Source organism: Pan paniscus, chromosome 19, assembly GCF_029289425.2.
Source record: "Pan paniscus chromosome 19, NHGRI_mPanPan1-v2.0_pri, whole genome shotgun sequence".
NCBI lineage: Eukaryota > Metazoa > Chordata > Mammalia > Primates > Hominidae > Pan > Pan paniscus.
In genome coordinates this window covers 59,354,479-59,476,374 of record NC_073268.2, presented here as the reverse complement: position 1 = coordinate 59,476,374, position 121,896 = coordinate 59,354,479, and the positions used below count along the sequence as shown (strand labels likewise).

Sequence of the window (121,896 nt, the reverse complement as noted above, 5' to 3'; positions counted from 1 at the left end):
ATATATAATGCTCTTTTTTGCCTTGTAACAGTTTTTGACTTAAGACTGATTTTGTCTGATAACAGTATAGCCACTATAACTCTCTTTTGGTTCCTATTTGTATGATGTATCTTAGTCCTTCCTTTCACTTTTGACCTATTCATGACTTTAGATCTCTTTTAGACAGCATATAGTTGAGTGACTTTCTTTTCATTTTGCCAATCACTGCCTTTTTATTGGAGAGTTGAATTCATTTACATTTAAAGTAATTACTAATAAGAAAGGACATCTGCCATTTTGCTATTTGAGTTCTGTGTGTCTTACAGCTTTTCTTGTCCCTCACTGTCTCTATTACTACCTTCTTTTGTGTTTAGCTGATTTTTTTTTTTAGTGACATGTTTTGATTCCCTTCTCATTTCTTTTTCTGTAGATTCTATATATACTTATATATACTTTATTTGTGGTTACCATGACACCTACATTTAACTCTCTAAAGTTATAACAATCTAATTTGAATTGATAACTATTCAATAGCATATAAAAACCTTGCTCCTATACAACTCTTTCTTCACCTGTTTATATTATTGATATTACATATTACATCTTTATACACTGTATGTCCAAAAACATATTTTAACTATTTTTATGCTTTTGCCTTAAATTATGCAGAAAAAAATAACTGGAGTTATAAACCAAAATTAAAATAATACTGGCTTTTGTATTTGCTCATGTATTTACCATTACCACAGATTATTGTTTTTTTAGTTTTTGTTTTTGAGATGCAGTCTCACTCTGTTGCCAGGCTGGAGTGCAGTGGTGCAATCTTGGCTCACTGCAGCCTCCAACTCCCTGGTTCAAGGAATTCTCCTGCCTCAGCCTCCTGAGTAGCTGGGATTACAGGCACATGCCACCACACCCAGCTAATTTTTGTATTTTTAGTAGAAACAGCGTTTCACCATCTGGGTCAGGATGGTCTCAATCTCCTGACCTCATGATCCGCCCACCTTGGTCTCCCAAAGTGCTGGGATTACAGGCGTGAGCCATTGCTCCCAGCCTATTGTTTCTTTATACAATGTCAAGTTACTCTCTAGTATCCTTTTATTTCAACTTGAAAGATTCCTTTTAGCATTTCTTATAGGACTGGTCTAGTGGTAATGAACTCCCTCAGCTTTTACTTATCTTGGAATGTTTTAATTTCTTTCTCATTCTCAAAGGATGCCAGATATGGAATTCTTGGTCGATACTATTTTCCTAGCACTTTAAATATACCATCCCCCTGCTCTTAATTTGTGTTGATGTAAGTCTCTTTGAGTTTACCCTACTTGGAGCTTGTTGAGATTCTTGGATTTATAGGTTCATGCATTTCATCCAATGTAGGCCATTTTTAGCCATTATTTCTTCAACCTTATCATCCCTTTATCTCTCTGTTCTCATTATTGGGGGCCCCTAATGTAATGTTGGTCTACTCTATCATGTCCCACAGGTCCCTTAGGCTCTGTTCACATCTTTTTATTCTTTTTTATATCTGCTTCATACTCAGTAATTTCAATTGTCCTATCTTTAAGTCCGGCAGTTCTTTCTTCTGCCCGTTCAAATCTGCTTTTGATCCCCTCTTCTGATTTTTTTTTAAATTTAAGTTATTGTACTTTTCTTCTCCAGATTTTCTGTCTGTTTCCCCTTTATAATTCCTTTCTCTTTAATGATATTCTCATTTTGTTCAAACATTGTTTTCCTGATTTCATTTTCTGTGTTCTCCTTTAGCCCTTCGGACATACTTAATGCAGTTGTCTTAAAATCTTTGTCAAAAAAGTCTAAATGTCTAGGATTCCTTAGGACAACTTTTGTCGGTTTATTTTGTTCCTTTGAAAAGTGGGTCATGTTTTCCTATTTCTTTTTATGCTTTGTGATTTTTTTGTTTAAAATTGGATATTTGACTATTATTATGTTGTTAACTCTGAAGATCAGATTTTCTTCCCAGTTTTCTGAAGGTTTCTGTTTGGTTAGTTTTGTTTGGGTTTTTTGTTTGTTTTGATTGTTGAAGGCTATAATAGTCCACTTGTTTTGAGACTTTTCCAAACCATTTTTGTGACAACAATTACTTGTCATTCATGGTCATTTAAGTCTCTAATTTTTTTTTGCTTGTGTTCAGCTAATGATTGACAGAGATTTCCTTGAATGCCAGGAGGTAAAACAAACAAACAAAATATATGCACACAAGCATACTCATAGATAAAAGGGGAAAAACATCTCTCCTGTGTTTGCATATTGGCTTTGTGCTAAAGCACTCTTTCAACACTCAGCTAGGCTTTCACTAAGCCTATGGCAAAATCTTAAGGTCTTTTTAAGTCTTTTCCAAGCATACATCTTGACCTGGACATGTACATGGCTCTCTCAATTCCTCCATATATATGGGGCAGTTTTTAATGCCCAATTTCCCAAAGAATCTCACCCCAGGCACCTGTGGGTCTTTAGTCCACCTTGCAGCTTTATGAGTAGTGCCTACTCTTCTTCCCATCTGAGTTCCAAGTTAGGTGAAGCACAGATGAGTGCCTGGCATGTGTCCTTCAAGTATCCCACAGACAGGTTAAAACAGACACACACAATAATTTGTAAATGAGGTCTACTCTGTTTCCTCTGGTTTGAAGTACCAGGGTCCCAAAATCGGAGCATGAGCTGCTACCACCTACTTCAAGGCCAAAACAACCACTCTGCCAGGGAAGAGCTAGGATGAGGACAAGTGAAAATGCCAGAGATTTGTTCCACTATTTTGAATCTGATGTGTGTATTTGTTTTAAATTTGTCATTCTCATGAGTTGTGTAAACTCTTGACATTTTCTCAGAGTTCTCACAAGGTTGATTCTGTCTGTTTCTACTTGTTTTTCAACGTTTCTATACAGGAATGAGAGCTTAGGGCTTCCTAGTCTGCCATTTTGCTCTGCTCTTTCCTCCAGTTTTGCCACTACTTTATGTGAAAAAGACAATTAGCATTTTCTAAGTATCTTCTATGTGACTGTAAGCACTAGGCATATTGCAGCAAATGAGATATATGCAATTCCTTTCCTCATACAGCTTCGCTTCTAGTGGGAGAGACCAGTAAACAAAGAACAGAGATAATTGTAAGTTCTAATGTGTGCTATGAAGGGGCAGGGGGAAAGACTCATATAGTATCTAATATAATATCAGGAATGACAGGATTGGTGGGGGCTGAGGGTGGGATTTTTCTGGGATTCCAGGGAAAGTCCCTCTGGACTAAGGATATTTGAGTGAGATCTGAAGGCTGGAAAGCAGAAAACCAAGTAAAGAGTGTGGATAAAGAACACCAGGCAAATGGATGGCATTGGCAATCCCATGCTGTATGAACCTGCTTGTAAGACTGCAGGGCAACCACTGAATCTGCAGGGCTGTGAGTAGGAGAGGAAGACACATGAGGAGGCAGGGTCTGGACAGTGGTTGAAGGCCACTTGAAGTTCAGTGGGAAGTTGTGTGTTAAGCAGGAGAGTGACACGCTCTGATTGATCTTTTTTTTTTTTTTTGAGACAGAGTCTCACTCTGTCACCCAGGCTGAAGTACAGTGGCGCAATCTCAGCTCACTGCAAGCTCTGCCTCCCGCATTCACGCCATTCTCCTGCCTCAGCCTCCAGAGTAGCTGGGACTACAGGCACCCGCCACCATGCCTAGCTAATTTTTTTTTTTTAGTAGATACGGGGTTTCACCATGTTAGACAGGATGGTCTCGATCTCCTGACCTCGTGATCCACCTGCCTCGGCCTCCCAAAGTGCTGGGATTACAGGCGTGAACCACTGTGCCCGGCCTCTGATTGATCTTTTAAGCTTACTTGTTGCTGAGCGGAGAACTGATTGGAGGGTGGTATTATGGGAGCAGGGAGGCTACCTGGAAGGATGTTTGTAATAGTCCAGAGAGATGGAATGGTGATCTGGACTAAGGTGGTGATAGAAATGCAGAGAAAGGGAAGATGTGGCTACATCATGGTGGAGGATGTGGCAGGGCTTTCTGATACAATGGACAGGATAGATGAGAGGAAGGGCAAGAAACTTAAGAATAACTCCTGATTTTCTATACGTGGTGAATAGATGGTGATGCACTTTACTGTAGTGGGGGAAATTTGAGGGAAGAAAGATTTCTCTTGATTTCTCTTGAAACATCTATAAAAGCTCTAGTGGAAATGGTTAGGGAGAACATATGAGGCTGTGGTTTAGACATGAGAAGACCAGGCTGGAGATGTCAGTGTGGAAGCCATCAAAACATAGAATTTATCAAAACACAAGAATTGATGAGATCACCTCGGGAGAGTGTATATGAAGAAAAGAAGAGGGAAACCTAGAAACCACCATTCAGAGGCCAAGTGGATGGGAGGAGGCAGCAAAAGAATGGCCTAACATTAGCTAGGCCCTAAAACATATCCAGATCAGACCTCCTGAGTGCCAGGATTTACTGAAATAAACTTTCTCCAGAATTACTCAATGGGGTCTAATGGCTGGAATCATGACTTAGATAGCATCTGTGATTATACTCAGGAGTCACTGACGCCAAAGGCAGATGGAAGGTCATGGAATGCTGCTCTAAAAGCTTGGTAAATGCTTTCTGTATGGGCAAATAGATCCCCCAGGCCTCTTCCAGAACTATGCTCCTATAATGCCAACTTGCTGTGCAGGAATTGGTGAGGCTTCCTCAGTTGCTTGAGGAAATATTTGTTTGTTTTTGAGACACCAAAAGGAGATAGGACAGATGGAGGGAGAGAGAGTCCTTGTATACAGCTGCCTCAGTTTCTACCTGCATTCACTTTTTATGTTCATGAACTAAATTGGTATGTCTTTTTCCATTTTGCAATGAATGTATATATTTATAATATCTATACTTAATTATATCAAGATCGTTCTATAGACTGTGTATGAAAACATGCCCTCGGGCGGGTCTCATTTCCAACTGAGTCTCTGTTGCCAGCACAGTGCCCAGCCCAAGGAGTAAATAAAGGTCAAATGAGTGAGTAAACAAATAAGTGAATGGAGGCTTTGAGCTAGTGGAGGATTCAGAAACTCATTTCCTTTAGAATCTCAGGGGTCTGAAGCAGACTATAAACTGATATTATCCGTATAAGTATTTAAATGGACATTAAAAGTTCTTACTCTAATGAAATAATCCAAGGCACTTAATTGCTTTTATGACTTTGAGGAACAACAATTTGTTGGCCGTTTACTGTAGGTCTAGGATTGTGCCAGTCACTAGGGGCAGGATTGGAGGAGGGTTTACAAAGAAGTGGAAGAAAACTGATCTTCAGGTTGTGAACTAAGATGACATAGGGAAGAAAATTAACAGTATGGGAGAGGAATGGCTGTGTCAGTGGTGGTCTGTGGTCTATGCATCTCTCTACGAGGAGACTTATGGAGCAAGAGGCTCTTGTGTGGGGGAATAGTGACAATGTTATAGTCTAGATGACCTGCAGCAGGAGATCACTTCACTTTGTGGAAAATTGGTGTTCTCTTCTATAAAAAGGGATGTTTTGACTGGGCGCAGTGGCTCACGCCTGTAATTCCAGCACTTAGGGAAGCTGAGGCGGGCGGATCACGACGTCAGGAGATGGAGAACATCCTGGCCAACATGGTGAAACCCCGTCTCTACTAAAAATACAAAAATTAGCTGGGCGTGGTGACACGTGCCTGTAATCCCAGCTACTCGGGAGGCTGGAGGCAGGAGAATCGCTTGAACCAGGGAGTTGGAGGTTGCAGTGAGCTGAGATTGCACCACTGCACTCCAGCCTGGTGAAAGAGCGAGACTCCGTCTCAAAAAAAAAAAAAAAAAAAAAAGGACGTTTTGATTCTGTGCACACAGAAGTCCTTTCCACTCTAACACTGTCATTTCTCTTTGTCTTCAGGAACTATCTAAAAGGAGGGAACAGGGGCCAGAGGTTACAAGTTGGAGTTCTACTGTCCTAATCGATGGTGCAGAGTTGTGTTTGGCTCATACATGAATGGCTCCACGGCTCTTTTCAAATTTTATTTCAAATTTGTAACACTTAAAATCAACTCATGTTTAAAATTCAGGTGATTTCAGTAATTCCAGTTTTCCAGCTTTGCTGGAAAAATCAGATCTGACAACACCAGGCAAATACCAGTCTGGAGGTGGTCACGCTGCTTTCCCGTTGACCTTGGGCCTCACCCTTGTTTCTTATCTGGCCTGTCTGTGTCTGTAGACCAAGTTTCAAAACAGATGTAGGGAACAGAAGGAATTCAAAATGTAACCCGCCGGCCAGTGATTCTCAGGGGAGCATGAGGATGTGGGTGTGAGTGGAGGAGGGCTCCCCAGTGGGGTAGAAACCTAGCAAGATTTTCCAAGCCTGGAGGTTCTGATGGTACCCTCCCTTCATATCCTTAGCTGAGAATCACCGGGTGTCATAAGCAACAGCAAAGAGCATCCCATCAGGGCAGGTGAGGGGCATGTACTGATCATTTCAGTGATGATAGCAAGATCCAGTGTTCACCAAATGCCTGCATGGGCCTGTCAGTGCTCTAAGCCACTTACAAGCATGATTGACCCCATTTTACCGAGGAAAAGGAGGCATGGAGAGATTAGTAGCTTTCCAAAGGGCTCTGGATGGCAAGAACAGAGCTAGATAGTCTCATTTCAGGTGAAACCAAGGTGAAGCAAGTTAACACAAGAACAAAGCTAGGGCAGGATGTGGTGGCTCAAGCCTGTAATCCCAGCACTTTCAGAGACCAAGGCGGGTGGATCACCTGAGGTCAGGAGTTTGAGACGAGCCTGGCCAACAGGGTGAAACCCCATGTCTACTAAAAATACAAAAATTAGCCGGGCATGGTGGAGCGCTCCTGCAATCCTAGCTGCTCGGGAGGCTGAGGCAGGAGAATCGATTAAACTCGGGAGGTGGAGGTTTCAGCGAGTCGAGATGGTGCCACTGCACTCCAGCCTGGGCAACAGAGAGAGGCTCCGTCTGAAAAAAAAAAAAAAAAAAAGAGCAGAGCTAGATAGTCTCACTGAAACCAAGGTTGAGGGCCACAGATGTGTACAACCAAGCGGCCCCACAGGTCTTTGAGTGGGATGGCGACAGGCAAAAATTGGTGTTGGTGAAGATTGATCTGGATGGCCAGAACAGAGCCTGGGTACTACATACTAATTGAATTGTTGATAATGGCTGACAAAGCAATTTCCTGCCAATCACTTTTACCATTAACCTCCTCAAGATGAATTCTGAAGGAAGCCAAATAAAAGACAACTCTGGGTTTTGTAAGTCAACCTCTTTTATCGATAGATTCACATTTGTGCTTTTCTGCCTCCCAGATAGAAACAAAGGTTAAAAATGTGATTGTGGCCTCCGGAAGTTTAAAAGCTGGGCAGAGCGCTGTGGAGACAAAGCCTGCCACTCAGTTACATAACTGATTTTCATGGATGGCTTATGAAAGTCAACATCATTATTTTATACTTACACGCTTACCTCAAGAAAAGTACCAGGCGTTCCTATTTCAAACGGGTTTCCCAAAAGCTCGAAGTTTGGGGAATCATAAACTGCTAATGGAAGTCAATGGGAAAATCATATTCCTTGCATGGCCAATTTTTCCATAATGCACTTAGCAAAGTGAAGGAGACAAGTCTAGCATTTATGACGACAAGAGACTCACTTATCTATTACTTCAGCCTGTTTGGAGACTGCTGGGAATTGAAAATGAGGAATAGGTTACAAAGGTGATTTCCAGAGGGAGGCAGAGTGGAAAATGGAGAAGAATGGTCAGAAATGAAAGGAGAGAATGCATCAGCAGTGAGGCGAGTGTGGATAACATTTCCCGTGGAAATAAAGGGACTGTGACACCCAGCATGGAAACCTCTGGAATCAGCAGCCTTTTGGATGAGAAATGGAGCAAGGGATAGTGAGCGTTTGCATTTATTCAAACCAGGTTGGCGAACCTGGTGACTATTCACAAAACAGGGTAGCAAACACCTACCTGGCTGCAGGGAAAATTCCAGGGTGAACATATCTCAAGATTTAGAAGGAATCCCACGTTATATTTCCATGGGTTTGGTTTGGGAAAAATCCCTGTATGACTTCAGCAAGTCTGTGGCTGTTGGTGGATCGAATACAAGGGCCAATAACTTCTTGCCACTTTAAGAGGAATCGGATTGAAACGTATGTAGACCTTTGGGAGGTAGGTAATAAGAATCACTGATGCCTCCACATACCTCTGAGGATTTTCTCTTCGATTAAAATGACAAGATTCCTTTTTAGCCAATACATAAGTAGAATCTGGTTCAAAGGCTCTCAAACTGCCACCTGCTACTTCAAAAGCTCTTTCAATTCCCTGAGCAATTTACTTCAGGGCAATTGAACTCCTGGGTGTGGTTTCCACCATTTTCTAACCAGGCTGTCTCTGTGTGAAGGAAGAATCAGTTTCTGCAGGCAGGTTTTCAGCACAGACCTGTTCATGTAGGTGTTTGTTAGCCTTTATAGCTGTGACGGTGGAGGTGGAAAAAAGGTCCCATTTTGATGGCTGAAAAATACAGATAGGCCAACATTTTAAGAGCATTGATAGGAAATTTGGATTTTCATCCAATTTAAAAAATTAAATGTTGAACCAATTGAAAATTCCCCATCCCCAGCAGTACTGCAGATAAATTTGTTATCCTATAAACTGGTCTCAAGTGTTAGTAAAAACACTCTGAAGTACCCTAATTATTAGGAAAACACAAATCAAAAATACAATGAGATGCCACCCCACTTTGATTAGCATCATTACTAGTTAAAAAAAATACAAAAAAATCACAGGTGTTAGTGAGGCTACAAAGAAAGTGGAACGTTGGTGCTCTGTGGGTAGGAGTTTAAAATGGTGCAGCCACTGTAGAAGACAGCATGTTAGTTTCTCAAAAAATTAAACATAGAATTACCATAGGATATAGTAATTTCAGCTCTGGGCATCTGCTCCAAAAAAGTTAAAGCAGGGTCTCAAAGAGATATTTGTACATCTATGTTCATAGCAGCATTCTTAACAATAGCTAAGCTGGGCGCAGTGGCTCAAGCCTGTAATCCCAGCACTTTGGGAGGCCAAGGCAGGCGGATCACGAGGTCAGGAGATTGAGACCATCCTGGCTAACACTATGAAACCCCGTCTCTACTAAAAATACAAAAAAAATTAGCTGGGCGTGGTGGCGGGCGCCTGTAGTCCCAGCAACTCAGGAGGCTGAGGCAGGAGAATGGCGTGAACCTGGGAGGCAGAGGTTGCAGTGAGCTGAGAGTGCACCACTGCACTCCAGCCTGGGTGACAGAGTGAGACTCCATCTCAAAAACAAAAACAAAAGCAAAAAACAATAGCTAAAAGGTGGAAACCATCTAGTGTCCATCAATGGATGAATAGATAAGAAAAATGTGGTATATACACAAAATGGAATATTATTTGTCCTTGAAAAGGAAAGAAATTCAGACAACATGGATAAATCTTGAGGACATTATGCTAAATGAAATAAGCCAGTTACAAAAAGACAGGAATTTTATGATTTCCACTTGCATGAGGTACCCAGAGTAGTCAGATTCCTAGAGACAGAGAGTAGAATGGGGGTTGCCAGGGGTTAGGGAAGGGAGGAATGGAGAATTGTTGCTTAATGAGTATGGAGTTTCAGTTTTGCAAGATGAAAAGAGCTCTGGAGACTGAGTGTGAACAATGTAAATGTACTTGACACTATGAACTGTAAACTTAAAAGAGGGCTACCACAACTAAAAATAAAAAGTAAAACTAAAAAAATAAGAAAGAAAAGCAAAATGCTAAGGGAGTAATTCTCAAACTTGAGCACACAGCAGAAGCCACCTGGAGGTCTTGTTACAGTAACACAGAGTGCTGTAACAGTGCTTTTGAACCAGTTCCCAGGTGATGCTAATACTGCTGGTCCAAGGAGTACACTTTGAGAACCACTGCTCCAAGGGTTCCATAAAGTGTATCTTTTTTCTTTCAAAAACAAAGGGAACTTGCTGGATTGTTTGCAAACAATCCATGGTACCTTTGTAAAAATAACCACATTCTACAAAGTGAAATTTAATTATTGCTGAACTTGTACAATGTGTCAGGTATATTATTAGGCACCATACACATATACTTTAATTTAATCCACCCAAGCTAATCTATTGATTCAACAAATATACATGGAAAACCTGTAAGCAGGTATTTTCCTAGTAGAGGAGAAAGATGATCCAATGAATGGGCAAACAAATAACATTATTAAATATTACCAATAGTACCGGGAAGAAAAAAAAATGGAGTTGAGCTGGAGAAGACCTACCTTTAATAAAATGATCAGAAAAGGACCCTGAAGAGTGATATTTAAACTGAAACTAAAGGTTAAGAAGGAGGCAATCATTCAAGATTGAGGGAAAGGGCAGTTATAAGGAGAGGAATTAGCAGTGCAAACTTCCAGTAAGGAGGAAAAACCCTTGGGATATTTAAGGGGTTGAAATAAGTCCAGTGTAGCTGGATTGTAGTGATCAACTAGAGTGTTGACAGGCTGAGTTGGGAAGGTTGGTAGGAGCTGGGGTATGCAGAGGCTTATAAGCTGTGACACAGTGTGAGGACTTGAAGTATTTGGGGAAGATACTGGTAACTTATAAGCAGCAAAGGTGATATGGTGAGGTTTTCAAAGCTCCTACTGGCTGTAATTGGAAAGTGGGATTAGAGGTGGGCCAAGGATGAAAAGAGGGAGATGAGTTAGAAGACTGTTGCACAAGACCAGGGAAGAGAAGAGGGACACTTGGATCAGACCAGTGGCAATGATGATGAAGAGAAGAGTGGAGACTCAAGCTTTGTATCTCAGTGGAACTGACAAGACACGCTGGTAGACTGGATATGGAAGGTGGAGGGAAGAAGGAAATCAGAGATTCATCTCAGGTTTCTAGCTTGAAAAATTATGAGAGATAAGGATGAAGGGAGCAAAATTGGGGTGAAATCAAGATTCCTATCCTAAGTAAAATTTGATGTTTCTGTGAGATGTCCAAGTGGAACTGTTAATAATTCATTGGGTGTTATGAGTCTAGACCTCAGAAAAAAAGTCTGGGCTGGGCGTTTACTTTTGGAGTAATCATAATATGGAAAATATTTTAAGCCATTGCATTTGGCAAAATCATCTAGGACAGGACTTCTCAACCTAGGCACTTTCGACTTTTGGGGCCAGATAATTCTTGGTGGGGTTGGGGAGGGGGACTGTCTTATGCATTGTAGGATGTTTAGCAGCCCTCTAGATATCAGTAGCCCTTTTCCCAGTTGTGACAACCAAAAATGTCTCCAGGCATTGTCAGATGTCCTTTGAGAAGGGGGTGAAGACAAAATCGCCCGTGCTTGAGAACCACTGAGCTAGGGAGCGAGTATGGAATATGCAAAGGAAATGAAGATGAGATATAGTGAACAGTTAGGTGTGTCAACTTAAAAGAAAACATAGAATCTATACATTTGGAAAAGGAGACTATTTCTTGTGAAGGGTTACAGCCTACAAGATAGCCATGCCACGGGCTGGGAAACACAAAGCCTGAAAGACAGGCACTTTGAAGGAGGAGGGGTTGAAGTAGGAGCTTTATATTGGTCAGGTTGACTAAACATACATATTCAACAGATTACAGGAGGAGCTATGAATATTTACAAAGGTGGTCCTGGCACATACATCCTGAACAAACATGCGTGTAACATATAACCCATGTTCACTTTGGGTGGAGGCTGAATGTATTACAATTAGGCCCTATAAGTCAAAAGGCCTTTTCAGGACACAAAGATACTCAAGTGTGCAATCTCTGTCAACTGGCCAGCACCAGTCCATGATCAGTGGTCTCATCAGGAGAAAGCTACTGAAATCAGTCTCTTGTCCAATCAAAGCTATAGTCATAGCTGGGGTGGAACAAGGATTCAGTTAGTCAGCGTCAGTGAGCTGGATGAGCTTTAATTGTTTTAATATTGTTTATCTCAAGGCCAGTGCTTGTTTAGCTGCTAGAGAAAAAGAATAACCTTGTGGTAGTTGGAACGTAGTTTCTTCTTGAAATGTAGGGTACATGAATTAACCCTTGCCTGGCATGGCCTTCTGTCCTGTTTATAATTTGGTGGTGGTTGTTGTTTTTGAGACAGGGTCTCACTACAGTTGCCCAGGCTGTAGTACAGTGGCACGATCTTGGCTCACTGCAGCCTTGAAGTGAGCCTCAACCTCCTGAGTTCAGGTGATCCTCCCATCTAAGCCTCCCAAGTGTTGGGACTACAGGCATGTGCCATCATGCCTGACTTATTTTTTGTATTTGTAGTAGAGACAAGGTTTTGCTACGTTGCCCAGGCTGGTCTCGAACTCCTGGACTCAAGCAATCTGCCTGTCTTGGCCTTCCAAAGTGCTGGGATTACAGGCATGAGCCACCATGCCTGGCCTATACTTTGGTATCTTATTGCCACAAAGAGTTCATTATGTCAGTCTTATAATCTCTATTTTAACATTAATATTGGCTGGCTGTGATGGCTCACACCTGTAATCCCAGCACTTTGGGAGGCCAAGGTGGGGGGATTGCTTGAGTCCAGGAGTTCAAGACCAGCCTGGGCAAAATGGCAAAACCTCGTCTCTATAAAAAATACATAAATTAGCCAGGCATGGCGGTGCATGCTGTAAGTCCCAGCTATTTGGGAGGCTGAGGTGGGAGGACTGCTTGAGCCTAGGAGGTCCAGGCTGCAGTGAGCTGTGATGGTGCCACTTCACTCCAGCCTGGGTGACAGAGTGAGACTCTGTCTCAAAAAATAATAATAAAATAAAAACATTACTGCTGATCAGTTGTGTCCAAACCACAGAGGGGAGGGGGGCATAATGAGGCATGTCTGACTTCCCATCCCATCATGACTGGGAACTCAGTTTTCAGTTTTATCTGTGGTACCCTTGGCCAACAGGGAGTTATTTCAGTTGGTGAGGGGGTGGTTAGGATTTTATTTTTAATTTACAGATGGAGAAAAAAAAAAACACAGAAGATTGTGAGGTATCAGGAGCCAAAAGAGGTGACTATCAAGGAGGACACAAAGGTCAACAGTATCTAATGCTGCTGAGAGCCTATGCAAGATAAGGACAGAAAAGTGTGCACTGGCTCCTGGGGGAATCAGGGGACTCTGGGAAGATGGCATCATCCCAAATGCGTGCAGCCTCCTCTTCCCTCCCAACCTCAACACCAAACTCCTTCCAAGAGACAAGAAGCAGCCACAAGCAAGTGTCTGAATTTTGCTACTACAGACTCATGGACAGTTGGGAGAGAAAATGCTCTCCATTCACATGAGGGTTCCTGGCCTTCCTGGCTCCAGAAAGTGTAAAGAGGTGGCCCAAGTCATCTCTGTCCATGCCGATGGGAGTTCAAAGACATGGAGTCTTCCTTGTATGTTTCTGTAGGGGGTTGGCAACCTTGCCTCGCTGGCTGTAGGCTCTTGGGGACAGGCTGCTGACCCTGTCACCACTCAAGGTGGCACCATTTATTGTCCTACAGCAGCAAGAAAGTAGCCCCATTGAAAGGACATGGGGAAGAGAGTAATACACCAAGGGGACCCAGCAGGTGGAGAGAGAAGGAGCAAGCAGAACCCTCACAAGAGATCCTTAAAAAATAAAGCTCTTGGGGAAGACAAGACAAAGGAGCACAGTTTAGGACATTTAAGTATAACACAAACAAAACATTGTGAATTTTTTGTTTGTTTGTTTGTTTTTGAGACAGAGTTTCACTCTTGTTGCCCAGGCTAGAGTACGATGGTGCGATCTTGGCTCATGGCAACCTCTACCTCCCAGGTTCAAGCGATTCTCCTACCTCAGCCTCCAGAGTAGCTGGGATTACAGGCACCCGCCACCTCGCATGGCTAATTTTGAATTTTTAGTAGAGACGGGGTTTCTCCATTTTGTTCAGGCTAGTCTCGAGCTCCCGACCTCAGGTGATCCGCCCACCTCGGCCTCCCAAAATGCTGGGATTACAGGCATGAGCCACAGTGCCTGGCTGAACATGGTGCATTTTTTTAAACCCATAATTTGGAACAAAACATTCAGTAGATGGACCACATAGACACTGGTGAGTTCCAAACAAGTTGCTTGGAAGATCAAGTGAAAGAAATATTTCCAAGACCAGAGCAAAAACTCCACAGGAAAAGAAAATAGGGAGGAAAAGATGGAATACTTGGAGTTAAGTCAAGGAGTTACAACAAGTAAAAAGTAGAGATTCCAATGGGAGTAAACTGAATGGAAGGGGAGGCAATAATTCAACCAATAGGAGGGAAATTACCTTAAGAGGAAGATTTGACTCTCTGTGTTGAAGAATTTTACTAAATTCCTGAAGGGATTGTCAGGAACTTTACCTATCTTAAGAAATCCGACAACTCCAAGCACAAAGAGAAATACTTACAAGCTTCTAGATAATGCAGATACATAGAGGCAAAAACCCAATCAGACTGGCACATAACCAAAAGTTTATAAAAGTACATTTACAGACCACCAAGTTTTTGAAAAATTTATTAATTTCTTGCATATGGCTATAACAAATTTAAAGATATCCACTGTTTCCATTCTCAATTGCTGCATAAGAAACCACTCAAAACTTAGTGACTTAAGATGACAATGTATTGTTTCTTGTGACCCTGTTGGCTAGCTGGGTAGTTCTTTTATGCATCCCACTTAGGTGGCAACATTTACCTGGAGGGGCAGTTGGGAACTGAGCTCAATTGAGTCTCGGAGGCAGATGGGCTGGTTGGGCTTCTGTCTCCATGGGATCTTTCATCATTAAAAAGGTGGTGGCAATGTTCCAACATGCCCCAATGCACAAGTGCTTCTTACAACTCCACTTGAGTCATGTTTGCTGATGTGTCATTGGACAAATCAAGGCACATGGTCAAACCTGTGTCAAATGAAATCAGTATGGGAGATGAAAATGTAAGGGTATAAATGCCAAGTGGTGTGGATTAATGAGGTGTGTTAATTTAACAATCTACCACAACCACCAGAAGAATAAAGATACAATGTATAACTTCCAAATCAGGAAAAGAACAAGGGGTGGAAATGCAGAAAACACAGTTCAACACAAGGTAGAAAATTAGGGGAAAAGGAGCAAAGATAAAGGGTGGCAAATAACATCTCAAATAAAATGGCAGAAATAAGTCCAACTATTTCATTATTTGCAATATAAAAAGGGATTCGATTGTTTCTGTAATACTTTATTTAAAAATAAGTTATGAAGGCCAGTCACAGTGGCTCATACCTTTAATCCCAGCACTTTAGGAGGCTGAGGCAGGTGAACTGCTTGAGCCCAAGAGTTAGAGACCAGCCTGGGCAACATAGTGAGACCCTATCTCTACAAAAAATAAAAAACAAAATTAGGTGTGGTGGTGTGCCTGTAGTCCCAGGTACTCAGGAGGCTGAAATGAGAAGACTGCTAGAGTCCAGAAGGTTGAGGCTGCAGTGAGCTGAGATAATGCCACTGCACTCCAGCCTGGGCAACAGAGCAAGACCCTGTCTCAAATAATAAATAAATAAATAAATAAATAAATAAAGCGAAAAGGTTTGGATAATGGAATCACAGATGTTTGTTATATCACTTTCTGTGTTTTTAAAAACTATTTTCTAATTATTTCTGAATACTTTCTTTAAAATGTATTATTTAAAACTGAGTAAATGAAAAAGGAGGAATTATATTTTAAATTTTATTAAGCAGTGAAGAGTAGACAATACAAAATGCTAGCAAGGATGTGGAGCAGCAGGAACTCCCGTTTGTTGTTCATGGGAATGTAAAATGGTACAGCCACTTTCAAAGACAGTTTGGCAGTTTTTTACATATTCTTACCATAGGACCCAGAAATTGCTCTCCTTTATCTTTACCCAAATGAGTTGAAAACTTACATCAATACTGAAAACTACCCATGGATGCTTATAGCAGCTTTATTCATAATTACCAAAACTTGGAAGCAACCAAGATATCCTTCAATAAGCAAATGGATAAACAAACTGTGGCATATCCTTACAATGCAATGAAATAAATGCACTATCAAGCCCTGAAAAAAGGACATAGCGGAACCTTAAATGCTCACTACTGAGTGAAAGAGACCCATCTGAAAAGACTACATCTTGTATGATTCCAACCATATGACTGTCTTAGTTCATTTATGCTGCTACAACAAACTGCCTGAGACTGAGTAATTTACAAGGAACAGAAATTTTTTCTTATTGTCCTGGAGGCTGGTAGTCTAAAATCAAGGTGCTGATGGGTTCGGTGTCTGGTGAGGGCTGCTCTCCACTTCCATGACATTGCCTTGTTGTTGCATCCTCTGATGGGAGGAACACAGTGTCCCCCATGGGAGGGAGAGAAGGGGTGAAAAAGGACATGCTCCCTGTTGAGCCCTTTCATAAGAGCACCAAGTACCATTCATGAGGGTAGAGCCCTCACAGCTCCATCACCTCTTAAAGGCCACACTTCTTAATACCATCACATTGGCCATAAAGTTTCAATATATGAATTTGGGGAACACATTCAGATCATAGCAATGTCATTCTGGAACAGGCAAAAATATGGAGACAGTGGTTGCCAGGGGTTAGTAGGGAGGGAGGGATGAATAGTCAGGGCACAATTTTTAGGGCAGTGAAACTGTTCTGTATGCTGGATACGTGTCAGTATACATTTGCCCAAACCCCTAGAATGTACAACACCAAAAGTGAACCCTGATGTAAACTGTGGACTTTCATTAGTAATAATTTATCAATATTGGCTCATCAGTTGTTAATAAATGTACCACACTAATGCAAGAAGTTAATAACAGGGGAAACTCTGTGTGTGCGTGTGTGTGTGTGTGTGAGAGAGAGAGAGAGAGAGAAAGGGAGATATGGTTTGTCTCTGTGTCCCCACCCAAATCTCATCTGTAATTTTAAACCCCATAATCCCCACATGTGAAGGGAGGGACCCGGTGGGAGGTTTCTCACGATGTTCTCATGATAGTGAATGAGTTCTTGCAAGATCTGGTGGTTGTATAAGTGGTGGTTTCCCTGCTCTCTTCTCTCTTCTGCCGCCTTGTGAAGAGGGTGCTTCTTTCCCCTTCGCCTTCTGCCATGATTGTAAATTTCCTGAGGCCTCTCAACCCATGTGGAACTGTGAGTCAATTAAACTTCTTTATTTTATAAAGTACCCAGTATCAATCAGGTATTTCTTTATAGCAGTGTGAAAACAGACTAATATAGTGTGTGTGTGTGTGTGTGTGTGTGTGTGTGTGTGTGTGTGTTAAGGGAGATATATGGGAACTCTCTGTACTTTCCACTCAATTTTTATGTAAAATGCTCTAAAAAATAAAGCTTATTACCAAAAAAGTGATGAGGAAGAATAATAATTCCCTAACTTTCAAAGAATTACAAATAACATGACCCTTCTGAAAAACAAATAAGATTAAAGAATAGACATGTTCATATAAAATGCTAAAAAACAACAGAAGAAATAGAAAAGCAAGCTGCTGACAGACAGATGGCAGAAAAGAGTGAAAGAGAAGAACAAAATGACAAAATAAAAAAAGAATGAAAATAATTGAATTGTTCAGAGATCAACTAGGCAGGCCAAAGGAAACGACACACACATTACAAATTGGAGAACATCTAAGATTTGAAACAATTATACAGAAAAGTATAAGCATGAAAGACAAAGGAGATATATTGGGTTCATAATTAGTATAGTCATATGTTGCTTAATGACAGGAATACCTCTGAGAAGTGTGTAGTTGGTCATTTTGTTGTTATACAAACATCACAGAGTGTATTTACATGAACCTAGATGGCATAGCCTACTACACACTTAGGCTATATGGTACAGCCTATTGCTTCTAAGCTACAAACCTGTAGAGCATGTTACTGTACTGAATACTGTAGGCAATCGTAGCACAAGGGTGTTTGTGTATCTAAGATACAGTAAAAATAGTATTTTTTTATTTATTTATTTTTATTATTTTACTTTAAGTTCTAGGGTACATGTGCACAACGTGCAGGTTTGTTACATATGTATACATGTGCCATGTTGGTGTGCTGCACCCATTAACTCGTCATTTACATTAGGTATATCTCCTAATGCTATCCCTTCCCCCTCCCCCCATCCCCCAGCAGGCCCTGGTGCGTGATGTTCCCCACCCTGTGTCCATGTGTTATCATTGTTCAATTCCCACCTATGAGTGAGAACGTGCGGTGTTTGATTTTCTGTCCCTGTGATAGTTTGCTCAGAATGATGGTTTCCAGCTTCATCCATGTCCCTATAAAGGACATGAACTCATCCTTTTTTATGGCTGAATAGTATTCCATGTTGTATACATGCCACATTTTCTTAATCCAGTCTATCATTGATGGACATTTGGGTTTGTTCCAAAAACACAGTATTATAATCTTATGGGACCACTGTCTTATATGTGGTCCTTTTGTTGTTTTGCAGCACATGACCATATTCTGAAAAATAGAACAAAACAAGCAAAATAGAAAAAAAAAAAACCCTAAAAATATACTCCTTAAGTAGTGAGTAAACCATAAAGCTGGAAACATATTATGTTTCAATTAAAACTGATATGGAAAAGCCACGTCAAAATAGCTGCTAGTGAAGTTATTCAGCTTTAAAAATAGCAGATAATTTGAGTCACAGTTTTGGAAAAGCATGTTTTGCAAACTTCTTCCCTTGAATTCAACTGTAAAGATGCCACCGAAGCAAGAGATCCCAGACTTTAGGGTGGGGAAAACACCAGAAACCTTAGGAAGGTAGAAGGTTTTTGTATTTCATTGTGGGGAAGAAAAATGGTACCTAAAGTAGAAGGGGGCCAGTTACCACCACAGGAAATAGGTGAAGGAGGAGCTTTGTTCCCCCATCACCTCCCCTACATGTAACTACAAGGTAAAGAAGCAGCAATTAGAAATTACAGTGCTAGCTGGGGTGTGGTGGCTCACACCTATAATCCCAGCACTCTGGGAGGCCAAGGCAGGAGGATTGCTTGAGTCCAGGAGTTAGAGACCAGCCTGGGCAACATAGTGAGACTCCGTCTCCACAAAAAATAAGCAAAATTATCTGCGTGTGGTAGCACACACCAGAAGTCTCAGCTACTCAGGAGGCTGAGGCAGGAGGATTGCTTACACCCAGAGTTCAAGGCTATAATGAGCCATGATGGCACACTGCACTCCAGCCTGGGTGACAGAGTGAGACCCTGTCTCAAAAAAGAAAAGAAAAGAAATAATAGTACCCTGAGCTCAGGTACTTGAAGTTTCCCTGACAGTGGGAGTCATCTGAAGTTAGTAGGAAGAAGGTTCCATAGGTAGTAAGTAGTTGAGCCTCATTGACAACACCAGAGTTCCCGTTACCCTAAAAAACAAGTGGAGGGGGCACAGGCTATGGCCTGGGATTTTTGTCCTTCCCAACTAAATATTGTCTGCTAAGCAGCTGATAGCCCCCAGGAACATGAGCTCACTGAGAAAAAAAAATAGACAACTGAGGCATGCAAACTAACAGTCAAAAAATAGACATGCTGGATATAACACATACATTGGTTGAAATAAAATATTCAATGGATGTGAGAAAATGCGGAATGGATACAAAGAATGAACTAGCAACATCCTTTGCAAGTAGAGAACAAAACAAGTTTCATTCAATTCTAAGTGGAAAGAAATAGTACATTATAACCAAAGATTCTCTACTCTGTCAAATTTTTCATCAAGTATTAAAGGCAACAAACAGATATTCTTAAGCAGGTAAGACAACAAAAAGTACAGCATCCATGAATACTTCTCAAACAACATCGAACATTAACCAATCATTCCATGAACTCCAGCCAACTATAATGTATCAAAAATGAAGTTCTCAGATTTCTTCGCTCCTGTGAGTCACATAAACATAAAACTAAAAGTAGAGAACTCCAGGAATGATAGTTAAGACTACAAATATTATCAATCTTGATAGAGTAAAATAAAGTGTACACTGCTTCATTTTAAGTTGGAAGGATGAAAACAAGCATGTATGCTTATTTACCCAGTTTTTAAAATTAAGGAGTGAATAAATGCTGTCTACAAGGAAAATGTTTAGTTTAAAAAATGAGTCCAGACACAAGCATTGTACTTTTTTTTTTTTTTTTTTTTTTTTGAGAAGGAGTCTCGCTCTGTCACCCAGGCTGGAGTGCAGTGGTGCGATCTCAGCTCACTGCAACCTCCGCCTCCCGGGTTCAAGTGATTCTTCTGCCTCAGCCTCCCAAGTACTGGGACTATAGATGCGCGCCTCCATGCGCAGCTAATTTTTGTATTTTTAGTGGAGACGGGGTTTCACCGTGTTGGCCAAGATGGTCTCGATCTCTTGACTTCGTGATCCGCCCTCCTCGGCCTCCCAAAGTGCTGGGATTACAGGTGTGAGCCACCGTGCCCAGCCTGCACTTTCTTCTTAACTTTAGAGGTACCATTTAGGAAACCATACTCCAGTGACATTGGAGCGGCTCTGATGCCCGCCCGGAAGAGAGCGCTCTGGCCCAGGCCTCGCAGCTGCGGGACAGCCGGGAGCGGAGCAGGGGGCAGCCGCGGAAAGGAAAATGTGTTTAGAGGTAAGGAAAGGAAATGCTCCAAGGGATAAAGAGACATTTATAACTTCAATCATTTTTAAGTTGACGTTACCTGTAGTCAGTGTTTCTAAGAAACATACCCTGATAGAGAGCGATCACCCATATGACAGAACATTGCTCTTTAATGCTGCCATTTGGGAAAAGAAAGGAGGGGAGGAGAGGAATGTATACTTTTTTGCTTTTATTCGCAAACAATGTTTGGCAGTTTGGGGTCAGAGAGAGTCATATTCTGTATTTCTTACACATGTGATCATTTTCAGGGCTTGTATAAATTTTTCATCATTGAAGAAAAAAACTAGCTTAATAAAAAGAAAATGACAGGTGAAAGGTAAAAACTGTTCATATATTTTGCTATGAAGAGAAGCAAAAAAAAAAAAAAAAAGGAGTATGTCTGGATGCTGATGGTAACCATACTTTAGAGAAGGAGGGGTGCAGGTTGGGTTCCTGAGGAAATGTACAGGAAGCATATAAACCAATGCATACAGCACCTGCACCTGCAGAAGGAAGGAGGAGGAAGCAGGTGTGGGCAGGGGGAGAAGGTCAGCTGTGGTGGAACCCAACACCCTTTGCCCGACTCACAAGAAGCTCTGGAGATTGAACAGCCCTTCAGAGATGTCTGAAGTTGGGCTGGGAAGAGCAAACCTTTAGCTTCTACATCAGTCACTGGCCGGGGGTCACCTGGGAAGCAGCATACCTACCCTTCAGCCTAGATGCTTTCCGCAATCGTGGAGAGGCGGACTGCAGGAGGCTGTGCTGACAGCACGCCAGCAGCTGGGGCAGCAAGTCCTTCACTGATGCAGTGCTGGTGGCCCATCAGTGTCTGCCACAGGGAGATGGCTCAGGGATGAGGAGATGGCAAAGGCTGAGAAGCGAAACACTACTGGGGTTCACCGTGCTGGAACTAGCCTGCAGCTTCCTCCATTATAACAAGGGTGGAGTGCCAACTGGTGTGGAGGTTTGGTGGTGGAAGGGATAGATCATCCCCTGTCAGCCTCTACATGCTCAAAGAAACTTTGAGAAATGTTATCTCTTGCAGGAGAGAAGGTTAAGAAATGTTTGTCTCAGAGACTGGGAAAGCGGGTCTCCTGGGGACACTTAGGAGAGTTGCAGGGCACGTTTATATGCTTATAGAAGTGGGAAAATTAAAGGAGGGCGAGTCTTCTCTATCACGTTTTCCTCCATCAACTCAGTGGCTCAGGCCAGGAAACTTGAAGGCAGAATTGTCCTGGAGGATTTCCAATGCTAGAAGCATCATGGAGGAAGAGAGGGGCTGGAGGTATTTGTAGGAGAAGAGGACAAACGGAGGACCACAGATGGCTGGTGGTACTGAGGCTCAGAAGTGTTGTACAGCTTGAGCAGATTTGGAAAAGCAATGCAGCTCTGGTGTATCATATGCCAGGGTCTTGGCATGACATCCTCCACTAGGTAAATAGAGGAGCATGGGACTTACAAAGGAGCTGGAGGAGAAGAGGACACCCAGGAACGGCGTAGTGCCTTGGCTCTGGTAAGTGGGAGCTGTCCTTGCCATCCTAGGCCTGAAGCGGGAGGAGAGCAATCATAAGAGAACCAAGGGACTGTCAGGCTGTGTGGAGAGGACTTCCGAACAGGGGCCTGGACTTCCAGGTGGGGGAAGCAGCCAGCCCTTCAGGAGCCAGCCAGGAGACAGCGTGCGGAATAGGGGCCTCTCCCTCAGTCTCCCCATCCTTCGAGTCCCTGTCCCTTTCTCTAGGAGACAAGGGAGGCTCCGGCCCAGAGCAGGATGCCGCGTGGAAGAATTTGGAATCAGCGTACACCCCTACTCCTCATGACACAAGTCATCAAACCAACCAGGGCGTCAAAATCTTATTTATAAGCTAAGAGCATCCATCCTTCTGTAGTTTGCAGAGGGCTCCTCATACATGGCAGCGCTTCCTGTGACAATCCCAGAGGGTCCAACTGGAACTGGAAAGTGCACCATTCCCAAGGCGCAGTGGGAGCTCGCTCTGGGAAGAGTTTCTTCCCTCTCTGCGGAGCCTTCCAGCCGCTCTTACAAGGAATTTCTCATCCCTGCAGTCGGCTTGGCCAGCAGCAGCCGCGGGGCTGCGCCACTGCCCGCCTCTGGCCAGGGGTTCCCGCGCCTCGAGCAGCTCCCTGGGCCCTTCTACGGGAAGAGGGGATCACGGCGCCCGCGACATCCAGGAGCTCGGACGACCGCAGCCTCACCACTAACCCCCAACAAAGGTACAGCGGGAGTCCAGGCCGAGATAAAATTCCCTTCCCAGTCCGCTGGAGAGACAACTGGCCGCGGCTGCCCTCTGCTCCGCTCCCGGCTGTCAAGCAGCTGCGAGGCCGGGGCCAGAGCGCTCCCTTCCGGGCGGGTATCGGAGCCGCTGCGGCGCCGACCACCCTTCACGCCCGGGCCGCTGGAGAAGGCGGAGCGAGCTCGCAGCTGCTAACCCCCGAGGGGCCGCCTCGCTGGCGAGGGGAGCGGGAGGAAGGTCCGGATTCCGGTGGCAGGAACTGGGGCTCTGGGCCACCGGTTCAGGCTGCCCCAGGAAATGCCTGCTTTGCGGTGCCGCAGAGGGTATAGAGGAGCTCGGCCCCAGAGGGTGGCTGTTGGGGAGGCGGAGCTGGCCGCAGGCTGGAGCAGCTGCGGAGCCTCCCATCCCGAGCCTAGAATCGGAGAAATTTCAGGCGGAAAATACTGCGGGGATCTTTTGGCTCAAGTCTCCCATTCTACAGATGTGAAATTTTAGAGTGACCCGACTGGGGTCGCACAGAGGGCTGTTGGCAGCAGGACCTGGGGGAAGAGCGAGAGGAGAGGGCCCCTGTGGCGGCCCTGTCCTGTGCTAAAGGAGAGGGGCTGCCTCCCAGATGAGAGCCCTGAGAGGCCGTAGCTGCGTACCCTATTCGGTAATACCAAATAAACCAACCAAAATAAAACATAAACCTTATAGACGTGCTGAAATACAATTCTCTCCTTTCTACATTTCCGAATACAAACATTTTGAATGAGTTTATCAGAGGTAAACCTTTCCCTCGGTTTTAGTGGTGGCAGTTTGCTGATGCCCAGGGTCCAAGCGTGGGGAGCCCCGCACTGCTGAGCAAAGGTTAAGGGCAGAAGCTCAAACTGGGTTCACGGTTAATTTGGCTACCAGCTCTGTCCAGGTTTGAGCCTTGGGTTCTGCATCTGCGGAATGGGAAGACGGTTGGGAGAGATGGCCCTTGCCAAGGGTGGACCGAGAGCGACCGCCGCGCGTGGGAATTTCACGGCACAGCCTGCGACTCTCTAGAGCAATGGGAGGATCAGCTAGGTGGGCAAAAGGGCCAAAGCGTCAGTTCGCCGCCCAGGTCGTCCTCTGGCGCCGCTTCCCAGCCCGCCCAAGCGCTGTCCAGGCCCCAGACGACCCTCCGACCTTGTGCCGGGAAGGCCCCGCGGCGCGGTGCGCACCGCGAACTCCCCTGTGGTTCTCAATAGTTGGAATTGAAAGGATGCCGGGTGGGTCCGGCCCGAGACTTAGCTGTGGGAGCTCAGCTCTGCGCTGCAGTCAGAGCAATTTCCGACGCCCACATCTTTACCTCTACTCCCTCCTTCCCTCAATCCACCCCCGGAAAAAAGAAACGCCAAATGTATTCAGCTGCCTCAATTTGTAATTGCTCACTTATTAGACTTTACTAATCCTCAGGACAGGGACTTTTTATATTGGGATTGTCAAAATCCTTAAAACACTGAAAGACTCACACCCAGGCAAGCCTGAAGTTAGCCACGTGGGAGCTACAGTTCGCCTAACACACACCTATACAACATGAATTTTCCGCCTAAATAACATAAAATTTGAAGACACTCCCTACGGAGACACTATTTTCTCCTCACATTTTCAAATAGAGTCGGGCTAGTGCTCAGAAATATATTTGTTCTCATGTTTTAGAAGTTTAAAATAAATGGATTAGATTATAAAATTAAGAGCGAATAAGTCACTTCGAAGAACAAACACAACGTCCCAGAGAGACACGGAAAGAAAAGCTAGAAAGAAGTTATTGCTGAGAATATAAAAGCGGGAGGGAAATCCTCTGCCTAATTTATTTCTCCCTCAACAGTTTTGTAAGAAAACGTTTTGGGCTCAAAGTAGTTGCAAAGAAGTCTCCCGTAGCACAGCCGGGGCGCACGGGTCCGGTGCTCGCAGCTGTGCTATCTGAATCCTCTCTGGCCATTACCGCTGCTCAGGCACATTTTCAAACCAGGGGTGCTAACGTCAATCTGGCTTTCTCCGTTTGCTTCCGACGAGGGGGGACCGGACCCAGGGTGGGGCTGCGTAAACTCGGGGACACTTGGGAACATTTACTCAGGAAGTGAGAGGGGCCGGCTGCTGGTGGCTGGTCCTGGACAGCGTGGTCGAGGGACCAGGGCTCAGGTCGGTTCCGCTGCGCCCGCCGTCGCCGACAGTGAAGGAAGTACAGTGCGGGCGGCGGCTCCCGGTGAGTCACTTTGTGAGTGACACTCAGCCCCGGGGGTCGCTCTGGGGTCGGAGTCGGAAGGAATGTTCTGTCCCCGGAACCGCTTGCAGCCAGGAGTTGGAGGCCCTCTGGCCCCGCAGAGGCTGGGTTATAGGCATCGAAAACTTCCTGAACACGACCAGTATGAATTTGATCTCGAGCTTCCGAACTCCAAACGCCTGGGCAAGAATTCAGCAAAGCGCAGCACCGCTCACCCGCACTTCCCCCAGCTAGCGGTTGCTGTTTCTTGGAAGACGCGTTTATCCGCCCCAGTCCCGGGTGGGTGGGTCATTTTGCCAAAGAAAATGTGGTTGGGGGTGACTTCGAGTAGACTTTCACTATTAAATAAGTGCACCTCAGTGATGGATTTGTTCCAAATTGATGTTTGACTTTTAAAAAAGCGATGGCGAATGACAACACGAAACAATCAGTGTCACAGGTTAGCAAATCACACTGTCTCCTAAATTAAGGCAAATGTTGGCTTTATATCTATTCAGGAAAAAGGGGGAGATGGAAAGTTTTCTCAAACCTAACGTCTCCAACAAACTCATATCCAGATAAAACTTCCTACACACGACTCCCACGCACATGTTTCGACCAGGAAACTTTTGTTTACCAGACTCTCTTCCTGGTAATTTCTCCTGTCTCTTTTCCCCTCCCCAACCTACTTTCGGCAGTTTGGAAGGCTGGAGATTTTTGTTAAGGACACTTTACACTAATCTCAGTTAACCGGCAGGCCAAGCTAACCTGGCAAAGAATAAGAAGGAAAGACACACACACACACACACACACACACACACACACACACACACACACACAAGACAGCGATTTCCAAACATCCTTTCTACTTAAACTTCCTAATCCCGTGCCTGTCCCAGAAGGGTCTCCGAATGAGTCCCCGGCGTGGGTTGGCGGGGGGGGGGGTTCCAGTGCCTAGTGCATCTCCGACCCTGCTCTCCCTCCTCCAACCGCCTCCCTACTCTGCAACACGTAAGCATCACGAAACCTCCTGCGAAACATCTGGATGGGGACTCGTGTCCCAACATCTGGGCAACTACCGCCAAGGCTGGCTTCTAGGGAACGAGTGCGGAAATGCGTGCGGGTGTGGGAGCGCACCACTCAGTAGTGTAGGACCTCTCCCAGCGCTAGGTCACTGCAGCATTCTTCCCACCATCTGCTCCTGTCACCAGCCCCTAACTCCGCCCCTCTGGGCCCGCCCCTTGTTCCGAAGCCAATAGCAACCCCTGACCGCCCTACACCGCCCAGAAGCCTTTCCACACCCCCTCGTCCTGGGAGCGGGTTGGCTGCTAAGCTCTCGGAGAAGCTTCTGTATTTGCATGGCGTTCGGGGTTTTTGGTAGGTAGAGCAGCCCGTCACTCTGGAAGGCCGGGACCGCCCACTCCACCTCGGTCCACTGCTCTCTTCCTGCGCAGTTCGCCTCCGCAGCCTCTGCGGGGAGGTGCCGGGGCTGCTCGAGGCTCAGTTCTTAGGACTGCAAGGAGGCAGCCCCGGCGTGCGGCGGTGCGCACAGTCTAGAGTGGCCAGGGCGCGAGAGTGCAACGTCCTCCTGGCCCCGAGCGCGTCGTCGCGCCCCGGGAGCAGACCCTCGCCCAGCAGTTACCGCCGTCCCGACTTTCCGTTCCAGTAGCAGCTCCTGCCGGGCAACATGTCAAGAGCCGCCGCCGCTACAGCTGCCGCCGCCACCTGGGGAAGAGCAGCAGCAGCAGCGGCGGCCGCGGGCACACGGGGGCAATAAACCGAGCCACCCGGGCGTCCAGCGTGCCGGGGAACCCTCTCTGCGCTCACTGCCCGGCGGGACCCACGCCATGTGCTGAGCCATGCCCCTGGCCGCGCCCGCGGGCAGCGCATGGGGCAACGCCTGAGTGGCGGCAGATCTTGCCTCGATGTCCCCGGCCGGCTCCTACCGCAGCCGCCGCCGCCCCCGCCGCCGGTGAGGAGGAAGCTCGCGCTGCTCTTCGCCATGCTCTGCGTCTGGCTCTATATGTTCCTGTACTCGTGCGCCGGCTCCTGCGCCGCCGCGCCGGGGCTGCTGCTCCTGGGCTCTGGGTCCCGCGCCGCACACGACCCGCCAGCCCTGGCCACAGCTCCGGACGGGACGCCCCCCAGGCTGCCGTTCCGGGCGCCGCCAGCCACACCACTGGCTTCAGGCAAGGAGATGGCCGAGGGCCCTGCGAGCCCAGAGGAGCAGAGTCCCGAGGTGCCGGACTCCCCAAGCCCCATCTCCAGCTTTTTCAGTGGGTCTGGGAGCAAGCAGCTGCCGCAGGCCATCATCATCGGCGTGAAGAAGGGCGGTACGCGGGCGCTGCTGGAGTTTCTGCGCGTGCACCCCGACGTGCGCGCCGTGGGCGCCGAGCCCCATTTCTTCGATCGCAGCTACGACAAGGGCCTCGCTTGGTACCGGTGAGTTTCCCTGCCAGGGGCAGGGTCTCCATCATCGATTCAGACCCTGAGCTAAGGGAGACATGGCGTATGATAGGGAATTGGCAGGGTTACAGCTTCGGACCACCCGGGGTAGGGCAGGGAAACTACCGCAGATTGCGCAGCGCATCCTGTCCGGGTGCGGTGAGGGTTGCTCTCCGCTTGGTTCTCGTCACAACCCACAGAAAGTTCTCGCGGAGCACTGGTGCCCTTGAATTAATCAGGCGATCTCGCCGCAAAGAAGAAGGGCAGCGACTGAGACCGCCCTCAGCAAAGCGAGCCACCCTCTAACCATGGGGGTATCCGACTCGAATCGTATTTTATGACTCGTTTTAAATTTTTTCCTCCCGGAGCCCGAGACGCTGGGAATGTTCTGAGCCCCTTTGGTCGGTCTCCGCCCTCAACGAACTTCTAGAGCAGCTTCTGCTTCCCAGATGGGGAGAGGGGGTGGGGGCCGCGGCGTCCCGGCGAGGCCGCAGAGTCTGTTAACTTTTTGTTACAGTCCGCCTGGTTACCGGAACCCCAAGGGGGTCAGACCCGCCTCGCTCGCGAGCCGCCTGGGCTCGGGAGGGTGAGCCGGGCGGGTGGCCCGGCGCCTCCGCCTGGCGGGCGGGCGGCGCGCGGAGCGTGGAGCTGTGCTGGTCCCTGTCGGGCAAAGGCGCGCACTGCAACCGGCTGGAGCGGCGCGAGGCTTTGAAGGCGTCCGGGCCTCCGGGCACCGCCGCCCGTTTCCGCTTTCCTGGTCTCGGTGCTGGGATAGGGAAAGCAAGGACGCGTGTCTCCGCGGGGCTTTTACACGTCCGGAGCAAAGAATATTCGGGGCCCATTGATTGAGAAATGAGGGTTGCTTCGAGGTCGCGGCTTCCGGAAATTCTGTTCTCGAGTCGGGTTGCGGGTCAGGTTCCAAAGGGACAGCGGCCCCGGGGTCATAATCACTACCTCTGCCCACTGCTTTCCGCAGCTGCTGGTCTTTGGGGTGAGCTGTTGGGTTGCCCGAGCTTCGGGTAAGGCGCGAGTGGGCAGGAGGTCTAGATTTCGGCCTCCGATAACTGTCTTCGACTAGGGGCCCAGGTACCGACCCCCACATTTTCGTTGGGGTCTCCACCCGTAACCCCAGCCAGCACGACATTCAGACACCCCTCCAGGCCCAATTAGCTTCACAGAGGCTCAAGACTTGGGAAAACAAAAGAGGAGAAGATAACTGAACCCCTCTCCCTGTGCCCACCCCACTGTCGGGACCTGGGTGGGTTGGAGAATAAAAGAGGGCTGACCCCGCGGATTAAAACCGCTCCCTTCCCAGCCTCGTCCTACCCCTTCCCCTTTGTCCTTAATGTTTTTTTATTATTGTCAGGAGTTGCCCAAGTCTCGAGGTTTAGCCAGCCGTGACAGTCACCTTTCCCACCGTTCCCGGGCTGTGACCCATTCTCGGGACACTGGTGGATGAGAATGGGGTCTCTGGAGTCCGACGCCTGGATTCACGTCCTGGTTAGTCGCGTGAACCTCGGTGCTCTCATCTGTGCAGTGGGAATAATGCAGGTTCTGGGCAGGAATGGGAAGAGTGAATGCGCTGGTACGGTAAGGTGCCTCGCAGGCACGTGAGGGCCTCTCTAATTGTTAGCTATTGTCACCGATTGTATTGTTATGACTTCTACCACCACCACTCCCCCTCCTCCTGGGATGGTGATTCCAGGGCCAGGCGGCAGGCTATAACTAGCGCCTTTCCAGGTGGAACCCGCCAGAGCCCGAGGCAGCCTAGGATTTTCTGAGATCAGACACACTTGGGGCCGGGTTGGGAGGAACTGGCAGGAAAAGGACTGAACCCTTAATGTCAGGCGGTTTTGAAGCACCTGGGGCAAGCTATGGAAATCCCCACAGGAAGGCTCACGCAGTCTCTTAGGAGGCTGCCCTCCACCTGCCACGTTCTTTTTGATTGACTAAAAAACGCTGAATGAAGAACGAAGTGGCGTGGAAACCCTCGCCGCGCGCCTGCAGCGGACAGCGCAGCCCCGGAGGTTCGGGTGCGGACTTGCGCCCGGGGGCTGCGCTGCGAGCGGCCACGCATGGCGGCTGGACCCGGGGGGCCGCAAGGGCTTGGCTGGGCCGCGGGAGGCGGGAGGTTCTTCGTCCTCCCGAGCCATCTCCCTGAACTGACAAGCAGGACTCCCGGGTCCAGGAGGCACAGGGCCCGGGGCGGTGACCCGGCGGATCGGGCGGCCGGAGGAGCCCACTGTAAATGCCGCAACTGGCCCCAAACACTGCGTTCCTGGACTGCACCAGCAGCTCCTGGCGCGGCCGCAGAGTTGGTGGATATTTTCCAAGGGGGAAAAAATCTTTTAAATGCCATCTGTTTACTTTAAAAATGTTGATTACTTAAGAAAAACGAATGGATGTCTGGGCAAAGGTATGGACGTCACAATTATTTTGAAGGCGTCCTTTTTAACTTTAAACAGACCACGCCAGGAGGAGACTCCTGACCCAGAGCGCATTACCTAAAATCTGGTACCCAGAGTGCACCCTTCGCCCTCGTTGGAGTTCTCTCCTCTCTGCCAAGCTTTGCTCCGTGCCAGAGGTGTGCTCCATTGTACCTCCGCTCTGTCCCTGCAGTCAGGCAACCAATTGGAGAAGAGTATAAATAGTAATTAACCAGGGAGAGTTGTAATTCAGAAACCTAGTTAAAACAAGTCCTCAAAAACTAGAGAATATGAGAGTGGGGAGACATTTTGAAGGCATTAAGAACAAAAAACGATGGGCACGAATGGTTGAGTCTGAGGATCAGCATCGTAATCTGTTAGAGAACGAGGTGGTGGCTGTGTCTGTGAGTCGTTAATGGGTTTAATCGGTTGATACACAGCCGGCTAGTGGCCTAACCAGTAGCCCAGGGCCTGGCAGATTTGCATGACATCTCGGAGTTTGATTGCTCTTCCTTCCACTTGGCAAAAGGGGACACCATCGGGTCATGGTGAGATGGAACCCACCGAGGTGGTGTACAGAGCTGGCGCTGCCACTGGCCAGAGTGGCAGCCTTTCTACCTCCTTAACCCTGCAAAAATCAAACGTGCTAGTACGCACTGTCCATCCACACTGGAACTCCAGTTGGTTTTAGTCTGCGATGATGACTCTTCTGGGTTGACTTTTCCAATTCATTATGCAGCCCTCTTGAAGCAGGCCTCCCAAACTTAGCAGGCACCCATGAGAACCTCACAGAGAGGCTCATCAAGCAGGCTGGTGAAACTGGGTGTTACTTCCTGTTCCATGGGTACCCCATAGTGTTTGGGAAACACGGGGCTGTGGTTCAGGAGAATTTCACATATGCTAAGATGGAGAAAGAACCTGCCCTTTACATTTAGGCTTGGGGTGTTAATTTAAAGTTTGAATGACCAAAAATTAAATCTGTAACTTTTAAAGTTTCTCTTTGTGATTTTACTTAAGTGTTGGTAGATATTCTTAAATTGTAATGACCTCAGTTTGGGAATTAAGTTAGCCAAATATTGTGTAGTTATTGTTTGTTATACAAAAATATGCCTTAGACTGTACAGCGGCAGAAACTCCCTCTACCACCTCGGCCCCCTTTTCCAGTCTGCGTTATACAAAATAAGCTGACACGTTAATGCTGTGGCCCACATTAAACAAAGTATATTGTATGTGTGTGTGTGTGTGTGGCATAATAAATGGTGGTAGCTAACACTTACCGAATGTTTTCCCTATGTTCCAGGCACTGTTTCAAGTTTTACAGGATTAGCAAATTTAATCCTCATTACAGTTCTGTGAAGTAGGTACTTTTACAGTTGAGGAAACACAGGCACAGAGAGGTTAAGCAATTTGCCCAAGATCTCACAGCTGGGAAGTACCAAAGCTAATATACCAACCCAGGCAGTCCTGCTCCAGAGATCATTCTGGACCATTCTGGATCACACTTCCTCGCTTAAGTGATTGAAGCAAGATATTTATCATATAGCATGGGTCCAAAACTGAGTTTGCTTTAGAAGAGTTTGACAGCTTTCTGACATGCCTTTAGTGGTCTCAGCGCAGACTGCAGATTTTGTCATTCACTTGAAAAGAATATCAGCCCCCAAGCAGGATAGTTACTACATCTAACATTGGTTAATAACTAGAGTGAGGATATTCACACCACTGTGTCAGTTTCATTTTTCTGCAAAGGACAGTTAGAATCAAGGGAGTCACTAAAATGGCAAAAAATCCCTCAAGCATCCAGACAGAGAAAACATAGCAAGTGTCCCTCTTGAGGAGATTTATCCTCTGCCATTTGTCCTTTTTAAGGCTGGGAGGATGTGAGGTTAAATGACATGTTCCAGAACTTCTTGGAATTAATTTATTCATAAAAAGAGCACCCCCAAATCAAGTTCATAATTAACTTGTACTGATTAACCAGCAGACAATTATAGCTAACACTTCTAGCAGATTCATTTAGAATGAACATAGAAAACCCTGTAACTTCAGAAATCTCTCTCTCGAAAGCTGATGGCTGAAAATAGCTATATTCCCTACATTTTAAATTTAACAAATGCTGAGAAAACAAAATTGCCTCCTATTTTTCTAGTCTACTTCAGAAAACCTGGTAGCAACGAATGTTTCTGTCTTCACTGAGGGAGATTTAAGATAAGATCTGGTTGGGGATAATCCATTTTGAAGTAATTACACTCTCTTAGTCCCAGAGTTTAAACCAAGTATGTAACTCACTTCCAAGATGCTGGGTGAAGATAAAAACAAAAAATCTACATTTGTATGCAACAATTTGAAATACAAACCATCATGTTACAAAGCTCTCAAGATTTATTAGCAAGACAGTGGAGCATGTGTTGAACTCTGTTTTTAATTAGGCACCTAAATTAGACCATAAAATGGTTGATTAATCTTTTACAAGTTGAAGGGAAAATATAACATAAATTAACCTAATCATAAGTGTTTTCCCAGATGCTCTGGGTTAATAAAATAGTCAAAATTTAATAGCAACCCATTTGTTTTAGATAAATATGATGCTAAAATATATGAATTAGATTACACTTATTATCTTCCAAATGATATGTTATCATTGAACAGGTCTCTAAAAATTAGGTTGCAGTACATGTCTTAAAAATATTTATCAAAATAGAATGCTACAATTAGGAATTACATGTTGGCTAAACTAGATTATGTTTTTTAATGGAAACTGATAATTGAAAATTTACAATTTAGCATAGACTAGTATTTGTGAAAGATATTTTTCCAGCTAGAGTTGTATTGCTTGAAACTTTAAAATGACCTGTCACAGCTTCTGTGTTTCTAGTTTGATGTTTTAGTCTGAAAAAAAAAACTTTTTAATATTTTGAAAAGTCAATATGTCATATAACCTCATTCCACATATGTATGCTGATTTATCTTTTTGTTTATAATATGTTGTAGGAATAAGGTTTTCTGGTTATATGAAATGACTCCTTGAATCACTAAAATTATTTATAATTAAAAGCACACCAGGAATTTTTAAAAAAACTCACCAGTCAGCTAGTTTTATGAATCAGGGAGGTGGCATTTATTCAAGGTTCAGAACTGAAATACGTGACTCAGGCTGCTTGCCGACTGGTTTCTATGTCAGTAGTTTTTTGAATACTTTATGTTCTCACTCTATGAACATGGAAATTAAGTTGATTGACAGAAACACAAAATGCCTACTCTAAAGGCAGGGCATAATGAGCATTTCTTATGCTGTGAATAGAGTTAGTTTCCAAATAGGGGGCTACCTCTCTCATTTAACAGTCGATGATTTCAGACAGTAAGAGAAATTTCAATCCTAGGCTGTTGGGATAGTCAGGAATTCCAGCAAAATGAGTCCCCCAAGTATGTGGCATATTTTCAAGTTTAATGAAAACAATATGCTGCCTACCTCGAATGAAAACATTTACCATGACTGAAAAGAAAGGAGATACTGATATCTTTGAAAACTAATTGTAAGTAGAGCATGAAACTTTTTATATATTTAAAACATTACCTTGTTGGAACTCTCGGGTTTCTCTCAAACTATGCCAAAATAAAACTAACATCAAATAAAACTGATGTTCGTGCATGCTGATTTTTATTTCTGATTTTTCTTGTCAAGAGATTTGGGGAAAAGTTTAGGACGTGAGAAGCAATTACCATCTTAATAAAATGATAATAAATAATTTTTATGGCAGCCAAGAGGCTATGTGTTAAAATACTGCTAATGCTAATAAAACCCACCATTAATTTTATTTGTACATAGATAAAAGTGGTATTAATTTCCTTTATAAATTCTTTTAAATACAAATTTCACACACATTTCGGTAACTTGAAAAATATTAAAAATATCTTGTTACTGGCTCATTCAGAAAATGTACTTCATTGTGTCATGGATGAAACATGTTTAAATAGCAAAGTTGTACTGCACCGGTTTTGCCTCCCAAAGATTGCTGTTTGTAAAAATTATGAGTGCGTATCTTTAGATTTAGAGCTGGTTAAAGAGTACTGTCCGAGAGGAGTTTATATTTTCCGGACAGTAAAAAAAGTACACACACTATACATTGTTGGAATAAGATATTTTTGTTCTAAATATGGCAAATGTGAAAAAATAAGACTCTGGTTTAACATCAAGTTGATTGTGTTTCAGCCCAGACTCTCTCGCCAAGGGGTCACTATTTTAAACGCCATTGCCCAGAATGTGAACGATTCCATGTGTGTCCATGAAGCACCTTACACGTAGGATTCAGAATCCCTGTTTTCTCCCAAGTCTTTGCCCCACACTGCTTAATACTGTTACACTTGCTTAGAAACCCATAAAATGCTGAAAGATGGTTCTGGGCAATGTGAGGTTTGAGAAGCAAATGGAGAGTGAAAAAAACATTGGGAAGAGCAGTGAGAATCCCACTCTTGATTTAATGAATGGAGCTGGGGGGAGAGCCGCCCCCCTTTTTCAGGTCTGCGGACGGAAGTGTCCAGCAGGGCCCCAGCTGCCCCCGACGTTGCCACGTGTCCGCTCCTTTCGGGAACTAGGGGGGCGTTGGCTTGGACATCCCGTTCTGGAAGGGTGGCCGGGGGCGCTGCCACGGGCAGGGAAAATGGCTCCGAGCCACCCGGCCTCGGGCATCAATCGACGCGGCCCTGGTGTCGCGCGGGATCGCCGCCTCTGGCCCGGGGGCCGCTGAGCCGGAGACAGATGGCGGAGCTTCCCAGTGCGGGGGCAGGGCTGGCAGCCGAGACTGGGGCCGCCTCCCCCGCCCCTCGGCTGGCCGGGTAGTCCGCCGTGGCCACGTGACCAGCCTCGCCGTCCGGCCTCACCTGTTGGGCTGAGCCTGGCTGAGCGGCCCGCGCTAGAGGTGGGCGGTGCCGGCGGGACCCGTCTTCGCGCTGATTGGGTGGAGGGGCTGCGGAGAGACCAATGGTGTTCCGCCTGAGAGGAGAACCCCGCCCAGACAGGCGGGCTGAGCGGGCGCGCCCCGCCCCCGCCGGTGCTGGCCTGGCTTGTTGGCAGCTCAGCTTCCACTCGGTGCTGCTGATTTGGTCCTGAGCTGCCTTCGCTTTCCAAGTCGAGCCTATCAGCTGTTCTATTGTGCTCTCTTCCTTTGGTTCCTCTCTCTTTGTCCTGTCTGCACCCTCCTGCACAAATTCTCCTGTTTTCTGGAGCGGAGATGTCTGTTCTCCGAATGTTCGGCTCCCGAGTCCTGCAGGGAGACCGCCTCGCCTTCTGCAGCCCTGGCCGGCAGGACCCGAGTGGGCCCGAGTGGATTCTTTACAGCCGAAGAGAACACTTCGGCTTTTTCGGACCTTATTTTGGGTCTGGGAAGCGGGAGGGGTTGCTGGCAAGAAAGTGAATTCAGTTGAGTCAATTTGCAACGAGCACGTTTCGTTTCTCCCTTTTCTCCGCCCCCGTTTCTCTTTGGGGGGAAGAAATGGATAATCCTCTTTCCACCCACTTCTATAATGGGTGCCTGTAAGGCGATTCCGCAGATTCAGTGGATAACAGAAAATACCTTCATTTCCATAATTTGGCCCATTAAATGACAGGACGAAGAGAAAGTGGGAAGGACTGGGATGGAGAGGAGGAAGAGGAAAAGGCCAGTATCTCACAAGCTCCTTCCGATCCCTGAATCTCACCTGGACTCAGACCGAGTGGTACGCCCCCTCCCCAGCACCTTCCGCGCTGTTCACACACGCCAGGCTCGTCCTCCTAACCCTAAGTCCTGTGCACAGAGCCCTGTAGCCGCCCCTACCCAGAGCAGGCACTGACAAGCCCACCCATTTCTAGTGCTGCCCAAGGTTGTCTCAGCCCACAAAGGCCCCAGCCCCAGCCTTTGCAGATAGGTTTCCTCCGTGGTGCCAATAACTCTTGTGGATTTGAAAGAGGCAACCTTTTTCCTCGCGTTTCTAAAGGCCTATGAAAAGGGCACGTCGGCAAGTGCACATAAGACGTTGAACATTGTTGCATGAGATGTTGAAGAAATACAAGGTTTCGTTCTTACTTCCATTAAAGTACAATCTCCCTGGGGAGAGACACACAAAGTACACAATTAGAGACCAGTAATTCTCTTCCAGATCGCTCCCGGTGCCTTTTCCTAGCTAAGTAGCCTCTCCCTGCCCGTCCTGGCCTTGTGTACCGGAAACTCTCTTGGCTGGATCCAGCCCTTCCTCCTGATGTGCTGTCGGGCTTGTCCCTGGTGCCCTCTTCTCTGATTGTTCCAGTCTGCCTCCGGGCACTTAGCATATGCTAGTGCTGCCAGTTGACACAGATACACAAAGCAGTAAACATCCTGTTCCCACCGAAGATCCCCAAGGGTGTGGGTGGATGGGTGTGGGAAGGGATGAGGTAAAGAGAGAAAGGCAGTGAAGTGATCATTACCTTATCATTGATTTAAAATACTTATTAATGGAGGAAGCCAAAGGTGACCATTTAAAATCCTTTTCTATAGTCAATGAATAATACATTCGTATAAATCATGTTTACTTACTTTTTCATTCATCTAACAAGGATTTTTTTTTAAGACAGGGTCCTGCTCTGTCACCTAGGCTGGAGTGCAGTGGCACAACCTCTACCTCCCGGGCTCAAGCGATCCTCCCACCTCAGTCTCCCGTGTAGCAGGGACTACAGGTGCACACCACCATGCCTGGCTAATTTAAAAAAAAAAAAAAACTGTAGAGATGAGATCTCACTATGTTAGCCTAGGCTGGTCTCAAACTCCTGGGCTCAAGCAGTTCGTCCTCCTCAACCTCCCAAAGTGCTGGAATTACAGGTGTGAGCCACCACGCCAGACCCAGACCGTATTTTTAGAGCCGTTTTAGGTTCACAGCAAAATTTAATAAAGTACACAGATTTCCCAAATACCCATCAGTCCTACACATGCACAGTCTGCCACTATCACCATCCTCTACCACACTGGCACATTTGTTACAACTGATGAGCCTGTGTTGACACACCATCACTCAGGGTCCATAGGTTTACATTAGGACTCACTGTTGGTGATGTACATTGTTTAGGGTTGGACAAACGCATAATGACCTGTATCCCACATTATAGTATCATTCAGGGTAGTTTTACCACCTCAAAAATCCCGTCGGTGCACTTGCTCTTATCTAGTGCTCTTATCAAGTACAAGGCAGCACTTAAAACACTGAGGAAGTACAGTAGCCATGAACTTGTCCCTGAGAAGCCTGTTTTAGTTGGTGGCTTGTATGCATACCTGTAATCCCAGGTATGCATCAACTTGTATGCATCGTTTCTCTGCAGAACCTCCTCTTCCTTGAAGCACCACTTAAAACAGGCTCGAGGAGATCTGTAGGCAATTTAAGCCTGATGTTTTTACTTTTATTTTTGAAATCATTCGTCCTACTAAATTACTAGTAAATCTGAAAACCATATAAGGAGGAAGCAGAAGCATGAGATAAGATAGTACAAATTTTAAAATGTGATTTTTGCATTTTACTTTTCCAGGAGCTTTCCAAAGAGAGCTAAGGAGGTAAGAAGGGGCCAGAAAGCCAGCAACTGTGTGATTAAAAAAAAAAAAAAAAGGAAAAAATATGTCTTAGCCTCCGTATGCAAGAACTTGCTGTGTGCAGGCGAGTGGGCCAGGCGCTTACTTAATCTTAACAGCGATGCTTCCTGTGTGATTTCCCTTATTTTCCAAGGGAGGAAACGGAAACTCACAGAGATTGCCTAAGGTCATACAGCTGTATCTGTAGGTGGCTCTACCTCTTGGACCTAAGGAAGAAGGGAACGACTCCCTGAGGGCCCTTCAAACTCCATAACTTGGAGGCTGTCTACCTGCCTGAAATTCAATGCCGTGTTCCTTCTGGACCAGTTTTAAGCCATCTCTTCTGTTGTTTCTTTCCTCCCAAAGATGTAGACTTTTCCACTTAAAAGCATTTTCAAGATTCTATTTTTTCATCCTTTTTTTCTGTCCCTATTCTCTTTCACTCCCCACACTTGTTCCTAGCCTGTCTCTGTTGCTCTGATGTCCATGTTGATGGTGGCGGTCTTCAACCATGCCATCCGTCTGCTAACCCAGCACTTTCCTGCCATCCCTGTAGCCCTTGCCCCAACATCTGTGCATTTGACTCCCCTTCTCTGACCCAGGCCTGCTCCCATCCCCTCCTCTACCAACTCATCCCTTCTCTCCCACCTGCCCTTTGTGCTGCCCCCCGCAACCACACCACTCAGATTCTCAGCTCTTGGGATCACATTGACACACTCCCACATTTTACACTCTGTGGCCCATTGCTTCTGAGCTGTATTGTCCAGCACCATGAGGACCCCACCCATGGAGACACTGGGTTTTGTACCATCCCCAGCAGGTGTGAGTGAAAATGTCTTTTTTTTTTTTCGGAGACAGAGTCTTGCTCTTTCACCCAGGCTGGAGTGCAATGGAATGATTTCGGCTCACTGCAACCTCCGCCTCCTGGGTTCAAGCAATTCTCCTGCCTCAGCCTCCCGAGTAGCTGGGATTACAGGCGCCCACCACACCACACCCAGCTAATTATTGTGTTTGTGTGTGTGTGTGTGTGTGTGTGTGTGTGTGTGTGTGTATATGTATATATATATATATATTTTTTTTTTTTTTTAGTAGAGACAGGGTTTCACCATATTGGCCAGGCTGGTCTCGAACTCCTGACCTTGTGATCCACCCGCCTCGGCCTCTCAAAGTGCTGGGATTACAGGTGTGAGCCACTGCACCTGGCCAAAAATGTCTTATATAAAGCTGATCTGGCCCACCCCAACTTTATGCGTCCACTGAGAACTTGGCCCTTACTCTGCAGCTGCTAGCCCTGCTAGTCACCACCCCTTACCTGTGCCAAGATGACTTGTATGCATTGTTTCTCTGCAGGACCTCCTCTTGCTCGAAGCACCACTTAATTTAGCTCTTCCTACACAAAAGGAGAAACCTCAGAGAGATGGCAGCCTGTATATGAACACCACTCTCTTAACCACTTCTCGACATGGCTTTATTTGATACCTTCCCCAAGACTTCCCTCCATCATTTCTTTTCTTTTTTTTGAGACGAAGTTTCGCTCTTGTTACCCAGGCTGGAATGCAGTGGTGTGATCTCAGCTCACTGCAACCTCCGCCTTCCAGGCTCAAGCGATTCTCCTGCCTCAGCCTCCTAAGTAGCTGGGATTATAGGCATGCGCCACCACACACGGCTAATTTTGTATTTTTGTAGAGGCGGGGTTTCACCATGTTGCTCAGGCTGGTCTCGAACTCCTGACCTCAGGTGATCCACCAGCCTTGGCCTCACAAAGTGCTGGGATTACAGGCGTGAGCCACCGCACCTGGCCCCCTCCATCATTTCTAAGGAGGTGCTGTGTTATCTCTTTTCAGTATTATTTGAAAGAAATCTCAGACATTATATTGTTTATAAATCTGTGGGGTTTGGGTTTCTTTTTTTGTTTTTGTTTTTGTTTTGAGATGGAGTTTTGCTCTTGTTGCCCAGGCTGGAGTGCAGTGGCGCGATCTCAGCTCACCGCAACCTCCGCCTCCCGGGTTCAAGCGATTCTCCTGCCTCAGCCTCCCGAGTAGCTGGGATTACAGGCATGCGCCACCAGGCCCGGCTCATTTTGTATTATTAGTAGAGACGGGGGTTTCTCCATGTTGGTCAGGCTGGTCTTGAACTCCTGACCTCAGGTGATCCACCCGCCTCGGCCTCCCCAAGTGCTGGGATTACAGGCATGAGCCACCCTGCCTGGCCTGGGTTTCTTAAATTTTTATTTACATACTTATAGAAAAGTGTACAAATCAGAAGTGCACAGCCTGACACTTTTCACAAGGCAAACATACAAGTATGTTGTTGGTAACAAGCGCCAAGATCAAGAAGTGGCAGTTCAAGAACCCCCAAAGCTACCTCTGTATCCCCTTCTGGTTACCGTCCCCATCCCAAGGACAACCACTATCTCACCTTCTACCACCACCAGTTAGTTTTGCCTGTTGTTGAACCTAATATAAATGAAGCCTAACAGTGAATATTCATGGGGTTTTAAAACATGCACATTTACTGCCTATGTTGACAGGTTGGGAGGTTTCACATACAAATCCAGATTTCCTGCTGCTTTTATAAAGGATCGGACAGTACCATGCCTGCCTTTCTTATGGCAACAAATGGCTGGACCTGGTGAGCCCCTGGGCTTGTGAATGGGGGAATCGTCTCTCCTTCCGACATTCTGCCCTGCCTGCCCCTTCCTGTCTCACACTGGGCAGCTTCTCTCATTTGTTACCAGAGTGGGGAGCTTCAAACAGTTTTCCCACTTTTTTCAGGTATGTACGTTTCACGATTAAATTTCCTCAATCCAGTTCATCACGGGCATTCTTGTTAGAGTTGGGCAGGAGCTTTTATCTATTTGACTTTTTCATTTTACACTTTTGTAGGGATCCCAAGAGAGGCTGTGTGGAGGTCTGCTTAGCTGGCTGCCAATTAAAATCAGAATCACCTTGATGAAATCATTTTCAGTGACATGCTTCTTCTATTTTTTACTTTTTTAGTTCCCTAACTGGCTTTTCTTTGATCAGATTCCCCAGTTGACAAATCTTAGGGTCAGCCTTTTGCCGTGGATAGTCAGGTCACTCAGTCATTCTGGTGTCAGCAGAATACCCAATGTGTACCATAGAAATTGGACCCAGCCGTGTTTCCTAAACCAGTTCTCAGCCAACTCTCCTGTAGGACCACATTTTCCCCCAATGCACTGTGGCTCAATATGTTGTCCTATTGCATGTGACGAGCACACAGAGCATGCCGTGTGCCTCCTGCCATACAATTAGCAACACGCACACTGGCTAGTGAGTTTACTGATCATGGCCTTGGATGCTGTCGCAATGTCAAATTACTTATAATAGTTTTAAGTGCTTCCTCTCAGGTTTTGCATGTATCTCCTCCAGGACAGCTTGTGGGGAGTCCTGCAGACCACACTTTGAGATGCGCTATTCCACGTTTCTTTGAGTGAAGACAAAGTTCTTCTGGGTGTGGTGGCTCATGCCTGTAATCCCAGCACTTTGGGAGGCCGAGGTGGGTGGATCACCTGAGGTCAGGAGATCGAGACCAGCCTGACCAACGTGGTGAAACCCTGTTTCTGCTAAAAATACAAAAATGCCAGGCGTGGTGGCGGGTGCCTCTAATCCCAGCTACTCAGGAGGCTGGAGCAGGAGAATCACTTGAACCCAGGAGGCAGAGGTTGTAGTGAGCTGAGATTGCACCATTGCACTCCAGCCTGGGCAACAAGAGTGAGACTCCATCTCAAAAAAAAAAAAAATTAATAGGTAGAGGGTAGAAAAAAAGAGTTCCATGTTAGCATATTAGAGGCCCTGAGAAATACTGTAGCTAAAAACAAAACAAAACAAATTTATAAATTAAAGTAAATAAATGTTTGTTTCACCTAGCATTTCCCCCGTGAGTACAGAACCCTCCTTTCATTCATACCTTCCAGCATCCTGAGGCATTGTGTCTATCCAGATGCCAACTTGGGCCATATTCGCCAAACATGTTTCTGAGGTTTCTTGCAGTTCTAAGAGTCTGACACTAATCCTGTGCTCCCGCTCTCTCTCCATCCACCTTTACCCCTTGGAGCAGGCTTCCCGTTCCTATAGCTTGAGTTATTCCTCTCCCACACATCTCCCACTGTGATGTCATCTCAAACCTAATATGTCTGCACCCTCCCCCTGGCCCCAGATGATTGCTGCAAAAAGAATAAAGAGCAAGAAGTGGAGTTGCAGTGAATCAAGGACCCTGGATAAAAAGTGGCTGAGGCTGAGGCCGAGGCCAGGGGAACAGACTTGCTGATTAGGATTTCAAGTCGGGTCTTGCTTTGCCTCCACTTGCTGTTATTCCATAAGCAGGCTAATTGCAGGTTCAGCTTTCCTCCAAGCAGCTTGTGTCTGTTTTCAAAGGTAAGTGTTCTGTGTCGGTGGTGTTTATGGAGCAAGATGTTTGATGGTGTTGGAAAAGGTGAAGCTTTTTTCCACCCTGCCTGGCCCTGTGTGGCGCTTGTGGTCTGAGTATGTTTTATGCTAGCACCGAGATGATTGCTCAACCTGGTTGTAATGTTGAGGTCTTCACTAAATAACGTGAGTGCCACATGTAAACACTGGCAGCCTTGAGCTGCAAACGAAGCCAATAACTTTTTTTTAAAAATGCATTTTCCCCCTTTTGTGTGGCCAAGGGGAACACTGAAAAGTGTCCTGCAGTTCACACAGCACCGGAAACAAAGGAAACTTTCAGATTAGGTGTCACTGGGGAAGGAGGCTAGTGAAGCCTTTTAACAGAGAGAGATGGGGATTGATTTACCTGTTTGTATAAAACTAAAGTTACAGGAGTATCTGGATTTCTCCTGCAAGCACTCTAAGCTTGCCATAGTTATCTTATTATCTCCTGATACACTTACCATAGGTTCTTCGTACTTGGGGAAATTCTAACATCTGCATGGATCGCCTGCTCACCTCTACCTGAGCCCTTGCTCAGGGAGGAGGCATTTGGCAAGGACATTTCACATGGTTTGTGGGTGAATAGTTTCACACCAGAGTGGGATCCTCTATTGCATGTACTCGACTAGCTTTTCATTCTTATCACACTTCCCTTCCTATAAAGTTACGTATCTTTTAAAGGGAAATTTAATACCCACCTTCGCTTTCTGTGCGGCCTTGTGAAAATCAGGCAATAACAAGGACAGCCTTATTGCCAGTGTATGACCAGAGCATCTAGATGGCACTACTAGTGGAATGTCGTCTTGTCTACCATTCATTCATTCATTCATGATTTTCTCTACCAGACAGTTTTGGAACTCCTAGAATGGGTCAGGTGGTAGGCAGGCATTGGGAAAACAAGGTTTTAAGCCATTGTCCAAATCCTCAAAGAACTCACCATTTTGGTCGAGGGGCCATGGTGAGAGGTGTATAGAACAAAGTAAGAAATGCTGTAGGAGCAGAGAGAGAGAAAGAGGCCCAGAGAAAAAGACACCATCCAGCTGGGCTCTGAAGCATGGATAGGAGCTTGCTGGCTGGTTGTCCTGGAAACTGATCAGAATATTCAGGGCTGGGAAGTTCTGTGTGAAAAAGGCCCAGAGAAGCACAGAAGAGCACTGCAGCTTGGGCAAAACGGTGAAACAGTGAGGGTGCCTGGGATTGGGGGAGAGAGGAGCCAGGAGGCTGGCTCAGAGGTGGAGAGGCTGGAATGGCACATTAAAGAGAGGGCTTTTATCCTACAGACAAGGGAGTTTTTCAGGCCAGCAGAGCTCCTATACCAGAGGCATTCACAAGCTTTATATGAGTTGTGAATTCAAATTCTTTTCACGTATTTTCAGGGAAAATTAAAAAATTTGTGATTTCAAGACAGAGAAAGCAAGAAAACACATAGATGGTTTTCTAAGATGAACCACATTTAGCCCTGCTGGGTGATTCGAGTAAGGCTCCCAAAGGAACAAGCAGCAGTTCCCGATGGTGTTTGCAAATATGGCTGGGACATGCTTCCTCATCCCCACTCACTGCCCCTGCGGAATCCACACACCCCCTCCCTGCTGCCTCTTTGGGTAGCTTGGATGACTGTCCTAAGCACCTTCGTTCCGTGGTTTGAAGTATTGAGGGAAAGAGAGCCATTCTTCTCCAACTCCCTGCTCGGCTCCCCAGGCCAGCTTCTCCAGCCCGATGGTGTGGAGAGGCAGGTGGTCTGCAGGCTGGGCCCTGCCACCTCTCCTCTCCCTTCACCAGTCCTGCTGAGAGAGGATCCCTGTCATTCTTCCGGGAGAGGCATGTCAGCAGGCGCAGCGGGAGAGGGGATGAGGGAATTGCCACGTGTCCACAGCTCTCTGGCTCAACCAGGCAGGGTTGGGGCAAACCTTCGCCCTCTGTCTCAGAATTGCGAGCAGTCTAAAGAAGCCACGCTTGGCTCCTGCTTGCCGGTACTCCCAGTGTGATTTAGTCCTGAGCCCGTCACTCACTGTGGAGGAACTCAGCTAAGTTTGGGAACCTTCCATGTTAGCATATAAAAGTAACTGCAGTTATTGATAAGGTCTAGCTCAGAATTGGGTTGCCCTGATCAGATCCTGTTTCTGTTTAGAGGAGACAGAGAAGAGAGGCTGAGAGGTAGACTCAAGAGGGCACAGCCAGGAGGCAGCTGGTTAGGGGGCTGCCACTGTGGCTGGGTGGCTCCCTGCCCTGACTGTGTCTCCTTCCCATCTGTCTCCTCCAAGGGAATGTTCAGTCTTTCACTGTTATTTTTGGGATGGTGTTTTCTTCCAGTCCCAGCTGGAAACAGAAGTACAGAACAAGCCCATGACTATTTTGTGTTCTGCGAAAAGAGCATTTGCCAGGCAGCAGATGTATTGGCTTCCTCAAGACTGAAGCTTTCGTTGGTTTCGAGGACTTTGATGGAAGCCACCTCATTTTACCCAGATGGTGTCTTTTGGGGATGTGGGTTTGGGGGATGGGAAGTGCAAAAGCACATCAGTGAGGGCTGTGAGTTGTTTGTGGTTGATCAGCCTCCAGATGTGGCAGATGGATGGATCGTAAGTCCCAGAAGCTCAGGTGCGGAGAGGGGCACTAGCAGACAGCAGCGGTCTGGGCTGCAGGTAAAGGTGCCTCCTAAGTGATTGCAAGCTCAAGTATAGTGGTGGACTTAGATTCTGTCTCACACATTCCCTCCGTAAACAGTTTTCTAGCAGCTTGTCAATTACATTCTGGTTTGGATTTGGTGCTGTTTTGTCTCCATTATAAAATCCTTTGGCTTCTCTTTACTCAATAAGAGTGTATTGAGAGGACAGGCACTGTGTACCCTCCTCCCAGAGGAAATTGTCATTAGGGCAGTCCCTGAGGATTGATTATATCCATTTGGAAACCAACAGTGGACACAGGGAAGAGGGGGAGGAATCAGGTTGATTCCAGCTAGTTCTTAGTTTCTCTGTATCTGAATGTCCACTGATTTTCGTTTCGTTCCTTAGAATTTAAGTACTGACATTAATGTATTGAGCATCTACTCTGTATCAGGCTCTGGGATTCAAAGATTTGTTCATTTCACAAATATCACTGGGTGCCTATTTTATGAACACTGTTCCTGCCCTCCCGTAGCTTACATTCTAGTAGGGAGATGGGCAGTAAAGAAATAAACAAGTAGATTAATAAAAATATAATGTCACCAAGAGTGAGGGGGTAGACAGTTTTGTGGGAGAGGATGATGGGAGAAAAGGGACACTATAGGCTGGAAGTCAGGAGGGCCTTTTTTTATTTCAATAGTTTTTGGGGAAAAGGTGGTGTTTGGCTACATGGATAAGTTCTTTAGTGGTGATTTCTGAGATTTTGATGCACCCATCACCCAAGCAATGTACACTGTACCCAATGTTTAGTCTTTGATTCCTCACCACCCTCCCCCCGAGTCCCCAAAGTCCGTTATATCATTCTTAATGCTTTTGTGCAGGAGGGCCTTTTTAAAAAGATGAAAAGGTAGAAAGATGAGGACTGAGAGGGTCAGAGAGGCAGGTCTTGATGTGAGACACCAGCGTGTGTGGGGCTTTATGAGTGGAAGGGACAGGACCTGTCCTACATTTTAGAAAAACCCTGACTGCTTTGCAGAGACAGACTGCAGAGCATGAGAATAAAGGGAGGGGGTGAGATGGCTAAACACAGTATGGCATGATACATGCAAAAACAGAAGCAGTTCAGAAACAAATCCTACAGAGGGAGAATTTCAATCTATCTAGGCGGGATGGGGCGCTGCACTGGGAAGGCTTCAGGGAGGAGGTGACATGGGAGTGAAGTTTTGATGGATGAATAAGAGTTCATGAGCAGACCAGGTGGGAAAGAAGATCATGGCAGAAGGAATGCATGTGAAAAGGCAAGGAGGTTCCTAGGAAAAAATATGGTTGGTGCAGGGAAGGACCCAGCAGAAGAGAGTGACCGCATGAGGGGAGTCGAGGATGTTTGTAAGTAAGCCTTAACCTCATGACATTGAAGGGTAACTAGTACAGGTTATCCTGTGCTTATTTTTTTTTTCTTTTTCAAGTATGTCAGCTCAAAAGTGGGAATTGTAAGATGCTGTTGAATAGCATTGAACAGAAATTGTTTTTGCTGGTGATCAGAAAAGATGCCACTCAGAAAAAAGGGCCAGTGCTGGAGATCCTGTCAGGATGTGTTCCAGGTTCCACGTCTTCGAATCTGGTTGCCTTTTGCCTGTCTGGAAGGAGTCTTTCATTAAGTTGAAGCCATGTAATTAGAAATTCCATTTCTCAGCTCCGCAGACCTACAATAGGAACAGCCCCATTGGCCGCTCAGTTCCAGCATTCAGTTCCAGGCTGCCAGTGCCAAAATGCCAAACCTGGTAATTAAGAGGTGGCTCTGCAGGCACACACCTGTTCCGAGTGTGCAATTAGTGCCTGCCGCCCTTCTTACTGAGCTCAGCCCTCTGCACCGACCATTTGCAGGGACGGTGGGATGTGTGTGTACAACCTTGATTTACTGGGCTTTTTCTGAACATCAAAGTAAGAAAGTCTCACTCCTTTTGTTGTTGTTCAAAAGAGAAAGTGTAAAGGAAGGCCAGCTTGGAGTGTCTGAGGATGGAGTTTGGGCAAGCATTTGGTGGTGGAGCTTTTCCCCAGGATTGCTCACTCATCAGACACTTTCCCGTCTACATTCCGGGTTTATAGCTAGGCTAATTTAATTTCCAGCTGAGAGGCTACTCCCCATATGATGGTAATCTCAAATAGTTAATGAGCTAGAAGAGGAGGCAGCCTATTGGATTGATTCTGACTCCTCGGCTCAGTGGTTTAGCAGTACTAATTTATTAGCCTGTTTGTCTCCTGGTTCGAGAGGCTTGTTCAGCCTGGCGCAGCTTCATGTATCTCCCGTCTTCTAAAGATGGATTGAGCTTGACTTCTGGCCTCTGAACCTTTAGGATCAGCTCTCTTTTCCATTTACACACTTCGTTTATTTAAAGGGAAGAAGGAGGCCAGAGGGGATAGCCCTGGGTCGGTTCGTGAGCTCACGATACCTGTAAAGCACATTGTGAAATTCCAGTTCTTTCCAGCTGGGTTTGTATCACCAGCAGAGCCTTTTAGGTGAGCTGCCTTGAGCAACCCTGGCCTGTAATATTAGTTCCAGGATGTGGGTAAGTGGTGTTTTTCTTCCATAGAACACTGATGGCGGTTGAAAAGAAATACAGGCTAAAGTACATAAAACAGAATAAGAATTGGGAACGAGGAATGAGGGCTGTGGTTTGGAGAGGCTAATCTAGTTATTTTCAGTTTTGTGATCATTTGTTTCAGTGGGACTGAGTGAGAAATGAACTCCTAAAATAAAGGCATTAGTGCAGAAGTGCAAAGAACTAGTAAGAGATTTAGCTTCCACTTTCTAAATTAATTTTTCTCTCATATATATATATATACACACATCACCATCATCATCATCATTATCATTATCATCATCATCTCTTTTATATATATATATAAAGTGCTGTTTATTTCATTATAATTTATAGGCCCTATAATTCCAAAAAATTAATTTAAACCCAAACCTTTTTTTTTTAATTGTCGGATAGGAAAAGAAGACGAAAACCTCTTTAGAAAGGGGGTGAGTAATTAGAGATGAGTCAGAGGTGGGATGGTTACTATACTTGAGCATTTTGATCTAGGAGGTTCTTAGAAATGTAGAGAAGTGGGATGAGCATGAGACTCAGAGTTTCACATTCTGGATTTTGAGTCCCTGCTTTGTTACATTGCCCAGTATTTGATCTGGGGCCACTTAATCTCTCCTCTCTCAGCCTCACCGTCCCATTCTCTAAAATGAAGGAAACAACCCTTCATTGTTATTACATTGAGCCAGTGAGATCCTGAACGTCTAGTCCTTTGTGGCAGGTAAAGCGCTATGCAACTCTTAGAGCTGACATCGTGATGGCCAAGGCAGGGAGAACCATCTTCTGATAAAAGGTTTGCCTCTTTCCAAGGGGTAAACTTATTTTTCTGTAGCATGAACTTTGAGTATTGGACCGGTATCTTTGCGACTTCACAAAACTGTGCCGACTCATCATTTCAATGCTTAATAAAATATAAAGGCAGATCCCATGTGTATGTAGTGCAGGCAGAGTGTTTGGGTGGGCCTAAGTGTTAATGCTAACCTCCCAGATGGCCGAAATCTAGAAAACCTGGAAGAGTCCATGTCCTCTCTCCCCCATTCACTGACCCCTAACACAGATCATGTCAACCAGGCTTTTGACCAGCAGAACAACCAAGCCGTGGCTGGTGGACAGCTGCTGGGCTGTGCCAAGGCTCTTAATCTGGGCCCACAGTTGCACTGGAGTCTGTGAATCTCCTGAAGTTGAGAAGCGAGATTTGTGTATATGCCTTTTTTTTTTTTTTTTTTTTTTGAGACAGAGTCTCACCCTGTAACCCAGACTGGAGTGCAATGGCGCAATCTCGGCTCACTGCAACCTCCGCCTCCTGGGTTCAAGCGATTCTCCTGCCTCAGCCTCCTGAGTAGTTGGAATTACAGGCACGTGCCACCATGCCCGGCTCATTTTTTTGTATCTTTTGTAGAGACGGGGTTTCACCATGTTGGCCAGGCTGGTCTCGAACTCCTAACCTGGTGATCCACCTGCCTTGGCCTCCCAAAGTGTCGGGATTACAGGCATGAGCCACCGCGCCTGGCCGTGTATATGTCTTATATCCGCATTTTGCTGCAAAGAGGGTCCATCCCTTTACTCTGATTCTCCACAACTCATAAAAGCTCCAGAGCTCTGCTCCTTGGGTACTGCACTGGGGAATTTGCATACCTTTTTGTAGTCAGCAAGGGTAGCATTCTGTCGTAATATTTAACAAGGCCTATTTCTATTCGGAACAAGTGAAGAATCATGTATCTTCAGAGGAAGGAGGAGCCCAGGAAAGGGGATCCTTTTTAAAAGCTGTGAGAAAGCTGTGAATCAGGTCCATAGTCATTTGGGGTACATTTCTTAGGACAATTCCTGGGTCCATCTTATATCCCCACTTTTGGTTTGCTTCTTTAACCGTCATGTTTTATGTGCTTTTTTTTTTTGTCTCATAAAGAAAGCTATCTCAATTCCAGATGCATTGAGATAACTTCATATTGGGTGTGAGGAGGCTGATAACTACACCAGCTTTAGCTTTGTGGTCAGGTGATTCCATTCCTCAGTTTGTTACCTGATAGTCCTGACTGTCTCCAAGTGACACGTGAATCGATGTGCATTTAGCAAACCCAGGAAAACATTGTCTTTGGAGAGGTTTGAGCTTGATTAATCTCCAAAACGTGCTAATGGGGCAATAGAGAGCTCAGCTCTTGTTCTCTCCTTCAGGTGGTGTTTGCCTATGAGCTTAGTGCCCTGTGTTCCCAGCCCAGGGAATTGGAAATTGATTCATTTGGGAAAGTAACAGCTTAAAGGTCTTTATTTGATTTTGTCAGAGAATAGAGAACACCGCTGAGCTTTTCAGAGAGAGGCAGTAATTATTCTTGGTGCACCCCCAACCCCTGCCCCCAACCCCAACCTAGGCTGATTCATATGCCCAGAATGAGCCTTTCTGGACCCAGGAGCCCTTTTCTCGCTTATAATCTGGGGTTATTCTTACCTTCTCTCAGTTTTGATCTGTTTTTACACATGGAGACAGGACCTAAATCTTCATTTGTTTATAACATTTCTTGGATGAACACCTAAATTCTTCCTCACCCCTCACCCTCAGAACTTCCTGGGTTACTGCTACTTCTGTGGGTGAACACAGAGTGCTTTAGTGTCATGCCCTCCATCAACTTTGCTTAAAAATTGAGGGTGCTCCTTGTCCCCACTTCTTTCTCCACATCTAACCTGTCAGTGGCTTTTCTTTCTATCTTCCTTTAAAACGTTTGTTTGTTTATTTATTTATTTTTAGAGATAAGGGTCTTGCCATGTGGCCCAGGCTGGTCTTGAACTCCTGGCCCCAAGTAATCCTCCAGCCTTAGCTTCCTGAGTAGCAAAATGTTTAGAATTAGCTGCCCCTTCTTTTACATCCCCACTGTCCCCTCCCCATTCAAATCTACATATTTCGTTTATTTTTATCTATCGTTTGTTTTTTAAAAATATATTTTAGAGACAGGGTCTTGCTCTGTTGCCCAGGCTAGAGCACAATGGTGTGATCATAGCTCGCTGCAGCCTCCACCTCCTGTGCTCAAATGATCCTCCCGCTTCAGCCTCCTGAGTAGCTAGGACTACAGGCACACCATCACACCTGGCTAATTTTTAAAAATTTTTGTAGAGACAGGGTCTCCACTGTGTTATCCAGGTTGGTCTTAAGCTCTTGGGCTCAAGCAATCCTCCCATCTTGGCCTCCCAAGGTGCCGGAATCATAGGTGTGAGCCACCATTAAGGCGATTCTTAAAAACGATACATAAAGCACAGAGAGCACATAAAACATGACAGTTAAAGAAGAAAACCAAAAGTGGGAATATAAGGTGGACCCAGGAATTGTCCTAAGAAATGTACCCCAAATGACTATGGACCTGATCCACAGCTTTCTCACAGCTTTTAAAAAAGGAAAACCTTAATTACACAAATCACAAAAACAAGCTGTTTGCTGAAAGGGAACCATGACCGTTCTTGGTATTAAGCCGAGGGGCTGGCATAAAGAGGTTGCCACGGGGCAATGGCTACTGGCACAGATAGGGCCCCTCCAAGAAGCACATGGTTAATCCAGCCTTTTTGTTAAAGGATATTTTTCTTAGAAAAAGGGAAAATCATGCTCTCATCAAGGTATGCAATGACTATGTTAAAAACCTTATTTCGCTCATTATTAATGATGGAACCAGGCAAATGTTACCATTGGTTCAAAGGAGAAGTCAAAAGAATACAAATTTACTTGGACTTAAATTAACAAATAGATGAGAAACTGACTTCTTCCACTGAGTAGGAGGTAGAGAAAAAAGTCCAGAGAACTCCCACCAGAAAGAACTTATTTGTATATCTCTGGTCAAGAATCAAGAATTATATTGGATTGCTATATTGCTGTCTATATAATTTAGAAAGTTGCAGAGTCTCTCAAAAGCAATAAAAGGCTGGAGTCAGATAATCAGCGAGCGTGCTCTAAACAGTGCAAGTTTTCCACTGGAGACACCTAGTGATCTTTTTTTGCTTATTCCAAATTTCTTTACATTTTAAAAATACTGGTCTTAGTAGGCTTTTGGAGTTTATAATCAGCTCAAAGCCTAAGCCTGTTTAAGATACACTGCTGGTAAGCGCTGGCTCCCTGACGCCTAACAAAAGATTTTCATGCCGCCAACCTCCTACATTTTATGTGGCTTCTCATTGCCTCAGAGGTCAAATCCAAAATCTGTCTTAGCATTTGTTCCTGCATTTGTTTACTCTTCCTTTATCTAGCAACCATTTATTTTTGCCACAGTGCAAATAAGCCAGTCCTCACACCCTTGGAGGACTGCTATAGCAGATGGATAGGGGTTATGATGACTCTGTGTGTGTGTGTACGTGTGTGTGTGCACGCACGTGTGTGCGTGTGTGTGTGCATTTTCAGGAAGGATGTTGGCAACGTAATAGTTATGAAAAAGGAACAAGGAGTGTATAGAAATATATTAGAAGAAGGAGGTCCAGAAAGAATATTCCAGGAGGAGGGAAGTCCATGGGGGCCAAGAAACCTCATGATCCACTGGAGAAACCACAGGTGCTTCCTGATAGCTGGGGTGAAGCAGAGTTGGAAGGAGGGTTGGAAAGAGCAAGGGAGGAACTTAGAATTCCCTTGGAGTGAATTCATATATGCCCTGCCAGGGAGTTTGCAGATCATTCTCAACACAACGAGAAGCTATGAACATTTCCAGATTTGGCTTTTGGAAAGATGTCTGTGGAAGCAAGGGATGGAGGGATGGACAGAGTGGATGAGGGTATTCCCAGCCTGTTTTCCAATCCATTTTTCTAACCTTATTTGCCATCATGTGTTAAAAACAAATACAAAAACAAAAAACAAAAACTTCAGTCCAGGCTAAATGGCCCAATGGCTGTCTCATTGAGTAGGCTTTGTTCATGTTCCTAAATAGGAGCATCTTTTGTTCCTGATTTCTTCACTTCCACCTACTCTTGGGGCAGGCTCAGGGGCCGTGGCTCACGCCTGTAATCCCAGCAGTTTGGGAGGCCGAGGCGGGTGGATCACTTGAGGTCAGGGGTTTGAGACCAGCCTGGCCAACATGATGAAACCCCATCTCTACTACAAATACAAAAAACTAGCTGGACGTGGTGGTGTGCACCTGTAACCCCAGCTACTTGGGAGGCTGAGGCAGGAGACTTGCTTGAACCCGGGAGGTGGAGGTTGCAGTGAGCAGAGATTGTGCCACTGCACTCCAGCCTGGGCAACAAGAGCGAAACTCTGTCTCAAAAAAAAAAAAAAAGAAGAAGAAGAAGAAGAAGAAGAAGCTTCAGTTGTCCCGAGCACAACTTCTGGGTGCCAATTTTTCACGTTTCTCATTTTCGAGTCAAGTATATAATATCTCTTGACTGTGTCTGGAATTTCTCTCAACATAAACGGTAAGTCCCTGGAGGGCAAGAATCATCCCGATCAACAACACACACTGGCCATATCACTGACTCCTTCATCATTATGACAAATATTAAAGTTAAATTCGAGTTTCCTTTCCTCTTGCTGCTACCTAGGAGGCATTTGCCATCACTTGAGGGATGCTTGGGAATGCAAACTAACTTTAATAATAATGAAGGCAAAATAATAAGTAATAATTAACACAAATCTGCTAATTAGTGCAATTTTTCTCGTTGTTATTAACTGTAACCACTTATTAGTCTGAACAGATGTTGATTACTGGCCACCAGAGGTAAAGCATCCCAAGTTCAATGGGGGGAGATGGGCTCAGAGTTTGCTGTGATCCACAGGTAAAATAAGGAACTCTGATCTTATCACATTTGTTGTGTGTTTTTGCTTAGCATTTAAGTTCAAGACTTTTATGGGTATAGCCACTTAATGTCATTGCGTCACTTAATGTAATGGGTGTGATGATACATGTATGTGTCATCTTTGGACATCAGGATACTGGGACCATCACCCTTTTGAATCCTGGCCCCACCTGTTCATTATTCCAAGTTGCCCCCGATTCACCCCTGAGTTTCTTGACATATTTGCATCATGACCTCCAGTCATTAGCTTTAAGCCTTGCTAGTTGATTCATTTTCTTTCATTCATTTATTTGTTCATTCAGCAAATATTTTCAAGTGCTTGCGATGCCTGGTGTTTTGCTGTTTTTCTTGTATTTTTTTAAAGATAGTCTTTAAAACTCACAGTCTAAACAAATACGAGACAAAACATGGAAGGCAATAAGCTGCAATTAAAGATTTTGTTTTTAGAAATGGTCATTAGGCTTAAAAATAGGCACAGGGTCAGTTTTTCACCAAGCCAATGCAGGATAAAAGGCTAATCTCACTTGTAATTCTTAGAAGCTCTCTCACTGATGGTTTAGTTACTTAATCTCCTTGGTGTTTACTGTGTCGTTCCTTAGGGGTGAAGAATGGGAGATGAACGGGAATGCTTCGTCTAAAGCACAGAAGAGTTGCTGGAAATTTTAAGACTCACCAGTCAGGCAACATCATCTATCAAAAAGTTCTCATAGAATGTAACAAATAATCATGGAACCTACTCAAATAATGCAGAACCTTTGTCCATAGCTTCAGGCCTCCAGTGCTTTCCTTCTCTCTTTGGATGTGAAATGCACAAGGCAGGTTGGACTCTGTTTACTGATCTGTTGCAAAGGTATCGGGCTTTTAGAATAAATGGTTGACCATGACAATGAAAAGATGAGAATGTAGGGAGGTTGGGCTTACTTTTCTCCTGCTGAAAGTTGATTCCGGGTAGCATCTAAACTTCACAAGCTGAAAATTCCAATAAATCCACAAAAAGAATTCCCCTAGGGAAGGGGGTGTGGACTTTAATTGATGGATGTCCAATTAGAGTTTCCATTGACATTGCCATGTCTCTTGTTTTCTTGAGACATCTCTTGGTCAACCTCAAGCACATGTACAAGCCAATTAGGAAGAAGTAAGTACTGATGACAAGAAGGAGTGTGAGATGAGAAACAGTAGCCTTTTCTTTGTCTGTAGCATCTCAAGTTTTATACTCTCTGGGATCTTCTCTCTGATTAGAAAGTGCTTCTTTTCCACCTGGCAAGGTGGCACACACCTGTAATCCCAACACTTTGAGAGGCTGTGCTAGGTGGATCGCTTGAGCCCAGAAGTTTAAGACCAGCCTGGGAAACATGGCAAAACCCTGTCTCTACAAAATAAAATAAAATAATGCAAAAAAAGAGAGAGCAACTGCTTCATTGCTTTTCTAAAACGTTGTTGAGCTATTTAAAGCCTATGATAACGGGGGTTTATTTGCACTTACTTCCCTTCATTTTAGTTGAATTCAAGCTTATGTCTTCAGATTTTTATTGACTTAGTTACCTTATACTGTTTTTAGTGGATTGCCGCGAAGTAGGGTTCTGTTGGTTGAGCACAAGGGAAGCAGAGAGCTAGATGGAGCCATTATCTTAGACTTAAGTCAAGCGCTGATTGAAATTTCTCTTGTCCCAAACTCCTAGTGGTCCTGCACTCAGGAGATAGGGAAGGTCGCTGACGATACTGAGTCTTTTCCACAGTGCCTGCTTCTTTTTAGCAGCCTCAGATGGATCCCTGCCCCTAAACTGGGGCTGTTTCTCTCCTTCTCAACCTAATTGTGTGCCATGAGGAAAGAAAGAAAGAAAGAAAGAAAGAAAGAAAGAAAGAAAGAAAGAAAGAAAGAAAGAAAGAAAGAGGGAGGGAGGGAGGGAGGGAAGGAAGGAAAGAAAGAAAGAAGGGAAGGAAGGAAGGAAGGAAAGAGAGGAAGGAAGGAAGGAAAGAGAGGAAGGAAGGAAAAGAGAGAAAGAGAGAGAGGAAGGAAGGAAGGAAAGGAAGGGAGGAAAGAGAGGAAGGAAGGAAGGAAAGAGAGGAAGGAAGGAAAAGAGAGAGAGAGAGAGGAAGGAAGGAAGGAAAGGAAGGGAGGGAGAGAGAGAGAAAGAAAGAAAAAGAAAGACAGAAGAAAAGAAAGAAGGAAAGAGAGAAGGAGAAAGAAGAAAGAAAAAGAAAGGAAAAGAAGAAAGAAAAGGAAAGAAAAGAAAGAGCTTGTGTTAAAAGCTGCCTAATTTCCCATTCCTCCTTGGCTGATCATCTAATTCATTCAGTGATGTCAACCCCAGAAGGAGACTCAGTTTTCCTTTGTCTCCAACATCCTACAGGGGCACTAAGAAGGAGAGCACCAAAAATGGAATGCTTCATAGCACAAGGGAAAAATTACAAGAAATCCAAACTCTTGTAAATATTTGTTGTTACTTGAACCTTTAAATTTAAAAAACGATTTTATGTCTCTTCTTCCTTAACAGCATTTCTCTCATCCAGAGCCAAATGCCAACGGAGACATAAAGAGCGGGTACAAGTGGGATTCATCCCACCTTACCCTTAGGTAGGAATTTGCTGCTTTCAGAGTGTATTCATCTACAAACTACACTGGATTCTTGGAAGAATTTTTTTGTAAAAGTGTCAGGACAAATGTTATCCTTTTACAGATGAGGAAAGACGGCACAGAGACGTTGTGCACTTGCCTGAGGCCACACAGCCTGACCTTGAACTCCACTTTTCTTTTGATTCACCAGGCTCAGTGCCTCATTTTAAGGTACATTTGACATTGAGCATCATCTGATGACACCTCCCGGGGGTGGTCTGTACCAATGCCCTTGGGGTGCGTTTTGTACATATTCAAACACCAAATATTTATAGAGGTTCTACTTAATGTCTGCCAGCTTGTGCCACCCTACTGCTGGCTGTAGGAGGAAGTGGTATGTGAGGAGTGGTGGGAGAAAGGGTGGTTATAATAACTTTAGAGCTGAGGAACACCCTTTTAAACCAATCCATTAATTTTTACACGTGGAGAACTGAGCCCAAGCTTTTGAGTGTCTTGTCCAAGTACCTCTTGTCTGTGGCAGGGCAGGGACTGGAACTTAGGGTTTCATATGCTCAGTGCCCACTCTGCTTTCATTCTGAGCATTGGGCAGCCCCTCCCCTTGTCCTGTTTCTCTCCTGGTTTCCCGGTGTGTGTGTGTGTGTGTGTGTGTGTGTGTGTGTTGCTTGCGGGTGGAGGTTTAGTGATTTTCATCAACTCTGTGTTGACTGGTGTTGCAGAGTGTTTTGCAAGCTCTCTGGGTGAAGGCCTGTTTACAAACATTTACACTGTGCTACCAAGGGTACAAGGGAAGGCCGCTTTTCTTGGGAATGAAGCTGGGAGCAGGGAGGGGACTACAGAGGCATGCGAAAAAGAAAAGCGAATTGCAAGCTGCTTGCTGGAGGAATGGCCCTTTGTTGCCAGAGAAGTAACCCACACAGGGCTGGAGCCCCACCGACCCAGAAAAAAGAAGGGTGTTAGAGACCGGGAAGCTAGGACTCATCAGAGACAAAACGTTGGCCCAGCGTGTGCAGAGAAGAATCTGTCCAAGCAGGAAAGAGCAGAACTACTTCAACTGCAGCTGGATTTTGGTACCCTCCTCCCCTTCTTTCTGGGTACTCAGCTCTGCCCCGCCCCTGCCCATTGGCAGCACTGATTTTACTTTCTAAAAAGTCCGCTTCCCAGAAAACTCTTGTTCTCTCTTTATAATGATTTTATTTTTAAGTTGGATTTTGTTTTGCTTTTTTTCCCCCCTAGGAAATAGGACACAGGATCATTGATTTCACAGGATTTGTCCCGGCATAAACAGGAGTTTGTAAGGTCCTGTAAACAGGAGCAGTACCCCAGAGAGCTCACCCACAAAAGACTATTAGCTTTTAATTGAAACCCTGCCTCCACCCCCACCCCCAGCCCCTTCCAGGAACAGGAACTTGTGGCCATTGTGAAGCGGGGCCTATAACCGAGGATTCTGCCCCAATGAAAGGGATCTTGAGTTGACCCAGAGAAGCGGGATGCTCTTTTGAGCCCCACCCCCTTATGGTATTCAAGGGCTTTTCATTTTCTGAGCAGTATTGAAATTCTAGGACAATGGAGGCCAAATCCTTGTGGTGGGGGTTGGGGGCTGGGCGTGGAGAAAGGAGAGAGGGCCTGGAAGAGGAGGAGGGCTCGGGAGTCCATCCTTTGTTATTTTTCTTCTTTCCTACCCATTACCTTTAAAACATTTAAAAAAGGAAAGAGAAAGGCCTAGTAAACTTTTAATGAATAATGACATCACTTCCGGGAGCCCCACGGATCCTGCTGCGAAACCTGAAATTGAGAGCCAGTAACTATTTACAATTTCAGTTCAAATTATTTTAAACCCTCCCAAAGGAGTTCTTTGATATGCAAACATCTCCCCCAAATGGAGATAATTATTTATGGAGATGTGAGCCTTTGAAGGGAGTTCTCAGAAAGGGTGGCTTTGAGGCTTCCTAGGAAAGGAAGGAGGTTCCAGATAAGGAGTGGCAGGGCTGATACACATCTTCTGCCCAGCCGCCTCCCGCCAAACCCCACTCCCTGGGATGAAAGCTGCTTTAAAGAAGAAACTTCCCGGAGTTACAACTTGCAGTTCAAATTACAGCTCTCCTCTGTCATTGTCCCCATGTCTATGTTAAGTTTTCTGGGAAAACTTCCTTTTCGCATCCCTGGCTGGGTGTCTTATCTTTCAGTAGATGAAGAAAGCGGAGGGAGAGGAGAGACTGTAACCTTTGTCTTTTTGACCCCTGAGGTTCCCTGGGATGTATAAGGTCATGTAGAAAGATCCCAGGCTGTTTTTGGGTGGTGAATACTTAAGGTTAGTACATTGGCTTTCGGAGAAGACAGTAGTTTAGGCCATGCTTGCTATTATAGAAAATGCTGTGATTAGGACTGTAATGACCTTGCGGCCTACTCTTTCTTTTCTGCTTGGATTTTCTTCTGAAAATGCTTTAACACATTGGTCTGAAGTACCAGATGCCCTCCCCCCATAACCTGCCAGCGTCTTCCACCTCTAGGACTTGCCTGGCAGCATGGAAGTTTGCTTCTTGGAAGCATCCTCTACCCTCCCCCATTCGCAGCTGACCTAAAAGTCTGCAACCGCTCCCACCGCCCGTTCAAGCTGGTCACCTGAGTAGGTGTCACCGATCTTCCTGGAATGGAAAGATTGAGCAACTGGTCCACGGAATGCGGAGACTGAAATAAGCCCTCAGCTTCCATCCCACCGGTTCTTGGGTCCCTCATTTCCCTTATGATCGCATTTCCTTCCCCAAGGAACAGAGCAGGAGCTAAGGATCCAGCTCCAAGCAGCTGAGGCCAAGGAGCGGCTTGGGCAACCCCATTCAGCACGGTGAGGGTACAGAGCAGAGTCCCTGATAATGATGGGCATCCTTTCATAAAAGAGGACCTTTTATCTTTTTTTTTTTTTTAATGTCGTAGGTTAAGACGTGCTAACTGACAAATCTCAGTTGTAAAACTGAGAAGGGTTTTTCTTTTTCCTGAGTGCTTGGCGGTGGTTGCTAGGGGTTTTCAAGACCAGCAAAGCTGCGCATGCTCCCTGCTCCCCAGGAAGAGCCCGCAGCTCCAAGAAACCAGGTGATGAGAATAATACCCATGATATTGGCCTTGATTAAGGAGTGAGACCCTGTGCGTCCCCAGAGGAGAAAATGATTGTTCTCGTAGGAAAGAAACTAAAGAGAGATGGGATCTGTCAAAGAAAACCACAGCCATAGTAGTCAAAGCGGTATAAAAACAGATTTTAGGCCGGGCACGGTGGCTTACGCCTGTAACCCCAGCACTTTGAGAGGCCGAGGAGGGCGGATCACGAGGTCAGGAGTTTGAGACCAGCCTGGCCAATATGGTGAAACCCCGTCTCTACTAACAATACAAAAAATTAGTCGAGCATGGTGGCAGGCGCCTGTAGTCTCAGCTACTCGGGAGGCTGAGGCAGGAGAATCGCTTGAACCCGGGGAGGCAGAGGTGGCAGTGAGCTGACATGGCACTACTGCACTCCAGCCTGGGTGACCGAGTGAGACTCCGACTCAAAAAAAAAAAAAAAACAAAACAGATTTTGTTCAACAACTATTGCAACAAAGGAAAAGAGACCTCAGAACTGGCCTCAGTTCTTAATACAGCATAGACAAGTGGGGATCTATAGCCAAGGTGCTGTGGGTGAGGGGGTGGGGTAGGGTGTGGGAGGAGTAGGGGATGTCTTTGGGCAGGGGGTGAGAGGTTATCAGTGGTTGGAAAATTACTAAGAGGAATCATCAGGGGTCGGGGGATTCTGGCTAAACCCACCTAGCCAGATTCTTACTGAAGACAGGCCAGGGTGACCCAACATCACCTGGGGGATAGTAGAGGCTGAGAACCTTTTTTTTCTGAGACAGAGTCTCGCAATTGTGTGATCTTGGCTCACCGCAACCTCTCCCGGGTTCAAGCGATTCTCCTGCCTCAGCCTCCCCAGTAGCTGGGATTACAGGCATGTGCCACCACGACCAGCTAATTTTTCTATTTTCAGTAGAGGGGTTTCTTCATGTTGGTCAGGCTGGTCTTGAACTCCGAACCTCAAGGTGATCCACCCGCCTCAGCCTCCCAAAGTGTTGGGATTACAGGCATGAGCCACCGTGCCCGGCCAAGGCTGAGAACCTTTAAATATCGATGGTGATCAGCTATGGAGGATGGGGTATTCTAGCTAAACCAACTCAGGAGAATTATTGCTAAAATGGGACATTGCAGAGGCAAAGAGAATGACAAAAGTTGAGGCGTAGTTGAAAAGTTTGGGGGAGCCTGAGTCGTTTGATTGGGAGAAGAATCTTTGCTAGATTCCAGTGTTTTTTCATGGTTTTTTTTTTAAATTGACTTTATTTTTAAGAGCAGTTATAGGTTCACAGCAAGATTGAAGGGAAGATACAGATATTTATTTATTTATTGAGATATGGTCTCACTATGTGGCTTAGGCTGTAGTGCAGTGGATGTTCAGAGGAGCAATTATAGCCAGTACAGCCTCAAATTTCTGGGCTTAAGCAATCCTCTTTCCTCAGGGCCTCTGAGTAACTGAGATTACAGGCGTGCCAGCACACCAGGCTCATCAGGGATTTCTTATATACTCCTACTCACCCCCTACATGCATAAACTCCCCCATTATCAATATTTCCTGCCAAAGTGATACAATAGATGAGCGTACATTGACATCTCATTATCACCCAAAGTTCATAGTTTACACTGGGGTTCACTGGTGGTGTTGCATAATCTATGGGTTTGGACATACGTATAATGACATGGAAGCTACATGATATTTTCCTACAGGGTAGTTTCACTGCCCTAAAATATTCTGTGAATCGTCTCTTTATGCCCCTCACCCAACCCCCAGGATCCCAGTGTTTTCTTTTTGAGTTTAGCTGCTGATGTTTGTCGGTTTATCAGGCACTCAAAAAACTGCACTCTCTATTCCCTTTGCTGTTTTTAAGGGGGAAATCCTTATTTCCTAGACAGATTTGTGACTGTGTAGATGCTGGTAACATGTTTTGCTTTGGAGTGGGGAGGAGGGAAATCTTGTAAAGATTTCTCTTTGTCACATTTTTGATTTGTGAATTCTCAGAGGCTGGACCTGGGCTTCCTGGAAGGTAATGCAGATGTGACGTCACAATTTCCTGTCCCGTGCTCTTGGGATTGGTGTGAGAACAGTTTATCAGAATGGGCAGAACCTCTGGAGACTCCACTGCTGAGCTAATTTTACAGATGAGGATGCTGAAGCCCAGAAAAGTAACCACTGGGACATGCCGATTAGGAGCAGATATCTTCAAAAAAAAACTTGTCTTTAAAGAAAAAAAAAGCAACAGTAAATATATCAGTTATATGAAAATTTGGCCAGATGCGGTGGCTCACGCCTGTAATCCCAACACTTTGGGAGGCCGAGGAGGGTGGATCAGTTGAGGTCAGGAGTTCGACATCAGCCTGTCCAACATGATGAAACTCCATCTCTACTAAAAATACAAAAATTAGCTGGGCATGGTGGCGGCACCTGTAATCTCAGCTACTCTGGAAGCTGAGGCAGGAGAATTGCTTGAACCGAGGAGGCGGAGGTTGCAGAGAGCCGAGATCGCACCACTGCACTCCAGCCAGGGCAACAGAGCAAGACTCTGTCTCAAAAAAAAAAAAGGAAAAAAAATTTATATGTCTCTATTGATGATTCTTTCATGTCAATCAATATTTTCCCCAAAGCAGTGTCAAAACAAGGATTTGGGCAACCTTTGGCCCTTTCAAAGGGAACTTGTAAAATCTTCATTGGAAGAGGCTGAATAAGTGGATTTCGGGGAATGCTAGAATTGTTCTCTATCTTGATGATAGTGGTGGTTACACAGTTCTATGCATTTGTCAAAATTCTTGGAACTGGACACCAAGAATGATTTTTACTATATCTAAGTTAAACAGTAAGTTTAAAAAACGAAAAAGAGTCTTTGTTGGAGTTCAGAAAACGTGGGGTATTTCTGCAACTAAACAAGGAAGTCATTTTCCTAACGGGCCAGGAGAAGTGGGTGGGGTGAATGTTTCCCTTGCTCTTCCCAGTTTTCCTCAATTGACTTGGAAGACTGGGCCTACCCCAACTCAATGTGGGCTGCAGCTTGCTCTCCTCTCTAAAGCACATTAACTTCCATCATCTGTTTTACATAAATTTCCAGGCATCTGTTTGCCTGTTGTGAGTTAGGTTACGCCCATTTCAATAATCTTCTTTTTTATTGTTGTGTAATTTACCAGTTCAAACAGTAACTTCAATTGCTGGGCTATAGGAGGAGGGATATCACCCGAGGAAAGGAAGAAGCAGAAGAAGAAATTAGGGCAACATTTGGTACTGGGTAACATCAGAATTATAGGGCTTTTTAGAACTGCTCTGGTTCATTTTAATTTCCTACGCCTTTAGCCTTCAAGGTTGGTTTTTAATAGTCCACTTCTAGCTGCAGTATTTAAGAGCCCCAGCAAGAGTTGGGATGTTCAGTGGTAAAGTCTCGTGTTTCTCCAAAGCCCTGGGACCGCCATTCCCCAGTGGGAAACTGACTAGGCAGGAAGTCAGCTCATCTTCTCAGCTGACCACTCTGTTCTGGAGAGGAAAGGCAAGGGGCAGAGGCTATCTCCGACTGCAGATGAAAATTCTAAATCTTCAAACGTGATTCTGAGCATCCTGCCTCAAGACTGGAAAAAAGGAAAACAGGAATTTATGCCATTAATTCATCTTACTTTCATGGAATTTTTTTCTTTTAAATGAGAACTTAGTGTCTTTCTTTCCTTTTCCTTCCTTCCGTCCTTTCTTTCTTTCATTTATAAAGAAAGGAGTTTATTTCTTACAGTTCTGGAGGCTGACAAGACCAAGATTTTGGGGACACATCTGGTGAGGGCCTTCTTGCTGGCGGGGACTCTGTTGAGTCCTGAGGCTGCTTAAGGCATCCGGTGGCGAGAGGCTGAGTGCATTCATATGCTCTAAAAGAGCACTGAGATTCATTTGCAGCCACAAACTCTTATACAAGCATAAATTAGACAATCTAATACTAGTATTATTCTTTACCTGTCTGTTTTTCTTCTGCTTAGGGTAATATTATTTAACTTTTGATGATGAAAGAATTAGATACCTCTGTTAGCTTTTCTTTATCACACCACTAGAGGTGGACTTATCTTTCTTCTAGTTTCCTTTCATTTGTTTTGTTTTACTGGTAGCCTGATTCATATCTGGTAACCAACTGTCAGAGGGGTGTGTGTGTGTGTGTTTAGGGACAACAAGTATCTTATCCTGATTGGATTTTTTTTTTTTTTGAGATGGAGTCTCTCTCCATTGCCCAGGCTGGAGTGCAGTGTCAGGATCTTGGCTCACTGCAACCTCCATCTCCCAGGTTCAAGTGACTCTCCTGCCTCAGCCTCCTGAATAGCTGGAATTACAGGAGCCCGCCATCATGCCTGGCTAATTTTTTTTTTTTTTTTTTTTTTGTATTTTTAGTAGAGACTGGGTTTCGTCATGTTGGCCAGGCTGGTCTTGAACTCCTGGCCTCAGGTAATCTGCCCACCTCAGCCTCCAAAGCGCTGGGATTACAGATGTGAGCCATTGCACCTGACCTGCCTGATTGGAATGGATTTGTTCTTTTCTCTGCAGTTTGTAGACCATCAGGACACAAGCCCTCACTGACCCTGGGAGGTGATATACAGGCAGCTGAGCGTGTGACCTTCACTCCTCTAGCCATGACTCAAATAGCTAGTCTTGGATTAGCTGAACAACTTTCAGTTCTGCTGACAATGTTGTTTTCTCATTTTTTCCCCCCACGAAGGTGGACCTCTATACCCACATAGTATCTCCACTTAGGTGCACATGAATATCAGCAGAATAAATGATTAGATTATGACAAGTTCCAGGCCCACAGATGCCACAGCATAACGGTTTCCAGTCCTGCTTGCACATTAGAATCATCTGAAAGAATCCCATGTTGAAGCCCCACCCATCCAGGGCCTGATTCAATGGGTGTGGGGAGGAGCCAGGCATATAACGCCAGTTAAAAGCACCCTGCATGATTTAAAATGCTTCCAGGGATGGAACTGAGTGCCACAGAGGTGGCGTATACCATTTTTTTTAGACGGAGTCTTGTTCTGTCACCAGGCTGGAGTGCAGTGGTGCAATCTCAGCTCACTGCAACCTCCACCTCTCAGGTTCAAGTGATTCTCCTGCCTCAGCCTCCGGAGTGACTGGGACTACAGGTGCGTGCCGCCACGCCCGGCTAATTTTTTGTATTTTAGTAGAGATGGGGTTTCATCATGTTGGCCAGGACGGTCTCGATCTCCTGACCTTGTGATCTGCCCACCTTGGCCTCCCAAAGTGCTAGGATTACAGATGTGAGCCAACACGCCCAGCCCATATACCTTTCTTTGTTTTGGTTTGTTTGTTTTTTGAGATGCAGTTTTGCTCTTGTTGCCCAGGCTGGAGTGCAATGGCACCATCTCGGCTCACTGCAACCTCTGCCTCCCAGGTTCAAGTGATTCTCCTGCCGCAGTCTCCCAAGTAGCTGAGATTACAGGCGTGTGCCACTGCGCCTGGCTAATTTTTGTATTTTTAGTAGAGATTAGGTTTTTACATGTTGGCCAGGCTGGTCTCGAACTCCTGACCTCAGGTGATCCAGCTGCCTTAGCCTCCCATAATGCTGGGATTACAGGTGTGAGCCAGCACACCCAGCCTGGCTTATACCTTTCTTGAAATATCCTTAAACAAATTGAAAGCCTGAAATACTCCAAATCCTCCTGGTTCTCAGAATCATGCACTGTGGCCCAGTTTTTTGAGGCCACTGGTGGTCCTGGAAGTTCATTGTGCTTGTCATCCCCAAATCTTAATGGGGTGACAAGCCTGCTTTGCCCTTAGGTTTAATTAAAGAAGTAGGATCTTTCTTGGGTTCTGTCACCCTGTGTTCATGTGGGCACACATACCTGGTTAGTATCTCCTAGGCTTGTCCCAAGGAATACTCTTGTGGGCTGTGAGCATTGTGTCTTCCTTAGCTTTGGACTGGAGATGCTGTCTAGCCCCATCAGCCTCACAAACATCTATTAGTGATATGTGCCAGGTTTACGTGCTTTTCAAAAAGGTATCCCTTCCTGCCCACGTGGTAAAGAGGGGAAGAAGAGGCGGGGCCAGGGTTGCTGGAGAGGAGGTGCTGTTGCAATGATTGGTAATTTTCCAGGCCCCATAGAAGGCAGTTAACAATGGGAACATGTAAACCAAAGAGCCTTATTGTTTCGAAATTGGACGCCTATTTGAACAATTATGATCGGCAGTGATCTGATTAACACTGAAATACCTACTAGGCTACTAATGTATGAATGAAAGAAAAAAATACAGGGATCTATTTAAAGAGAGGACAGGTGTGTAGCTCTACATGTTCTAAATCATATTAAGAAGAAGCAAAGGAGGGTTAAGAGAGGATCATCATGAATGGAAGAAGGCCCATCAGGAGAGCTGACTACAAGTCCCAACTCTCTGACCTGCAGCTGGTGACCCATCTCCAAGCAAGTCACCCTCTCTCCTTTAGACTCAGTGTCTTCATTTGAATTGGAGATTACAATAACTACCACAAAGGCGTTAAAGTAGGTGATAAAGCAGGTGAAAGTTTGCAAGCTCCAGGGCGCTATATAATTATGAGCTCTGACTATCCCTTTGAGAAACTGGTTTTCATAATGAGTGACTCAATTAACCTGCATCATGTGCTCACTCTGGAGACCAGCCTGGGGCTGGACAGGCTGCTGAGGTTGCTGGGATGGGCACACAGTTTCCATGTGAGGGGCTCTTACCCTCAGCCACATCCTCATCCTTTCTTCTCTGTGCCACTGTTGAGATCAGAAAGGTTTCTGAGAGTGAGGGCAGGAAAGTGTGCCCAGAGGAGGGGCAGAGGAAGAGGAAGGTGTGCCCAGTTAGTGAATGGAAAGAACTTGACTCCAGGACTGCGTGGTTGTGGGGTGAGGGTGGCAGAAGAAGAGCAGCCAAAGGGGCAAAGAGGGACTTGCCTGGATGATTCTGTGCCAGGAGCCGCTCACACACTTCTCAGGCCTGCCATGCTTCTCACTTGGTGTGACAAAGGTTCTTTGCTTGACCAAACTTCAGTCCGCCTCCTGAACCTTCTCCCAGGACCTCCTGTGCACTTCCTTGTAAAACCCAATCTTAGCAAAGGCCCCTGATAAGTCATTTTGGCATGAACTCCTCACCCTTGATATCTTATCAGGTTCCTCAGCCTCCACCAGCCCCCAGGTGATGTCTGGTCACTTTGGCCAGTCTTCAGGGAGAGTCCTATTAGATCGGTTTCGCCAGAATTCCCCTTACCCCTCATGGCGCCTCGTAGTAAGTTTCTATCCACTGACCCCCACCCTGCTCCTTGGCTATAAACCCCACTTGCCCATGCTGTATTCCGAGTTGAGGCCAATCTGTCTCCCCATCACTGCAAGACTCCACTGCAGTGGGTCTCTATACCTATCATGATGGTCCTGAATAAAGTCTTTGCTGCTGTGATTTAACAAGCTTGATTAATTACCCTTTTCTTTTTTTTCTTTTGAGACAGAGTCTCACTCTGTTGCCCAGGATGGAGTGCAGTGGTGCGATCTCAGCTCACTGCAACCTCCGCCTCCCAGGTTCAAGAGATTCTCCTGTCTCAGCCTCCCGAGTAGCCAGGATTACAGGCGTGTGCCACCACGCTCAGCTAATTTTTGTATTTTTAGGAGAGACGGGGTTTCACCATGTTGGCCAGGCTGGTCTCGAACTCCTGACCTCAAGTGAACCACCCACCTCAGCCTCCTAAAGTGCTGGAATTCCAGGCGTGAGCCACCGAGCCCGGCTGAGTAATTTTTTTCTTGGCATCTTGGGAGATGCCGAGTCTCTTTATCACAGCAGTAGTTCCCCTGGCTCCGTTATTTTGACAATAATCAAAATAAATTCTGAGGCTCCTTGAGTGCTTTCTGACACATGTGGACAAACACCAGACTGTCCTGGGGAGAGGGGCCCTCATATGGGTTGGGGGACCAGCAGGCGGTCGAGCACAGTAAATCTGCCCACGGCTCAGGGAATCTTTATTTATGGTTGATCTCTCATTTCCTTTTTACTAGCTTTATTATGTGGTTTCCTATACACAATTGCCGATTTAGCATTCTGTTCAGCTACTGACAAGCCCTTCTTTAGGGCCAGTGAGGAAATTCCGGCTGCAGAGTTCAGGCAAGGTTGTGGACCCCAGGCAGGCTGAGAGCAGAATCCAGCATTCCTGCACTTAGCCTCTTCCAGGAGCCAAACCTCCCTCATTGCCCCCCTGTGGGGTAGAACTGAATGAGTGACAAGTCCCCTGTGCACAAGTCTTGCTTCCTTACATCCTTTCCAAGATCCTGTCAACAGAAGATAATTGATAACATTTTTGTAACAGCCTACTAGGTACCAGGCTGGGTACCAAAGCTAAATTTGCAGTTCTTTCAAAAGCCCTAGGAGGCAGACATCTTTTTTTTTTTTTTTTCATTATTCAGATGAGAAAACTGCAGCATGGACAGATTAAGTGATGTGTTCCCCAGGGTCACACACCTTAGTAAATGGAGGTGCTGAGAGTCAGACTCGGTGGCCTGACTTCCAAGCCCAGGCTAAGTCAGACTGACAGCGAGATACCCCTAAACCCCCTTCTCTGCAATGGCCCCGAAGAACCTTGGGGTTTGGTATTCCTTCAATCATGGTGATAATGCTTTGATTCTGAATATTAATGTCTTGTAAACTGTCTAGTTGCAGATGGCTTAACACAGGGGAAAAAGAACTTGGGCTTTATCTGACTTGACCTGCTTTTTAGTCAAATGCAAAATAAGTTGCGAGCCGAGACTCTGTTTAATCCTCAATCACATTAGCCTGATGACACTGCTACATTAATTTAAGTGGTTAATGGACAAAGTGGGTCAATCCAGCTTTAGCTTAAATCAAGGCTGACTCCAGTGCTGCTGAGGCAGTCTTCCTTAAGGGAAAAGCACTCTTCTTCTAACTCCCTGTTGGCAGTCTGCAAGAAGGAGTGCCCGCCCTCTAGGGAATTGCCTTTTCTGGCTCCTGTGATCAAGTTTCTATGGTTTCCGTATCGGTGCTAGATAGGGGAATTGTGGTCTCAGTGGATTAAGATGGCTTGAAGCTTAGAATGCCTTACTGAGAGGTAAATATTTGGTCAAAAATAATGTGGAAATTCTCTTTTTTTTTTTCCTTTTAATTCCTGTGCCTAGGCAGGAATCAGTCAGAAATCTCTATTCCATAGTAGATAGCTAATAGATGATATAGCCTCTAACATGGTATCTAGAATAATAGCAGGCACCCAATAAATTGTCCGACTTGTAAATAATAACTTGTCTGATTGTAGATCTGTGATCAAAGCTTAGTATCCACTTAGTTAACACACCTCCTTTTGATGTATACCAACTAGCGCTTATACACATACGCTGAATTTTGGTCATATGATATGCCGTAAACTGTGTATTGAGCAACTTAATAATGACAATAATAATGACAGTAGTGGCTGATATTTGTTAAGTATATTCCATATGTCAGGTGTATTCTAAGCATATTATAATTATTAATTCATTGTTTAATCCTCATTAAACTTCCATGAATACGTATTGGTGGCTCCATTTTTGTGGATGAGAAAAAGACGCCCAGAAAAGTTAAATAAAGTATGCAAAGTGACATAACTTATAAGTGGTAGAGCCAGAATTTAAACCCAGGCAGTCTGACTTTAGATCCCAAATTCCTTAACTAATTTAAGAAGCTAATTTAAGCTAAACTGAGTCAGCTTTATGAATTTCATTTAATTTTTTTCCTTTAAAAGACTATTTGTGATAAATAATTGTGCATATTTTGGGGGTACAATATGATATTTTGATCTACGTTTACATTCTAGAAAGATTTAATCAATGGCCGGGAGCAGTGGCTCACGCCTGTAATCCCAGCACTTTGGGAGGCCAAGGCGGGTGGATCACGAGGTCAGGAGATTGAGACCATCCTGGCCAACATGGTGAAACCCCATCTCTACCAAAAATACAAAAATTAGCCAGGTGTGGTGGTGGGCGCCTGTAGTCCCAGGTACTCAGAAGGTTGAGGCAGGAGAATTGCTTGAACCCGAGAGGCGGAGGTTGCAGTGAGCCGAGATCGCACCACTGCACTCCAGCCTGGGTGACAGAGCGAGACTCTATCTCAAAAAAAAAAAAAAAGAAAGATTCAATCAAGCAAATTAACATATCCATCACCTCACCAACTTATCATTTTTTGTGTGTGGTAAGAAACTTGAAAATCTGTTTTTGAAGAAGATTTGAAATACACAATATATTATTATTAACTGTGGTCACTGTGCAGTGAAATAGATCCCTACAACTTATTTCTCCAGTCTAACTGAAACTTAGAACCCCTTGATCAACATCTTGTCTTTCATCATCTTCCCTTTAATCCCCCAACCAGCCTCTGGTAACCACCTTTTTACTCTTTTTCTGTGAGATTAACTTTTTTAGATTCTGCATATAAATGAGATAACACAGGATTTGTCTTTCTGTGTCTGATTTATTTCGCTTAGCGTAATGTCTTCCAGTTGCATTCATGTTATTGCAAATGGCAGAATTTCCTTCTTTTTAAAGGCTGTATAATATTTCATTGTGCATATATACTACACTTAAAAAATCTATTCTCCATTGATAGACACTTAAGTTGCTTCCATATCTTGTCAATTTTGAATAATGCTATTATAAAATGAATAGGAAAATGCAGATATCTCTTTGACATACCAATTTCAATTCCTGTGTATATCTATCCAGAAATGGGATTGCTGGATCTAACCTCACTTAATTTCTTTCTTTTTTTTTTTTTCTGAGACGGAGTTTCCCTCTTGTTGCCCAGGCTGGAGTGCAATAGCACCATCTCAACTCACTGCAACCTCTGCCTCCCTGGTTCCAGCAATTCTCCTGCCTCAGCCTCCCAAGTAGCTGGGATTCCAGACATGCACCACCACACCCAGTTAATTGTTTTTTAGCTTTTAGTAGAGACGGGGTTTTGCCATTTTGTCCAGGCTGGCTTCAATCTCCTGACCTCAGGTGATCCACCTGCCTCTGCCTCCCAAAGTGCTGGGATTAATGGCGTGAGCCACTGTGCCCAGCCTGGTTTTTTTTAATTATTATTATTGTTGTTGTTTTATAATTTCAGCTTTTATTTTAGATTCAGGGGATGCACGTGCAGGAATTTGTTACGTAGGTATATTGCATGATGCTGACGTTTGGGGTACCATTGATCCCATCACCCAGGTAGTGAGCATAGTACCCCTCTAAAGTATTTTTGGAGGCTTCTAGAGTTGTGTCTTGGGAATTTCCTCATGGCATGTTTGTACCAGTTTACTTACCTGATTTCACTGGATTTTTTGGCTGCTGTGTGCTTTGTTGCTTTGTGAAGTAAAGGCTTTGTCAGCAGTCACTGTGATAAAGCCGGAACAACTGGGCGGGACCCGAGGGATGTTTTCCTTCCAGTGCCCAAGGCACATCTGCCTGGGTTTGGTAAGTGTGAGAAGGCAGACTAGTGGCAGGACTCATGGACAGTGAAATCTCTGTGAGTCCTGGGTGCTATAGTTTTAGGAAAGGCACTTATCAGAGGCCAAAGGCTTTTGTATTTTGGCTTCAGATGCTTGGGGCAATCTGAAAGCTGGGAAAATAAGGGAAAGGTTATACCCACAAGAGGATCTTAGAGAAACAGATAGCTTGCCCTTTCTACCTTGCATGAAGGGGCCTTCGTGTTTTCCGGTAGATGGTAACTGTCCTCCAAACCAGGTGGGATGCTAATGTACCTTTCAGCTCTAAAGTTCTACTTGCATTTTACATGTTTCTACCACTGCTTCCAGAAATAAGAGGGAGCTGGGATTAGAAGTCGTGACCTTAAGACGTGTGGCCAGAGAGGCGTCACCTTCTGATCCCGGTTTGTTTGCTTGCGTTTCTCAGGGACCTGATGCCCAGAACCCTGGACGGGCAGATCACCATGGAGAAGACGCCCAGTTACTTCGTCACGCGGGAGGCCCCCGCGCGCATCTCGGCCATGTCCAAGGACACCAAGCTCATCGTGGTGGTGCGGGACCCGGTGACCAGGGCCATCTCGGACTACACGCAGACGCTGTCCAAGCGGCCCGACATCCCCACCTTCGAGAGCTTGACGTTCAAAAACAGGACAGCGGGCCTCATCGACACGTCGTGGAGCGCCATCCAGATCGGCATCTACGCCAAGCACCTGGAGCACTGGCTGCGCCACTTCCCCATCCGCCAGATGCTCTTCGTGAGCGGCGAGCGGCTCATCAGCGACCCGGCTGGGGAGCTGGGCCGCGTGCAAGACTTCCTGGGCCTCAAGAGGATCATCACGGACAAGCACTTCTACTTCAACAAGACCAAGGGCTTCCCCTGCCTGAAGAAGGCGGAGGGCAGCAGCCGGCCCCATTGCCTGGGCAAGACCAAGGGCAGGACCCATCCTGAGATCGACCGCGAGGTGGTGCGCAGGCTGCGCGAGTTCTACCGGCCTTTCAACCTCAAGTTCTACCAGATGACCGGGCACGACTTTGGCTGGGATTGAACAGACCCGGGCTATGTACCTTACCCACGTGGCTTATCTATTGACAGAGATTATATGTATGTAAAATGTACAGAAATCTATTTTATAATAATTTATTTTTAATTCGTAAGCAATTAATTCACTAAGCTGCCTAGCCACACTCTTTAGAGAGTTAGCTTCATAATCTGTTAACATTCCAAAGTGTTTAACTTTAGTATTTCGTTCTCTTCTTCACAATTGATGGTGCTTCTATTTTTTCTTCTCCCCTACCTGTTATATTTAAAACAAAGAAAAGCACAACTTGAGATTTTTGTTGTTACGGGTATTCAGCCTTCAGTCACCGTCTGAGTTCTCCAGTTGCTGCCTCCTTGTCTTGTCTTGGGTCTCCCATTCCAGCTTCCCTGTCTCTTCCTGCCTGTGTACTTCGTAGGAACGCTGAGCTGCCTCAACAGGGCTGTATTCTGGAGGGCAGGCCTCATGCAGCAGCCTCCTTGCAGATGTGGTGTCCCGTCCAATGATGTAGCCTGAAAGCCACAGCCCTAGGGTTCTGTGCCCCTCTCCATTCAGCACATGGGGAAATTTCTCACTCCCTTTACAGGGACATCCACATCCTTTTTTTTTTTTCTTTTTTTCTTTTTTTTTTTTTTTGAGATGGAGTCTTGCTCTTGTTGCCCAGGCTGGGGCGTAATGGTGTGATATATGCTTACCACAACCTCTGCCTCCCGGTTCAAGCGATTCTCCTGTCTCAGCCTCCCAAGTGTCTGGGATTACAGGCATGCACCACCATGCCTGGCTAATTTTGTATTTTTAGTAGAGACGGGGTTTCTTCATGTTGGTCAGGCTGGTATCAAACTCCCGACCTCAGGTGATTCGCCTGCCTTGGCCTCCAAAGTGTTGGGATTATAGGCGTGAGCCACTGCGCCCGCTATCCACATCCTTTTAGAGTCAGAATGGTAGGGTCCGTTGACTTCAGCTTTTGATTTTGCAGGATGGCCCTGTGTCCTCCTCTGCCCCATTCCCTGGTTCATTAACCAGTTTGAAGTGTATGCAGATTGTTGCCCCGTCTTTCCCAGGTCACGTGTGAGATGCCTGGGTGCTGCTTCAGAAATCAAGATGATCTCCTTTAATTTGCATGAAACTACACCATGCTGCGTTCCCCAGGCAGACAGTTCTGCTTTGACACACCAAAGAATCCCGTAGGCTAGCAGAGCCGCCAGCACAAACCAAGGGCGCTGGGTGTCGAGACTCAGAGGTGTCAGCTGTGTCCCTCGGCATCAGCGTCTACCAAGGTGCTGCTAGGTACAGAGCCAGCCAGTGTTGTGCAGCAGGCTCACAGCCTCAATAGGGAGAAAAGACAAAGGCCTCAAAATGACAGGCAGCCTGACAGAGGAAGGAGTCTGACACCTCAGCTTGATGCATCTTTGGAATTCCTAGCTCATCTCAGAATTATATCTTAGAGTGATAATATGGGTGGTAGCCAGTGGCCAAACAGCAAGAACTAAGAGTGGCCCTTGCAAAAAAAGGTTGGGAAAGCTGGGCCCATATTGCCTGTAAACCCTTGAGCCTGATGCTCATACAGCTGTCCCTTGTTTTAGCCAGGTCTTGACAGAAGGGTTACCAGCACTGTCACTGCTCTACAGAATGCTCTCCCTGTGCCTCTCTGTTGATTTATAACAGTTGGGTAACCAGATAGCAATATAGTGGCAATTGAGTAGCCATATAGTAATACAGGGGCAGTTGGTTAAACATATAGCAATATCACATAATGATATGTTTAATTTAACCTCAGTTTTTTAAAGCAGAATGCTTCTACCATAAAAGAATTGTGATTTCAGTTATACTTCCATCAAGGAATATGTGGGAAGATATACATATTGTCAAAATGGTTGGGATGGGATAGTTACAAAGGACACTTTTGTATGTTGTATGGGATCACTTGCCTGATAGTATAAGGAACGTTGTATGAAAAGAGGAAAAGATAATTCATTTTTAGAAACTGATCAGAGATGTCACTGGTCTTTAAGTGATGTCTTGAAAATCCAGTATGTATTTGCCCAAAAGTTTTAGCCTACATCTAGCTAGCTTACACTTAGCAGCCAAACCATCATTGTGTAGGTTCTGTTTTGGAGGAAGCTCATGGGGGATCTGTGTATTTCTTAGGTTTCTCCCTGTTCTCCAATGTTTTATCCATTTCGTAGCTTTTTTACTGTCTCCAGAAAGTAGTGTGGGACCTGCACTTAGGGGAATACCAGAATCATAGCGTGGTTCTGCCTTCTTGATGAGTGATTGTGAAAAACACCTGCATAAGAGTGCTAATTGGTTGTGTATTTTTTCATTTATTTGAAATCAAACTGAGAACACCTCTTTTCGGTTTACAGCATAACATGGCTTGAAGTAAAAGGCAGTATCCAAGTCCTTCACCTGGTCTTGCCCTGTCTACTTTCTGATCATTCTGATGGTCTGATGTGGCTGTCGATGTGGAACTGCAGAAGAGTTCAGAGAAGAGTATGCAACAAAGCCATAGGAAAACACGCAGGAGCTTTTCCCTCCCCTTCAGGTCCCCGCCCTCTTTCCAAACTGGACAATTTTTTATTAAGTTGTTTATTCCCTGCCTTAAAACTGAAACAGGAAATTTTCTGGTAGGAGGAGGGTCATTTAGTCATGAACACTGAAGTGGGTCAAAATTCTATTCTGGGTCAAATCCTTGAATTCAAACAGATGTCCATAATCAGTACTGATGGAATAGAGCAAGTTTTTCTACGTAAGACAAATAAATCAAACATCATGTGCATCTCCTCATAAGGGTCTGATGGTTTAAAGTTCCTAACAGATCTGGTTGCAGCATCTGCCGGAGCTTGCACCCCATTATCGGACGGTCATCTTCCTGCTGCAGAAGTTAGGTAACGTAAGACTTAGATTTCTTCCTGTTCTAGCAATCTGCAAGACCACCAGGCTTAACTTTTTAGCTGCCAGAAGACAAACCCCCTTTTCTGTTTCGGCAATTTGTCCTGGCACGTGTTTTGGACTTCCTCCGATTTACACGAAAAGCTCTGATATTCATTGGAGTGCTTTATTTTTTTTCCTCAGTTTTGTTTCTTTTCTCATGTAAAAACAAACAAAAAGGTCAACAAAAAAAATTGAGGTTTTTCTTGTTTCTATCTAGTTCATGCTTTCTTTGCGGTGTTTGAACAGTAGTCTGTTAACTTAGTAGGTGGTACCTGGAAAGGTATTTTAAGTATAGTGACTGTTTAATAAATACTTAATTGGATGATGGAGGAGGAGAAATTGTTTTCTTCCCAGGATTCTCTTTGGGGGTCATTTTGAGTGACAGATATATTTTAGACATTTGGAGAAACAGTTTCAGATCCTGCCAGGATATTTTTGTAAAAAAGGAAAATGGAAGATTCCAATAAACTAGAAACAGTACGTATCTAAGATGCTGACACAGAAGCTAATGTGACTTTTCAGCTTATCAAGAGGATGGCCAATAAAACTTAAAGGTGTGGTTAGATGTTTTCTCACTTTTGTGACATTAATTTATCACTGAGTCTCATTCAACCAAGTAATCTAAAATACTGTGCAAATTCTAGCAGTATGTCTTTGATAACTTGGATGTTAGGATAGCCAATATGTACAAAAAATTAAATCAAGTATTTTGTCCTATGTATAACACAAATTAATTTTACACAGAGAAAGATGTTTCTAGGCAAATGAAATTCTGGTAATTCATACTATTTCTTTGTATGAACAAATAAAATATATTTTGCCAACATGTGGGTACCTTTATGTTTTCTTAAGTATTACAGAAGGACAAGGTAGCAATATTTTGTTGAATAATCCCATGTGCGTGCATGCACACACACACACACACACACACACACACACACACAGAGTCATTCTGAGGGCAGGCTGATCTTTCAGATTTTAAAGAGTCCAATCCAATATACAACTAATCCACAAGCATTTAGGGTGGATTTTTTTTTAATAAATGACTCTGAAGACAAGATCGGCGAGAGGGGCTCGTGTGTCTTGGTGGAGCTTCCCCGCAGCCCCCAGGAAGTGCTGTCTATTACACAGGATTCCAAGAATACTGAAGCCGCTGCCTGCCCCAGTCTTTCAGTGCCACAGGTTCGTGTGCATGGGCAGCCACATGTCACACGACAGGTGCAATGTGAGCACAGCACCTATGGCTGGGTGGATTTTGATAATAGGTGCCTTCTCTTCTCACTTTTGCAGAGTGTTCTCCTATTAGGTGGAGATCCTTATCTGTAAGACAGAGACAGAAAGGACTCAGACGAGGCAGCATTTCTGTGTCTTTAATCCGTCTCAAACTACCTTCTGCTTACTTTTTACCTGGCACACCATCTGTACAATTAGTATTTGCTACTTTAACCATTTGATTCACTCTCTGATTTTACTTAACTTTAAAAGGAAACATATTTTAAGTAAAAAGCCATGATGTCTTGCCAACAAGAGGAGATCATCATTTTTAAAAGGCACAATGAAAGCAAAGCAATGCTGTTAATTTCTAGCCCAGGTAGTATCACTAAAGCCACACTAGCCTTACCTTAGGCTCACTCGCTGCTCCTGGCAAAGATTCTGCTGTTCAAGACTGGCACATAAGTGAGATTTGCATCTTGCCATGAAGAATAAATGGGACTTGGTGAAGGAATGACTTACTCAATGTTATTTATTGTTAGTTCTATGTATGCCTAAAATATGGGTGCCCACTCCCCACCTCCAAATCATCTCTCGTAGTTCTCTTGGTTTTCTGACATTTTTGGAAACACAGTGCCTCATACTAAGAAAATGCCTCGGAGAGGCATGGAGTTGAAAATTAGTCTAGCATTTTGGGAAAGCAGTGGAAAGAAAACCCTGACTTAACTAGAGCAGGGTGTAAGTTCGTCAGTCAGAAAACAAGCCTTACTTAAGATTTGGTTTTCAAAAGCTAGCATTCTACGGAGACCAGTTTCTTCAAAGCTAGAAATTTGCCACTCAGTGAAATAGGTGTGTGAAATAGAAGTGTTGACTTTACTTTGCACCCCATCTCATCAATTTTATGCTTTTTCTACAGAAAGGTACTAAAATGGACCTAAAATCTATTTTTTTTTTTTGAGATGGAATTTTGCTCTTGTTGCCCAGGCTGGAGTGCAATGGTGTGATCTCGCTCACCGCAACCTCCACCTCCCAGGTTCAAGCGATTCTCCTGCCTCAGTCTCCCAAGTAGCTGGGATTACAGGCATGTGCCACCATGCCTGGCCAATTTTTTGTATTTTTAGTAGAGATGGGGTTTCTCCATGTTGGTCAGGCTAGTCTTGGTGATCCACCCATCTTGGCCTCCCAAAGTGCTGGGACTACAGGCGTGAGCCACCACGCCTGGCACAAATCTACTTATGAATCTGATGGCACAGTTTAGAGCAGTGGTCATCAAGCTTGGGGAAATATACGAATGACCTGAAGAAACCTCAAGAGATTCCAAAGCCTGGCTGGGCACGGGGGCTCACGCAAGTAATACCAGCACTTTGGGAGGCCAAGGTGGGTGGATGGCTTGAGTCCAGGAGTTCAAGACCAGCCTGGGCAACATGGCAAAGCCCCATCTCTACAAAAAATATAAACACGAGCCGGGTGTGGTGGCACACCCATGATCCCAGCTACCTATAAAGCTGAGGCACCCACTTGAGCCCTGGAAGTCAAGGCTGCGGTGATCTGTGATCGTGCCACTGAACTCCAGCCTAGGTGACAGAGGGAGACCCTGTCTCAAAAAAGAAGAAAAAAAATTCTGAAGCCTGAACACAATTCAGACCAATTACATTTAAAATCACCAGGGCTGAGGCCTTAACATGGGTATATTTAAGAAGCTCCCCAAGAGATTCTAATGTATATACAAGGTTAAAAGCCATTAGTCTGGAGTAGTTCTCAAATTGTGGTTCCTGAACCACAGAGCAACACATAGAAGCTTGGTAGACATGCAAATTCCTGCCCTTCTCAGACCGACTGAATTAGAAACACAGGGTTTAACAAGCATTCTAGGTAATTCTGACTCACACCTAGTTTGAGAACCACCCGGCTAGAGCGTAGACTTCCTATTTTTTTAAAATTAGAGAGCTTGGACTGCTGATGACAGCTGTTTTCCTCTGTACCAGGCTTCTCACCAGTAAGGTCAGCTATGAAGCTGTCTCTTCATATAACGCTAGATCTCCTTTAAGGAAACTCCTGCTTAGTTGCTGTTGCAGCATTTCAAATAGTTCCGAGACGCTGGGCCCACTTTTATCAGTCAGCCCCTAACTGTCATCTGTAATATGTTTCTGGAAGTGCCTGAAAATCAAACGATAGACTTGTATATCATAAGGCATTTCTTTTAAGAGAGCTAAAAAATCTTTTACATCCCTAATTTCCCCTCACCTAGATTCAACTTCCAACAATGTATTCCCAATGTTTTGCACATGGTTAACCATTATTTCTTCTTATCCTTCACAACCGAACCCACAGTTGGCTACCTAAAGCACACTGGCTGGCCATTCAAGGTCAAAGATTTAGCCTGGCCATCTGGCCATCTTGTTCTCAATTATAACAAGCTCATGTAAACCTACAGTTGCTATCATTAGCATCTAGTTTCATTTTTCCATTCATACTTACTATTATGTACAAAAGATGATTAAGTAATCATCTGATTGCACAAAGTCAGCTGTAATTACATATCTGTGGTCTCACAGACAGCCTTCCCCATTTGAGAGTTTGGGAAGTTTTGCTTCTACGCAACAGACTTTTGTTAATGAACTAAAAGTGGCTCAAGGATGTCAACGTACCATGTCTCCTGAGAAAGGTGCATATAAGGAATTGAAGTTCCTCCCCCTGGACCTGACTTTATACCTACAAGAAGGTGTTAGAGGGGGCCAGGCACGGTAGCTCAGGCCTGTAATCCCAGCACTTTGAGAGGCCGAGGTAGGCGGATCACGAGGTCAGGAGATCGAGACCAGCCTGGCTAACACGGTGAAACCCCGTCTCTACTAAAAATACAAAAAATTAGCCGGGCGTGGTGGTGGGCACCTGTAGTCCCAGCTACTCGGGAGGCTGAGGCAGGAGAATGGTGTGAACCCAGGAGGCGGAGGTTGCAGTGAGCTGAGATCGCGCCACTGCACTCCAGCCAGGGCAACAGAGCGAGAGTCCGTCTCAAAAAAAAAAAAAGAAGGTGTTAGAGGTTCCTTTACATCTTCTCTGTTGATCCCCAGCGCCTCCTGCTCTGGTGGCTCCTTGGATGTGTAGAAGCTGTCTATAATTCCTCACTTGTTAAGAAACCGTAACCTCAAAACAAGCAGGCCTTGCAGGCTTTCTGTTTCCATATATTTGAAAAGAGAAGAGAGAGGCATGAAGCCTCTTTTGGAAGCAGTAAACAACAGGAAGCCTCCAGAGCTGCTGAGGAAAGGAGGCATCTTAGGACAGGGATGTCCAGAGTAGTGTACTTTGGTTATGATACTCTCTGTGAATTGGAACACGAAGAAGCTGAAGTCAGAGGTCAATTCATTCATCCAGCATTATTTACCAAGTGTCTGCTGCTGCTAGGGACACAACCCTAAACAAGAAACACTTCCTGCTTCGAGGCATTTGCATTCCATGGGGAAGTTGAAGGACAAGGGAAGATGCAACCACAATGCAGTGTGACAAGGGCCGTGAAGAGGTGCCGTGGGGTGAGAGGTGGGGGGTGGGGGTGCACAGTAGAGGAAGAGTCAAACCTATAAATCTGGTAAGATGTAGCCATGGGATGGGGTGGTAGAGGGACATTATCCCATGCAAAGATCTAGATGTGAGAAAAATACTGCCTGTAGGAAACTGAAGGCCATTCAGCAAAGAAGCAGTCTGGAGCGGATGGTGGGAGGGGTGGAGGATGGCTCTGGAGGGGATAAACAGAAGATTGTGGCCGGTCGCGGTGGCTCTCGCCTGTAATCCCAGCACTTTGGGAGATCGAGGCGGGCGGATCGCAAGGTCAGGAGATTGACACCAGCCTGGCCAACATGGTGAAACCCCGTCTCTACTAAAAATACAAAAATTAGCTGGGCGAGATGGTGTGCGCTTGTAATCCCAGCTACTCGAGAGGGTGAGGCAGGAGAATCGTTCGAACCAGGGAGTTGGAGGTTGCAGTGAGCCAAGACGGCACCACTGCACTCCATCCTGGCGAAAGAGCGAGACTCCGTCTCAAAAAACACAAAAACAAATAAACAAAACCCAGAAAATCGTATTGCAGGCAAATTAAGAGCAATCCAGCTGCTTTTGAGCTCCCAACTCCTTTCTCCAGTTGCCCACCTGACATCTCTATTTGGATGTCTCCTTAAGCATCTGAAATATAAACATGCCCTGAACTGAACTCTCAGCTCTCGTCCCTAAATCTCCACGAATCTCTCCTTCTGGGAGTGCTCAAGCTAGGAAACTTGGAGTCATTTTTGACATCTTTTTCTCCCACATTCTTTACATCCAATCCATCACTAAGTGCTGTCAAGACAACTTCCAGAAAATTTCCCAAATCCATCCACTTCTTTCTATCTCCCCTGACACTATCGCCCTGTATAAGCTATGGTCCTATATGCTGAGCTACTGCAGTAGCCTACCCCAGCCTCCCATGATGTCCTCCTCCTACTTCCTCCAACCAAGTTTACTCACAGCAGCTGGAGGGATCTTTTAAAACTCAAATTGGACTGTGTATTCCTCCTGCTATCAGCCCTTAAATAGCCTCCCATTATGTTTCAAATAAATGTCAACTCCTTAATGTGTCTGGGAAGGCTCGACTCAGGCTCGTTGTTGTATACTTATGCCTCCTTGGTCCCCCTGCTCCAGCCACATCATTTCTTTCAGCTCCTAGAAGGAGCCACGTTCCCATGTTGGATGCATTTCTTCCAACTCCTTGCCTGGCTAACTTATACTCTGCTTTCCAATCTTGACACCTCCCCACCCCTGCCCATGACTTTCTCAGTGTGGACTTCTTTAACTCCCTATGGTAGACTGCTACCCCAATGAACCCTGCCTCCCGGCATTCACACCCTTGGGTAACCCTCTCCAACACTGATCTAGTTGCTGGGCTTGTGACAGAAGACAACAGAAACACTCCTGAGCCCACTCCTGGACAAGCCATTAATTGGCCTGCCCACTTCTGCTTCCTCTCTTCTGATGCTCCCTTTTGGAAGCCTACTTCTATGCTTTGAGAAGCCCAAACCACATAGAGAGACCACGTATAGGCATTTTGGTCAATAGTCTCATTTGAGCTCCCAGCTGGCAGCTAGCATCAACTGCCACCATATTAAGCATCCCTCTTGGGTGTCCTAGCCTTGTTAAGCACCCAGTTGACTGCGGTTCCATCATATGGAACAAAAGAACCACCCAGCTGAGCCCAGGCAACCAACAAAATCAAGAGACATCATAACTGATTTTTCTTTTAAGCCACCAAATTTTGGGGTGGTTTGAAATTCAAATAATAGATAATTGGAAGAGTCCCCAGTCAAATTAACTTCTGCTCTTTTTTTTAGCTCAGAAAATCCAATCCCCTTTCTCCAGACCAATTGTCACATTTGTGGTTATGTATGTATTTGTGTGTTTTCTTATTGTCTTTCTTCAGCACTAGTCTGCAATTTCCATGACGGAAGAGATCATGGCTTCTTATTAGACAGCAAGGTATTTTCAACAGCACCTAAGAGTTGCTTAATTATCTGTTGAATGAAAGAATAAGGCGTTTAGATTATATCCTGGGGGGGAAAGGATAAGAGTTTTAAACAGATGAGTGACAAGATAGTTTTACATGGAAGGAAAAAAATGATATTTGGAAAGCTAGCTTTTAATGAGGGCACAATGCTTCTAAGAGAGCTTTTCTCATGGTTTAGAAACAATAAGATCATTGGGGTCTGAAATGAGAAGACTTTGGGCATAGTTTGGGTGAGAAAGGATAAGACAGAGAGAGGTTAAAAGTGTACTAGAAATAATGTGAAATGTGACTTCCTTGGGCAGAAAAAAAGTAAACTAAGGGATTCTCATTTTCTTGTGATGAACTCTGGTGATAGGCATTTAGGGAGGCAGCTTCTGGTAGCCCCAGGCATTCCTTGGCTTTTGGCAGCAAAACTCCAGCCTCTGCCTCTGTGGTCACAGGGCTCTGTGTCTGTGTCTTCACATGGCATTCTCCTCCCAGGGGCTGTGTCCAAATCTCCCTCTTCTTAGAAGGACACCAATCATATTGGACACCTAATGACCTCATTTTAACTTGATTACCTCTGCAAAGATCCTATTTCTAAATAAGCCCACATTCACAGGTACTAGGGGTTAGCACTTCATTGTATCTTTCTAGGGGTTACAATTCAACCCATAAGAGCCTGACACCTAAGTTAAGTTGTTATTGGGAGGTGTTCTCATTCCACTCTGGTATGCAACCCCAAAGTCTGTCTTAATCGCTACAGGCTTTGTGAACCTTGACAGTGGAATTTTGGAGACCTTGGCTCTGCTCTTGGGAAATGAAGAGAAGATTTGGGAATCGTGTAAGAGAGGGAAGGGATCCATCACAATGGAACCCCAGGAAATGGGAGCCTCAGAAGTGAAAGATAAGCAAGGGCTTCCTGCGGTTCCGCTCTAGTTATTTTATTTGTTTATGAAAGAAAAGCATGAACGCTGAAGGCTGTGGAATTTAGGAAAAACCCAAGTTACTATCAGATTAGCACTTTTAAAAGATGATGTTGGCCTCTGGGGAGAATAGATTGGAAGAATTAGGAGTAGAGACAAAGGGGTCCCTTGGCGGCACAGCTGCAGGGACCCGGATGGGCAATGATGGTGGCCAGGACTATGGTAATGTGTTGAAGATGGAGGGAAGTCAATGAGTTTGGAAACCATATAGAGCAAACTGAAGGAATTTAGGGGGTAAGGAGGCAGGAAGGAGGACAAACAGGCTTATAGGTACAACACTTGGGTGAATATTAATGCTAAAGCTTTGATGGGAAACTAACAAGGGGGAACACATTGTTGCAGTAATGTAGACTGCAACATTACTCACTTAAGAATGAGGGCTGGCCGGGCCCGATGGCTCATGCCTGTAATCCCAGCACTTTGGGAGGCCAACGCGGGAGGATCATGAGGTCAGGAGTTCGAGATCAGCCTGGCCAACATAGTGAAACCCTGTCTCTATTAAAAAAAAAAACACACAAAAAAATAGCTGGGTGTGGTGGCACATGCCTGTAGTCACAGCTACTCGGGAGGCTGACGCAAGAGAATCACTTGCGCCCAGGAAGCAGAGGTTGCAGTGAGCTGAGACCGCACCATTGCACTCCAGCCTGGGTGACAGAGCAAGACTCCATCTCAAAAAAAAAAAAAAAAAAAAAGAATGAGGGCCTACACAGGATGGTAGCTGGAAAAGGTTCCGACATGCCGACTAACCCCTGCTTTTCCAGTTGGTTTGCTTTCCCAATGTTCTAACATGGCCACTGTTAGATTGCATGAGGTCCTTAAATGTCTGGGAACCCAGAAAATCAGGTTGAACCTTTAGAAGTCAGAGAAAATCTTGGCTGAACTGAGGACTCTGGGGAAAAAATTGTATTATTTTATTAAGTTTAAAAAATAATCATTTATTTTGTTATAAAATTTTACTCTGATGTTGTATCAATTTAGCTTTTTCTCATTAATGATCCATGGACCAGAAAATATATAAACATTGATAACATGCTCAATAGTTGCAGAACATTCCCACTTCAAGTGTTTATTCTTCAGTGATTCTTGGACTCCTACAAATCCTGGCATTTGTACAACATCAAAGCAACATATTACATGGGGTGTTGTATTAGGCAGAGTTCTCCAGAAAAACAGAAACAACAGGGTATATTTTTATACACACACACACACACACACACACACACACACACGTGTATTATAGGGATTGTCTGACATGATTATGGTGGCCATAAAGTCACCATCTACTGCCTGTAAACTGGAGAACCAGGAGAGCTGCTGGTATAATTAAGTCCAAGTCTGAGGCCAAAGAATCCATATCTCCAATGTTTAAGGGCACAAGAAACTGGATGTCCCAGCTCAAGAAGAGAGAGAAAATTCACCCTTCCTCCACTTTTTGGTTCTATTAGGCTGTCAGTGGATTGGTTGATGCCCACTTATATTGGTGAGGGCAGATCCTCTTCACTCAGCCTACTAATTTAGGGGATAATCTCTTCCAGAAAGGTGGTCACAGACACGCCAGAAATAATGTCCCAGCTATCTGGGCATCCTTTAGCTTGGTCAAACTTACACATAAAATTAATTATCGTGGGTGTCAAGTGATTTGAACTGGTGATTGCTGACATGGTATAGTGCGGTTCAAATTTAATTTAACCCTCTTTATAACATGGTGATTTTAAGGCATCTAGTTGATACTCAATAAAATCTGTCAAGCTCTTTCAATAAGATGGACTATCTTTTGTATCTGTATTTATGTATGAGTAATGAGCTCTATTGGAGGCCTGCAAGTGCCATTTTAAAGACCTGAATGTGGATGTCCATATGAGTCTTTGTCTTTGGTTCAAATGACCCTCTACTTATGTCATGTTGGGGTCTGAAAGTTGGTTCTGTGAGAAAATAGGAGAAAGGGAATCCAGTAAGGATGGGATCTACGCACAGTCTAAGAATAGGGGGCTGTTGTTGCTTCAGTTCCCCCAACTTGAGATTCCTTTTTTTTTGGAGACCAAGTCTCGCACTGTATCTTGGCTCACTGCAACCTCCACCTCCTGGGTTCAAGCGATTCTTCTGCCTCAGCCTCCCAAGTAGCTGGAATTACAGGCACGCACCACCACGCCCAGCTAATTTTTTTGTATTTTTTTTTTTAGTAGAGATGGGATTTCATGGTGTTGGCCAGGCTGGTCTTGAACTCTTGACCTCGTGATCTGCCTGCCTCGGCCTCCCAAAGTGCTGGGATTACAGGCGTGAGCCACTGCGCCGAGCCTGAGATGCTTATACCTTCTACCCACAGACTCAGTCCATTCCACTCCAGATTTGAAGCTCTGCACTGTCATTTACTAGTTGCATTGCCTTGGGAAAATTACTAAAGCTCTCTGAACCCAAGATTCCTTAACAGTAGCTTGGAGTCCATAATACAGGTCTAACAAGTATAAAAAGATTAAACGAGATTTCATCTGCAAAACACTTCCCATACCATCTGGCACATAGTTAATATTTGATAGACATTGCTTTCCTTCATTCACTCCTCTTGAGTTAATTTTGATGAGGGTGGAATGAATATTAAAAGCCTAGGGTTCATTTTTGGTAGTATCTAAAAGCAGTCCCATTTTTATAAACCTGGTGTTTGATGGTCCAGGGTAAGTCCTTCAAACCTCTGTAGGCTCAGAGCTGTGGAAGTCCCTTCTGCCCTTGTGCCATTGGCTTACCATCTGAATGAGATTTTGCCTCAGTTTACTTGCTTTGGGATTTCCTGTTTCCTCTGGAATTAGAGACTTCCCGGACTTCAATCTGTTTGGGTCCCTGAGGCCCTGGACAGCTCTTATACCCACTGTGATTTCTGTTCCTCCACAGACATGGATTTGAGCCCAGCTCTGAACAGACAGTTGGTACTTTGCAATCCTCATCCTGCTGCCTGTCAGCTTTGTGCATTCTGAGCCATCTATTCTCCATGCAGAGCCCCTCTTGAGGATTAAACCCCCATGAGCGTTGGTGAGGCACTGCCTCACAGCGGCACCAGGAGGCCAGCTCTCGGCCAGGTGGGTTTCCCCAGCCTATGCACCCCATGCACCCTCAGCATCTCTCACTTCTACACTCCCCTCCCACCACTGAGAGGACGGTGGGGATGTTGTGGGCAAGAAGGTCACACAGTCACCCAGGTGTGAAGAGATGGGACTCAATCTGTGCCTGTGAAAGAGGAAGCATAGTTGTTAAATCTGAGGTCACAGAGGAAGAACTAGGAGCCAGTGACTAATATGAGGCAGTCTGATCTCTCCCAAGCAATGGACTCTGCTTTACTCTGCAAAAGGACACACTTACAGTTAGCTCCTCCCTGGCTGCCTCCCTTACATGCAATTCTGTTTCCTTCACCAGCCTCTGGCTGAAGCCCCAAGCCTTCCTCCCCTTTCTCCATGTCCCTCCCTCCTTTTGCAGCCCAGGTCAAATTCTGTTTCCTTTTCGAATTCATTTTTGGAGGCTGAAGTCCACATGTTGTCATCTCCTTGTTTTGAACATCGATTGCCTATTTTCCCTATCGTACACTCTTTAGCATTTTGCAATTGTGTTACTCAGAGCTCTCCAGAGAAACAGAGCCTATAGAATATACATAGATACACAGAAAGAGATTTATTATGAGGGATTGGCTCTGTAAATCATGTGAATATGCAGGCTGAGAAGCCCCACGGTCTATCCTCTGCAAGCTGGAGACCTGGGAAAGCCAGTGGTGTGGTTCCAGTCCAAACCTGAAGGCCTAAGAGCCAGGGGAGCCAGTAGTGTAGGTCCAAGTCTGAGTCCAAAGGCTCAAGAACTAGGAGGATTGACATCTGAGAGCAGGAAAAGATGGATGTCCCAGCTCAAACACAGAGCAAATTCGCCCTTCCTCTGCTTTTTTGTTCTATTTCATCCTCAATGGGTTGAATGATGCCCACCCATATTGGTGAGGGTGCATCTTTTTTTTTTATTATTTTATTTTTTTCTGAGACAGAGTTTTTCTCTTCTTGCCCAGGCTGGAGTGCTCATTGCAACCTCCGCCTCCTGGGCAACCTCTGCCTCCCGGGCAACCTCTGCCTTCCGGGTTCAGAGTTCAAGCAGGGTTCTCCTGCCTCAGCCTCTGGAGTAGCTGGGATTACAGGCATGCGCCACTATGTCCAGTTAATTTTGTATTTTTAGTAGAAATGGGGTTTCTCCATGTTGGTCAGGCTAGTCTCGAACTCCCAACCTCAGGTGATCCACCCACCTCGGCCTCCCAAAGTGCTGGGGTTGCAAGTGTGAGCCACCGCACCCAGCCATGGTGAGGGTAAATCTTCTTTATGCAGTTGGTGGATTCAAATGCCAATCTCTTCCAGAAACACCCTCACAGACACACCCGGAAATAATGTTCACTAGCTATCTGGGCATCCCTCAGCCTGGTCAGGTTGACACATAATGTCAACCATCACAGTGATGCAGTACTATTGCCTGTTCTCTAATCCTATCCATTAGTCTATTCTCTCAGACAATTTCATCCACTGAGGGATCTCACAGGCTTCCTTGGGTCTCTGCCTGCAAAGATTCACTTCCTATCACCTTGGTCTCCCTGTCTCCCTGTCCCCGATCCTACCTTGTCACACAGTGCAAGTTGGGATATTTCTAATTTGCTGTCAAAAATATTCTTCGGTGGGTCCCACCACTTGCAGGAATTAGTCTACAGTAAATATCTTTTGATTCTCAGAATACAGCGTGTGCCTTCACAACTCCTTGCCTTTGCATAAACCATTTCCTCTTTCTGAAATTCTTTCCCCCATGAACTTTTATTGTCTGTTCATTTCGTTTTTCCTTTTTCCACATTTTAAAATTTGTGAAATATACATGCAGACAAATGCATGAAGCATTTGGAGACAGTTTAACAACTAATTTATGTCGACCCAGGTGAGGAAATAGCTCTTCATCAACACCGAGAAGCCTGCTGCTTGCTCTTCTCTGATGTCTCCCCTCCCTACCTCCCTAGTGGTTACCATTATCCTAACAATTGAGATCATTATTTTATGACTTTATTGAGTTTTGTCCATTCGAATATGGATCCCTAAACACTGATTAGTTTTGCCTGCTTTTCAACTTTATATGACTGCAATCATATTCTTTCTAAAAATGTATATACATATATACATATATATATCTATCTCACACACATATATATACATATATATCTCACTCACATATATGTACACACACACACACATATATATATATGCTTTTTTTAAGAGACTAGATCTTGCTCTGACACTCAGACTGTAGTGCAGTGGCGTGATCATGGCTCACTGCAGCCTCAAATTCTTGGGCTTAGGCAATCCTCCCACTTTGGCCTCTGGAGTAGCTGGGACTACAGGTATGCACCTCCATGCTGGGCTAATTTTTACTTTTGTAGAGACGTGATCTCTCCACGTTGCCCAGGCTACAATCATATTCTTTTGTATCTGCCTCCTTCACTCAGCCGTTGCTTGTTGAGTATGCAGCTGTTGTTCTTTCCTATTCTCTCCTGTAGAGCTTTGCATTCCATGAATAAACCATATTTGATTGATCCACATCACTGTTAATGGACATTTGAGGCTTTCCTTTGATTTATTCTTCTTCATAGTGTTTTTCAGCCATTAAGCATATTGCTTAAAGTTCATCTTCCTCAAACTGAATGTAAACAGCCTGAGAGAAAGGTGCTTTTTTGTTCAATCCTGGGTCCCCAGAACCTACACAATGACTAGAATATAGTAGGCACTCAAAATATGTGTTGAAAGTATGAATGTTTACTTGACAAACATTTTCTAGCTCTTTGAGGCATTCCTCAATCATTTCCTTCTGGGTGAGGGCTTCATCAATTTCTCCCTGCAGACTTTCCACAACAGCAATGATATTAACAACAACTGCGGTTCTACAGAGGCAGATGGTACAGCCCAGGACGGCTAAGTCGTTTGTCCAAGGTCGCACAGTTGAGAAGGCAGGAGTCAAAGCAGTGACTAAGTGTCCAGCCAGGTTCTTACTCCGAGCAACACACTTGCTCCCACAGCCCCACCCACAGATGTGTTCAGTTTGGCCCACCAGGGTAAGAATTCTTATCAGCATATTATGCATAGACTGAAGTCTCACAGAGGTAAATATCTAAAGTAGTTATGCAATTTCCAGGGAGCTGAACCAGGGCTTAGACTCCCGTCTCGCTCTGAAGTCTACTTTTTTTCCAGTACAATACTCTGCCTCAACTGGTAAAACAAATATGGACAAGAATAGTGGATCCCTGGGGCCAGTTGTCTTCTCTTGGAGCTGCTTTATTCTTCATGGGCAGCTCACCTCCATCCTGCTCCTCTATTTCCAAGCTTATCCAAACTGCAGCCCATGGGCCGTATGTGGCCCAGGACAGCTTTGAATGCAGCTCAACACAAATTCGTAAACTTTCTTAAAACATTATGAGATTTTTTTGCAGCTTTTTTTTTTTTTTTTTAAGCTCATCAGCTATCGTTATTGTTAGTGTATTTTATGTGTGGCCCAAGACAATTCTTCTTCCAATGTGGCCCAGGGAAGCCAAAAGATTGGACATCCATGCTCCCCTCCTCTCCCTTCCCCTCCCCTCCCCTCCCCTCCCCTCCCGTCTTCTCTCCTCTCCTCTCTCCCATGGCCTTGTGGGCTGGGCTGTTACTTGAGAGTTATACTGCAGATTATGACATCTATTCAAGCTCTTTCTGCACCATTACCATCTTTTAAATTTTTATTTATTTTTTTGCTTGCTGTTCTGTGAATGGGCTGGACTGTGTTGTTTAGAGAATAGAAATATTTTAAGTCTCTGAAAAAAATAAATTCTGAACTGAAGAGTTTGTAAAATCCAATTCCTTATCTTCTTGATCATTGCCAATCCCAAAGTTGGTGGAATAACATTTCAAAATGTCATCCAGAAATTGGCCTGGATACGCAGTGACTGATGAAGGGCCTGACAGCTCTGGCACTTAGCTTGGAATTTATGAATCCAAAGCTTTAAAACTTTACCCAAGAAACTTTTTTCAAGTACCGCTATTTCCACCTAATTAAGGACTGTCACACAATTATAATTTATTTACAGCTATCATTCATATGTAGAGTAGAATTATCTAAGTTTAAAAAAAAAATTCTAATGATTTTTATGCATTAACTCAATCAAGAGGCTTTCTAAAAATCATATCTTTCGTCTTCTGGATAAAAATAATTAACGCCTACTTATTATAGGAAATTTAGAAATTATAGGGAAATATGCTGAGAACGTAAAAATCACTGGAATCCTACCACCTGGAAATAATCATGATGAACACTTTTAGGGTAATATTTTAAATTTTTTTTCTGTGTATAATTGTATGTGCATTTATATGTGTATATAATAAAACTGGATAAGAAGACATAGTTTGTGTCTTGCTTTTTTAAAATTTTTTTTATTTTTATTTTTTTTTTTGAGACAGAGTCTCACTCTGTCGCCCACGCTGGAGCGCAGCGGCGTGATCTCGGCTTACTGCAACCTCTGCCTCCCGGGTTCAAGCAATTCTCCTGCCTCAGCCTCTCAAGTAGCTGGGACTACAGGCACCTGCCACTATGCCCTGCTATTTTTTGTATTTTTAGTAGAGACAGAGTTTCATCATATTGGCCAGGCTGGTCTCGAAATCCTGACCTTGTGATCCACCCACCTAGGCCTCCCAAAGGACTGGGATTACAAGCGTGAGCCACCTCGCCCAGCCTATTGTTTTATTTATTTAACATTACAGTGTAAATTATTACCCTTTACCAGTAAACATTTGCAGAAAACATAATTCTTTAAATTTTATTTTCTTTCAACTCATTTCACAGCCAAGAAAACAGAATTTTTAATGACTTCAAGGTAGTTCATCTTATGGATTTATCATAATTTGGCCCTTCCTCTATTTGAAATTCTGGATGTTTCCAATTTTTTACTACTTTAAATCATGTTTTAATGAAAATGTATACATACTTTTCTATTTTGGAATTTTTTCTTTTTTTGAGACAGAGTCTAGCTCTGTCACCCAGGCTGGAATGCAATGGCACACTCTTGGCTCACTGCAACCTCTGTCTCCCGGGTTCAAGCAATTCTTCTGCCTCAGCCTTCCAAGTAGCTGGGATTACAGGTGCCGGCCACCATGCTCGGCTAATTTTTGTATTTTTAATAGAGACGGGGTTTCACCATGTTGGTCAGGCCGGTCTTGAACTCCTGACCTTGTGATCCACCTGCCTTAGCCTCCCAAAGTGCTGGGATTACAAGCGCGAGCCACTGCACCCAGCCGGAATTTTTTTTAGTCTAGATATAAATAGAATCAGTAGAATGGATACAGATTCAAAGGTTGTAATCTTTATGAAGACTTCAAGTCACTGTTTTCTCTCTTTGCAAGCAATAGTTACATGGAGAAAAGTGGTTCTGCTCTAGTAGCAAGTGAAAAAAGTAAGATACAAAATTAAATTTTTATTGTTATATCAACGATTTAAAACACATAAAAATATTGGAATGATATATTCTAGTGATTGCCTCTGAGGAACAGATTATCTTTCACTTTGCTAGACATTTAAATGTTTAAACACTAAGGATTCTTATATATAGGCGTATCCATTGTGAAACCCCATCTCTACTACTAAAACTGAAAATATTAGCCAGGTGTGGTGACATGCACCTGTAGTCCCAGCTACTTGGGAGGCTGAGGCAGCAGAATGGCTTGAACCCGGGAGGCAGAGGTTGCAGTGAGTCAAGACCATGCCATTGCACTCCAGCCTGGGTGACAGAGCGAGACTCTGTCCCCCCCAAAAAAAAGTTCTTTGGGAAACTAATGATCTACCCTATACTATGCTCTATGCTGTGTCCTATCTGAATGGAATCATAAAACTTCAACATGCTCTCTGGGAAGAAAAATGGTTCCAGGATCAAACTTGTTTAGAAAACACTGAACTTAGTAGAGCTAAGCAGGCCTGCTAATATGTGTGCAATTGCCACAATATAGCCACAGCAATATTTTTGAAATAGAAATAGGATCATGTCACTCTTTGACTTCAATGCATTCCCATTACACTTAGAGTCAAATCTGAACCTTGTGTGGTCACCTTGATGGCCCTATGTCATAGATCCCTCAGCCTCTTCAGCCTCATTTTGCATGCCTCCGCCTTTGCTCCTAATCTCTTGACAGGTATGTCTTCTTGATTCTTGAGCAGGTTAAGTCCTTTTCTGTCTCCAGGATTTTGTTTCTCCTTTGTATTCTGCCTGAAGCAATACATTCTCATTCTTTAGGTCTCCAAGAGGCCCTTCTTGACCACCCCATCCAAAGGAGGCCCCTCACCCCCTGGTTTATTTTCCTCCAATGAGCTCACAATACAAATGCAAACCTGCTGAGTGCATTGGAAAGGGTAGAAATTTTGGCCTGTGTTGCTTATAATGGAATACCTGAAACTGGGTATTTTATAAAGAAAAGCAATTTATTTATCATAATTATGGAGGCTGAGACATCCAAGATCGAGGGCTGCATCAGGCTAGGGTCTTCTTGTTGGTGGGGACTCTGCAGAGTTCCAAGGAGGTGCAGGGCATCACATGGCAACTGGGCTAAGTGTGCCAGCTCAGGTCTCTCTTCCTCTTCTTGTAAAGCCCACAGTCCCACTACCATGATAACCCATCAATCCATTAGCCTATTAATCCATAAACCCATGAATGAATTCATCCATTTATGGGAGTAGAGTCCTCATGACCCAATCATGTCTGAAAGGCTCCACCTCTCAATATTGTAACATTGGGAATTTAATTTCAACATGAGTTTTGGAGAAGATAAATATTCAAACCATAGTAGCTTATTTTCTAGATTTGCTTCAAAGCTCTACTGCCAAAGACAATTGGTCTTCATTTGTCAAGTCAATAATCCTTTCGTGTTTTCAGTTATAACTTAATGCATTCTAAAATTAACTGGGTGTGGAATATTCATGATGCCATTATGAATATCTACAATAAGAGAAGACAATTGCATCAAACCAACCAGCTACTTGATCTCTATTGCATCAAATGACTCGTTCACTAATTCCCCATTCCCCACAGCCCATGTGAATTCACTAAACGAAACCACAGTATTGACTGATGGAATTTCTTTGGAATTAAATAAGAACATTAGATTTTTTTCCTGAACTGGGGAGTTTGAATGGGCTGAGCTGGAGCACTGTGTAGCCACAACCCAAGTGCTGCCCTTTCATAAGTCAGACCTGTAACATTACCTTCATTTGAAAGTCCTTGAATGTGCTTTCATTAGCTCTGTAAGTAAACTTTAGCCCATCAACTAGTTGGTGCCAACCATATGGGAATCTCTGGGGGGTTATACACTGGCACATACTCCTGGTCATCCACTCAGGTATTTGTGTACTCTTTGGAGGAACAGGGCAAGAGGATAAGATGTTAGAACTTGAAAAGCCCTTGGAGATCCCAGAGCCTCCTCCTCGACTTTGCAGATGGAGGAACCGAGGTCCAGAGATGTGGGAAGAAGGGTGGTGGAGAGGACATGAAGTCAGAGCTGCTGAAACACAGGTCTCTTGATTCTTTGTCTAGAGACCCTTTGTATTAGTCCCTTTTCATACTGCTATGAAGAATTGCCAGAGACAGAGTAATTTATAAAGGAAAGAGGTTGAATTGATTCAGAGCTCAGCATGGCTGGGGAGGCCTCAGGAAACTTACAATCATGGCAGAAGGTGAAGAGGAAGCAATGCACCTTCTTCACAAAGCAGCAGGAAGGATAATTGCCAAGTGAAGGGGGAAGAGCCCCATATAAAACCATCAGATCTTATGAGAACTCACTCATTATCATGAAAACAGCATGGGGGAACGACCCCCAGGATTCAATTACCTCCACTTGGCCTCTCCTTTGACACATGGGGATTAAGGTGATTACAATTCAAGATGAGATTTGGGTGGGGACTCAAAGCCTAACCATATCACCCTTCCACTACAATACAGTCATAATACCAGAAATTAATACTCAGTACAACAGTGGGGGCAAGTCCACAGTGCATACGTAATCAAGAGCCAAGCAAGAGGCCCAAAGGATGAGGGCCAAGCAGTGGAGGAGTTAGCACTCTCCTATGACTAGGAGCAGGCAGGTGGCTTGGAGAGGTCAGGAAGGCTATGCTTGCAAAGTGGAATTGAATCCAGGGGAGAAACAAGAAAGCAGGGTATAACTGGTGGGAGGATTTCAGGGAGGATCTCAAAGAACCAAGGAAAAAGTGAATGCATTCCTGATGCTCAGGGATCCATCATTGCTTTCTGTAGGCCCTGGACCTGCATTCTGTCCCAGAAACCTTGAACAGCTTATTTATTTATTTATTTATTTTGAGACAGTGTCTCACTTTGTCACCCATGCTGGGGTGCAGTGGTATGATCATGGTTCACTGCAGCCTCGACCTCCTGGGCTCAAGCAATCCTCTCACCTCAGCCTCTTGAGTAGCTGGGACTACGGTTGTGAACCACCATGTCCAGCTATTTATTTTTATTTGTATTTGTATTTTTTTGTAGATACAGGGTATCACTATGCTGCCCAGGCTGGTCTGAATTCCTGGGCTTAAGCTATCCTTCCGCCTCAGCCTCCCAAAGTGCTGGGATTCCAGGCATGAGCCCCTGCCCCTGGCCTTTTTCCTTTGTAAAGCTGATAAACATTCCCTCCATGCATATGCCATGTTTTGTTTATTCGTTCATTCACTGATGGACATTTGCAGTGCTTCCACCTTTGGCTACTGTGCATATTGCTGCTATGAACATGGACATGTAATCATCTGAGACCTTGCTTTCAGTTATTTTGGGTGTACACTCTTAAATATTCTTTTGCATGGGTTCACACTGGTAAATTCCCCCCTTAAGGAGAAACTCACAGTCATACTGATCTCTCTCAATTCACAAAGTAGAGGCAGAAGTGCCTTACACTGATTGGGGTGAACAACTCTCCAGGGTTTACATGGGGCTAAGGGTTTTATTCCTCCCTTAGAGGTGCAGGAGGCCAGAGGACCTTTTCCCCTGATGACTGTCAAGAGTGCACGTTACTCCAAGCTACAGGGCAGTAGTGGGAACTCTGGGCTGAATGTTATGGCTGCCCTCTGCCACCTCCCTCCTAAATGGTTGTAAAAATGGGGGAGTGTGTGGGTGAGGGATGATTGTTACCTTAATTATTTTAAAGTCTTGAGAAATTAATCAGTGTCCTGATGATTGTTTACTCTGGGCCATACAAGGACCGACGGCAGCACAGCGAGCTCGTCCAGCTGTTCCCAGATGTTGAAAGGAGCCATCAGGAAAATCGAGGAGGCTCATGAACAGTGAAGCTGAGAATATTTTCCTAATGATGTGTAACTAGCAAAAAATGAACTATTTGGTTTCTACCCTAAATTTAGTTTAATCCATGACCTTTATTTGCTCAGAAATGAGGGAGTTTGTGACTACTGGACCCCTTCAAAATGGTAGCTTTCTTCCTGGATGCAATGAGAGTTTCCTTTACCTGAAAAATATGGCCGTGAAACAAAGGCATAGATTCTCAGAGACCTGCTTTATTTAGCCATGCAAACAACTTGTTAATAGCACATAATTGTTTTATAAAAATCAGAAGACGCAAGTTTGCCATCAAATTTGGTTTTATTGATTCCTCTCATAGGCTTGCTTATTGTAATGCTTTCAAACTATTTATGAGAAAAGGGTTCACTACATACTATTAGCCCCAGATGAGGCACAGTGAGAATTTAGTCACTCATCCACCTGTTCAAAGGGTATTGATCAAAAACCTACTAGGAACTGGCCGGGCGTGGTGCCTCACGCCTGTAATACCAGCACTTTGGGAGCCCGAGGCGGGTGGATCACCTGAGGTTGGGAGTTCGAGACCAACCTGACCAACATGGCAAAAACCCGTCTCTACTAAAAATACAAAAATTAGCCGGGTGCGGTGGTGGGTGCCTGTAATTCCAGCTACTTAGGAGGCTGAGACAGGAGATCACTTGAACCTGGGAGGCGGAGGTTGCAGTGAGCTGGGATCACGCCATTGCACTCTAGCCTGGGCAACAGAGCGAGACTCCGTCTCAAAAAATAAACAAAAAAACAAAAACCTACTAGGAACTACAGGTCTCAGTCGGGCTTACCTCTAAGCAGAGCCTGAGGAAAGGAATGGCGGTTCAGGTAGTTTATTTGTGAGGTCACCCCAGGATGCACGAATGAGGGAGGAGAAAAGTGAGACAAGGAAGGACAGAGAGCCCACGAAGGTCATGTTAAGGAGGAGGGCTCCGTCCTGCTGTGGACACTCTGAGAAAACATGTGGAGCGTCTGGAGAATTGTCCATGAAGAAAATGGGGGTGGGGTGGGGCATTACTTCCTGCCCCTCATTGGTTGAGATGAACCCCTGGAGACATTAATGTGTCTGCATATCTCCAGCAAATTCCTAAATAGAAAGAAGCAGAGACTTGAGGTAGGAGGCCATTGGTTTGCTGGGACCTGTCCTCCTTCCCGGCAGGTGAACCCAAAGGTGGGGCATGATGACACAGAGCTGGGGATTGCTGACGTCTGCTATCCCATGTGGTGCTGATGCTAGGGATAGAGGGAGGCACAAAACAGATACCGCTTCTGCTCTCATGCATGAGGGAAGACGGGCTCTAAACAAAGAAGTGGATGCGAGAGTCACATTGTGATAAATGCCATACGGGAGATGTCCTGGGTGTGTGCATTAGGGGGAGTCTGACATAGTCTGCAGAATGAGATTATTTCTAATTCCAAATAAATGGAGTCTTAATTTGTATGGTTCACAGAGTATTTAACTGCATGCTGTAAGAAAACTGGAAAATTTGGTGTTGTGACTAATTCCTATAAATGTTTGTGCTCATCCTGATTATCCAAGAATATAGACTACCAGGTGACAATCTCATTCTGGAAACTTTTGGAGGTCCTGGCAGCCTGAGAGTGTGGCTAGTTTGTTCTAATTGAACTGATTGAGCAGGTATGATGGAGTGGTTTATGCATGGATGCATTTGGAAATAATATGTGTTTACTAAATGTAAGAATAATAATCTGTCTCTTGCAAAAGCATACACACACACACACACACACCTCCTGTAAATGTTAGAAACATATATGTATTTGTGTATAAATACATGCATATATATACATATATATATATATACACTTCTCATAGTCAAAATTACACCAAACATACAGGTTTATATCTTATTTTTAGTTGATATTATTTTTAAAGCATTACTATTTTTAGGATACTTTTGATGAGCAAATATAGAATGTGGTGTATTCTACAGCATGAATATAACATAATTTGCTTTTATGTCCAATTCTATAATTAGAATGTAAGTTGCTTCCAGGTTCACGTTATTATGATCAGTACTTTAGTGGATAATTTGAGCATAAACCTGGGTCTGAATTTTGGAAAATTTTTTAGTATAGATTTATAAAATTCCAATTTCTAGGTCAAACAGAATAAAATTTTTAAGGCTTTTAATATGTGTTATCAAATTACTTTTTAGAACAAATAAAATAGTGATACAAATTTTTTTAAAAAATTACTCAAACACTTGGGTTCTATTGATTAATCTTTTTGGTTTTTTTTTTTTTGAGACGGAGTCTCACTCTGTCACCCAGGCTAGAGTGCAGTGGCGCAATCTTGGCTCACTGCAAGCTCCACCTCCCAGGTTCCTGCCATTCTTTTGCCTCAGCCTCCCGAGTAGCTGGGACTACAGGCTCCTGTCACCATGCCTGGCTAAATTTTTTGTATTTTTAGTAGAGACGGGATTTCACCATGTTAGCCAGGATGGTCTTGATCTCCTGACCTCGTGATCTGTCCGCCTCAGCCTCCCAAAGTGCTGGGATTGCAGGGATGAGCCACCGCACCCGGCCGATTAATCTTTTTGTTAAAACAATCAATCTGGTTTCATATTCAGGGTTTTTAGATGCTTTTATTTTTATTATTGGGAAAAGAGAGAATGAAAAATATTGCCTGAGCCCTATCCCATCAGATAGAATGCCAATGTTTTTACATAGATGTAACTAAAGGATGCTATAATTTTCTTTTTCTTTTTTCTTGTTTTTTGAGACAGAGTTTTGCTCTGTTGCCCAGGCTGGAATGCAGTAGCATGATCTCGACTCACTGCAATCTCTGCCTCCCAGGTTCAAGTGATTCTCCTGCCTCAGCCTCCTGACAGCTGGGATTACAGGCACGCACCACCATACCCAGCTAATTTTTGTATAATTTTTAGTAGAGATAGGGTCTCTCCATGTTGGCTAGGCTGGTCTCAAACTCCTGACCTCAGGTGATCCACCCGCCTCAGCTTCCCAAAGTGCTGGGATTACAGGCGTGAGCCACCGCACCCAGCCAAGATATTATAATTTTCAAATAATTTCTGTTTCTTTTCTTTTTGACAAGTCCTTGATTTTTATTATTATTATTTTTTTGGTCACTGACATGTGAACCTTGTTTGTGACTATATATGGGGAGGATGTACATATGTGTACATATATGTGTGTATTTGTGTTGGGGGATCAATGAAATGCTAGCCATGTCCTCCTTTTTTTTTCTTTTTCTTTTCTTCTCTTTTTTTTTTTTTTTTTTTTTTTTTTTTTTTTGAGACAGAGTCTCGTTTTGTTGCCCAGGCTGGAGTACAGTGGCTCAATCTCTGCTCACTGCAGCCTCTGCCTCCCGGGCTCAAGTGATTCTCCTGCCTCAGCCTCCCGAGTAGTGGGGATTGCCATCATGCCCAGCTAATTTTTGTATTTTTAGTAGAGACAGGGTTTCACTATCTTGGCCAGGCTGGTCTCGAACTCCTGACCTCAGGTGATCCGCCCACCTCAGCCTCCCAAAGTGCTGGGATTACAGGCATGAGTCACCGCGTCCAGCCAAAATGTAATTGTCAAGAATTTTCTGGTTCTTTTCTTTTTGGCAAGTTCTTCATTTTTTTATAGATCACTGACAATATGAACCTTGTTTATGAGTATACATGGGAAGCATGTAAATATGTGTACATATATGTGTGCGTGTGTATCGGGGGAACAATGAAATGCTAGCCATGTCCTCCATTTTTTGCCTTTCACTCTTAGTGTAGGTAGGCTTTTCTTTGTTATTATTTTACTTTATATTTTAGGGATGAGATCTCTCTATGTTGCCACTGTCTATGGAGCGCCGGTCATAGGCACCATCATAGCTTGCTACAGCCTCGAACTGCTGGGCTCAGGATTTCCTGCCTCACTCTCCCAAGTAGCTGGGACTACCAGCATAAGCCATCATGCCTACCTGATGTTCTTTTTAACCAGGAATTTGAATTGGCTTCATTTCATTCAGAATGACATGTTTATATTCTTGATGAGATAATTTGTGAAGGCCTAATATATGAACCAAAGCATGGATGCCTTAAGGAGGAATTTATTTTTGTTTTCTAAACAAAAATGTTAGAATGTTTTTGTTTTCTACAGAACGTTTTTAAAACTTCAAAGAAGGTAAGTTCGGCATGAGAATTTCTGTTTTCTCAACCACGACTCTCTCATGAAATAAACGGTGCCAGGCCGCCCTCCCTTCCAAGCTTAGAAACTTGGTTTTTTCATTGCAGATTCTCTTACTTTCAGATCGGAAGTAGGAGGAAAAGCCAGGAGGCCTTGAACTGTTGGGCTCTTTCTCATTTATTTACCTACTTCTATCAGCCTGACCATTGGAACTGAAGAGTCGATTAGGTCAAATGGTTGGTTAATGCAAGTTAAACAAGTTACTTGCTTAAAAAGAAAAAAAAATAATAAAAGCAACCTTTTTTCTTTTAACCACTCAATTGACCAAATGAAATTCTCCCCCTCATCCCCTCCCATTCTGTGCCTGTACTGTTGACAGCCAGCTGAGACGGCCAGGACAGAGCAGTGACTAGGACAAAAGAGCGTGATAACAGTTGAAGTTTTGGCCAACAGAGGGGTCAGAGGCCAGAAAAGCAAACCGAGATCAAGGGACAGAGATAACTGGGGGCAAAGCCCATGCAAATACTCGGTGACCAGGAGAGTGGCCGTGTGGAGAAGCAGGGCAGGAATGTGACCACCCAGCTGGGTGAGGGGCTGCTGGCGTGGAGGCAGCTGCCTGCTCAGCTCAGCCCAGCTGCATTTTCTCCTCTTGCACCCTGGTGAGAACCAGTCTTCCTTCGGTTCTGCCTGAGGACGCTGTAGGTGCTGAAAATGGAATACAGCTGGCAGGTAGTGGGGAGACAGTGAAAACGTGCCCTGATACTATTCTGAGAAAAAAAAAAGAGCTTTATTGCTTCTTGTCAGACTATACTATGTTTTAGGAAGAGTTGGGTTCCCCCAAAGAGAAGGTGCAGGGTGCTGGGAGCAGGATCCTCAGTTTGTAAGAACGCACTCACTGCTCCAAGGCAGCCAACAAAAAATTTTTAAAAAGGGTGATTGAAGGTTCAACTTTTGACATGTAAAATCCAGTCATAGCTTGGGTTTCCCAGAAGCAGTCCCTGAGACAAAGATTTTAGTGCAACAGTTTATTGGGAGGCGATCTTGGGAAACACCAGAAGGGAAGTGGAAAATTGAAATGTCGAAGGAAGCCAATAAAATATGCGTTATTGAGCAGATGGCCCCTGTGACCAACTAGGCTCAGTATCTCTGGGGAACCCCCAGAGACAGTGTAGAGTAAATTCCAGAATTATGCCATCCAAGGGAAAAGGGAGCTGAATCATTCATCTCTCAGCTGTTGCAAGCTATTGGTGGAGGGATTTTCCCAAGAGGCATTACCTCCCAGGCTTGTCCTCACTTTGCCTGTGTGGCCTCCAGTGATCAGACAGAACCCAAAGGAAAAGAGCCAGGGTGCGGATTGGCAGAAGCTATTCTGGCCCATGTGCAGAGCATCAAGAATGTGTGCTGCAAAAGGTGAGTCGGTGTGCTCCGTTGCAAGTAAAGCTCAGCATTGCGCTCATAGAGATATCTAAGATTCAGCCAGGAGAGTCCTCATTATTTATTCCCCCACTAATGATCATCCCATCAATTTCATGGATCAAAAGAGACAGGAACACACTTCCTCTGGCAGCTGGGTCTCCAGCCCTTCCATCTGTTTGGTTGTTTTTGTTATAAGCTTCAGGAATGTATCTCAAGTAATGAGAATTTTTTTTTAATTAATCACTCCTTTGTACAAGTCCAGGCTTATAATGAAAAGCAATATGAATTAGAACAACTTCTGAGGCAGCAAATGCCTGGATAAAGTAATCAAGAGGGAAAGCTCAATGGACAGTCATGGAACCACCTATATCCATTTGCCAAGTTCATAATTTTTGAGATAGCAGCCTTCTGACAATTTTGATGTATGTTTCACATAATCATCTATTATCTTAATTTGTAACATTTCTTTTAAACTCACCAGAGGGCATGTTCTTTCAGAAGCTCAATTATGTGCAGTTAGTTGTTTGACAACACTTTTGGCAAATGGTTAATGAGAGAGTAGGATCTGTGTTTTTGACAAACAGGACAGAGCAAGATTCCCAGCACATGTTGCTGGGAGGGGACCCAGGGCATGAGACAAATCTCCTGCAGATTTTTTGAGAAATGTAATGTATTGATAAGCATGGAGACTGAGAAGTTCTGACTTCTTATCCTGTAGGGTACACTCCCAACGAGGAAGGGGGAAGAGGAGCAGCATTTAACAAATGTTTATTGAGGGTTTACTACGTGCTAAATCGGAGATTCTTTTGGTCTCAGGACACTTTATACTCTTGAAAAGTACTGAAACCCACCAAGTGCTGTTGTTTATGTGGGCTATATCTACTGACATTAATCATATTTTAGAAGTTAGAACTGAGAATCATGTTAAAAATTATTATTAATCCATTTAAAAATAATAAAACCACTATATATTAACATAACAACATATTATGGAAAATAATTATATTTTCTCAAACAAAATAATATATAGCAGGAAGAGTGTCATTGCTTTACCTTTTGGCAAATCTCTTTTGTGTCTGGCTTGTTAGATGGAAGACAGCTGAATTTTTATATCTGATTCTGCATGTAATTTGTTGTAATATGTTGTTTGGTAGAAGTACATGAAGAGAATGTGGCCACACACAAATATATGGTTGGAAAGACGAAGAGTATTTTAATAGCCTTTCAGATAATTGTATATATTTTTCTTTGATGTGATACCCAAACTTGACAAATCGTTTGTTTGATCTTTCTTTTCTTTCCTCCTTCCTTCCCTTCCTCCCTTCCTTCCTCTCTCCCTCCATTCTCCTCCTCCTCCTCCTCCTTCTTTTCTTCTTCACCGTTTTTTTTTTTTTTTTTTTTTTTGAGACATAGTCTCGCTCTGTCACCAGGCTGGATGGAGTGCAGTGATCTCAGCTCACTGCAACCGCCACCTCCCGGGTTCAAGCGATTCCCTGACTCAGCCTGTAGTCCAGTAGCTGGGACTACAGGCATGCGCCACCTTGCCCGGCTAATTTTTTTTTTTGGATTTTAGTAGAGACGGGATTTCACCATGTTGGCCAGGATGGTCTTGATCTCCTGACCTTGTGATTCCCCCACCTCGGCCTCCCAAAGTGCTGGGATTACAGGTGTGAGCCACCGCGCCCGGCCTTCTTCACCATTTTTAAGTGAACATTCACATCGCTGTCAGTCGTCACCATCATCTCCAGAACTCTTTTTGTCTTGCTAAACTGAAACACTGTATCCATTAAACAACAACTCTCCATTCCTGACTTCCCCCGGTTCCTGGCAATTTCTGTTTCTATGAACGTGACTGTTCTATGTACTTCATACGAGTGGAATCATACAGTATTTATCTTTTTGTGACTTATTTATTTCACTTAGCCTAATGTCTTCAAGGTTCATCCATGTTGTAGAATGTGTCCAAATTTCCTTCCTTTTTAAGGCTGAATAATATCCCAATTACATGTATATACCACATTTTGTTCATTCATTCATTCATTTATTCCTTCAAAGACACTTGGGTTGCATCCACTTTTTGGTTATTGTGAATATTGCTGCTATGAAGATAGTTGCACAAATGCCTGATTGAATCCCTGCTTTTACTTCTTTTGGTTGTACACCCAGAAGCAGAATTGCTAAGATTGTGTGATAATTTTATTTTTAGTTTTTTGAGTAATTGCCATACGTTTAAGTAGTAATTACTTAAAGGTTAGTTGCAGTGTGGAATCTGAAACCATATTAATGAACTTTTGTGACCTGTTACATTAAAATTCATTGGTCTGCCTTGAACATTGAATAAATCTTTAACCCACACATGATTCTTCAGTTTGTATGGGCCATTTGAAAAAGACTGGTTCACTCAGTTATGTAACTTTTCCAAATAACAGTCCATCTTTAATATAATATAAAACAATCATATTCATTAATATTGCCCCTCATATCATCAGAAAAATCTTCAAAGTATTGCAAGCTGTTAAGTTCATGGTGGCTGATACAATTCTGATTTTTATTTGAAAGCATGTATTTTATCTTTGGCAACAAATGCTGCCAATTGTTTTCCTTGAAGTGACAGCCTCACTTTGTTCATTTTCAAGAATGTGTCTAACACTTACTCAAGTCCTAATCACGATAATTTGTAGTTTTTTAAGTAATAATGATATCTACAGGGGTAGGAAAAAACTATTTTGAGAATAGTTTGGATTTCACAGACTTCCTGCAAGTTGTCTTGGGGATGGCCAGAGGCTGTGAGCTGTCATTTGAGAACCACTGTGTAAATACAATGCTGCTTGGCTGAAAATTCATACACATACTAAACACATATGTATAGTATGTATCTTATTTGTTAAGAAAACTTATTTTCGCTATTCGAAAATAACATAGATCTATAAGTGAAAATTCACTGAAGCAAACATATGACAATAAAAATCAGCAGTAATCTCATCATCCATGAAATAGCTGCTATATTTATTTATTTATTTGTTTGTTTGTTTTGAGACAGAGTCTCTCTCTGTCACCCAGGCTGGAGTGCAGTGGCGCCATCTCGGCTCACTGCAAGCTCCGCCTCCCGGGTTCATGCCATTCTCCTGCCTCAGCCTCCCAAGTAGCTGGTACTACAGGCGTCCACCACCACGCCCGGCTAATTTTTTGTATTTTTAGTAGAGACGGGGTTTCACCGTGTTAGCCAGGATGGTCTCAATCTCCTGACCTCGTGGTCTGCCCGCCTCGGCCTCCCAAAGTGCTGGGATTACAGGCTTGAGCCACTGCGCCTGGCGAAATAGCTATATTTAATAATTTGCTACCTGTGTTTCCAGATAACTACCTATATCTATTTATCTACGTATTTACCTTTTAAAAATAAAATCCTATTAAACAAATTATTATGTAACCTGCTTTGTTTGTATAATGATATGGGATAAATATCTTCCATGCTATTAAACATTATCATAAAGATACTTTTTAAGAAAAGGCTTTACATTGAATCATATGGCTATATCAAAATTTATTTTTGTATTTATTTTTTTGAGATGGAGTCTCACTCTGTTGCCCAGGCTGGAGTGCAGTGGAGCGATCTTGGCTCACTGCAGCCTTTGCCTCCCAGGTTCAAGCAATTTTCCTCCCTCAGCCTCCCGAGTAGCTGGGATTATAGGCATGTGCCACCACACCCAGCTATTTTTTTTTTGTATTTTTAGTAGAGAAGGGGTTTCACCATATTGGCCAGGCTGGTCTCGAACTCCTGACCTTGTGATCCGCCCACCTTGGCCTCCCAAAGTGCTGGGATTACAGGCATGAGCTACTACGCCCGGTCTCAAAATTTATTTTAACCAAAGCCAGGAGTTACTTGTTATAAAAATTCTGCATGTACCATTCTTTTTTCTTTTTTTTAATTTGAGACAGGGTCTCTTTGTCACCCAGGCTGGAGTACACTGGCACGATCTCAGCTTATTGCATCCTCAGCTTCCCTAGGCTTATGTGATCCTCCTATCTCAGCTTCCCAAGTAGCTGGGACTACAGGTGCATGCCATCGTGCCCAGCTAATTTTTGTATTTTTTGTAGAGACGAAGTTTTGCCATGTTGCCCAGGCTGGTCTCAAACTCCTGGCCTCAAGCAATCCACCTGCTTTAGCCTCTCAAAGTGCTGGAATTACATGCATGAGCCACTATGCCTGGCCCTTTCACCCACCATTTTTAATTTTTTAATTTTTTTTTTAGAGACGAAGTCCTACTCTGCCATCCAGACTGGAGAAGTCCAGTGGCACGATCTAGGCTCACTGTAGCCTCCGCCTCCCGGGTTCAGGCAATTCTCATGCCTCAGCTTCCTGAGTAGCTGGGATTATAGACCTGCACCACCATACCTGGCAAATTTTTGTATTTTTAGTAGAGATGGGGTTTCACCACGTTGGCCAGGGTGGTCTTGAACTTTTGAGCTCAAACTGATCCACCCACCTCAGCCTCCCAAAGTGCTGGGATTACAGGCATGCACCACCGTGCCTGGCCACACCCACCATTCTTATAACTAAATTATTAGACATTTATTACTATTTTCTTCCATACTATAAATTTTTAGAATTAGTATCCTGTAGATCATGGAATCTTTATGTTTTAGAATAAATATGGATGTTGTCTAATTGTCCTCCAAAACGTTGTCTCAACCTACTCTCCCATAGGACCGTAGAGGGCCTGGGTCCAGGTGCTATTCTTTGCCCTCTGATGTGCACCAGGTTGTTCTTGTTCCTGTGATGGAGCGTTTATCTCTGTGCGTTCCCTAAGGAGGGAGGACCTGTTCAAATGGTGTGTGCCCATGGCCCATTTCCTGTGCAATCGTGTGATACCCCACACCCCTATACACACACCTTGATCTACAGGAAAGGGCAGAGCTGTTGGGCCCCATTTCCCAGATCAGCCTTGCAGGAGGGCACTTATTTATTCTGTGTTGCTGAAACGTCATCGTCTCCTACTCCCGAAGTTTGGGTTTCTGACGATCCAATCCGATGAAAGACACAGACAACTACAATTTCCAGCAGTTGTAACTTCAGATTCTCTTCCCCACATGCCAGGGCCTCACTTTTCAGCTTACTGTAAGACCTTGGGTCTGGCTGAGTAATAAACTTGGTGCATGGAAGAAAGAAACTCATCTAACTTGAAGAAAGCTAAACCTGCACCAACTTCCTCTAACATTTTCTGACTTGACCAATTTGGTTGAGTATCAAACTTGTAGAAAGAGGATAGAGTTGATTATGGCCCTCTAATGTTTTTATTAATATTATTTTTGATTGTGGTGAAACACATATAACGTGGAATTTATCATCTCAGCCACTTTAAGTGTATAGTTCAGTTGTGTTAAGTACATTCACATTGTTGTGTAACTACTACCACCATCCACCTCCAAAACTTTTTCATCTTGCAAAACTGAAGCTATATACCCATTAAACACCTCCCAGCCCCTGGTAATTTCTATTCCAGTTTTTGACTGTACTGTAGGTACCTCATACAAGTAGAATCACCCAATATTTCTCTTTTTGTGACTGGCTTATTTTACTTAGCATAATTGGCCCACTGATTTTAACAGCCTGCTTTTATGAGCCAGCACCAGGATGGTTCGATTAGTGTGTTTCAAATGGATAACATCAGGATTTTCACATTCCTGAGTAAATTTGGTCAGGAAAGGGGATGTATAAACATTGTTATTGCTCTTGAAAGGGATAATTTGTCTAAATGAGTTTTTAGAAGAAATGGCACAGCATCACTATTAATGAGGTTGTCAGTGAATGTCTATCTATGTAAAGAAGAACAAAACCAGAATTTCAGGCATGTATTTTCTTGCCATTTCATGGCAAGAAGCACAATATCCTGGACCACGAGGGTTTTAGAATCACTGACAGTTTATTGTCTTTACCCTTCCTCTAAGACTGAAGGACTCCTCATTTCCATGGCCAGTTTGGAACAACTGTTCTTGTTCTGATAGAATGTTGCAGAGTTGACTTTGTCTCGGTAGAAATTTGAGGGTGGTATAAGCACCACAACCTAAAGCATTGTGTCAGTGGCATTCCAATTCTTCTGTTTTTTGAGACGGAGTTTCGCTCTTGTTGCCCAGGCTGGAGTGCAATGGCGTGATCTCGGCTCACTGCAACCTCTGTCTCCCAGGTTCAAGCGATTCTTCTCCCTCAGCCTCCCTAATAGCTGGGATTACAGGTGCCCGCCATCACGCCTGGCTAATTTTTTTGTATTTATAGTATAGATGGGGTTTCACTATGTTGGTCAGGCTGGTCTCCAACTCCTGACCTCAGGTGATCCACCCACCTAGGCCTACCAAAGTGCTGGGATTAGAGGTATGAGCCACCATGCCTGCCCAGCATTCCAATTCTTTATTAAAATTAATTTAGACTATCAAGAAAGTCTAAAAAAATAGAACACTCAAAGGATTGCAGAGGATGCCATATAGATGTCGAAGGCTGCCTGTGTAGAAGAGGGAGGACCTGTAGCAGGTGCTTCTGACTTCCACTCATGACTTGCTCTGTGCCAGGCACACATTTATTGAGTGTGTCAGTTCATCTCATTTTACAAAAATGCGATGAGGTGCTTCTTATTAGTGCTATTTTAACAAGTGCAGAAACAGAAGAGAGAAGGGTTATATAATTTCTTAAAATCACAGAACTGGGAAGTGAAGGAGCAGGATTTGAATTCAGGCAGTCCAATTCCAGACTCTTTGGGGCTTCATAAGCCTATCCGAAGATTCCTTATCTCTCAACAGATGGCTGAGTATTTATTAGATTGGCCTGTTGAAGAAAAAACCTTTAAAAAATAATATAACACTTTTACCTAAAAAATAGTAATAAAATAGAAAGCACTAGAAGTGATTTTTTTTGTGATAATATAAACCTATGATAAAAGTTTTTTGAAAAATGTTTTTTTGAAAATATTTTTGGGGGCTTTGCAAGTAAGAACATTTGAAAACTCTCTTCTAGTCTACAAATGATTTTGGAAGAGAATGATTATGCTAAATCTGATTTTATTAGAAATGAGAAAAGATTTAAAATTATTTAAACCTAGTAGGTAAAAAGCTACTCCACTACCTTGGAGATCACTTTAATTGTCTGGAATACATCAATGGAATATCAGTCAAACACAAAATAAGAGACTGCCTTCATCATAGTACATGAAAATTATTTCCTTTACGAAAAACAGAATCAGGAATAGTTCTGTTTTAAGAAAAATGTTACTAAACAAAGCAAGTGTGTAAGGCAGGCAAAGTGGATCACACCCAAATGACCACATGCCCAGCAAGTATAAGTAAATATTTTAACGGCCTTTCCTCCTTGTTATTGTGATATATGAAGCTATGCATTACTTTTTAAACCAAGCAATCAGATTTAGCGGAATAAGCCTATGCATTTCATCCAGGATTATGACAGCGGATTAGGTAAGGCCTACAGGGACGGTACAGCCGGTGATTGGGCTCCCAACCACCTACTGAAAATTTAAAGGAGCTTTCTGCTTTCAGATCCCTATCACGTCCTGGACTTTCCTGCAAGAGGCAGATTATTACAGTCCCCTGGGAACCACTCAGGGGGAGTCTCAGGGCACAGAGGTTATTTGATTCAATTACAAGAAATCTGATGAGTATCTACAAGGAACTCAGAGCTGTGGTGGGTGAGAACAGTTTTGGATATATGGAAAAGATGAATAAGGCAATGTACTGGCTCTTAAGGATTTGTGGTCTTTTTTAGGGAGAAGAGAAAAAAGTGCATGAAGTAAAGAAAAAGCAGGGAATGAGAGAAAAAAATGGAGGAGTGAGTGCCACAGTCCAGTCAGTAAGCACTACAGAAGTGCCCGGAAGAGCGAGAGAGGGTGGGGACCGTGCTGGGAAGTCCAAGACGCAGGGTCTACGTGGATGGTAGCTAACACAATAGCGGTCTCCCCCCAAGAAGCAAAGCAATGGTATAGAACTAAGAACTCTAACTCAAGACAGTTTTCCTGAAATACAACAACTACATTTTGAAAATTACCATATTCCTGAGAATATTGACCCAGAATGATCAACACTGAGACATATTCTAGCAAAATTTGGGGGCTTACAAAAAGGAAAAGAAATCCTTTGGGCAAGAACCTGACCCCAAAAGTGAATTCGATTATCATCAGATTTTTGACAACGATGTTTTATGCTAGAAAAAAATGGAGTAACATCTTTCAGACAGCCCCTTCCTACAGACTCTTGGAAAGAACTAGCTGTAGACAAGCAAAATGGCTAGAGGACAGTGACACAGGGCTGGGGTTGATAGTTACTCTAGAGCTAAGATTAAATGAGGGCTAAACCGGAGGCAGGACTGTGCATATGATGGTTATACGATCTGACAATGCAGATATGGGATGACCACAAAAATCAGGGGAAATGGGAAAGCATATGAAGACATTTTTTTGTTTGTTTTTGAGACAACCTGTTGCCCAGGCTGGAATGCAATGGTGGATTCATAACTCACTGTAACCTCGAACTCTTGGGCTTAAGCAATCCTCCTAACTCAGCCTCCCAAATAGCTGGGACTACAGGTGCACGCCACCATGCTGGGCTAACTTTTTTTTTTTGGAGAGACTGGATGTTATTGCTATGTTGCCTAGGCAGGTCTCAAACTCCTGGCCCCAAGTGATCCTCCCACCTTGGCCTCCCAAAGTGCTGGGATTACAGGTGTGAGCCACTGTGCCCGGCATGAAAGCATTTTTTAAACAACTCTCATAAATTACACCAAGTGTTAGAGTGTGATATTGCTATTCTGATACTGCTGTGTGTAGTATGGGATAAACAGGCACCTTTTTATATTCTGCACCTTCTACCTAACCTCAGGATAGATCACTGGACACAACATCAGCTTTTTGCTTCTCTTTGTAAACCATGCTATTTATTTATTTCTTTATTTTTACCAGCAATGACTTTGGAGGCTTGCTTTAATAACACCACTCCTTCTCAACTCCCCAGGTTTCCGTTTCTGTGCGAAGGGCTTCCATTCGTTCCTGTTATCCTTCTTGCCTTATTCCTGGCTGTCTAGGTTTAGCATATTTTTAAATCTGGAAGAATATTTATCTTCAGACTGGTAGGGACTTTTGTTTATTTTATTAATCTCTAAAGGTCTGTCCTGGACCACTGACAGCCATTGTCCATTTCAAACTCGATTGTTAGCAGAATTAACCTGTCATTTCACGGAAATAGTCTGTGTCGCTGGAAACCGAAACTTTCGCACCCAGGAATTTACCAGGCATTTGGTTCAGTGTGGTTTATTTAGATGTCGTTGAATGGCCAACGGCTTAGTTTCTTTCTCTCCCTTTTGTACTTTCTAAGGCAAAAAGGAGAAAATGCTGGGTACTCATCACCCAGAAGCATGTGTTTTATTTTTCTTCATAGACTTTTCTCCATGTGATTATGATTTATGCATTTATGACTTTCTCCCCATGACAGCAGGGCCCTTTGTTGTTTGCTGTTGTTTCTGCAGCGCTTGGCACCGATGGCATTTCAATAAATATTTGTTGAATGAATGAATGGGATGCTTTTAGATATTATGTATTTGTGATAAAGCAGATATGTGAATTCTTTTTTTTTTTTTTTTTTTTTTTGACACGAGTCTCCCTCTGTTGCCCATGCTGGAGTGCCCAGGCTGGAGTGCAGTGGTGCAATCTCTGTTCACTGCAACCTCCACCTCCCAAATTCAAGCGATTCTCCTGCCTCAGCCTCCCGAGTAGCTGGGACCACAAGCGTGTGCCACCACACTCAGCTAATTTTTTGTATTTTTAGTAGAGACATGGTTTCACCATGTTGGTCAGGCTGGTCCTGAACTCCTGACCTCAAATGATCCACCTGCCTTGGCCTCCCAAAGTGCTGAGATTACAGGCATGAGCCACCGTGCCTGGCCGATATGTGCATTCTTAAAGGAAGGCTCTGTGAAGGGTACTAGGCTTTATCACTGACATTTGGAATAGGAGATGGAAAGGTACAGCGAATTTTGTCAAATGCCAGAGACATATTCCCGAAGTTACCTCGGCCACCTATTGTTCCTATGATTGTCTACACAGCTGCCAGATTTGAGGGAGTCAGTTTCAGTTTTTTTCTGCCAAATAACTAGCTGTTGCATGATGTTTTGCCTAAATAAATGAAAAACTGAATGAATAAAACACATTATTATTTTAATTGAATGAGACAGAGTGGGGTTATCACTCAGCAAGAATGTATCCTATCACTAAGTATATTTTTAGTAAGAAAGAAAATTAGTTTTTTGAGCTACAAGAAAGAGGAGGTGGGAAGATCCTCAGGCCTTACCCCACACCTTCCTCAATAAAACCCTGTAATGCTCTTGTCCTGGGCTTCAGATCTGAGACCATCCCAGAAGTCAGAAAGAGGAGAACACAGCCGGGCACTGTGGCTCATGCCTTTAATCCTAGCACTTTGGGAGGCCGAGGCGGGTGGATCACTTGAGGTTGGGAGTTCAAGACCAGCCTGACCAACATGGAGAAACCCCGTCTCTACTAAAAATACAAAATTAGCTGGGCTCGGTGGCATGCGCCTGTAATCCCAACTACTCTGGAGGCTGAGGAAGGAGAATCAATTGAACCCGGGAGGCGGAGGTTGTGGTGAGCTGAGATCGCGCCATTGCAGTCCAGCCTGGGCAACAAGAGCGAAACTCTATCAAAAAAAAGGAAAAAAGAGAACACAGGCCTGGAGTAATGGGGCTGCCATGCACAGCTGAAGACACTGAACCTCCCCTTTGTCTACTACACACAGCTGAGGAGCTGCCTGTTCTTTCCAACACCTAAGGGTCTGTGATAGGTCAAGCCTGGCTCTGGGGTCCCCTCACTATCCCTATCAGGCCTTGGACACAGAGGGGTCATAAGCACCTTAGTTGAGTGAGGTGAGTGAGAGTTGCTCAAGTGTTTCAGACAGGCAAGTTGTCTCCTAGTCATGGACACAAAAGGTCCTGGGAGAAAGGAGGACTCCAGAGAGGAAAAAAAAAGTATAGCTAGAGACCCAGACCTGAGAGAGAGATAGATAGATGACAGATAGATAGATAGATAGATAGCCTTTAGACAAAGACTGGAGACTTGGGGTCTAAGTGGATGTTGGGGGCCTGGGAGGCTTGCCAAACCACTGAAAAAAAAATACACAATTTTAAATATTTAAAGCTTTTTGTGCTTCTAGATTCAAAGCAAAAAAGACTATGATCAAATGTCTTCCTCCCACTCCTGTAAGTCTCCAACCCCTGGCCTACCAGCGATCTCCCTTAAGGCATTCACTATTTCCTGTGCATTTTTCCAGAGCTACATTACGCATAAAAAAGCAAATGCATCAATAAGTGTTTCCTTTAAAAAATAAATAAATAGAAGCTTGCTATATATATTGTGTTCCTCTTAAATTTTAGACATTTTATATTCTGTCTGGAGGGTTGATCCATATCAATGCGTAGAGTTTCCTCATTTGATGGCTGTATATTATTTCGTGGTATGGATTTATGATACTGCATTTTACCAGTGACTGACTGATGAACATTGACATAGCATGCAATCTTCTGCTATTACAGCCAAAGCTGTAACGACTAATCCTATATTTAGGTTATTCCGTAAGTCTGAGAATATGTTTCTCTGTGAGACAAATTCTGAGAAGTTGACTTTCTGGACAAAGGATATATGTGTTTGTGATTTTGATAGATTTTTGCCAAATTGCCTACTATGGAAGTTGTATCAATTTACACACTCTGGCAATTTATGAGAGCGCCCTATAACCATGTTTTAATGGGCACTCGAGACCTTGTAGGCGGCCAGAAGGGGACTGTTAAAGTTCTGAATGCTGCAGTGACCATAGTTTTGAAATAAAAAAAATGAGGACCCAGGGAGGTACACTTATGGGGAAAACAGGACAGAATATTTACACTGGAGAGTGCTGTGAATTTTCTGGAACCTGTGGTCACATTGACAGGCTCAGACACCCATGGAAATGCATGCAGAGACCTGTAATGTACTGAGTGGGTGTCTGCTGCCTCAAGTCCATTTTGGCAGGAGTCGTACTAAGACTTTTTTTTTTTTTTGATGGAATCTCGCTCTCTTGCCCAGGCTGGAATGCAGTGGCACTATCTTGGCTCACTACAACTTGTGCCTCTCTGGTTCAAGTCATTCTCCTGCCTCAGCCTCCCAAGTAGCTGGGATTACAGGTGTGTGCCACCACGCCCAGCTAATTTTTGTATTTTGCATAGAGACGGGGTTTCACCAGTGTTGGCCAGGCTGGTCTTGAACTCCTGACCACGTGATCCACCCACCTCATCCTCCCAAAGTGCTGGGATTACAGGCGTGAGCCACCGCACCCAGCCATACCAAGACATTAACATAATAAGACATAAGAGTTAGACATACTAAGACATTTAAAGGCTGGGTCCTGTGATCCTCACAGCCTCAGGCCAAGGCACTCTTCGGCCACCAGACCACTTGATTCTTATTTTATTTTATTTTGAAAGAAGGTGGGGAGATCACATATTAGGGAGTGATTTCTGTGTAATCGATGAGCTCAGCAGTGGCACGGGTCCAATTTCGTCATTAAGGCCGTGTGTACATGATGTGAAAACAACCTGTGAATTCCATCCGTTCAAATCGTTGCTAGTGTTGTGGGGGGCAGGAGGAGATCAGTTACATGGATTGTTAGATTTAATTGACTGGCTGCTTGAATTGATGAGACAGTTCCATTAAAATGGTCGATCCAATTAGGTCATGTAAGATGATTGAAAATACAGGATCAATTGCTTTGGTTTCGTGTTTTCATTCAGTGCAGGCTTAGCTGTGGAAGTGCCCAGCAACGTCTTCATGCCTCATGTCTCATTTTAGCACCTGGGTGGCCGAAGCGTGACTTGGACTTCCAACGTGTGCCATTTAACCCTGGGCAAAGCCCAGGCAAAGCAAACAGTACACTTCAATAGCAATAGCAATGAGGATAGTTTACTCTTGTTTTTATTGCATTTTGGATCACAGAGGGATGGGAACAGCATAATCTTTTTAAGAGGTTCTGCTCTCTAAAGGTCTTAATCCAGTCCTGGAAAGACAGTGGTATGCGTGTTTGTTGTCGTTATTTTATAGGCCCATCCTCCTAAACACATTACCAAAGAAACTCTTGGTTAATTTCTTTAAAATTTGGTCACAATCCACCACCAGGTGTAAGATAGAGCCATGTGGTTAAATAGCAAGCATTGCATGATGATCTGAGATACAGACCAGAGCTGGTTTTTTCAGTGAAAAGCTGCAAATGCAAATAGAACTCTTTATCAAAACTGCTAATCTCAGCAATGTTAAATAACACATTGTATACTATAGTAATGCTTTTTTGTTATGAAAGAAAATACCCGCACCAAATTTGGAAAATAAATAAAAGAAAAGAAAAATCCCCAGAGCCTCTCCAGCCAAATAATGTTATTATCCACTTTAAATTTTCTTTGGGAAGGGGTGGGAAAAACAAATCAAATTAAATCTATATTTTGGGCTTATTTATTTCCTGTAAGATAAGATAATTGAGAGTAAGCTATCAAAAAAGCATGTAGGTACAATTTGGTCCCTTTGTAATCCTAACTATGGGCACAAATTTTATTAGAGTCTTCTTTAATTTGGGGAGAAAGCTTTTCCACAGCTCTAAATCTCTAAATCGAAATTATTAAAGTACCTGGGCCTTCACTTTCTCTCCTAGGAATAAGAGTTTACCTGATGATGCTTTTTGCAGACAAGACGGAAAAACCTAGTTTTCCTTGGTAATGTTTCATATTAACTCTGAGTTGACTTCAAGAAATCCCGAAACATGCCAGCGTTCAATTTCATCCCACGGCCTTTGTGGTGGCAACTGCCAATCAGAAACTGCCCTGTCTTTGGGAATAGGGTCAAATGAGTTGATTCTCTGTTGGCTTTCTGCTGCTATTTTTTATGAACTGAATTCCAAGTGAAATCATTCTCCGAACAAGTGGTCATTTTAAAAGCCTGCTCCCAACCCTGTGCCTGAAATTCACACATCTCAGTGAAGGCCAAAAAAATGCTTTCTGAAAGAACCAGGCTCTCTTTCAATAGAAATAATTTTAAACACCTTTTTTTTAAAAAAAAAAAAAAAAGAAAGAAAGAAAAGAAAAACATAAACTCGACAAGATAAAGAAAAGGAGAAAGATACTGAACTGGTATCCACATAATTTCATTGACAGACAATCTGAGGGAGAGGCAGGATGCCTATTTTATTGAGCATCTACTATGAGCCATGCACTTTTGCTCATTTCACCTTATATAATCAAGGCATGGGAAACTGAGATTTCCATATGAGAGGTGGGGATAGAAGGAAGAGGGGGAAAAGAGGAAGAGAGATTTCCAGAGCCTGGATTTCCTTCTCCACACTTTTTTATTGTGATAAAATATCTAACATAATATACAATATAAGATTTACCATTTTAACTTTTTTTTTTGAGACAAAGTTTCGCTCTTGTAGCCCAGGCTGGAGTGCAATGGCACAATCTCAGCTCACTGCAACCTCTGCCTCCCGGGTTCCAGTGATTTTCCTGCCTCAGCCTCCCGCGTAGCTGGGATTACAGGATTGCGCCACCATGCCTGGCTAATTTTTGTATTTTTAGTAGAGACAGGGTTTCACCATGTTGGCCAGGCTAGCCTCGAACTCCTGACCTCAGGTGATCCACCCGCCTCGGCCTCCCAAAGTGCTGGGATTACAGGTGTGAGCCACTGCGCTGGGCCATTTTAACCATTTTTAAGTGTACAATTCAGTAGCGTTGTTTACAGTCACAATGTTGTGTAACCATTACCACTATTTCCCAAACTTTTCATTACCTCAACAGATACTTTGTAACCCTTAAGCAATGACTCCCTAATCCCCCTCCCCCTGCCCTCTGGTAGTGTCTAGTCTACTGTCTGTCTCTATGAATTTGACTACTCTAAGTGCCTCAGAGAAGCAGAATCATCCACTATTTGTCTTTTTGTGACCGGCTTACTACATTTAGCATAGTGTCTTCAAGGTTCATCCATGTTGTAACATGTGTCAGAACTTCATTCCTTTTTAAGGCTGCATAATGTTCCATTGTGTGTACACACCACATTTGCTCTACCCATTTACCTGTTGATGGACACTTGGGTTATTTCCACCTTTTGGCAGTTGTGAATAGTGCTGCTCTGCCTAGGAGTGTACAAATATCTGTTTGAGTTCCTGCTTTCCATTCCTTTGGGTAGATACTGAGCAGTGGCAGTTTTGCATTTAAGCCTTACCTTTTCAGTATATCTCTAGAGAGGCTGGCTCTATATTATGAGCTGGAAGTAACAGCATCAATAACAGGAAAGAAAACTGGATGTTAGTAACAAAGGGTTTTAATTTTGTGTTTTAAACTGGAGACACACGTTAAGGGAAAAAATCCAAGTAAAAGCAAGGGATCTCATTTTCCCCTCTTTTTCTCTTTTCCTTCTTATTCCTCTCTGACTTCTCTGCCTCTCCTCCTCCCCCAACGCATTACAGCCATCCCCTTCTCTCCTCTCAAGTATGTGATGAGTGACTGGCCTCCCGTGTTTATAAGGCTGCTCTGCAATGCGATTGCTCCTCCAGGACTTTATTAATGCCATTTACGATTCCCGTAATAACTAAACCACACTGTTCTCCAAACACCAGGCCTTGGAGAAGTCATTACCCTGGTGATCACAACAAAACTTAATTCTAACAGGCTGCCTGCTGGTGCAATCCGCTGTGAGTAACTCCCTGTGTTCTGGCAGTAAAAACAAATTAAATTAAAGATCCCTGTTCACCAAAGGCCTAATTCTAATTTTTGCAAAGTTTCCATTAAACAATATTGTCTACAGAAAGTGCTCACTAACATGTTCCCCCTGGGAATGACAGGGAAAGGAAATTCCAATAGGAGAATTATTAAATTTCCTCATTAATTTTGTTACACCCTCTTAGCATTTATTAATAATATTAGAATGATCCAAAGATCTGTCCTCTTTGAATTCTGTAAAGAATTTATGGAAATTAGTCTTCATCAGGGAGATGTGAATTGCTGAAAATCAGAGATGAACAAAACAATAGATTAGAAGGAGGTTGCTTTGGTAATAAATATGGTAATGTAGAGTTCCTTCCTTTTTTAATAGCATGGAAACATTTCAGGGAACATGTTAATATTGTTTTCCCTTGCAAGAGTCTCAGTTCAAGTATTTTTTTCTTTTTCTCTTTTTTTTTTCTCAGTTTCAAGTATTTTAAAAATATTTAATGACAGTGATATTCACCTTGCCTTTGACTAGCAGTCCTTGGAAAAACTGCATGTTGTCTGAGAATAGCAAGCCAGGTTTCTCTACATGTGGGGGTGTGGATAAAGTGGTACTTCTGGAAAGCGGTGTGTGAGTGGGCTTTCCACACAAATCGGTTGGTTGGTTTATTGTTATTGCACAACTACGGTGAGGTGTTTGATTTCTTCCATTTCACTTTATTTGACATGGATTCCAGGGTTCTCTGACAGTATTTCCCAAGTGCCCGTGGGCTATCCCATGCCCCGTGCTTAAAACATGAGGGTAGACAAATTGACAGAACAAGTGACCAAAATTTATTGAGGATCTATCAAGTTGCAGGTACCATATTCTAGATGCTTCTATAGATCTTTAAAAAAAATTAATTCTCACAGCAGTACCTTCAGGATAGGTATTTTTATCCAACATTAATGGATAAGAAAACTTACCCAATGTCACATAGTTTGTAAGTGGCAGAACGATAATTCATTCTTTCATCAATTTAACAAACTAATTTTTGAGTAAGAATTTTGCTCTTGGCACAATGCTAGCCTCTATGGTTAAACAACAGATTCTCTGAAAGGATAGGCACCGAAAAAGCCAGACTGTGACAATTGAAATAAATATCTAAATCTTCAATGTCTGTGCATTATCACATGCCCATAAGCCTCAGGAACATTTGGGGAACCCATGACCTCACCAAATGAACCCAATAAGACACCCTAAAGTAGCATGGTCTCTCAGAGAATTCAAAATAGCTGCTTTAAGGAAACTCAATGAACTTCAATATAATATAGAGAAACAATTCAGTAATTTATCAGAGAAACTTAACAGACTGAAATAATAATAAAAAATCAAAGAGAAATCTTAAAGCTGAAAAACAAAATGAACCAAATGAACAATGCAATAGAGGGCATCAACAGCAGAATTGATAAAGCAAAGGAAAGAACTGGTTAAGAAGCAAAGGAAAGAAGATGGTCAGAGTTAATAATAATATGTTACATATTTCAAAATAGTGGGCTTGAAGACAGGCTATTTGAAAATACATGGTCAGAGGAGAAAAAAAATGAAAAGGAATGAAGAAAGCCTGTAGGAACTATGGGGCAGTATCAAAAGAGCAAATATTCAGGTTATTGAGATTCAGTAGGGACTTGAGAATGCCAAAGGGGTAATGAAAGAAAATTTCCCAAACCTAGATAAAGATACAGCTATCCAAATACTGGAAAGTAAAAGGTCACCAATCAGATTCAGCCCAAATAAGTACACCCCAAGACATATTATAATTAAGCACTCAGATGTAAAAGACAAAGAAAGGATGCTGAAAGCAGTGGGAGAAAAGAAGCAAATAACACATAAGGGAGTTACAACTCACCTGGCAGTAGACTTCTCAGTGGAAACCTTACAGGCCAGGAGGGAGCCTGATGATATATTCAGAGTGCTGAAGAAACAAACACTGGCCAATCAAGAATACTGTACCCAGAAAAGCTGTACTTCATAAACAAGGGAGAGATAAAGACTTTCCCAGACAAACAAACAAACAAACAAAAAAACCACAACAGCACAGTACCAGTATAAAAGCAGACACAGAGACCAATGAAACAAACTAGAAAGCCCAGAAATAAACCCAGACATCTATAGCAAACTGATTTTTGACAAAGATGTTAAGTATACACAATAGGGAAGGGACAGCTTCTTCAAAAGAAATGGTGCTGGGAAAACTGGATAGCCACATACAGAAGAATGAAACTATACCTTTATCTCCCACTAGATACAAAAATTAACTCAAAATGGATTAAAGACTTAAATTTAAAACCTGCAATTACAAAACTGCTAAGGGAAAACATAGAGGAAAAGCTCAATGACATTGGTCTAGATGAAGATTATTTGGATAAAACCTCAAAAGCATTGGCAATAAAAGTAAATATAGACAAATGGGACTATGTCAAACAAAAAAGCTTCTGCACAGGAAAGAAAATAAAGCAAAGAAATAACTTACAGAATGAGAGAATATACTTGTGAACTATATATCTGCTAAAGGATTAATAATCAAAATAGATAAGGTACTGAAGCAACTCAACAACAAAAAAACTAAAAAAATGGTCAAAAAAACTCAAAAAATGGGCAAAAAAATAGACATTTCTTAAAGGAAGACATACAGATGACCAAGAGATGTGCAAATTCTAACTGCAAAGAGATATCACCTTGCTCCAATCAGAATGGCTACTATAAAAAAAACAGAAACCAAAAAACACATACTGGAGAGAATACGAGAAAAGGGAACCCTTATACGCTGTGGGTAGAAATGTAAGTTAGTATGGCCATTATGGAAAAGAGGAAAAATTGAAAACAGAACTACCATATGATCCAGAAATCCCATTACTAGGTAGTGGGATTTCATATGCAAAGGAAGTGAAGTCAGTATGTTGAAGAGATACCTGTGTTCATATGTTTATTGCAGCACTATTCACTTTAGCCAAGATAGGGAACCAACCTAAATGTCCATCAACAGATGCATGGATAAAGAAAATGTGGTATATATACACAGTGAAATACTATTTGACCATAGAAAACAATGAAATCCTGTCATTTGTGGCAACATGGATGAACCTGGAGGAAATTATGTTAAGTAAAATAAGCCAGGCACAGAAACACAAATGCTGCATGACCTCACTTATATGTGGAAACTAAAAAGTTGTTCTCATAAAAGTAGAAAGTAGAATAGTGGTTGTCAGAGAATGGGGATAGGATGGAGGAAGGAGGGATAGTAAGGGATGGGTCAATGAGTACAAAGCTACATTTAGATAAGAGAAACAAGTTCTAGTATCCTATTACATAGTAGGATGGTTAGAGTTAGTAATAATGTGTTATGTATTTCAAAAAAGCTAGAAGAGATGTTGTTGAATGTTCTCATCATGAAGAAATAATACATGTTTAAGGTGATAGATATGCTAATTATCGTGATTTGATTATGACACATTTATGTAAACATTGCATTGCACCCCATAAGTATGCACAATTATTATGTGTTAATTATAAATAAAAATATACAAAAAGAAGTGGTCCCAAGTAAAAGTTGTAGAGAACTAAAGAGATGAGAGCTGGAAAAGAAGGACAAAGAAACAGAGCGATATCAGTCAAAGTCCCGTGAAGGGTAATGTTGGCTTTGTTCTCACAGGAGACAGGGCAGGTCACACCTGAAAGTCATCCCTAGCTGGGGCAAGGAGCTATAGTGTTTGTTTAGCTGTATCCACCAGTCATTAGTCAAAGGCTTAACCCAGAAACATGTAAACCCCAGGCACTTTCAGCTATCAGGGCTTCTAGGCAAAGCTGACAATAAAAATTCAAGTGCTGGATATTGGGAGTGAAAGTGCACAGGGAGCTGCTGTGAACAAGAGGGAAAAAGGGCATGAAGGAGCATTAACAACATTCACTACAGTGTGAAAATGACACTTGTACACTCTGTCATTGAATCACTTATTGAGATGCTTTATTATTATTTTCCTTAAAAAGGTGGGTTAAATATTTCTTATGGGTTTTTTTTTTGGAGATGGAGTCTCACTCTGTCACCAGGCTGGAGTGCAGTGGCATGATCTTGGCTCACTGCAACCTCCACCTCCCAGGTTCAAGCGATTCTCCTGCCTCAGCCTCCGGAGTAGCTGGGACTACAGGCGCGCGCCACCACACCCTGCTAATTTTTGTATCTTTAGCAGAGACGGGGTTTCACCATGTTGGCCAGGATGGTCTGAATCTCTTGACCTCATGATCCACCCACCTCGGCCTCCCAAAGTGCTGGGATTACAGGCGTGAGCCACGGCACCTGGCCTCTTATGGTTTTTTAAAACAAAATTTTTTGATGTGTATTAGGCTTTTATCTTCAAATTTTAGTGATCATTTTGTTTTTTCTTTTTGCTGTTTGTATACAGAGGTGGTTTTCAACATGTTGTCCCTGGACCAGAAGAACAAGTATCACGGGTGGGTGAATGGGTGAGGATACTTGTTAGAAATACACCTTCTTAGGATTCATTTAAAACCTATTCAATCAGAAACTCTGGGAGTGGGACTCCAAAGTCCAGATTTTACCAAGATCTTAAGGTGATCTTGATATTGCTCAGAGCTTGGGAATCACAGCTTTATGGACTGACTGAAGAAGTGTTACAGAAAAAGGAAAGAAAGGAAGGAAACTTTCTCCTATTCAGCTCCTGCTTTATGCTAAATAGAGTCCTAAGTATTTGAGAGACATAACCTCATTTATGATTCCTCCTAATTCCCATGAAATGAATATTGTAAATGCCATTTCATGATAAATAAGCCCAAGAGTCAGAAAAGTAAGTTTATTTGCCTAAGTTCATAAAGCTAGAGGCAAGGTCAGGATTTGAATCTAGGCCTGACTTTGAGGCCATGTATTCTAGTGTATTGGGCTGTGCTAGGAAACTAGATGACAGTTAGTGACATTTGCAGTGAAAAGTAGACACAAGTATAGGCCTATTACTATAGCATTGGGGAACATGTAGAATTGCTTGGGTTTCTGGCTGTGACATGTAGCATGTTGAATGCAGCATAGATCAATAGGTACCAGTGGAAAAGCTGGGGCAATCGCGATCAACATCACAATGCAAGTGTGACAAAAATCTCATGTTCTCAAATATTCTGGAGAAAGGTGAGTCTGAAAAGGAGTAGAGAAAAGTAGAAGTGGTTTTTGCTGTTATGGGAATAGTAGCTGTCCAATTACAGATATTTGGTTTTGCAATAATAACAAAATGAGAATTGTGTAATTGTGTGCTAGGGATAACGGTGGTAGTGGTGGTGGTGATGACAGTGATGGTGGTAGAGTTGGTGGTGATAGTGGGGGTGATGGTGGTGGAGGTGGCTGTAATAGTAATAGTGGTGATGGTGGTATTAGTGATGATGGTGGTAGTGGGGGTGATGGTGGAGTGATGTTGCTGACGATAGTAGTAATGATGTTGCAGGTGGTAGCGATGGTAGTAGTGAGTGTGATAGTTGTTGCAATGATGGAGGCAGTGGTGATGGTGGAGGTGATGATGGTGGTGGTGCTGGAAGCAGTAATGATGGAGGTGATGGTGATGATGTAGGTGGTGGTGAAACTGAGGCTTTGGAAAGAAGCACAGTTTCCCAAACTTAAAAAGTAAAAGCTAAAATTGGGGTGATCTATGCATTCATTGATAATCAAGGTTAACCCTTATGGAGTGTGGCTTCCTCTGTGCCAGAAACTATGCTTAGCATTTTAGTTTATTCTCATAAGATCTCTGCTAGGCAGATGCCATTGCAAATAAAGAAATAGTAGATGTGGGTATTAACACTCATGGTCACAGGTCTATAAGCAGCAGAGCCAGGAATTCACCCAGAGCCCACATTTGACCACCGAACTATACTGCATCTCAGCATCTATTCAGTGCGGAGTTGCATCTTCAGAATATATGCCCAGTTCTTTGCAAGATTTTATTATGAGTTGCTGCATTTTTCTGATGCTTCCCTAGAAAAATTGTTGTAGTTTCTGACATTATAAGCCCCTGGGAACTTTAGTTCCCAAATTTCAGTTGCTTCAAAGACTTGCATGTGTTTGCTATTCTTTACCTTTTCACATTTGGCACATGAAATTGCATTTATCCCATCCAAATGCCATACTAATTGACTGATTGAAACAGGATTCTATTTCAGGCATGCTTTGTAATCGAGCACCCTCCTCTGGCTATAGCTTCAGGTCATCCATATAAAAGAAAAGACAAATCTTGAAGTCTTATCTCTTTCCGAGAGAGTAACCATAATTTGGCTTATTTTGCATCCAACTAGAGTGGGTTCAAAGCCGAGCTAAATTACAAAGGGCTCCAGCTGTCACTCTAGAAGATGCCTTTTTGTACATTCGTCTGGAAAGGATTTGTTCCCATGGAGGTTTCTATACCTTACAGATATTAAATGCTGCTTGGGATGGGTGGGCTGCGACTTGGAAATCCTTTCATCCCTTTAAGATTTTCTTTGGAATTGGGGTACCCTTTGATAGAGTTTGACCGTTACTGACTTCTCCAAACACCTCTGGTTAACAGTCATA

At 44.0% G+C, this 121,896-nt stretch overlaps 1 protein-coding gene across 2 annotated transcripts; it reads left to right on the top strand.

Annotated features, from left to right (window-relative positions):
* Positions 1 to 19,514: 19,514 nt before the first annotated feature.
* Positions 19,515 to 74,736, top strand: HS3ST3B1 (heparan sulfate-glucosamine 3-sulfotransferase 3B1). 2 transcript variants are annotated; one of them, XR_008621598.3, is made up of 3 exons: positions 19,515 to 27,452; positions 70,367 to 71,041; positions 73,343 to 74,736. XR_008621598.3 is itself a non-coding variant. In XM_034942353.4 (2 exons), the coding sequence occupies exons 1-2, from the start codon at positions 26,899 to 26,901 to the stop codon at positions 70,983 to 70,985; spliced, it is 1,173 nt and encodes a 390-aa protein (XP_034798244.1). In that variant the 5' UTR covers positions 19,515 to 26,898; the 3' UTR covers positions 70,986 to 74,736. The 2 variants fall into 2 exon arrangements, 1 of the variants encoding a protein (XP_034798244.1); XM_034942353.4 differs by having other exon boundaries at positions 70,367 to 74,736.
* Positions 74,737 to 121,896: the final 47,160 nt, after the last annotated feature.

Coding starts and splice junctions, on each gene's coding strand:
- HS3ST3B1 (XM_034942353.4), top strand. CDS start 26,899: ATGGGGCAACGCCTGAGTGGCGGCAGATCTTGCCTCGATGTCCCCGGC. Junction 27,453..70,366: donor AAGGGCCTCGCTTGGTACCG/GTGAGTTTCCCT, acceptor TGCGTTTCTCAG/GGACCTGATGCCCAGAACCC.